The following is a 144179-nucleotide window of genomic DNA, read 5'->3' on the forward strand; positions in this document are numbered from 1 at the left end:
TACAATTTTTTCATCAGGAACTCAATTTTAACATACTCAGTTTCAAATTGTTAATTTCCTGTACATTACCCTTTGTTAATGCTTTATTACAAATCGCTCTCCCAATCCTGTCAGTCGGCCCCTTTAACATTCCTGACACCTGCCCCTATTGCTTCTCCATATTAGTCTTATATCTCCACTTGTCTATCTTCAGTTGTAGCCATAAGCACACATTTCTCACTCCACATTTTTCTCCTTTAGGACTTTTCTTTCATTTTAATTATTTTTTCAGTGGAGAATCTTCTTTTTGGCACAATTGTTGAAAAATTGTTTCTGGCAATTGGTCATACCAGACTGAACGGATGATGGATGGATGATTGTTTCTCAAATTTTAAGTCATCTACAATTAGATGCCCTATAAGTAGTGCTGGGCGGTATACCGGTTCATACTGAAAACTGTTTTTTATTTTTTTTATGATATGGATTTTTCTTATACCGCAACACCGGTTTAAATTGCCTAAACGACGTTCGGAACGTGGCGCAGCGGGAAACTGTTCAAGTGGGGACCTTTTTCACTGCTACACCACTAAACACAGATTTGTTGCACTAGGGCTCTTTTTCACTGCTACACCACCAAATAGTGGGTGGTAGCATAGGTATGCCGCGCGGTGAAAATGGACAGATAGCATTCCGAAACTGAAGCTGACGATAAAGTTAAACATAATGACACAGAAGAAGTTTTGCCGAAAAAAAAAAAGAAATCACGTCCATTTCCTGGAGATACTTTGGTTTTAAAAGGTCAGATGTGTAAATACTGTTTCTATACTACTGGATAACACTGCAAGCCAAGTTGTACTTGTTTTTGTACTTGCTAGAGTATGTTTTGCTTGTATTGATCCTGCGATGTGCTGGCGACTTGTTCAGAGATGGGCGCAACTCTGAATGGATGGCATAATTAAACATGTATAACGAAGATATTTTTAAAGTTCTGAACACTCCGTCGGCTAAGTTAATAACTAGTTTTAATTTCACAAAGACGCTTATCTGTGCGGTGATTGCTGCAGGCGCCTGCTGTTAGTGCGGAGGAAGTCCGTTTAAGAAGCGTAGTGATTAACGACTGGGTCGGGGAACACTTAACACAAAGTATTTGATGTGCTGCATTAACTTGTGATGGGGTTTGAGAAAATCTAGTAAATTAAACATTGATTTTAGGATGAAGTTTAGTTTACAACATTCTACTTTAATTATAAAATAAACTATGAGAATAAAGTGGAAATGTCGACTTTAATCTTGACATAGTCAACATGTCGAATTTATTCTCGACATATAGTTTGTTTTTTTCTTCCGTGTCCATATTTTTTCTTCTTCACAGTGGCCCTAATGCGCTTCCATAGGGCCATACCACAAACAGCATTATACATGCAAGTTGCAGTTTTTATTATTTATGTATATAGCTTAATGCAGTTTGCCTAAATGATGGTACAGTTGGTAAGATGTCATCACCCAGTTGCACTTGTTTTATTTTATTTTAATTTGGTGAATACTGTGTAATGCACCTGGGCTTGAAGCCTTGAAGTAATGGTGCAGCTATCTGTAATACTATTATGTATTTTATTGTTGTTATTTATTAGTTTAAATATTATGCAGTTTAATGATGGTAAAATTGTTTAAAAAGTCACTTAAACGTGTCAGTGGACAGAGATTGTTAACATTAACAGAAAGTGTAGTTGGTTTACAAAAAATATTTACAATTTATTCCTTTTCTAAGACGTGTTCAGTGCAATCCAACTTTTGACAAACACCTCTGGATATTTTACTAAGTCTAAATGCCTCTTTGGATGGTTGAAAATATGTTGTCAAAATCATAGTTTAAGCTTTTGCAAAATTTGTTCAATTAAAGGTTCTATATTTTGACTGCATCTGTCATGCAATGTGATTCCTTCTCTTTAGTGCCACCCCCTTGAAAACTATCACTTTATGGGGCCATGCAAACCTGGAATAATACTTGTGTGCACACTAAAATGTCTTTTTGTATGATGTACAATTCTCATAACAGTCTAATAGGTTATTCTTAGCCAGTTTACTGCAGTAATTGCAGTGGAAAATGTGGTTAACATCCACTCATGCATGGGGAAAAAAATACCATCTAATACCGTGAAACCGGCAGAATTTAGAAAAATACCGTGATATAGAATTTTGGTCATACAGCCCACCTCTACCTATAAGTGCTAATTAAAACTGAAATTTTAGTTTCTTCTCCACTTCTTCTCTATATAAGTCTTATCTCAGGACTCTTGTAAACTGATGACCACTTTTTGAAGTAAGTATTTCTTACCTCTCTTTATCTGGATTGTTAGTTTTAATGTGTACTAATTTCCCTTATAAAACTTTAGAGTTGTCTTGACATTTATTTTTAACATTCTATTACAATTGTGTTTTTTGTGTGTGATTAGCAGTTTTTCTTAAAATGTTTTATCCCCGAGAATTATCCCATTGCTCCAGCACTGTGGAAGAAAGGAATGCTGGCTCACTGATAGTAATTATGCTCAGCAGGAGCTAGTTGTTTTAGGCAGGTGATCAATTTTTGTCATTTGTCTAGAACTATTATTTATTCTTTTTTTTTCCTGTTTTAAGAAATTCTATCAGTGAAATCGCCCTAGTGTGTGCTTGGTGTGTGGGTGTGTTTGTGTGTGTCCTGCGGTGGGTTGGCACCCTGTCCAGGAATGTTTCCTGCCTTGTGCCCTGTGTTGGCTGGGATTGGCTCCAGCAGACCCCCATGACCCTGTGTTCGGATTCAGCGGGTTAGAAAATGGATGGATGGATGAAATCGCTTGCATAATTTTATGTTTTTGATATTACTATGATGATCCTCTTTCTATAAAGTACAGGGCAGGAAACTAATAAGGTTTGCAGATAATTGCCTAGTGCATTTTTTTTTATTATTTTTTGTACTGTTTTCTCAATGATATTTATTTTTTTATTTATATTTTTCAACTGACACTATTGTTCTTGATTGTGTTACTGTGATGCTTTATTGCAAAAGACAGATGTAAATTTAAAATGAGTATTAATTGTCAACATGCATGAGTCCAAATCTAAAAAGGCAGCAATTGATCATTTGGCCCAAGGTACCTTTACTTGTTTTAATTTTTTCAGAGTACTTAACCTATTGAGGAAAGCCTGGTCTATGGCTCCATTAAATATATTGCTGCATTTCTTTGAGATGATAGTTTTATGCAACTGTAACAAAACCCATTCAACATGTCCTAACAGTTTTATCATGTTTTGTCTCTTTCATTTCTAGTATGTTACTCACTTTAGTGACATTAAACATGCAAATTTCTTCCAGCAGCCCTTGTGACAGACAGCAAGGAAAAGACTATATTGTGTAACATTGAAACTTTTTTGTTCACATGCCTGGACCAAAATGAATAACTTCAAAGTGCACAGAGATTTAATCAATTTACAAGAACAGGACAACACTTCTTGTTGTCTCTCCATGCCTAAAATAATACAAAGAACGTACAGATTTTTCAAACCAAAAACATTGGGCAACAATATTTTTCAAAAGGTTTGCTGCTTGAAAAAATGTTGGAGATTATGAGAGACAGCTTTAAGATGAACACAAATATAATTTCAGATTGACTGTATCACATAGGAATTTTGAGAAACAGGAAATTCAATTTAGTGTGTTTAATCATTTAATGATGTTGACACATTGCATTTCTTCAATTGAGCTAAAAATGTTTCAAGACTGATTTTTGTTTCGTACTCAGCATCTGATGCTTCATGTTTTAGTGTCCAACGATAGTCGGAGAGCACTTATGGATTCCACTTAGCCTGGTACCTCCTTTCCACTATTACAATGTCCTGGTGAAACATTTCACCATGTTTGTCACTGACTGCACCAACATTAGGAGGGAAGAAATCCAAGTGAGAATGCAGAAAAGTAACTTTTGTAACATGTGGCATGGTGTTTGTACACTTGAAGCATGTTGTTAACCAGCTGGACATAGTTTGGTGCTCTCTACTGGCCAAGAAAATTCTCAGCAATAATCTTGAATGCCTTCCATGCAGTTTCCCCTCCCCCAAAAGTCTTTTAAATCAATGATGATATGTTTGATTTGTGGACCAAAAAATGTCACCCTTAATCTTGGCATCAGTTATTTGTGTCTGAAGTATCAAAATTCTTCCTTTTCCTTGTTTATCACTTTCACAGAAAATTTTTATCAGTTCAAGTTTTATATGAAGAAGAGGCAAAGACATCATTAAATACTACAATGATTTCCTCTGCATTTCTTAAATGTGCTCTTTTATGCCATGTTAAGAACTACTAAAAAATGAATTAATATAGTGGAAAAGCTGACCAAAATTTGACAACTTGGTTTTATTTGTTGTGAATAATTTTTGAAAATTTACAAGCTTCACTTCGTCAATTGTTAGTCATTGTTAAGCAGAGTCACCCAATCTGATTTAGGAGACTTTCTAAGGCTGACCTATTCAGTCTTGTCTGGTCAGTTGTAAAATGAGAGTATAAAATAAGTTCACATATTGTAACATGTAAAATTCAATAAGACTGTATATGAATATTGCACAATACTTAATTTATCAGGGCTTCCAAAATTTACTACATTTATTTCTGAACACTTCTGAGACGATACTAGATATCAGATCTTGGCTACATTTATAAGGTTTTAGCTGGACAAGCAGGCACTAAACATTGGTGAATAATGTACTGATAATAATTTATGAAAATTCCTAAAATTTACTTGGTCAATTTTCAGTATAATACTAGTTATTTTGTTTACTTGTTACTTGTTTGTTTACTATATGTATAGAGTATAAAATAGAGCTTAAAGTCAGTAACATACATGAAAATTATAATGTATTTAAAAATGCAATATGTTTCTGTCATAATGGTTATTTTCTGAATAACATCAGGATGCAATATTTAATAAAATGAGAATATTTCTGAACACTTCTGAGACGATACTAGATATCAGATCTTGGCTACATTTATAAGGTTTTAACTGGACAAGCAGGCACTAAATATAGGTGAATAATGTACTGATAATAATTTATGAGAATTCCTAAAATTTACTTGGTCAATTTTCAGTATAATACTAGTTATTTTGCTTACTTATTACTTTTTTGTTTACTTGTTTACTATATGTATAGACTATAAAATAGAGCTTAAAGTCAGTAATATACATGAAAATGATAATGTATTTAAAAATGCAATATGTTTCTGTCATAATGGTCATTTTCTGAATAACATCAGGATGCAATATTTAATAAAATGAGAATAAGGTCAAGATCTTTATGATGATTACTACAATTCTATTTTCATCAACTTGAGATGATGTCAAGTCTTAGAAAGGAAGCAACAGCTTTTAATTCCACTTAGTATTATACTTGATTAATGTGTAAATACAACCTGTTTTGTCAAGTTTATGATTGAATAGCATGAAAAAGCTCCAACTGTTACAAAAACAGTACATTAACACTTTGTTTAATTTATGACAGTTTTCAAGATTGTGTTTTTGAGTTGATAGAAGAGCTCCATCCATCCATCCATTATCCAACCCGCTATATCCTAACTACAGGGTCACGGGGGTCTGCTGCAGCCAATCTCAGCCAACACAGGGCACAAGGCAGGAAACAAACCCCGGGCAGGGTGCCAGCCCACTGCAGGGCACACACACATACACCCACACATCAAGCACACACACATTAGGGACAATTTAGAATCACCAATGCACCTAACCTGCATGTCTCTGGACTGTGGGAGGAAACCAGAGTACCTGGGAAGTGATCCCGGGTCTCCTAACTGCGAGGCAGCAGCTCTACCCACTGCTCCACAGTGCCACCTACAAGAGATCTGTTTTTGAAATACTTCTACAGTATATAGTGAAGAGCAGGGCTCAAACCCAGTACCTCTCTATATGAATACTGGTAATAATTTCAGAATAACTCAGAATATGTTTATGCACTAAAAAGCAGAAATGAATTATTAAACTGAATTGACACTGTATCTGATTTTAAAACATTTCCAAACACTAAAAAATCACATTTAAACACAGCTAAATGCAATGAGCTAGTTTTGCTATTTTTCATTCAGGCTAACTGCAAATCTGTAAAATGCAGTTTGTAAATATACCACAACAAGCAGATAACAGATGTTTTTTTGCATAATCTTACATTCATACATTGCACTTTAATTCAGAAATGGTTGCCAAGCAAAAAAAGGCTGTTTTTGCAAGGTGTGGCCACAACATTTAATGTTGTCCTCATTTTGTAAAGTTCAGCCATATTTTCAATTAATTAATCTGATAGATACAGTTCATTTAAAATATCTATCTATCTATCTATCTATCTATCTATCTATCTATCTATCTATCTATCTATCTATCTATCTATCTATGTATGTCATTTACAAGCGACGTGCCATCACAAGTTCTCTGTGCCCAAAAGGCAGCTCCCACTCACAGTCCTTGGTATTTCTGCACTCTTGAGGCTTGATTTGACATTACAGACCAGATCTTTCATCCATTTTCTGCACTGCCTATTTTATCTAAAATAGCAAGCTCTCAATTATCTCAAGAGGAATCTCTCTCCAGGGCGGCACGGTGGCGCAGTGGTAGCACTGCTGCCTCGCAGTTAGGAGACCTGGGTTCGCTTCCCAGGTCCTCCCTGCGTGGAGTTTGCATGTTCTCCACGTGTCTGCGTGGGTTTCCTCCGGGTGCTCCAGTTTCCTCCCACAGTCCAAAGACATGCAGGTTAGGTGGATTGGCGATTCTAAATTGTCCCTAGTGTGTGCTTGGTGTGTGGGTGTGTTTGTGTGTGTCCTGGGGTGGGTTGGCACCCTGCCCAGGATTGGTTCGTGCCCTGTGTTGGCTGGGATTGGCTCCAGCAGACCCCCGTGACCCTGTGTTTGGATTCAGCGGGTTGGAAAATGGATGGATGGATGGAATCTCTCTCCTGCCACCTACTGGCAATCAGGCCCTTCATTGGTTACCTGCTTTTTCCTCCTTTCTCTTGTGTTGGCCTCCTTATGGATTTTCTTTATGGACACTTGATAAAATGAAAGAGTAATTCCCATTCTGGTGTGCAGCAGGACCTTCCATTTGCCGGTGAGGGTTTTGTTACAGTTGTTACTGTGTGTTACTCTTATCCTTTAGTGCTCAGATTCCTGACCATCCCCTTCAAGTTCCAAGAAAATACAGTCTACCTTCAACATGCATCGATGATAAATTACTTAGAATTGTTGACTTCAGGTGCTAAAAGTCCATGTGCCAGAATGCCAAAGCAGTACCATATTAAAAGTGCCTCTGAGTTTGGCTTTATTTTATGCATATTATTTTTTTAGCGTCATGTGTCTGTGTGGGTTTTCCACCAGGTTATCTGGTTTTTCCTCCCACATCTGAATGACTTTGCAGGTTGGGTTAAGCAGCCCTGTAGGAGTGAGTGTGAGCATGGCTCACTGTGTGAGTGGTGCTCATCCAAGGTTGCTTTGTACCTTTTGCTGATCATTTTGGAGTAAGATTCATTCCCCAACCCACCCAAAATGGAATTATACAGTTTTGATTATACAGTTTTAAAAGTTTAACTATTTGTCAGCTCTGTTCAAGAGCTTTCAAAAATAAAAGTCCTCACAGGTGGTGCAGTGGTAGTGCTGTTGCTTTGCAGTAAGGAGACTGTGGAAGATTGTGGGTTCGCTTCCCGGTTCCTCCCTGTGTGGAGAGCGCTTTGAGTACTGAGAAAAGCGCTATATAAATGTAATGAATTATTATTATTATTAAAAGTAATGTGCAGGTGCATACAGACCAACATCTCTCATAATTATAAGCTGACCTGTTCACATGAATTTCAACTCAAGTTTGGAGTTTTATTTTTTTAAACAGACATCATCTGATCATGGAATCACTCAACCAGAATGTTAATTACTTTGTACAAACACAAAGGCCAACAAATATTTTTAAACATGTACCGTCCTTAGCCCCAAGGTTCAACAGATTTATAGCTAGCTATAGGTCCCTTTGGAGAGAACACATTTGGCCATTTAGGTGGTCCTAAGGGGCTCATTTATATATGCCTGCCCTTTTGTCTAAAGAAGACTGGCCTGTTTTTCTGCATATTGTGACATAAGTTAAACATATCTGAGTGGAATAATCTTAACTCAGATGTCCAATTATGCCTTAAGTTTAGATAAATTAAACATGTTGGTAATATTTATGCATTGGAAATGTTCATTGTTTTACTCCAAAACCTTTGTACTTATTTTTGCAAGCATAAATGTATTCTAGGACCACCTCTGTGGGGTACTTTGGCCTGTGCAATGAAAGCTTACGTCAAAGCCATTCCACAGTTTAAGATGAAATAAATAATTTATGTAAAAAGATTCTACAGTTCCAAGCTTTTTTGCTTCCAAGAGCCTCTAAAGGAACTTCAAAGTACTCTTCAGCACAAGACCAAATCTTTAATAAAATCTTAAGACAATGTCATATTGCACAGCTTTTCCAGCGATTTTCAGTTGTAATCTTTGTGTACATAATCTTAGCGAGTCGGAAGCAGACCCTGTGCCCCTGTAAAGCTGGTTACGTAATATGAAATGCTCACTGACTCACTCCAACTAGTGCCTGACTCACACCAATAAAACCAAACAGGGTTAATTTTGTTTTAAGTCATAGTGACTCAAAGCAGGCCCTTACGTCAGCACCAATTTTGAAAGCTCCTAATTTTTCTCTTCCTTTCATTCTCCACACTGATGCTTCGGACACAGGCCTGGGTGCCATGCTGGGCCAAAACGTCGATGGTGTTGAACACCCTGTTATGTACCTGAGCCGGAAACTGTTGTATCAGGAGACCAGGTATGTGACGGTGGAACAAGAGGCACTTGAGATTAAATGGGCAATTACACAGTTGAGATACTACCTTTTGGGTAGGGAATTCACTCTTGTGACAGATCATGCGCCCTTACAATGGATGGCCCTAGACAAGGAGTCGAATCCTCGGGTCACCAGGTGGTTTCTTGATCTTCAACAGTATAAGTATTCGCTTATTCATCGTAAGGGCCCTCTCCATTCCAACGTAGATGCTCTTTCTCATTCTCACAACCGACGGGTCTGGGCTGAGGGGGGGCCTTGTCACACACGTGTGATAAGGAGGCAGCTACAGGGCTTTGAGTAACTGTAATACTACATAAGACCAGGGAGGTGGCGGAGTGTGTTGACTGTCTCTCTTAGTCTCTTGCAGACCATTCCCAGGAAATCCCTCCAATTTCGTGGGCCTCTGATGAAGTCACTTCCAGTTCTGGTGCCTCTGATGATGTCACTTCGCCTTTGAAGATGTCAGTTCAGGTCCCGGCATGGATGACATCATTTCCTCTTCTAGCCCTTAAAACCACCATCTTACCTCCACTCAATCAGTTCTGCTTTGTTATTATACAGGTGGCTGCCCCAAACCTTTGTGACTGTCTGGAGTCAATTTGTTACTATATATATATATATATATACAGTAATTCATAATATTGTTTTTGATGAGGTGTAAATGTAATTTAATTTTGTATTTACGTTTTATTAATTTTTACTTATTTATCTCTACTTTTTACTATATTTTATTATTCATTGGTATTTAAAACTGTAATGAAATACTCAAGTAACTGATTTTCTGTCTATAATAACTAAGGACCAAACCGTCTTCACCCCATGCCCTATATACTCTTCTATATATCGTCTCTTAAATATAATTGCTTTCTGTAAGCAGGGGTGAAACCCATGGTATATAAAAAAAAAACTTTGTAAAGTATGTGAGTCTCAACAAACACAAAGGAATGCTGAATGTTTAATTAAATTTAATTATGGGATAGTCTGCCACACCAAAATTGCTTCTGCAAAATATGAGGCAGCCTTATATAACACTACATTTTATTATTTTTTTACACTTGCAGGAAAAAAACACATATTGAGGAAACATGTGTTATTTAGCATATTCTTTATGCAACATAAAAGATTCTGGACAAAAAAATAGAAAACACCTTGGTTTCCAGATACTTAAAAATGCATTAAATGTTGAGCTTACAGCGAGATCACTGCACTTAACAACTGAATGAAGTCATGCATGTCCCTGAACATTTTTGAACTTCTTCTTACAAACTCATTTCCCTCAATAACTATATCTTAATGAGCCTCTTTTTTCATAAATTAAGCCAAGTGCATTGTCTGAACTTTCAAAGTAGCAACTTCCTTTTTAATATACTGTATGACATGCCTTATGGAAACTAGTATTTCAGCAGTGACATTAAGTTTATTGGATTAACAGAAAATATGCAATATGCATCATAACAAAATTAGACAGGTACATACATTTGGGCACTGCAACAGAGATGTAACATCAATACTTAGTTGAGCCTCCTTTTGCACATATAACAGCCTCTAAACGCCTCCTATAGCCTTTGATGAGTGTCTGGATTCTGGATGGAGGTATTTCTGACCATTCTTCCATACAAAATCTCTCCAGTTCAGTTCAATTTGATGGCTGCCGAGCATGGACAGCCTGATTCAAATCATTCCATAGATTTTCAATGATATTCAAGTCAGGAGACTGTGACAGCCATTCCAGAACATTGTACTTCTCCCTCTGCATGAATACCTTATAGATTTTGAACTCTGTTTTTGGTCACTGTCTTGTTGGAATATCCAACCCCTGCATTACTTCAACTTTGTAACTGATGCTGGAACATTATCCTGAAGAATTTGTTGATATTGGGTTGAATTCATCCGACCCTCGACTTTAACAAGGGCCCCAGTCCCTGAACTAGCCACACAGCATGATGGAACCTCCACCAAATTTGACAGTAGGTAGCAGGTGTTTTTCTTGGAATGCGGTGTGCTTCTTCCGCCATGCAAATCGCTTTTTGTTATGACCAAATAACTCAATTTTTGTCTCGTTAGTCCAAAGCACTTTGTTCTAAAATGAATCTGGCTTGTCTAAATGAGCATTTGCATACAACATGCGACTCTGTTTGTGGTGTGAGTGCAGAAAGGGCTTCTTTCTCATCACCCTGCCATACAGATGTTCTTTGTGCAAATTGCACTGAATTGTAGAACGATGTACAGATACACCATCTGCAGTAAGATATTCTTGCAGGTCTTTGGAGGTGATCTGTGGGTTGTCTGTAACCATTCTCACAATTCTGTGCATATGCCACTCCTGGATTTTTCTTGGCCTGCCAGACCTGCTGGGTTTAACAGCAACTGTGTCTGTGGCCTTCCATTTCCTGATTACATTCCTTACAGTTGAAACTGACAGTTTAAACATCTGAGATAGATAGCTTTTTGTAGCTTTGAGGATCCCATGCTGTGACTCTTCAGAGGAGAGTCAAAGGGAAGCACAACTTGCAACTGACCACCTTAAATACCTTTTCTCACGATTGGACACACCTGTCTATGAAGTTCAAGGCTTAACGAGCTAATCCAACCAATTTGGTGTTGCAAGTAATCAGTATTGAGCAGTGACATGCATTCAAATCAGCAAAATTACAAGGGGACCCAAATTTTTGCACAGCCAGTTTTTCATATTTGATTTAATTTCATACAACTAAATACTGCTTCACTAAAAATCTTTGTTCAGAAAACACTCCAGTATTCAGATGTTCCTAGGAAATGAAAGACATACCACTGTTATCTTTTTGTTGAAAGTAGAGTAAATTATTATGCAGGCTGAGAGGGGTTCCCAAACTATTTCATATGACTGTACTTGTAACTTTGCACCACTTTCACATCCTCCCTGGCTGAGCTGGCAGTGTGAATGTGAAGGCAGAAAATGAAGCAGATGACAGCATGTGTAGCTTCAGGGAAGGAGCTGTGGGAGTGTGTGGGAGTGGCAGTGACGTGAAAGGCGGATGAAAAAATAGACGCCAGTTTCAGCCATGGAATAATCAGCTGACCTTTAAAGGATCACTACCACCATGGGAGCTGACTCCATTCTGCTTTGTGTCCACCACCTGGGTAATTAAATTTCATTATGATTATTATTAAGAGTTGTAACCACCACTGGGCACCACTAAGACCCAAACAACAGCCGCCTGTAATGCTCAGCACACTTTTAGGTTTAAATAAAAAATATTCATTAAACATCAGCACCTTCACAAATAATTACCCTTTCAAAGATCAGCCACAGTACTAATAAATCAACTAGTTTCTTCCTCCTTCCTTCCTCACATCGAGGAGTCAGAGTCAGGAGACAACAGGCTCCTTTTCAAGCCTGACCCGGGATGAGTAAGAAGGAGCACCTGGACTTGATTGTTTCTTAGAAAAAAATAAAAAATACAACACTAATCCTTGGTATAGCCAGTGTTACTGAATATTTAATCCTTTCCAATAGTCGCTAATAAAAGAATTATTGCTTTTTAACCAGTATTGTTTATGCAAGTAGCAAGACATGCAATTACAGTTAAGTTATAAGTTATAAAACCTTATGGTAATTATATTTATGCATTTGTTATAGCATTATAATTTTAAGTTATAAGCATGCCACACAGAGATGTGTGAGCAATCTGAATAAACAATAAATGTACAATGTGTGTGTTGTGAAATTTTGTATACAAGTTGATAAATATTTTGTATGTCTTTATTTGTAACCCCCCCCCCCACCCCCCCCCCCCCCCCCCACCCACCCAGGACTAAGTTAGGAAAGTGAATGGGTGAAGTGCCTCAAACAAGTTTGGTAAGTGTTTCTCTGCAAGACTCTCTCTCAACCACCACAGGAAAGCCAAGCTGCCTAACTGCCAAGCTTTACCTTAACATATGGATTGGAGGGCAGGTGTGAAGGTGTTCTGTTCCCCCATTGGTCTGAAGTATGGCTGTTTGGAACTGTCTTGTATCAACAGCCTTTAAGTACCACGACACCTTATTGGCTCTAGGGGTTGGACAGAAAACCTATAAATTTGATTGCTTTACATCACTCTCTCTCTCTCTTACCAAACTAATGAAAGACCATCTCACACCATGAACTGACAAGGACAACACAATGAAGAGCACAGCTCAGCAGTCATATTGAGACAGGTATGCGGCATGTTCTGAAGAAAGCTGACCAAAAATGAGGACTTAACTAGGGACATTTTAAGTAATTAACAAGTTTGCCTGCCACCTGAAAACTACACATCACCATTTATCAGGTTGTATGGTTGACAATATTCAAATATACTTTGCATATGGTTATTATTTATGAATATTATCAATAATACATTATTTAAAGTGTAACTTAACTCCTGCTTCTCTTTTACTAAACCTAATTGCCTGAGGTTATACATGTAGAAGGGAAGGTGGGGAGAAGCCATATGGTACAATGCCTTATAAACAGTGGTAAGTCTGGGAGATTTGAGGCATTCTGACAAAGGCTACATACAGTATTAATAATACAAAAGTGGAAAATAGAGTAAAATATTACTCTACCAAGACAAATAGTGTGAAACATAAATCAAAGAGCTCTTAAGTACCAGGCATTTTAATGAAATTTGTAGTTGTATCATGTCATTTTGCCTTAATATACCTGCTTTATAGTGCCCTACTAGTACAGCTTTATGTGCCCATGGACGACTGCTTTAAGCAAAGAGCCTTACTAGCACAGCATAAGCAGACCAAACAGTTAAGCTGTTCCTGTGCCAATCATCAAAGCAGGTGCCCACCCATTTTCCTGCTTTTCACTAGAGGTGTCCCTCGTCAGCTGTTAACCTCTTTGGTAATATGGCAGTCACCCACATCAGGTGCTCTTATCACTATACCGTGACTATATTATAATGAAGATTCCAGTGTTTTTTATTTTGGTTCACCTATGCTATGGTTATTGTTAATTATGTTGTTTGTATGAGTGTAAGGTATAGCGGCTTTATAGCACCTCCCATGTACCGTTTTACCTGCACATGGATAGTTGCTTCAATCAAAGAGACCTACTAGCTCTATACAAGCAAACCAAACAGTTATCTTTAGACATAAGCTGCATCTGTGCCAATCACCAAAGCAGATGTCCACTCTAAGCACTGCTTTCTTTTGAAGATATCTCTTCTCATCCTAAGCCAAATTAGAGCAACTAGCCTCACATGCACAAACTGGAAATATGGAAGAAATCCTGGGACAACAATTGGACCCAGGGCCCAGAAGCCATCATGCCACTGAAAAGCAGAACAGAAATGACAAAATGGACAAGCACTTCCTCCATTTCCATTTAGATTTAGAACATGGTTGAGGTACTAAAGGTAGCCCCATTTAAGGGTCATTGCAGTTAGGCTTGAATTAATGAAGAAATAATAGTATAGGGCCAATGGTGCTCCTTCTATTCTGAGTCTGAGTTTTTGAATGTTACTTAGAGAAGATGTGGCATCACTGGACTTCAATCCAGTTCTTTTTCCTCAGGTGTAAGAGGAAAACAGGTAAATGAAGCGTTACGTTTAAGTCCTTTCCATGTGCACCCTTTAGGTCAATCCCAGAAAGAGGCATGCCATACTCTCATGTGCGACACATTGACAAAAGATGCAGTACTGAAAGAGTATACAAATGAGTTATTGAAACATGACAAGAAGTGTCTTCACAAAGCAGAAATGTTCATTTGGTTTTGGGAAAATCAGTGCTAACAATGAAAGAAAAAAGGGAAAGGGTCCAAGTGAAAATTAAAATATCAAATGATGCAATAAACCTAGTGTCTGGGAATCATCTACAAGATTCTGGAATATAAAGAATCAATGAATGTGAAGGTAAGCTCTGGGAATGTCCCCATTACATCACCTCTCACATGGTAACATTCAAAGATAATGGATTGATTGATAGGAGAGATAATAATGAAAGGGAATGATTTACCATACACTGTATACTGTATATTTATGGAGCACAGTTTTCTATATTCCTTGTTAAAACACTTGCAGATCTCTTAGACAAATATTTAAAAATTTTGTGGGCAGTTAAATTTATACTTCAGTCACCACAAAGTAAATACTCACAAAGAAGATATCAAAGAAGCACAGACTTAACAAAAGACTTGCATGTTATAACTTCATTTTTGTATACGAGAGGTGATCAAAAAGTTGTGAGCCTTAACCTGAAAAAAAGTTATCTAAAATATCAATTTTGTACATGGCTAAAGATCAGGGGCCTCATGTATAACGCCATGCGTAGAACTCACACTATAACATGGCGTAAGCACAAAAGCAGGATTGTGCATACGCACAGAAAAATCCAGATGCAGGAATCTGTGCGCACGCATACTTTCACGTTCTTCCACTACATAAATCCCGATCAGCGTGAAAAGTAACGCACGTGCACGCGCCTTCTGTCCCACCCCAACTCCTCCCAGAATTACGCCTCTTTGAATATGCAAATCAATATAAATAGCCTTCTGTGAAAAGACAATGGGAAAAGCACAGGAGAAAATATAAGAATTTCAGAGAATACCAAGTGGAGGCAAAGGAAAAACGTACTATTTGTTGGTTTAAACAGTGGTATAATCAACAAAAGAAAGTTGATCGAGTGACAGAGTGTCGGAAAAACTCGAAAGATCAAATTCACAAAGTCGCACAGTGCCCGAAATAAAAAAGAAATCACATATCAAAGTCGCTGTGAAAAGGCAAGTCATAGCCCACCGTCTGAGTGTCATATGAAAGATTATTAGGGTACAAACAAAAAACATAGGCACAAAGTGGGAAAAAAGCACGAAATGTCAACTTTAATCTCGAAATTTCCACTTTAATCACGTAGTTTATTTTGCCATTAAAGTAGAACATCATAAACTTCATCTTAAAATCGTTTATTTTACTGGTTTCTCAAGTAGCACGTTAAATGCTTTGTTCTGTGTTTGATCTTCTATGTGCTCTATGTGTGTGAATCACTACGTGCTTCCGTTCTTTCTCTTTCTCCGACAGGACACATAATCCATTACATTCGAGATATTACAGCTCTCTGAATAATTAAAATACTGAGATGTATACGTGATATCTTTTTCATGATGATAGGAATGAAAGCATGTTATTAAACATGGGAACATGGTGGCGCAGTGATTGTTCATATCTCACGCAAGAGGCTTGCTGCGCCATGTGCGACCTTCAATGAAATAATTTATTACAGAAGTACTGTCTCTTTCAAACGTACTAACCTCCAATTCCTGTCCATACTTTTCTTTCTCCAATCGCCACACAATCAGCTCTGTAATAGACGTTAAGCCATCTGTAAGCTTAGAACGCCGATTCTTCAAAACTTTTAAGGAACATTGAAATATCTTCGTAGTACATGTTTAATTATTCTATTCGTCTATCCTTCCAGTGTCGCGTCAGCACCAGCAAGAATACAGCGCAAGGCAGGAACTATCCTTGAACTAGCTATATGCTGCGGCACCGTGTCCTCACATGTTTAATTATTAACAATACAGATTATTTAAATGAAGTTAAAGTTTTATCTGTATACTATAAGCAACATATTTTGCTGCATTTCATCTTAAAAATGATATTGTCATCATACGCGCTTTATAAAGTAGCGCAGGTTGTGCAATATTATAACTGTAGTGTAAGTTTACAATGAGGTGATTGTACTTATAAGTACAAACAGTTCTACAAGGAGCACTTGATGGACTGATTGAGTGCGTTTATAGTTCTTGGGATGAAACTGTTTCTGAAACGCGAGGTCCGTACAGGAAAGGCTTTGACGCTTTTTGCCGTGGTTGAGGTAGTGTGTACTTGAAACTATATACCGATAATTCTCTTTCCGATCAGCTGCTGCTGTGATTCACACTCAGATACAGTGATATAAATACTCCGAGTGGTGCAGTGAGAGTAATATGGAAAAAGATGATCCGCAGTGGCAACCCTTAATGGGAGTAGCAAAAAGAAGAACAAGATGCAGTGAGCATAACAACGCTAAAGCAGTTATGGTATTTGGACTACTATAGCTATTCCCTGGCCCATTATATTGCTACAGTTTAATTACAATCAGATGCATTACACTAATTAACAATATGCAGTTAATTTCAGTGTATTTATAAAGCTGCGTCAGGAATGTGGAGCTAAGAAAGAAAGGATGAGCACACAGGAACAGTAGTTTGACCATTCTGTGGACCATTATATTGTTACAGGTTAATTACAATCAGATGCATTAAATTTATGAACAATATGTGGTTAATTTCAGTGTATTTGATAAAGCCGCCGCCGTGGATGTGGATCTAAGAAAGGGTAACCACACAGGAACAGTAGCACTGCTTTGACGCTGGGTGCCGCCAGTCTGCAAAACTGAGCGGAGAAATTGCGTACGCCAAGGTATGAGTTACCGTGGAAATGTGCGTGGCTTTACGCCAAGTTTAGGTTTTATACATCGCGATTTGAGCGTGGAAAGGTTCGTACACAACATTTCTGTGCGTACGCACCGTTTATACATGAGGCCCCAGCTCTGGTGCGCTGAAATAGGTGAATTAAAAGCTTCAACATTTTGCCTCTATAGTGCATGTTTCTTGTTTCAGAGACAAGTCAACACGGGTGCCAAAAATCTAAAAAAAATCTAAAACATTTTAAAAAATATTGTGGTATTTTTGTGCTTCTAACACTACAGAACAATGAACCTTTACTGATTCATTCTTACCAAGTCAGTGTGGATCAGGACCTGTCGGCTTCATAATCCACACTGAAGAGATGGCATGCAGAGCTTTATTGTGGCGGGGTGTCTAATGAAGACAATTCAAGGTCTGTCTGATCTTTTATGACAGAAGAAAACACTGCCACTGTGAAGCAAATTGTAATGGAGACTCAAAGAGTGATGGTATGTGAGACAGAAGTTGCTATGAGGATTAATTTTCTTTGTGGTGTCTGCTGAATGGATCAACTAAATCCATTCTTCATTAACTGTGAGTCAGGTCAGTGCACTTTGAGTGTCCGGATTGTTGACTCCAGGAATGAAGTATCACTGCATCTAATATTCCAGGTAGAATCCCAAGCTAATGAATTTGGACTGAGGAAAAATTTTAAAAGTGTATAATAACTGGGGTTGAAACTTGTAACCATCACTATGACCCAGAACCAGAAAAGGAACAGCAGAAAAAGTAGGGGTTAGTGCGGATTTTGTAGCCACAAAAAAAAAAAAAGATAATTAAATGCATATACAGAATATCAGGGTTAAACTAAAATGAAAATATGAGAAGCCGTGTTAAAATAATGAGTTTTTAGCAGTTTTTTAAAGTGCTCCACTGTATTAGCCTGGCAAATTTTTATTGGTAAGCCATTCCAGATTTTAGGTGCATAACAGCAGAAGGTCACCTCACCACTTCTTTTCAGTTTAGCTCTTGAAATTATAAGCAGACTTTCATTGGAAGATCTAAGGTTATGGTTTGGAGTGTAAGGTGAAAGGCATTCTAAAATATAGGATGGAGTCAGATTATTTAAGGCTTTGTAAACCATAAGCAGTATTTTAAAGTCAATTCTAAATGACACAGGTAACCAATGTAGTGACATCAAAACTGGAGAGATGTGTTCAGATTTTCTTTTCCTAGTTAAGATTTTAGCAGCTGCATTCTGCACTAGTTGACATCGATTGATGTCTTTTTTGTGTGGTCCTGATAGAAGTGCGTTACTGTAATCTAGCCGACAGAAAACAAAAGTGTGAACTAATTTTTCTTGAAAGGTTATAAGGGATCTAAATTTTGCTATATTTCTTAAGTGAAAAAATGCTGCCCTGGTAATCTGCTTAATATGTGATTTTAGGTCAAAGTCAATAGTTACCCCTAAATTCTCTACCTCTGTCATGACTTTTAAGCCTAATGGATCAAGTTTATTTCTAATACCCTCAATATGTCCATTTTTGCCAATCACTAAGATTTCTGTTTTCTCCTTATTTAGTGAGAAAATAACTACTCATCTTTCAGAAACACAAGTTAGACATTGTATCAGTGAATCAAGAGAGTCAGGGTCATCAGGCGCTATTGATAAATACAGCTGTGTGTCATCAGCATAGCTGTGGTAGTTTATGTTATGCCTTGAGATAATCTGACCTAATGGAAGCATGGAGATCGAAATGAGCAGCGGACCCAGGAGAGATCCTTGTGGAACACCACATAGAATATCATGTGTCTTTGAAGCATAATTACCACAACTAACAAAGAATTTTCTATCTGTTAAGTAAGACTCAAACCAATCTAAGACACTGCCAGAGAAGCCCACCCATTGACTAAGGTGATTTCTAAGAATATTGTGATCAATGGTATCAAATGTGGCACTCAAATCTAAGAGGAAGAGAACAGATAAACGGCCTCTGTCTGCATTAACCCGCAAGTCATTTACTACTTTAACGAGCGCAGTTTCTGCACTGTGATTTGTTCTGAAACTCAAATGAAACTTGTGAAGAACAGAATGTGGGGGTGGATTTTTTTTCAATCCTATTTTATTTTTATAAAAATTGATCTATTTGTATGGAATGATTACAATAAAATCAATAAAATTAAAAAAAGAAAGGAAAAAAAAGAATGCGTATTCAGGTGATCATTTAGCTGTACATTAATTGCTTTTCTAGGATTTTACTTAAGAAAGGCAGGCTAGAAATAAGTCTAAAATTTTCAAAAGCAGAGGAGTCAAGATTATTTTTCTTGAGCAGGGTTTAACTACAGCAGTCTTGAGACAGTCTGGGAAGACCCCCGTATCTAATGACGAGTTTACTATGTCAAGAATACTATTAATTAGCACGCTGGATACTTCTTTGAAAAAACTTGTTGGTATTGGGTCAAGGATGCAGGTGAAGGGTCTTAGTTGAGAAGTCATTTTACATAAATCCGGTAAATCTATCCTGGTGAAAGAATGTAATTTGTTTAAAATGGTGTACTGGGGCTTAAGAGGATCAGTGTTGGGGAGATGTACTATATTATTTCTAATATCATTAATTTTGTGAAAATTATAGACAAAGTGACAAAGCGCAGGTAAACAGCATTATTAAACAGTATTGACTGAAGCAGAGGTGTCACTGCAGGACAGGAAAGGCAGGCAGTTGCCTGGGCCCACGAATGTGTCTATTTTACATAGGTACTCAATGCAATAGCAAATCTATTGGAACTCTACTTGAAGCACAGAATTGACAAATGAAACAATTGGAAATCCTCAAAAGAGGAAGCCCAACCTCAGTAGCGAAAGTGTGATTGTGATGAATAATATTTTTTTAGTAACGTTAAATGTAATGAGTGTCATTTTTTAAATCATAAAGAGGGTGTACATTTTTATAAGCAAAATGCGAATAAAAACAAGAACAAGAGGAAAAGAAGAAGTAGGACAGTGGAAAGTAGTAGAGAATGTGTAATTTTGAACCAAATAACTTAATGGGGGGTAGAATTAAACTGCAGAATCAAGAGTACTAGGGCATCACACACACTCTATACAAAACTATGGAATGATTTATATCAGTAGAGGAATAACTGATAACTTATCTGGAGGAGTAAGCAAATCCATCAGTAACACAAACATTAAAATTGGAAAAAAAGCCAAAATCTGACTAGAAGAAGAACCTAATGGCCCAAAATCAATGGTTCAACCAGTGATGAAAACTTCAATGCAAGTGGCTCACATTGAAGCAGCCGAATTACAAACACACAGAAGCAACTTAAATCACTGATGAGCTCAGCACTAAGCGTAAATTCAAATGTTTGATTGTTGTGTGTCCAGACTGATGTACAGCTTAGGTTTTAAACTTGCAAACTTCGATTCTGAAAGGTACAGTCATAACTTTAAGAGACATCCATCCATCCATTATCCAACCCGCTATATCCTAACTACAGGGTCACGGGGGTCTGCTGGAGCCAATCCCAGCCAACACAGGGTGCAAGGTAGGAAACAAACCCCAGGCAGGGCGCCAGCCCACCTCAGGGCACACACACACACACACACACACACACACACACACACACCAGGGACAATTTAGGATCACCAATGCACCTAACCTGCATGTCTTTGGACTGTGGGAGGAAACCGGAGTACCCGGAGGAATCCCACGCAGACACGGGGAGAACATGCAAACTCCACGCAGGGAGGACACGAGAAGCGAGCCCGGGTCTCCTAACTGTGAGGCAGCAGTGCTACCCACTGCGCCACAGTGCCGCCCACTTTAAGAGACAGTTTGTTTTTTTTTGGTTTTTTTTATAAATGTGTAATTTGTATTTATTTGTATGTGAAGCTTACATTTTTTAATTTTTATTTAAATTTTTTTTTTACTTTAGATTTTTTGTTTACTCTATTATTATTTCAATTTTCTATATAAATTTTGTATTGATTGTGTGCTTTTATTTCTACATATAATTTTTTACAAAATTAAAATAAAGTATTTGGGTTTATTAAATTCTCCCTGTTGATCTTATTTATTTTGAGGTTGCATTATAATAATGGTAATACATTTTACCATATCGGGACTCAGGGAAGGGTGACTTGGAGAGCGTTATGGAGCCCCCTAGAATTGCCTCTGATTGAAAGACAACTTCTTATTATGATTTCTTTTGGTGACTAATGTTATTACTCAACTACGGTAAGCAATTTTAATATTTAGAGATATCTGTAAAGGAATACAGTTAAAATACAGTTTATTTTTAAGATATCTGAAACTCATTTTGAGATATCCCAAAATATGCTCTTTTATATTTCAAGATATCTGCAATACATTTTGAGATATCTCAAATGCATTTCAGGATATCTCAAGACACATTTTTGGATATCTCAAAATAATTGCATGAATGTTAAGATATCTGAAATGTATTTCAAGATATCTTGAATCATGTTAAATTTAAATGGTTACTTCCAGAATAATTAGCGCACATCATAAACATGAAACTAAAGCCTAATAAGATTGAATTACCTTGTCCTTTATTTATTCATTGGAAATGTATTCAATTTTCTTTTTTTATTTTTACTGTAGACAAATGTTTTGATGCCATTGAACTCAGAGTAAACTCTACTATCATCTATATGTAGGTGTAGTGATACAGATTTGAGGGGTGCTGGTAAAACTTTCTCACCATCAGACCTGATATTATGCGTCACAAATTATGTGACCTTTCCCAGGCAGTGATATTTTTTTTTCTTCATTTCCTCAACATGACAATTCAAGGAAAATAGAGAACTTCAGCCAACTTCAGCCAGATGTAAAGTGTGGCAGGCTTTTAGGATTCCTACTGCCATCTAGTGCACAAACAGAAAATAACATTTAAAGGGAGCATTTCATACTATTTTTGAACATGCTTCATCTAATTCAAGATTACAGTGGTGCCACCACCTATCCCAACAGCACTAGGTACAAGGCAGGAAAAGGCCGGTATAACACATAGCCTATGCACACAGGGTTAATCTGGATTCATAGATCAAATTACTACATGAGTCTTGGGGGATGTGGGAGGGAAAATCACAGAATCTTTTGGAAAAAGAAACTAGTACAGGAAGAACTCTACATGGACAGTGACCAGGTTTGGGAGCTGATACCCGGATATGGATCCATGAGGACCTAACATAATAATATAACATTCTCCTGTCCTCTTAATCCAACCATTACCATAAAATTCTCACTCTCATTTTATCCAAGTACTTAACAAGGCCAAAAATAACCCTTGATATAGTATCAATTCTCAGCAGTGCCACTATAGCACATCCATCCCCCATGGGATTTGGAGGGTTAGAATAGCCAGTTAGAATAACCAGTTAGCCCAATACATACATCTTTAGAGTGTAAGAGGAAAACTCACACTAGCAGAAAACCCCAAAAACCCCACCCAACCACAGAGAGAACATGCAAACTACAATAAGACTGAAAAAAGTTAATAACATTAAAAGTGCTGATGTTTCAAGCCTTTAAGCACTGACTGCAATGGCTATATCCTTCAAACATTTATCCCTGTTTTATCTATCTATCTATCTATCTATCTATTTTTTAAAAGACCACAGTAAAATGATGACTCTGCACTGCAAGGCTCCATCACAGAGCCTTACAATGAAGCTCATTCTTGCAACATCAGTCATGGGATAATTTTGAGTTGACTTGTATGGACAAGAATGACAATGTGTTTCAGTGGTTAGGGTATTGCACTGAAAACCTTATGGATGCAATTTGAGCCCTAATCTACTGTATGGATTGTACTTACTGTGAAAGGAGCTACATATTCTTTCTTTTTTGATAACAAATTTGTTCCTTCATTCCTTTTATATAATGTCACAGTGGCCGAAAGCAATTGTCAGTGTTATTTAAACAGACTCTTATTGTTGACAGTGTCACTGTGGTTAGTTCTTTTGTCTTATCAGACTAGGGTTTAATTTCTGGTGCAGTTACTCATTACATAGGGTTTGTCCATCCCTGTCCAACTATTCATGGATTTTCTCTGTAGACTACTATTGTGAATGAAAAAAAATATATTTCTTGATAATTGTTATCTGACTATTTTCCTAGCATGGATGGTCTTTTGCATGTATTTGTGCATCTATGATAAACTGACATCAAATCCAGGGTTGCGTCCAACTAAAGAAGACTCCAGTTTCCAAAAGTCCTCTATTAGTAAAGCAGAATCAGCAGATAGCTTAATCATTTTGTTTGAACACTTAAATATCTAAACTTAAAACTCTTGTTCTGTTAGGGGAAAGACAGCTATTTGGGACATTATATTTTAAAGTGTGAGAATGTTATTAGTAAGTAACCCATAGTGTATACTGCAGATAAAAATACCTTTAATATTGCAAGAATTTCACTAAACTTTGTAAACTTGATCTGCATTATATAGCAACCCATGAATTAAAAGAAAATAACCAGCACAATGCAAAAATCTCTAGTGCCATCTAGTGTCAGAAAATGGCAGTGCTATAAACCAAGGAAATCCCTTCAAAAACACTCATCTATTGTCCTCAGTCTACAAACAAGTGAAGCTCAGACCTGGCAGAACTCAAACATGCTAAGGTTATGAGTCAGTAGGGAAGAAAAAAACAGAAATAAAAAAAAATAATAATATGAAAACTATTTGTCTTAATTGTTTATTCAAAATCAAATAAATAATATAAATATTAAGGTAATAACAAATAACCTGCTAAATCCTATAAATGGAAATGCATATAATAGAGCTGGTTGCATATTAGTTAAGAAAGGCAAACAAGATCAAAAACGTATGAGTGGCCATCAACATAAAATAGAATTTATAAGTCTACTTCAAGTAGAGATCAGCAACATCCTAGTGCAGAGATTCGGATCTAGACTGAAAACTGCTGAATTAGATACATAGCAAATACAGCTTTAATGTCGCCAATTCAAGTTTAGATTAAGAGGAACAATAAATTATTGATTTCACCAGTGGTGTTAAACAAGGCATACCAGAATGCACAGTTTGTTGTGTTGATAGATAGATAGATAGATAGATAGATAGATAGATAGATAGATAGATAGATAGATAGATAGATAGATAGATAGATAGATAGATAGATAGATAGATAGATAGATAGATAGACAGGGATAAATGTTTGAAGGATATAGCCATTAAGGTCAGTGCTTAAAGGTTCCAAACATCAGCACTTTTAATGTTACAGTATTAACTTTTTTCAGTCTTATTGTAGTTTGCATGTTCTGTCTGTGGTTGGGTGGGGATTTCTTGTGGGGTTTTTGGGGTTTTCTGCTAGTGCGACTTTTCCTCTTACGCTCTAAAGATGTATGTATTGGGCTAACTGGTCATTCTAACTGGCTATACTAACCCTCCCAATCCCATGGGGAATGGATGTGCTATAGTGGCACTGTTGAGGATTGATACTATATCAAGGGTTATTTTTGGCCTTGTTAAGTACTTGGATAAAATGAGAGTGAGAATTTTATGGTAATGGTTGGATTAAGAGGACAGGAGAATGTTATATTATTATGTTAGGTCGTCATGGATCCGTATTCGGGTTTCAGCTCCCAAACCTGGTCACTGTCCATGTGGAGTTCTTCCTGTACTAGTGTATGTTTTCCAAAAGATGTTGTATTTTTCCCTCCCACATCCCCCAAGACGCATGTTGTAATTTGATCTATGAATCCAGTTTAACCCTGTGTACACAGGTTATGTGACTTTTAATCTACAGTCAAATAACAGCGTTTGTTAGAAATGGTGAAGTAATGGCTAGCACTGCTGTATCACAGCACCAGGGTCCTGTGTTCAGATGCCAGCATGTTCTCCTTTTGTTTGGTTTTCTTTTGGTGGTGTATTTTTTTTCCAAAGCCCCTTTGGATTAACTCGGTGTAGGTGTGCATTCAAAGTGCCTTGTGAAGGGCTAGTATTTTCTCCAAGGTGAGTTCTTGCCTTATGCCTGATGGTGTCAGGATAGGTTCTGCTCACCCTGTTTCACAAAATACAGATTTAGAGAATGAATGCACTGACTCTGGAGGAGAGTCTCAAAAGAAGTTTTCTGAGAGCAAGAATGAGTCCATCTACAGTAATACAGCAAAGATTTAGTCTCCCTTTTAAACACTAACAGCCCTTTTTGCCTCTTCTAACACAATCAGACCTTAAACTAATCATCAAGCATTTAACCCTAACTAGATTAATTTAGATTAGATAAACTTTATTAATCCCATGGGGAAATTTAGATGCATGCAGCACCAGAAACATAAAAAACATAGATACTGACTAATAGGACAAATAATATAATCAATCAATAGCATTGATAAAAAAAAATAAATGTGTATTGTGCAGAAATTGCAAAAAGAATTTAAACAATTTATGCATTTGGTTTGGGACTTCAGGACTTTAATATGACTTTAATGCTTCCGCATTAAATTGCCTGATATCATCCATCCATTCATTATCAAACCCGCTATATCTGAACACAAGGTCACGGGGGTCTGCTGGAGCCAATCCCAGCCAACACAGGGCGCAAGGCAGGAAACAAAACCTGGGCAGGGCGCCAGCCCACCGTAGGGCACACACACACACCAAGGACAATTTAGGATCGCCAATGCACCTAAGCAGCATGTCTTTGGAGTGTGGGAGAAAACCCATGCAGACACGGGGAGAACATGCAAACGCCATGCTGGGAGGACCCAGGAAGCGAACCCGGGTCTCCTAACTGCGAGGCAGCAGTGCTACCACTGCACCACCATGCAGCCCTGCCTGATATCAGCAAGGAGAAAAGTTCCCCAGAGGCACTTCTTGAACAATTATGGTGGAATGTCCCTGTTGCTAAAAGTGGTCCAAGAGAGAGTCTCCTAGAGGGGATGGACAGGATTTTTTATGTTGGCATCCAGTTTTGCTACCATCCCATTGATAAAATGTGCTTCATGAATGCAAGAGATGCAAATGAATTGTACACCTGCAGTGAAAACACATAAGCAAATGTGTGCTCCCATGTAAAGCAGAACAAACATGAACTTGGGCAGGTGTTTATAATGCCATCTCCCCGAGAAAAAAAGGTGTGCGTTTTGTTTAACAGTGGAAACATCTGATGATATTTTGCCAATGATATGTTAAATTATTAGTTAACAGATACTGTAGAGAATTGGATAGATTTGGCAATTGAAATATTAGATAGTTAGATCATATTTGCTTCTCTTTAAAGGCCCTAAGTACATTGTAAACAAGCTTCCTGAATCTCCTAAAAAAAACAATGTCTCTACTGTGGGTTTTGCTACAGAGTTCATGCTCTCTTTCATTTTAGTATCACAGTGTCTGATTCTCATCCCTTATTTTACTCAATAACATTCCTCCATAAGCAACATGGTGTTGCATTGGGAGCCCTGCTGCCTCACAACAAGGAAGTCAGGGATCACATCCTGGGTTCTCCCTATGTGGAGTTCGTACGTTCTCCCCATATCTGTGTAGGTTTCCTCCTGTTGCTCTGGTTTCCTGCCAAAGACATTCAGGTTAGGTGGTAAATTGCTGCTAAATTAGCCCTGTGTGTGTGTGTTTGTGTTTACCCTGCGATGGATGAGCGTCCTGTCCAGAAATTGTTCCTGCCTTGCACTCTATTTTTGCTGCGTGCTTTGGTAGGCTCCCACAACCCTACTCAGGAGGGTTTGTAAGATGGGTGGATGGTTGGATATTCGTCTACATACAGTAGATGATAAACAACTAAGAAAAATGTTTTGGTTTACATCTCTTGCTAGAGTATTGAGGAGCTTTAATTATATAACTGAAAGGCACTTTGACATAGACATCCGTATTTCATTTCATTTTGAAAGGCTATAGTTGTGGTGGGTGGCATGCTGGCACAGTGGTAGAGCTACTGCCTCGCAGTAAGGAGACCCGGGAAGCATGCATGGAGTTTGCATGTTCTCCCCGTGTCTGCGTGGGTTTCCTCTCACAGTCCAAAGACATGCAGGTTAGGTGCATTGGCGATCCTAAATTGTCCCTGGTGTGTGCTTGGTGTGTGTGTGTGTCCTGCGGTGGGCTGGCGCCCTGCCTGGGGTTTTTTCCTGCCTTGCGCCCTGTGCTGGCTGGGATTGGCTCCAGCAGACCCCCATGACCTTTTGTTCGGATATAGCGGGTTGGATAATGGATGGATGGATAGTTGTGGTTGTTAATATTTATGTTTGCTTGTTTTTAGGCCACTTGATATTTAGGTGCTAGAAGAAGATACAAGATAAAGCAGTCATTGGAGAATGGAGGGTTTAGCACAAAGACACTGGTGTCAACATCAAGATCGTTTTGTTAAGGTCAGCACAGAGGTTCCAGTGGCTGCATTTCAACTCAAGAGTCCTCAGTTTGAATCCTGGCTCAGTCACTGCTTGTGCAGATTCTGAACCCAGAAGTGTGCAGATTTTCCTTTTACATTGTCCTCACAGGTGGCGCAGTGGTAGTGCTGCTGCTTTGCAGTAAGGAGACTGTGGAAGATTGTGGGTTCGCTTCCCGGTTCCTCCCTGTGTGGATAGCGCTTTGAGTACTGAGAAAAGCGCTATATAAATGTAATGAATTATTATTTTATTATTATTATTGCAAAGTTAATTTTATTGCTAAATGCAAAGCCAATAATGCAAAAATGTGACTGTATGTGTTTGTGTGTGTGAGAGTGTGCCCTGCTATGGACTGGAACCACTTCCAGGGTTAATCTTTTCTTGCTTCTGACACAGTGAAGGTAAACTCCAGGAACTGGGTAAAGAGAATTTGAAAACAGATGGAGAGATGGGGGCATTATCAGGCAGCAAGCAGGCTTTCCAGTCAGTAAGGACTGTTTCACTGATACGCTCAGTTCTGTCTGCGCCCACTGGCGTTTACTCATGTTTAATAAAAAAAAGTAGTGTTTGCGATGGTAATGTATTACAAGGATATGCAACTAATTTGTTATCCTGTGTGTTTAAACAGATCTCTATCTTTATGTGTACTAATCCCTTACTTAGTAATTTACAAAATGTATACATGCATTTTATCTGAGAAATTGTCACAGCACTCTGTGCCCACACTCAGTGTAGAAAGTTAAACAAAAATAAAATGAATTGAATATGCACACAAATTCTATACATTTTAAAATTCTACCCTTAAAAATAATTCTGTTTTCTTCCATGTGCTGTGAAATCCAGCTTTTTTGATGTCGATGGGAAAAAGGGAAAAGTCCATAAAATGACAAAAGGCATTACGTGAATATGCCCTGTGATGTGTCAAGCTATAGCCCTCCCATGTGAGCAAAACTGCTGCCAGTCACGCATCCTGTTATTTAGAACCTTCTGAAAATCTTTCTTTCATTAAGTGACTCCAAGGCACAGTGTGAGGAAGCCAGGCTTTTGATGTGGTACAGTGTCGTATAGCAGCAGCTTTTACATCCTGCTAAAAATGTGAACTGCATTGCTAAAGTTGCATTATGCTGCCTATTCTCTACATCTCAAGTGTGACAAAGGGTTTCTGTTAAAACAACAAAATAACAGAGCTTAGTACAACACAGATGAGCTTCCCCTGCCATGGGGGAGTAGGTCCACTCCGGAATTTACAGGTTGCATCTTTGTCATGATTATTAATGGAAAAAACTAAAGAAAGTATGGCGGGAAATTGTAGGCCAAAAATAAAAACAGATGTTTATCTCAAGCTCTACACTGAACAGTTAATGCATTGTGTGTCACACACAATCCTGATAAATGAATAGAAGCCAATCTAATCAGATCTCATTTATAGTTAGAGGACCAGCATTCAGTCAGCACTCAAACTAAACCCTTTATAAAGAAAAAGAAGGGACGACTAACTAGAAAGATTTAATTTAGAATGTGGACAGTCATCCAAATCAGGTTTAAGTACAAGGAAGGCTTTGGTTAGCCAAACACCTCTAAGGTATAAAGTGGATTTTGAAAATGAATAGTTGGCATCACATTTGATATTGACATAGTCATTATTCTGAGACTTCGCAAAGGTTGGAGGCACCACTGGGGAGGAAGCAGCAATCAGGCTAGAAAGCCAGCAGGGGTGCTTGAAATGAGAAAGAAAATGGAAAGACAAAAGAAAAAATAATTCTGATAGGAAGACAACTGACACAAAGTCACAACCCAATCAGAAGACAAGTTTCTGAGGGTTATCAGCTTGTGTGATATGCACCTCATAGCATAACAGCTTCAGCCACAGCTCAACGGTGGTCAAAAAAGGCAAGTCTCAGTTTCACTGTGAAGAGGAAACTTTGTGCTGCAGGTTTGACAGGGCAAGTGGACGTAATAAAGCCATTCTTTAAAGGACAAAAAATAGGGCCTTGAAATACCAGCTGTGGGCTAATGCAGACTGGTAGAAAATCTTATGGAGCGATGAATCAAAATTTGAAATCTTCGGTTCACCACACAGGGTGCTTGTATGCAATCAAGTCGGTGAAAAGATGATTCCTCTGTGTGTTTGTGAGATTCAAAGCCCCCAAGCTCCTTACTCCCAGTTGCTGGATTATATGAACTGTTCCAGATGAGCATTCATTGGCTGTCAGCTCTCATGTGCACAGTGCTCACCCCTATGCCTTAAAACAAAATTAACTCTGTTTGGTTTTATTGGTGTTAGTCAGGCACTAGTTGGAGTGAGTCAGTGAGCATGTCATATTACGTAACCACCTTTACAGGGGCACAGGGTCTGCTTCCGACTCGCTAAGATTATGTACACAAAGGTTACAACTGAAAATCGCTGGAAAAGCTGTGTAGTATGACAAGGTCTTAAGATTTTATTAAAGATTTGGTCTTGTGCTGAAGAATACTTTGAAGTTCTTTTAGAGGCTCTTGAAAGCAAAAAACCTTGGAACTGTGGAATCTTTTTACATAAATTATCTATTCCATCTTAAACTGTGGAATGGCTTTGACATAAGCAGGCCAGAGTACACCACAGAGGTGGTCCTAGAATACACTTATATTTGCAAAAATAAGTACAAAGGTTTTGGAATAAAAAAATGAATATTTCCAATGCATAAATAATACCAACATGTTTAATTTATCTAAACTTAAGGTATAATTGAGCATCTGAGTTAAGTTAAACATATCTGAGTGAAACAATCTTATGTCACAATATGCAGAAAAACAGGCCAGTCTTCTTTAGAAACAAGGGCAGGCTTATATAAATGAGCCCCTTAGGACCACCTAAATGGCCAAATGTGTTCTCTCCAAAGAGACCTATAGTTATAAGTCTGTTGAACCTTGGGGCTAAGGACGGTACATGTTTAAAAATATTTGTTGGCTTTTGTGTTTGTACACAGTAATTAACATTCTAGTTGAGTGATTCCATGATAATATGTCTGTTTAAAAAAATAAAACTCCAAACTTCAGTCGAAATTCATGTGAACAGGACAGCTTATAATTATGATAGATGCTGGTCTTTATGAACCTGCACATTACTTTTATTTTTAAAAGCTCTTGAACAGACCTGAAAAATAGTCAAACTTTTAAAACTGTATAATCAAAACTGTATAGTTCCATTTTGGGTGGGTTGGGGAATGAATTGTACCCCAAAATTATCAGCAAAAGGTACAAACCAACCTTGAATGAGCACCACTCACACAGTGAGCCATGCTCACACTCACTCCTACAGGGCTGCTTAACCCAACCAAAGTCATTCAGATGTGGGAGGAAAAACCAGATAACCTGGTGGAAAACCCACACAGACACATGAAGCTAAAAAAATAATACACACAAAATAAAGCCAAACTCTGAGGCACTTTTAATATGGTACTGCTTTGGCATTCTGGCACATGGACTTTTAGTACCTGAAGTCAACAATTCTAAGTAATTCATCATTGATGCATGTTGAAGGTAGTCTGTGTTTTCTTGGAACTTGAAGGGGATGATCAGGAATCTGAGCATTAAAGGATAAGAGTAAAACACAGTAAAAAATGTAACAAAACCCTCACCGGCAAATGGAAGGTCCTGCTGCACACCAGAATGGGAATTGCTCTTTCATTTTATCAAGTGTCTGTACAGAAAATCCATAAGGAGGCCAACACAAGAGAAAGGAGGGAAAAGCAGGTAACCAATGAAAGGTCTGATTGCCAGTAGGTGGCAGGAGAGAGATTCCTCTTGAGATAATTGAGAGCTTGCTATTTTAGATAAAACAGGCAGTGCAGTAAATGGATGGAAGATCTGGTCTCTAATGTTAAATCAAGCCTTGAGAGTGCAGAAATACCAGGGACTGTGAGTGGGAGCTGCCTTTTGGGCACGGAGAGCATGTGGTGGTATATAAAGGTGTGTTGCTGTAGATATACAGCAAAGGAGCCCCAGTAGTGTTTTTTTACACACTTCTGTTGAATGACTGCTTAGTTGGCTGAAAGACCTCAATGTTAATGTGTCAGAGGAGGTATGTACAGCATTGATCATAATGGCACTTGGGTTTGTTTGCACTCTTTCCTTCGCTACTACCTCTGGGATGTTTAATAAGCTTGCTGATTCGGTGGGCCTCACTTCAATTAATGTTAATGGTCCTGTGCACCACAGCCTAGAAAATCGCACTGGCCATCAACAAGTTGTAGAATATGTGAAGGATGTCACTGCCCACATTATCGAAGTGCAATCTCTTAAGAAAAAAAAAGTCTGCTCTCATCTTTCTTGTATATTGAGGTGAAAGTCAATAAGCATTTCCTTGGTTTTGCTGATACTGAGTTGCAGACAACTCTCAAAGTTCCTCACTTGACTCCTATACTCTATCTTATCCTCTTCTCAATAAACCCCATTAGTGCCGACTCATCTGAAAATATTCGCCAGTGAAATGATCTAGTGTTATATTTAAAGTTCAATGTGTTCAAAGTGAAAAGAAATGAAGACAGTAGTGATCTCAATGGTGCTCCAGTGTTGCCCACACAGTCCTTGAACCTTATAAACAGCGGTCTTCCAGACAGACAGCACATTATCCAGAACATCACAGGCTCACCCACCTAAATACAGTATGTCTGAGCTTACTCCTTAAAAGGTATGGATGGATCATATAAAAGGCAGTGGAGAATCAGAAAACATAATCCTCACAGTGATGCCAGCTTTGTGTAGATGCAAATAAACCTTGTGGAGCAGAAAGATAATTATCTCTTCCACTACGAGTTTTGTCTGATAGGCAAACTACAATGAGACCAAATGTTTTTTCACGAGAATATTTATATTGACCAGGGATGTAAGGGCCACTGGTATGTGGTCATTAGGTAAAGTGACATCTGCTTTATTAGATCAGGAACAATATAGGATGTTTTCCATAGAAGCAGCACTTTATGGAGTCTTCGTGTGGTTTAATGTCTACTCTCTGCCAGTATTAAAGTTGGAAAGTGATATGGAACAAATAAAGGCTTACTAACCAAATGAGGGAGAAGTCAGTACAGAGACAGACAGACAGAAGGTGAGGATGAGAGCACTTTTGCAGTACCTTGGAGTTGGGAAAGTGAGGAAGCCACCTACTCCTAACAGAGGAGGGGGAATGATGCTTGCAAAGGTATGCTCACCAGGGTTACAAGGCTTCTGTTCTCTATATAGTCTTTGGTATTTTCTATTTTCCCTTATTTACCTCCTCTGCCCCAATAGTTTTATAAAATAAAACAGTATGATAATGTTGTGGTTTTGGATGTATCAAAAAACAATCATAAGATTCTTAAAATGCATCAATGGCTTGTTGGAATTTTTTGAAGTTATGGAGAAGCACTAGAAGCCACCCTCCCCAGATACACATGCAACAAATGATAAATTAGCCCTGAGCATGAGATGATATAAGAATGGTGGAGGCAACAGTATGCTATGAAACCCACATAGACACAGGGAGCACATGAAAAGTCTGAATAGGGAGGACACAAGATGTAAACCCTGCTCTCTTTGTTGCCAGACAGCAGCGCTACCACTGCATAAGATATGCAATTTATGTTAATTGGAGACCCTAAACTGTCCTAGTATTAGATAATGTGAGCAGGGCTGTGTGTGTGTAAATGTACCTTGCAGTCAACCAGAATTGGTTTTCATCTTCCACTCAATGTTGTCGAATTATGCAGCAGCTTCCTTTGCCCTTGAAATTGATTAATGGGTTATTAAATGTTTGTATGAATGAGTTTACAAATCCACTCTTTTCATGTAAGGTTTATGGTTGGCTACCAGAGCTTATCCAGGCAGAGTGATGGAGCTCCAGTTACATACACATATTCACACTCACAACAGCCCTTCAAGTATTTGGACTTAAAAGTGCTATATGGAATAAAGTTACTTTTTTCACACCTCACAACTGACTCACCATGTTACCTGGAGTACATTTCTTAACCTGCACATCATGAAAGAGTAAAAAGAGCTCATCAAGAACAAAATGCACTTTGAACTGCACCTCATAACAAACAGTTAACAGTGTTTTCATCTTCCATTTTAGGAGGGTTCTGAAGGGCACTTTAGTAGGTCAGCAGTGTGACTCGGGCCTCGCCTTGGTCTGTGTGGCATCTGTGCATTCTCCTATGTCTGTGTGAAGGCATCCCAATGATATGTGTGCTAGCTTACTGATTTAGTCTAAACTGGCCAGGTTTGGGTGACTGTGCTCTGCTATAGAGAGGCATCCCATCTATTGCTGGTTCAAGCCTTGCACCTAATGCTGCATCAGGCTTACCATGATCCTTTACTGGAAAAAGTAGGTTCAGTAAATTGATGGATGGAAATACTTTTTAAATATGCTCTTCTTTAAAACATTTTATTTAAATGTAGTATTGGTGCCTGTGCTCCCCAATGCAAACATTCTCAGTATGCCCTTGGATCTATTAATAGCCCCAAACTGGCTTGCCACAAACTATATGGGCAGACAGAACAGAATGTCAGCTTGATGTCAATCTTGACCAAAGCTGACCCTCTGCGGCTTGTCACTCAAGATTTTCATGGTGGACGCCCATTTGAAGGTCACCTTGACTTCCACACAACTATTAGGAACTTTTCATTTGTTTTGTGCAAGGAACAGGATTTTAGAATATCAGCCATCCTCTGTGTGACAACCATAAAGGATCCTGTTACCAAACCTGCTTTTACAAAGTGTCCATTTTACTGGATTCCTGTGGTGCCACATTCCACAGACTTTTATGACTTTAAGTGTGAACAGGTTTGCAGAGAGTTTTCAGCACAATAAGTCAACACCTGGCATGCTTTTGAGATTCACTGCTGAAGAAGAAATGGTGAACTGCATCAGAAACATAAGCATTATGAATTATTATTATTGTGAATTTCTCCTTGGGATTAATAAAGTATCTATCTATCTATCTATCTATCTATCTATCTATCTATCTATCTATCTATCTATCTATCTATCTATCTATCTATCTATTAAGACATACCAGCACTGAATTTTTCGATGTAGTTTGTATTCAGCGCTAATTGATTATTCTGGACAACAACTTTTATTTGAAATTTGCTTCAAGATGAACATAAATATAATTTCTGATTGACTGTATCATGTAAGAGTTTGGAAAACCATGAAAATAAGTTTTATTGAATTGAGTACATTTAATTGCCTAACAAAGCTGATGCATTGCATTAATTCGATTGAGCTAAAATTGTTTTGCTACTGATCTTCATTTCTACTCTGCCTCTGATACTTCCAGTTTGAGTGCTCAACAATAGTCGGTCAGCACTGATGGATTTTATATGCCCTGAAAATGAATCTTTAGCAACATGTTGCACTTCACTGTTTTGTGTGCTTGGTGCATGTTGTCAACCAGCTAGATGTAGGCTGGTGCTCTGTAGGTAGGAAGAAAATTCTCAACAATATCCTTGAATACCTTCCATGCAATCTCCTACAGCCTCACTAGTAGAAAGTCAAACCACTTGTCAATGATGACGTGTTTGATTTATAGACCAACAAAAATGCCTTCCTTAATCTGTGGAGACATCTGTCTCAAATATTAAAATCCTTCACCCTCCTTGTTCATTGCGTTCACAATCTTTTTCATTAGTCCAAGTTTTTTATGAAATGGAGGCAAAAATATGTTTGTTGTGTCAACAAATGGTTTATATACCACGCTTTTCTATTTAATGTAACAAGACTCTTTAGCATGGCTGTTCCATTTGCAGCACCTGGTCTATCCAAGCTGCTTTTCTAATGGCAGCAGCTATATCACCACTGATGTTTCAGCTGAAGTTGTTGTACGTACATGTATTGTGAATTAGACGCTATATAGCGCCCAACCCGGCACAGACTACACAGAGGCACGTGTAAAAACACAACAAGGCTTTTATTTTCTTCACCTGTGGGGCACGTCTTCCTCGTGAACCCCACAGGCAATACACAGTCCCAAAAGCACTTAAACCACAACACACAACCTTCTTCTGGTACCACCACTCCTCCCAGGCAACCTTGTCCTCTTCTTCCCGATTCTGGCCCGAGTGGTGGTGGCTGGCCCCTTTTATAGCCCACCCAGAAGTGTTCCAGGTGCTTGACTACCTGGTCCGATTTGCACTTCCGGGTGGGGCTGAAGATTTGTCCAGCTGGGCTGTGGAATCCATGCAGCACCCTCTAGCGGCCACCCCAGCCCCCAACCGGGCTGTGGAGGACTCCATCTCTCATAGAGCCCTGCGGGAAACTGAGGCACCATCGTCAGCCAGGGAGGCTGCCACCAAGCGTTCCGGGGGAGCTCATGGTTGCTCCCCCAGAACATATGTAGAAGGGGCTTCCCGGTCGGGCATGGGACCCAGCCACCCGCCACAGTATACTTATTTATTTATTTGGCTGACACTTTTATCAAAGTGACTTACAGCATTTGAGATATAACTGGTTACATTTGAATCACAGGCAGGTGAAGTGGCTTACTCAGGGTTACACAGTGTTAGTAGTGGGATTTGAACCCAAAGCCTCAGAGTTTGAAGTTCTAGGTCCAAAGCCTTAACCACTATGTCACACTGCCCTGCGTGACTTTCTAACATGGTTTGGCGTATTTTTTTTAAACAGATATCATCTGATCTTAAAATTACTAAACAAATATATTAAACTACTATGTACAAATACAAAAGGCAACAAATATTTTTAAACTTGTAGCATCCTTAGCTATTAAAATGCATTCCATTACTTTGGATGTCTGCTATGAACGATTGCTCTGTTGGAGACTGATTTCCTGCCTTATGCCCAGTGATGACCAGATAGGCCCCATATCGACTTTCAGCTGGATTAAGCAGGTTTGTGAATCTATATTATGATATTTATGTATTGTCCAAATGACTAAAAGGTCTAATTAGTACTGTGTATTATGAAAAAAGACTGCCAAGTATGTATGTTTCATGTAATATTTAATGCCAGCTTTGAGAATGGTCAATAACTCATTTCTTTATGACAGAGCTAACAGTTGTTTCAGGCTGTTGCAGTAAGGGTTGTTGGCGTTAGTAGACATATGTAGTGAGGTGACCTTAATGTAGATCTATTAATGTAGTGGACACCAAAAAGTCACTCATTATCAGCGCTAAAGTCAAAAGTTTGCTTGTATGTTACAGTGACACCACCTGTTATTAATGAAATATTGCTACAGAACTGAGGCAATGAACTTCAGCAAAATAGCAAAACTTTAACTGAAATGTACACTTTAATCCAGTCAGCTTTTAGAACTTCTTAAGAACACATACTGTATTAGTAACAGTTGCCCATTCAATGCAATGTTTCATCTTACAGTACTTATTTTCAGTCACTAAGCCATAAACAACTGTCAGTTTTATGTACAGGCCATAATCAATAATCAATTTCATTTCTGTTTGGAGCAAGGCAGATGCCAGCCAAAGACAAGATGTAAGGGCCTATGAGAAGTATTGACCCCCTTGGAAAAGCTAAAAAGGAGTATGTTGTTTGTTTTATGGCATAAAAAAGTGGATGAGTCATCCCGCAGGTCGGTCAGGAACATTTATTTGTATTAAAAAGTGACGTTATTTTTGATCTTGAACTTTTGTAACTAAGCATTTCACTACAAGTTTGCACTATGTGTATAATTGTATGTGACAAATAAAATTTGATTTGATTTTTTAACTGCCTGAGTGGTGTGGAATTTTGTTATTTTTTATTATTAAGCATTACTCCTTCCACTTTCCTTACCCTTGTGCATTTATTCATTTTTGAATAAATCACCTTATTTCATTTCACATGAGTTTACCTGGTGTTCAGGAAAATCTCACTACCATCATACTGATCGCCAATATATCCCCCAACACCAAGATCAAACAGGATCAAAAAACGTAAAAAGGTGTAATTATTTGCTAAAAACATACATAAAGATAAAAAAAGGGAAAACACAAAGTTTAAAGCAAGAAAAGTTCACTGCAATTAAGGGATAATTTACAGATAACAGTTACCTAAACATACATATCTTTGGCATGACAGAAGAAAAATGAAAAAGCCAGAGAAACGTCCACACAAACAGAGGGAAAAAGTGACTGGATAGAACTTCCTCCGTGTCTAAATTATTTAAAAAAGAGAACCTCTTACCTGCTTGAATGGACTACTTAACTATAATACATCAAATGAAAAAAAGAACTAAAATAGAAGCTCTGCACAAGCAGGCTCAAATTAACTATAATAAAAAATACCTATTTAGTTCTTAAGCAAAAATGTTTTGTATAAAATGAGTAACAAGCAATTTAAAAAAGTGGTGAATTAAGGCAACCGTTAATGCCTTACGATAAAAAATAATTTATATTAATTTACATTCTTTGGACATAAAGAAGTCTCATCCCTCAATCAAGCTTTATTTCTTATTAAATAAGATTTAAACTTCCACTAATTGTGCCTTTCCTTTTCAAATGTGTGGGTTGTTTAAAACTTGTCAAATATGAAAATCAAGAACCTAATTACTTTAACCAGTGATTTGGTTTTATTGTGTGTATACAGACCGAAAAATACAATCAATGTTAGATTGTTACATTTAAAGAGAACAACTGATAAAGTTTAGAGTAAATGGCTTTTTTAAAAATTCTCCATTTGAGTAAAAATTACGTTATGCATTGAAGCTACTCCCTGTACCATATAATAATATATCTTAAAGAACAGAAAGATATGAATAAAATATTAAAAGGGCTGTAATGGAATGCACACATGGACTGGCTTCAATCCTGGAATTAATGGTGTAACTTACCCTTACCATTTCTTCCCCTAATACATTGAGTAGCAGCATCCCATCTGATATGGTTCTCATTTAGACACCCAGAGGAATGAATGGGAGTTGTAGTTCCAGTAGGCAGCCCTGTTGTGTTTTTTGGGTCATGCAGGAAGGGGCTGCTAGGGGCAGGCTCCCCTGTTAGAGGGAAGTTCCATTTGATGCAGAGGTGCTTCCTACTCTCCATGCTGATGTGCTGTAATACTTCTGGGTCCATGTTAAAAAGGAGCCCTTAACCTCACTTAGTCGAGCTAGAGCCAGGAGAGGAGAAGGAGGAAATAGCTCATCTTGCTGGAGTGGGAAAGAAAGAAAGAAAGAAAGAAAGAAAGAAAGAAAGAAAGAAAGAAAGAAAGAAAGAAAGAAAGAAAGAAAGAAAGAAAGAAAGAAAGAAAGAAAGAAAGAAAGAAAGAAAGAATAATCCTGGTGTTTATTAATACTTAAAAGTATTTCTCAAAATCAAAGATCTGTTGAACTCAGGACTTGGCTATCTGCAATTGTGTCAAGGTTTGGGGGCTTTGAAACACTCTCTAGTGGCCATAGGGCATTTTTACATTTCATGTTATAGCCATTCATTAATTTTCTGGTCCCATAGTGGGCTGTGGGAAGTTCAAGCCTATCCCAGCAGCAGCTGGGCACAAGGCCTTAACCACTCCTCAATTAGACGCCTGTTGAAAATCATAACCAAAAAAGGTGCAGCAAAACAGGAGCAGTAACTGGGATCTTGTTAAATATACATTGTTGTTTTTTTTATTATTTTGTACAGTTTGTTTCACCTTTGTAGTTGTTATTAATTTTATTATCATCTTTATGATGTTTCCGTGATGCTATTTTGTGTTATGATTTAGATAGCAGGTGCCACCATTTTGAGTGTTTTTGCATGGCAACAGCCAATGCTGTTTAAGGTCACTATGCCTGTGTAATTTGGGCATTTTTTAATGTTTATTCTGAAAGTTGGTCTCTGGTGTATGTATTGGGCTTTTTGACCTCATTCCATCTCTAACGTTCAGGCCTTTGTCAGACCTTTATCTTCGCTCTCACACTACATTAGGGAAACCTGGACTAATAAAATACTGTATGTATGTCTTTTTAACAAAATATAAAACCAGACATAACCGCACTAGACACTGAATGGAGAAGAGTAAAGTCAAGTGCATCAGTACATGATCCTCTAACATAAAGCTTAATTAGAAATTAAAGGCTGTGTGGGAACCTAGTTCAGGTCCTTATATTTTGGTAAGCAATGAGTTAGCCCAAACACCAGGCAAACAAAATAAAATAAGTATATAAATAATATAATATATAATGATAATGTGCCAATGAATCAATATTGATTTTAAAGAAACATGAAAACAGACTTGATGCTAAAAAAATGAACTATTTACAAAGGTCTTCTTGATGGGCCTTTATGACTATGTCTTTTATCTGTCCCTTGATAGAGAGACATGCCTTTATACAGAGACATGTACTCTTGCCTGAAACAACCAGGCTCCTAAAGTGTATATAAAAATCTACAAGGGTTAAAAAGGCATGAACAAAGCAAAAGCCAAAAGACCAAACCAATAGAGACAGTGAGATGACTAAAATACACAGCCAAAACAAAAAGAAAAAGATTCATGTACTACCACAAAACAGAAAGCTTTTTTTTCATTAAGGGGTCAGGGGAGCAGGTGTAACCAATACGATGAATGTAAACACTAATCAGTCCAATCTGTCATCAGTGCTGAAGCACTAACACAAACCATACTCAAAATTTTAAAACACTAAATTTGTTAATCCTAAAAATGAAATGAATTGTTCAACACACTGCAACGATTTGAGGTAGACCTGCAAACTTTTTGAAAATGGTCGATGTTGAGTTTTACCTGTTGCGCTATGGCATTTTGCACCATGCATTTCCAGTTGTCCAAGCCTGGCAACACAGTAGCAACTGTCAACAGAGGTCACCATTATGGAGGCACCTGTGGGAAAAGATACTGTGGCACGGTTGCGCAGTGGGTAGTGCTGCTGCCTCGCAGTTAGGAGACCCGGGTTCGCTTCCCGGGTTCTCCCTGTGTCTGCGTGGGTTTCCTCCGGATGCTTCGGTTTTCTCCCACAGTCCAAAGACATGCAGGTTAGGTGCATTGGCGATTCTAAATTGTCCCTAGTGTGTGTGCCCTGCGGTGGGCTGGCGCCCTGCCCGGGGTTTGTTTCCTGCCTTGTGCCCTGTGTTGGCTGGGATTGGCTCCCGCAGACCCCCGTGACCCTGTAGTTAGGATATAGTGGGTTGGATAATGGATGGATGCATAATAAAATACTTTATTTAAAAAAAATAAATTTTACTGTTAGACAGTGCGGCATAGTGGTTAAGGTTTTAGACCTCAGACACCATGTTTGTGGGTTCAGATTATACTACTGGTACTGTGCTGTCATGAGCAAGTCACTTTACCTGCCTGTGCTCCAAGTGAAAAGCAAAAACAAACATAACACATTGTATCTTAAATGCTGTAAGTCACCTTGGATAAAGGCATCAGTGAAAAAAGTAAATGTAATGTGAATGTTTAATATAATCAGAAGAGCCAACAATTACTTAACTTCACCACTTTTCTTTTACTATCATGAGGTAACATCCAGGTGGATGTATACCATGATATCTTATACATGTGTGCATATGTTTGACTAAATACCCTAAGGTCCACCCTGTCTGGTGGACTGATCATCAACAATAAAATAACCAGAAAACAAGACAAAAACATAAAAATACTGGAAAAAAAACAAATAGAATTCTGCTATCCTGAAAATTATATGAAAAAAATGAGTAGAAAAAAATGAGAATTCTTTCAGCTACGCAGTGACTCCCATAGTTGAGGATAAGAGTGAGTGTGTTCAAAATGAATGCCAGGAAGCACTTCTTTTCATGAAGTGGTGTAGACATTTGGAATGAATTAACATAGCATGTAGTGGAAGGAAAGACCATGATACCCTTCTAAATCCATGTTTGAATGCACATAAAATTAGCCTGGACAATTTTGTCTGTTTTCATCTTATATTTTTTTAAATGTATCAATATCTTCATGATGTCATCATGCTGGCATTTTGTTGTTGTTTATCTAACAGGCACTGTTATTATGAGTCAGGATTTTGTGGCTGCACCCATATCTAACATATAAAACTGAATTCATCCATCCATCCATCCATTATCCGACCTGCTATATCCTAACTACAGGGTCATGGGGGACAGGGCACCAACCACTGCGCGCACACACACACACACACACGGGACAATTTAGGATCACCAAGGCACCTAACCTGCATGTCTTTGGACTGTGGGAGGAAACCCACGCAGACACGGGGAGAACATGCAAACTCCACGCAGGGAGGACCCAGGAAGCGAACCCAGGTCTCCTAACTGTGAGGCAGCAGTGCTACCGCTGCGCCACCATGCCGCCCAAGCTGAATTCAAATTGCAAAATCCACACTGTTTAACTGATCTCCACAAATTTTGTACAGATTTCCAATTTGTACAGGAGAACACCACAGGCTACATTTCATTCCGAAATTTATTTGGTGCCCCCAGCCTAGTCCCCATCACAAAGCCTTGCTCTTGCCAATCACAAAGAGCTGACGTTGCTCTGTGTGAAATCATGATGTCAACATTGTTTAAGATGTGGGTACAATAGTCACAAAATTCCAAGCTTTGGAGAAAAGCTTTTCATAAAGAAACTTTATGATAGCAATTTAGATACTAGACAGGTTATGGTCTTCTTGGTCTAAATTTTTGGAGTTCAAGTTTGAATTTTGTTTTTTTGGGTTTTTAATCCATTTGGTATTTTGACCTTGGCCTTTCAGTGCTTGTTCTTCTTAATGAGTTCATTACATATGTTATTTAATAAATCTCTGGGAAATAAACATATCCTGAATAAAGGCAAAATTCATATTGGGAAAAGATGAAAGTTTTAATAGAGCCAATCTATCCATCCATCCATCCATTTTCCAACCCGCTGAATCCGAACACAGGGTCACGGGGGCCTGCTGGAGCCAATCCCAGCCAACACAGGGCACAAGGCAGGAACCAATCCTGGGCAGGGTGCCAACCCACCACTGAGAGCCAATCTACCAAGTTTTAAACCCATTCAGCTTGGAGGCTGTTCAGGTAGAAAAATATCTAGAATATGCAGATATCAGAGCAAGTATTCTTCGGTAAACCTCACACTGTGGCACTCCAAGAAAATAGTGCAAACACCAGCTGAAAACACAGTTATGCTTGGACAGTTTTCCAATATCACATCAAATGGACTATTTGTCAGGCAGACTGCAGTTTGTGAGACTCAAGGACTGTGTTTGTGATACTGATGCGAGCAACACTGGAACACCACAAGGAACAGTCCTCTCTCCTTTTCTATTCACCCTGTACACCTTAGACTATACATACAGAGTTACACCAGGCCATATCACAGAAATTCTCAAGATGATTCTGCACTTATGTGGTGCATTAATAAAGAAGATGAGAAAGAGTATTGAAGTTAGGTGGAGAACTGGTTACTGACTTTCACTGCACCGAACAGCCTCTATATCTGGTCACTCTGTTCAGAGAGTGAATAGAGAGGTGGTGCACTCCATCAAGTACTTGGAGATCCACATCAACAACAGGTTGGACTGGTCTTGCAACACACAGAAATTATATTAAAAAGGGCAGAACTGGCTCTTTTTCCTTAGGAAATGGCATTCCTTTAATGCGGGCAGTGACAACCTTCACATCTTCTACAACTCTGTGATGGCCAGTGCAATTTTCTACACTGTGATGAGCTGAGCCAGTAACAACATTTCAGGAGAGGACCAATAAATCAACAGTTTAATCAAGAAGGTAGACTCAATTATGGGACTCACTCTGGACCGCCTGGAGGTAGTAATCTGAGTACCATTATGAATAATGCTACACATCCACTCTCTGACACATTAACAAACAGTATTTTCAGTCAATTAAATGTTCAGCAGATACGTGTCAAGAAATACAACTGGGGCTCCTTTATACCAATAGCAATATGCCTCCACAATGCCTCACTGTCACTATAACTGTCAAGGCAGATCCTTCCCTTCTTTTAAATTTTCTTCCTTTTTATCCATTCTGGTGTATGTTCAGACCACACTGTGTATATACATATATTTAAAAAATTGGCTTGACTAAATATTTTCACGTTAAACTGATTGATATGATATTCCATACATTAACAAATTGTGGAATCTACTTAATCTAATTTTAATTACATTTACTTACAGTTTTGTGCTTAAATGTGACGTGATTGAAACATTTTAATATTTTAATAGTGCCCATGAATGCAAATAAAAAGAACTTCACATGTAAAACATCTTCCTGAGTTTAATGTAGCAGACCTGTGTTATGAATCCTAAAGTTCTTGTCGAGTTCCTCGTTGTGCAGAAGCAGTCGTGAGATGTACAGAAGGCAATGCCACACGCGCGCTCCCCGGGTGACTAGTGCAGACCTGTACGCAGACCACGCCTCGATGTGTGTGTGTGTTAGTACTTTCGTGTATTTTGCAGGGCGTGAAAGAGTTTGACATTGGGCTCATTTGAAGTCTGTTTGTCGCCACGCCTTTTCAGGTTGAACCTAAATTCTCGGGACAACAAGGAACACAACAGCAGGTCCATTATGACAGGGATGGCTTCGCAACTCGCAAAAAACAGGGCACGGGCAGCGGGGATTGGGTCCAACGAGCAGGCGGTGAAGTACCTCAATCAGGACTTCGACTTGCTCCGGAGTCAGTATCTTGGGGCCGGCAGGCTGTTTGTGGATGAAACCTTCCCTGCTGCTCCCGAATCCCTAGGTTTTAAAGAACTTGGACCAAATTCTTCCAAAACCCGCGGAGTGGTATGGAAAAGACCAAAAGTAAGTACTGCGTAGAAAAAAAAGTATTGCATGTTGCGCAACAGCGGTAGACTGCGGGTAATGCAGATGTTTCAACTTAGTTCTAAAAAGAAAAGAAAAGTGGAAGGTGGGATGAAGCCTGTGTGCATGTCAGTTATAATATGATAGGGACTTCAACAAGGCAAGCGTTCCCACTAAATATGCACAATAGATTTTCATAAAGTTGGCTGATATGTCGTGAGAATAATTCCATTTTCGGGACGGGAGGAGCACAGGTTTAGAAGACCCTCGTCGGTCTGCACGGACTCGTAACGATTCCTTTTTATAGACTTTTACTGAAGTTGAAATGGTTTTAAAGTGGCCGCTTTGTGAAGTAATAGGACGTGGAGTGCAACGAGGGTTAAAAACTAATGATTATGTGAATGATTGTTATAGTTTAATTGCTTCCGTTTGCGGACATTTATTTTGGTCCTAAGCTTAGCCTTTTTAAAAATGAAGTGACATACAGCGAATATTCTCTTCGGCATGTCTGGTTACAGAATGTCTATAGGGGGCGCTATTGTTAGCAAACGCGGCAGAGTGCTGTTTTCATTTTCGGCTGTTACTATCGCATATCACTTATGTCTATAAGTTTCGATCGTAAATGCAAAATAATACATGTAATTCATGTCTTCAAGATGCCGTTAATTTTTAGAGTTGCAAAATTCATTTTAACTTGAAGAACGTTTTTTAAACTTTTCTTGTTTTTTTAATTGTTTCTACAAATTATGCCTCCGCCCCAAAGAGGAAAGAAAATGGGTGGGCGGATATTATTTTTTAACTCCTTCACGTCAGACAGTAAAAAAAAAATCACTGATGGATAGATAAATCACCAGGAAAGCAGTGGTGTATATAAAACGGTTATATTTAGGCCATGGTGCATCCAGTTAAGTTACTTTAACTGAAATAAAGTTTGATCTGTTTAGAAAAGAATAAAAGACACTGTTAAAATAAGTTATTTAATGACACTACACTGGGTTGTGAGATTCCATGTAGAACCACTGCTTGACAAAAAATCGTTTAATTCTAAGAAAGGTTCTTTTGATATGGAATTGGTTCATTGGGGTTTGAAAAGGTTCCTAATATTGGGACAAAACAGAACTCTTTTTATGTTATAGTAGGCAATGTTACAGGATGGAAACAAATCAAGGAAGAAGGATCTAAGCCAGTGTTACTGTATACAGCAAGATTCTTTTTAACATCAGTAACCATTTATATTTAACAAATCTGTTATGTTATTTATGGGGCATGCTACAGATTTAAATAATTCTTTCTGGAATATTCATATGGATCATTCTTCTAGAAAACTAAAATGGTTCCCCTATGGCATTGTTCTGATGAACCGTTTTGCCATCTTTATTTTTAAGAGTGCATTTATTGCTTTCATCTACTTAGTCATTATCGGACCTGTATACCACAACATGTCTGGAGCTGGAGCCTGGCCCAGCGTTATTGTGGGCAAAACTGGGAACCATCCTTGGACTGAATGCTTGTACATCACAGGCACACTTATACACAGACTCACATGCACTCAAATTGGACCTACCCGTACATTTTTAATAACTGTTGTTCAATACTGGCTTTTAAGAGCAATAGCAAAGAGGAACCATTTTCAGGAGAAGCTTTTCTGTACTCAGAGACTTGTGGGAGGTTGAAACAAATTACAGAGACATGGAATTGAAGTAGAAACCTTGGCAACTTTCTGGTGGTACCTGGGTGAAATCATTAAGAATCTGATCTATGAACTAAACAAGCTTGATGGACAGAATGGTTTCATCTTGTTTGTCAAATTTCTTATGTTCCTCTGTTCACAGAGTAATGAACTGTGATGGAGATGACTGAAAGCCCAATATCAAACAGGTGCTTTGGCCTTGATAATACAAGAGCTAAATGACAATATGAGTTCCAGGGACTTGATTATGAGTTTGTTTACTTACCATTATGTTTGTTGAGCAGCCATGCTGCTAGTCTACATTCCAAGGACATGTCTTTGGTGTCTGTAATGTGGCTAAGCGTGCAAGTTTTGTGTTTGTGTGTGGTAACTGAATGGCTTTCCATCTAAGTGCTGCCAAAATATGCTATGACAGCCTGTAACTCTGATTTGGAATAAGAATGTTCATGTAATGGATGGATGAATGAATGACATTAATTTAACATCAGTCATTGAGTTCAGGATAACATACTTTAGATTCACATTCATTAACTTACTCAAACTTAGCTTCTTGGATTTGAATCCCAAGCTGTGATGTATGCACATTCTCCCAGTGTCTTTCTGGGTTTTCTTTGAGTTCCACATCCACAAACCTCCCCATAGACGTGCTAGTCAGGTAAATTTGCAGCAGTAAATTGCTCCCATGTAAGTGTGTTTACGTTGAGGTGGGTCTTGAGATGCATTGGTTACCTGTGAAGGGTAGATTCTAGCCTTGTGAATGCTGAATGGATAGGCCTCCACTGCTCACACCCCTAACTTTGATTAATCTAGTTTGAGAATGTTATATGTTATCAGAGCATTCAGTCATACATGATGCAACCTCTGGATTTCATAAACCAATGTGATCTGTTGCAATAATACATGCATTCACATAAAACTGCGTATGTGATGTCAAATCTATCTATCTATCTATCTATCTATCTATCTATCTATCTATCTATCTATCTATCTATCTATCTATCTATCTATCTATCTATCTATCTATCTATCTATCTATCTATTTAAACCTCCTCAATAATTATAACCAATAATTAAAGGGAGCAATAGCATTAGTAGTGTTATCCAAACTGCACACCTTTTGTCCTGAGGAGATAGTATTACAATATAAAAATATAATTCATAATTTTATAATGTATAATTAAAATGACTCATTCTTGCTCTTAGAAAATTTCTTTTGAAAGTCTGAACAGGCATCTCCTATAGAGTCAATCCATTCTCATGCTCGTAATTTTGCAATTTTTTATTATTTATTTAGCAATCCCATTTTTTATTTCACTTGTATTTCTATAGGATTTCTGCAAGTATTTGGTCTTCTCCACATTTAGAGGATATCCTACTACATGTGAATGAGTGTGGGTGCATGCTTGACCATGAAATGGTCTGGTGTCCTGCCTAGGCGTGTTTCCTGCCTAGGGCATTTTGTTGCTAGGAAAGATAATTGAGTGGTACGCTTACAGCAAGCGTTTTGTTGCTCAAGAAAATAGGTTTGACAAACAGAAGGAGAATATTCAGTCGATCAAGATAAACAACTAAGTTGCCCTAATATGTTGTACAAATACTTTTTAAAGGTTTCATGGTTTCTGGATAACCCACATCACTGTGTAGTCTTTTGCAGATTCCCACAACAAATCATTGCATGATGAAATGCTTTCTGCCTCAAGTCTTAGCATGGTAGTAATACATCCAAAATATAATGCCAGTGCAGAAAATGGCATGCTCATGCATCCTTTTATTCCATGCCAATTCCCCCCAACACAAGCACTACATGTGTGAGGAAATCAAAGAAAACATATGCAGGCACAGGGCGAGCACACAGTACATACTGTACTCCACACATACAGTGACTGGACTAGGAATCAAATGTGGGTTTCATGAAGCTATGACACAGTATCTGACCTAGAGCGTGGAATTAGTTCGATATGGTAACTGGGATTGGTGATTACACTTTTTCATTATGTTGGTTAAGGATGCACCTTTTCACTCTTATGTGCTTTTTATGCTTAAAATTTCAAATATCACACAACTGTAGATGTTCTTAAGATGTGTCCCTAAAGTTCCTTTCTGTTTTTTTTGTACCAAATCTTTGACTGCACTTATCCTCTTTTCCGGCTGTGACCCATACGTAGTCTGTTTCACAGCCTGGTGTTCTGTGGCTACACTGTCTGCTCAGTTTTTGGAATGCAGGGACTTTTGAAAATGTTTGTTTAATCTGTTTAAGCTAATATCTCTGTCTTCTAGGGCATGAGAGGCCAGAACGAGAAATTCTACTTTGTCACTGAAATACATTTTGTATAGGTTTTACCATTATTGCATCCATAGGCTTTTTGACATTGAATTCTATTAGATGGTCTAGCATTACTAGGAAATGTAACATCATAGTAGCAATGAAGCAGCAGTGTTACCCACTGCATTACCCTGCTTGCCAAATTAATTTCAGACATTCATCCATCCATTTTCTAACTTGATAACAAAAATCACTTAATCTTTATATAACAGCCTTGCATCAAAGAGGAGCATACTGCAGCATTTATTAGTACTGTTGTCTTAAAACTCCAGTGTCTTGAGTTACATTGCTGGCCTGGGCACTGCCTGTGTGGAGTTTACATGTTCTTTCAATGTATGCTTGGATTTTCCTCCTACATTTAAAAGACAAGCAGGTTAGGTTAATTGATGACTCTAAACTGAACTAGTATGAGTGATTGTTGGTGTGTGTGAGTGTTGCCCTGTGGTGGACTGGCACCAATTTTGGGTTGTTTCCCACTTTGAACTTTTATAGTATTCTTAACATACTGTAAGCCTGTTTCTGATTACAGATCAAGACTTGCAGTTAAACTGCCAGGCCTGACTGTAGTCCTGCTATGGCTGAGGCTTGTAAATCCACTGAACTTGTAGCCTGATACTTCAAACTTGTATGTAGTCCTGTTAGAAATGACACCTCTAACTCTGTTGCTTTGAAGAGCCTGTGAAGGCTAGAATCTTTAAGTGTAGGGTGCATGGAAGTTCTGTAGGGTTTGGTCTGTCTTTACACATTTTGGTAGACCTTGTCTGTAACTTGACTGCACTCCTGTCACTTCTAACCCTATTTTTAGGAAAAGTGATGGTTCTTTCCCTGCCCTACCATTGTTTCTACATAAAACAGGTTGAACATACCTGTCTAACCTTATAGGGTTGGGTTTCTCTTGAGTAACAAAATTTTACATGTGGAATTAAAGGAGAACCAGTTTTCTTCTTTGACACACCCTGATTTCAATGATAAGGCTTTCCACTCTGAAATGTTTTTGAGATTTTTCTGACACCTACTTGAAAAACACTTAAACTAAAATAAAGCAAGGATGTGTTTTTATTGGTTTGCTTTCACCAGGATTTATTCATCCATCATTTTTCAAAATTTGTTTTCTTCTATAGCAAAGTCATAAAAAGCTAGAACCTATCCCAAGCACAATCAGACACAAGCCAAGGCCTTATCATAGCAGCTCATCAAAGAGCACTAACATGCAAACATACCAGATCAATGTAGAGTCATCAGTTAGTCTAACTTCACATTATTGGGATGTGGGAGGAAACGTGTCCCTAGAAAAAACTCATTAACATAACGCGAGGGGAATGTAGCAACACCACATGGAGACGAAAAAGCCTGGGGGAAGGATTAAATAAAAAAGTAGCCCCAAATTCCTTTAAGGTATACTCCACCCAAAAATTATATTGTTTTAACATTGCTAACCCCCATGTAGCTTTTAGTGGTGGCTGGGGAAAATTTTTAATTACTTTTTTGTGAAGAACGTACATAAGAAAGACTCTAATAGAATGGGATCTAATAGTGACCAATTGTAGGCAGCCTCAAACAACGTGCAAAATGTCCATGGAAAAAAAGAAAAAAAAAATTCTCACATCCATTATCCATACCTAAAATGTGCAAAATGCATGCATTTTGGGTAAAATATAATTAATTTACTGCTTACTTAGGCAAATCTTGGCATACAATTTAAACAAGAAAGGCACATTGCCATTATACTGTGCTTTTGAATTGAAGGCATCCGTTTTTAGCAGTGAAGAAAAGATCAGGGGTGCATTTTCAATTCAGAAGCACAGACTGATTTTAAGCATGTGAGTGGATTATGCGCTACGAGTTATGTGAGATTTTTTTTTTATTTTTACAATGGACATTTTTCACATTATTTGATATTGTCCAGTGTTGGTTACTGTTGGGTCCCATTTTATTAGAATCTTTATTATGTACTTTCTCCACGAAAACATGACATTAAATAGTAAATAAAAACATTGAGTTTTGCAAAAAGATCGACAAGGGGGTCACATTTGCAAATGATACTGTTTGTGCATTTGGTAGATGCTATAACCATATGTTGCAAAATAATTCTACCACTTTATGATCAAAGATCATCAATATGGGCAAATCACCACTAAGACAGTGGATTGAAGAGACACCTAGCTTTGTCACATGTTATTCTGTAACTAGAGTAACTCCCCACTTTTGTGTACGGTATGTTATAAGTAGCCATTTGATATTGCTTAGATGTGTTGCAGTGTTATTGATATTGTATGTAGAAATGCCAAGGAGGACCCCAGACTTCCTCCCATGTGATGGGAAAAAAAACACACCATTCTCAATCAAAATCACATGTCCACCCCCATCCGTCCTTGTGTGTATGTGTGTTCATGGAGCTCTAATTTCCTCCCACAAGCCAAACACCTTTTGACAGATTATTGGGGTCTTCTAAATTCCCCATTGTGAGCATGTGTGTGTCTACTGAAGGACTGGATTCTTGGCATCCATGACCTACAATATGGTGCATCAAACTAGATGACTAGAAGAATTTAGAATTTAATTCCTTAATCTGGAAGTAAATGTTATTAATTTATTTAATGAGTTTCTGAAAAAGCTGTATTTCCTCTGGATACAAATAAAGTTCTATGTATGTATCTATCTAACATCCAGTCTTTCATAATGGGCACAGTAGCTATAGCATACAAAATTCAATACTTAGGGTAATAAAGAATATATTTACACACATGTCATTTGATTTTTTCCTGAAGAGAAGTTAAAGCAGACAATGACAATTTGTGTGCATGCCAAGCCCCTTTGGGAGTGTCCATATACTCCTCAGGGTATTACTGACTAACCAAGCAAGAATTTTGTGGCACCCATAATGAAAAACTGTGGAAGATAAGGCAAAAAGTGAGCCAGTAAGGTGACACCTTTAGCCAAAGTGAAAGGTTCTTCATGTTGAAACATTCATTCTTACTATTCTGCCTGGTCATGTCTGTTCTTCATTTACAGATACACATTAGAAGCTTGTGGTTTAAAACAAAACTGCCGATTTTCATTTCTGCAGACATGTGGTTTGTCTTGACACGCACCATTAACCAGTGCAGGCTTGAATTGCTCATCTTCACTTGTTTAGTCTATGCTTCAGATGTATTAATCCATCCATTCATTTTCAGTCATTTTAATTTTATATTAATATTCCAGCGTGAGTTCAATTTAAAAGACCTTGCAGATTTTGTTAATATTAGAGACCTAGAGAGGTACAGGGTTGGCTCAATAGATAACATCATTGCCTTGCAACACTGCAGTCTTAAATCAGAATTACTGTAAGTCTTGAACAAGTTGAAATGTTCTCCCTTTGCTGGAGTGTGTTGCCATAGAATCAGGGCTTTCCCTCCATTCCCTCAGTTAAAAACATTTTGTATAAATTACTGCTGTTTTTTTACATACAGGGTGACTTGCTGAACCTTGGGCTAATTGTGTCTAAGACACTGGACTTTAAAGCATGTGCTCACAGGTTTAGTCCATTTTTCTGAATCACAAATAAATAGTTTAGAACAAGGCAACGATCACTTTGTACATTTTTGGAAAACATCTTAAGAGGATCCTCATTATTGGAAGGTGCTGTATAAAAATTATATTTGCATAGAAATGTGCTTAATTGGGTACCTTTCTTCTTACATCCCAAAGACATACAGATTGAGATGACTGGCAGCTCTAAACTGTCTCGTTGTGAAGCACGTATGTGATAGACGAGAGCTCTGTTCAAAGATTGGTACTGCCTTATGTGCTGCCAGGATCATCTCTAAACATAGAATGGAAACAGAAAAGTATATATGGGTGAAAAATAGCTGTGTCATTATGTAGCTGTCTCAGCTGAAAGCATGGGTTAATTTCACATTAAATAATACAAAGAGAAAAAGTCAACTATTTCAGCTTAGGTACCTTTTGTTCAGGTGGAAGAGAAAGAAAGAAATGGATGGAGATTGTGGAGACAATTGAAAGAATTCAAAAATTCTTCTACACCCCACTGGCGGTGCCTCTTTTTCATTAGCGTTGTCCCTTGCTGCTTGGTGATACTATCTGACACATAAACCAGAACTTTAAGAAGGTTAAGCAGGATATTTCAAACACCATTTCACCCTTGATTTTAGATTTTCCTTCATGTCATTTAGATTTTACATTTTTCTATTTCTAGCTGTCTGTCTGCTTTGACTCAATACTTCTTTCCCATATTTTCGTCTTCCTTTTCCTTTATCCATGTTATTGTGAGAACTGATTGCACTTCTTTACCAATCCTTTTTTATCTAGCTGCTACCTGTCTGATTACATCCTCCCTTCTTGCCTGTGTTGCCTCTCTTCTGTTTATGGATTCACTTTAAACAAGGCTGCCAGCATTTACTGCTGAGCCCAGTGATTACTTAGAAGCACAGCTGCAGGTTGAACTGATGCTTGATAGTGAGGGTTCTATTAAAGTATATGGCCAAAGCTTTGTGGGTGCTTGAACATCACATTTACACAAAATGGACTTGTCCCTCTGTTGAAGCTTTAACAGTCTCCACTCTTCTAGGAAAGCTTTTTACAAGGATTTGGAGTGCATCTGTGAGAACCTGTGCCCATTCAATCAAAACAGCATTTGTGAGGTCAGGTACTCATGTTGGATAAGCAGACCTGGTTCACAAATGGCAGTCAGATTTATCCCAAATTTGTTCCATAGGGCTGAGGACATCCTCTGTGTAGGCCACTCATGTTCCTCACTATCTTTGTGGGCCTGGCTTTCTGTACAGTGGCACAGACATAGAGGAACAGAAAAGGACCTTCCCCAAACTGTTGTCACAAAGTCGGAAGTGAACAATTGTCTATAAATGTAAAGAGTTATTATTATTAAAATGTCTTTGCATTTTGTAGCATTAATAGTGTGATTCACTGAAAACAAGGGGCCAGGCCCAAACCCTGAAAATCAGCCCCAGACCCTTATCCCTCCTCCACTAAACTATACAGTAGGCACTATGCAGTCCAGAAGGTAGCATTCTCTTAGCATCCACCAAACCTGTGCAGAAATTGTAAGTATGGACTTGTGAGAAAGGTGGCATCCTATGACAGTACCACGTTTAAAGTCACTTAGTTTTTCAGTATGATCCACTCTACTGCCAATGTCTAAAATGGACATTTATTTGTTTTTACATGTTAACATGGATATGGCTGAAACACCTGAACTCATTCATTTGGATGGGTGTCCACAAACACTTGGCCATATAGTGTATCTGGGGTAGCCAAAACCCTAAAAAATGTTCAGTGTTGCAAAAATGGCGTCAGTCTAAATGATGAAGAAAATTGATGAAAATACTGCCTAACTGTTGACTGCTCTGATATGATTTTAAGCCTACACTGTTTTCTCTGCCAAGGCATTTTTAAATTTGAGTGATCTCTATTGTTATGGTGACAGTATGATAAATTAAAGGACTGTATGCAGGAGAGATAGCAGATTTTCGCAATGCATTCAGAGCTATTCAGTCACATCTGCCAATTGAGACCTCAATAGAACTCGGGGCTGATTCGGACTTATTCTGTGGTTGTACGATTTAATTTTGACTTACAGCCAGCAAGTGAGATTAAAAGATACTTGTTCAACATTAAAAGCTTTTAATACAGAAGCCTTGCAATGATGTATTCAGTTCACATGCATGCCAAACTTCATCTTTGACCCACGTGTTTTATAAATATACTGGTAATAATAGCACTCCTTGGGTTTTTACACTCTGACACTACCTCACAGGAATATTTTGATAAGATGAAATATTAAACTGTATTAAATAGTACAATTGCTTTTTCAAAATTTCAGTAGAAGAAAAATGGTTATCCTAGCTACTGAAATACATGGAGAAGTAGTTATGGCTGCCATATATATTGAATATTATTAATCCAGGTGAGTAATGAATTGGGGACTTTATGGTGGTTTACGTTTCTAGCCAATACTTGGGACACAAAAGAATGTTTTCCTTACGTAAATAAAATTGTTCCATAGGACTAGCCTGGCAGTAAAAGGTGATAAACAGCATCAGAACAACTGGTACAGAAAAATCAGTTATAGAATAAGAACACAGGTATTGCTGTGAGCAAAGCTGGATTCTCCGGTGTAATTTGACACAGTAGGCCAGTGCCATATTTGACTTAGTAATTCAAATAATCAAACCTCTGCCCTATAACAAACACTACTGGATAGATAGTATCTTGAAAGATTTTTTAATATCTCCTCTATGTCTAAACATAGGGTATGTGAAGAACATTGTGAACATGTTAAGCACATTGCTTTAGACTTAATTTTGAAAAAAGGTTCCATGTTGAAGATGTATGACTTCATTTCACATACACCAGCAGGTCTGTTTGCCTGAACCTTCCAGTTAAAATTTTGCTGACTTCAGCCTTTCATTTTCAGAAACAGGAGCAGCCTCACCTAAAAGTTAGGAGTGTCTCAGGGCAGCACCACATACCATTGCAGAACTCAAATGTGCACACACCTACACTAGGACAATTTGAGTTGCCCGATTTGTACATTTTTGGAATATAGGAGAATGCTAGACTTAGAAACATTATACCTGAGCAAAGCAGTCAATGCAAACTCCACACAGGCATTGATTTGAATCAAGGACTAATTCGCCTTGAGGCAGTAGTTCTACACAGGAACTATGTGCTGACCTGGCCAGCTTTGCAAAAAATAAAAATAAAACAGATGTGAAAATCATACTCACACAGTAAATTTTATCATATTGTGAGCTACTATGTGAGTGTGGCATATGCTGTCATTAATCTATTTACTCCATAGCAACAAAACTCACAGGAAGCATGGCCCTCCTAATCTTTGTTGACCTCCCATTATTTCATCAGTCTATCCACATATTCTCTGAATCTGCCTTTTAAATATTGAGCTCACCCAGGTAGCAGTTGTCACAAGACAGGAATTAGCCACGGTTAAGACACTAGTCCTTCACAGAGCACACTCATTCATTGTAGACCAATTATGAGTCACCATTTAACCTAACATGCTCATCTAGTGGACAGAGTATTTAGGCAGTATTCAGAGAAATGCAATCTGACACAACGAGTAATTATAAACTTCACAGAAGATGATTTTAGTGTTAATCAAACCAAGTTCCTGAAAGTGCTGTGATCAGGTTAACCTTAGAAAATACGACTTCAGACCTGTGATGCACCATTGCTGAGCAGTGAACACCATGTTGCCTTTGCTTTTTATATAGGAATATAAGACATTTTACCAAAAAAAGAAGACTGTTCAATCCATCAAGTTTGCCCGATAAACTAATAGTTTAGTATACCACTGCATGCAGCTAACAGGGCTACTAAAATACTATCATTAAATAACTCGTCCACTCAGTGCCAGATTAACCAATAGGCACATGTAGCATATGCTACGGGCCCCGCAATTTCGGGGGCCGCCAAATGGTGGACCCAATATTTAATGAAAAAGTGTAGCATTGAAAAACTGGTCTTTAAAAATATTATCTTTACGTTTTTAAACTGTAAATTTCTTACACAACAAAACTTTAGGGGCCCAACACATAAAATTCACATAAATATTATAAGATTCTTATTATAATCGAGAGTAAAATAATTATTTAGTCCGGTTTGAACTGTTCAGAATCTAAACTTCAGATGATGCAGACCAAAAGGGCCCCCAAATTTGAAATGTGCTACGGGCCCCCAAAGCTCTTAATCCGGCCCTGCGTCCACTTAATTTTTAGCTATAAAATCATTTCACTGTAAAAAAAAATGAAACTAGAGTAAGGCTGATGTGTGATATTGCACAGGTTAAAACATGCAAACACAAAGGCAGTTGTTAAAACCACTGGACTCCCCATTAGAACAGTTGAATATGGTGGATCTGGAAATCTGTAGAAGTTATGCAATCAAAATTGCAGTGCATTTGTCTTTAGGAAAACTGTTATTTTTAAATTTTGCTAAGTAGCTTTTATTTAGATCATTTTTATTATGTATAAAACATACATTAAAAATGTATATACTATAAATACAGTGTATATATAAACATGTTTTTAAGAATCAGTTTGCACTTCTCCTCATCCTGATATAGTACTTCTTGTCTTGTTTTTGTTTCCATCTAAATTATTTTTTCTGTCCTTCATCAGATCCATATTTTAAAAGTTTCCATCCTGCATATTTTGTCAATTCTCATTGTCTACGACTCACATTCATAGTGCTGCCAAAGTCTGGATGTAACTCATTATTATTCGTTTTTTTTAAGTTTTTATCAAAGTGTTTCATTGTTTTTTTTTTCTTTCTGAATACTTCACTGATCATTCCAGTTCGAACTCTGACTTCTTTAGAACAGCATCCATTTTACATGATAAAGCCAAATAACAAGCAAAATTCTTTTACCTATTATAGTTTTTCAGTTTCAACAGTAATATGTAATCGTCCCCCTTCTCTTTTTGAAACCTTTATTAGTTTAGTCTTTTTCATTTTTGTCTTCATTGCAAATATTTTTGCTGCTTTGTTGAGTTTACACATAGTCCAAACACATGCAGTATTAAGCCAATGCCATACTATGCAATTTCAAGTCATGGGGTATGTCAGATTTGCCATCTGCATTTAATGATCTTGTTGCAAATCATGTCAATTTACACAACTGAAAATCACTCAGTGCGCTCGCCCCTTTTCTGTGACAGTCAATAAAGTGCTGATTAACAGAGTCTATACTGTCTGAGGGGTACACAGGTTATGATGGTGCAGGACAGCTCCATGCTCCCTCTTCCAATTTGGGAGCATCTTGAATCCAACACTATTGATAAAGTAACCGGATGAGCTGAACAGATGAGGACAAAGCACACACAAAGCAAGGGTATGGTGCTTCAATATTAAATAAATAAATAATCCATAAAATGAAGTGTTCAGTGGAGGTTAAAATCCAGTAAATAAAGAATCCATAAAAACAACGTTAAAACACAGGAAGCTGTCTTTAAAATCCCTGAGCCCCAGTGCAGTTCTTTAAAACCTGGCCATCTCCTTGACTTAACCCAGAACGGGTTCTTGCAGCCAAGGAGGCGGCTCTCCAGCAGTTCAGCCTACCTCCAGCACTGCTCCTAAGCTCTGGCCTTTCTAGCCCTATTTGGTTTGTCACATTACACGACTGATTTCATGGGAGTACGTGGCCGAATGCCTCTGACTCACTAAGATTATGTAAGTGAAGCCTATGACTGAAAATTGGCCTTTAGTTGGATGGGTGATGTTACATTTGCCCCTGATGTGTGTGTGTTCACCTCACCTGGTGATGTGATTGTGCCCTAGTAGGGAAATGATCTGGCCTTGCACCTGATGTTTGCTGGGACAGATGCTTCCCTCGACCCTTCTCTAGATAAGCATGTTTGGAAAATAAATGGAAAGATGGATATACAGTGATCCCTCGCTATATTGCGCTTCGCGGCTTCACTCCATCGCGGATTTTATATGTAAGCATATTTAAATATATATCGCGGATTTTTCGCTGCTTCGCGGGTTTCTGCGGACAATGGGTCTTTTAATTTCTAGTACATGCTTCCTCAGTTGGTTTGCCCAGTTGATTTCATACAAGGGACGCTATTGGCAGATGGCTGAGAAGCTACCCAGCTTACTTTTCTCTCTCTCTCTCTCTTGCGCTGACTTTTTCTAATCCTGACGTAGGGGGTGTGAGCAGGGGGGCTGTTCACACACCTAGACGATATGGACGCTCGTCTAAAAATGCTGAAAGATCATCTTCACGTTGGCTACCTTCTGTGCAGCTGCTTCGTGAAGCGACATGCTGCCCGGTGCTTCACATACTTAAAAGCACGAAGGGCACGTATTGATTTTTTTATCTGTCTCTCTCTCTCTCTCTGTCTGCTCCTGACGGAGGGGGTGTGAGCTGCCACCTTCAACAGCTTTGTGCCGCAGTGCTTCGCATACTTAAAAAGCCAAACAGCCCTATTGATTTGTTTGCTCCTTTGAAGAGGAAGATATGTTTGCATTCTTTTAACTGTGAGACAGAACTGTCATCTCTGTCTTGTCATGGAGCACAGTTTAAACTTTTGAAAAAGAGACAAAAGTTTGTTTGCAGTGTTTGAATAACGTTCCTGTCTCTCTACAACCTCCTGTGTTTCTGCGCAAATCTGTGACCCAAGCATGACAATATAAAAATAACCATATAAACATATGGTTTCTACTTCGCGGATTTTCTTATTTCGCGGGTGGCTCTGGAACGCAACCCCTGTGATGGAGGAGGGATTACTGTACTGTACTTAAGAAGAAAGATATAAAGAACTAAGAAACTGTATTTGTGTCTTTTTCTTATTCTTCTGTAGGAACTGTGCTCCAATCCCCAATTTATTGTTGGAGGAGCAACCAGGACTGACATCTGCCAGGGAGCCCTGGGTAAGTGGCATTTTTTTGTACATCGGATTAAGGGTTTCTTTCAGACTGTTAATATTAGCAAGTTGTTTATTTTTTATTGCTAGCCCAGGAAATATATATTGTTAATACATAACCTAACATTCTTAAAAGTAGTTAATCCAATTCAAGGTCTTGGGCTGCCGGAGTCCATACTGGTAGTGCAAGGTGCAAGACAGTAAATGGCCCAAGACCAGAAGAATGTTTACCTCAGGAGTCATTCATACATACACTGTTACACTGAGGACAATTTAGAGTCACTAAATAATTTTAGATGCATGTGGGGAGAAAAACAAAATACCCAGAGGAAAACCCACACAGATATGGGGCATGTCCCTTTAAATGGAACACTATGAATGATCTATTTAGTGTTGGTTTGTTCCTTGTGCATGAAGTAAATAAAGCACACCAGGTGCTCTGCAGCTGGATAAAGTATCCCTATGGCAAAACTTTGTAAAAACTTAATGAAGACCTTTCTCGTGAGATGAATGAGTATTTCATCACTACAGGGCATTGCAGTGTTGTGTTGAAAATGTCAAAAATCTCAAGCTGTATTCATTAGTGTTAAGCTAAGTGAAGCTCGAATGCTGGTATCATTAGATATTATCTGCTGCACACATCATGATTTAACTGGCGAGTAATTATTATCAGTGTTTACACCATGCAAAATACTTTAGACAAAATGAAAAATTAAGAGAACCAGTCCAATCTTCTTTTTTTAATTTATCAAAAACAATCTGTAGCACTAGGGTGTTGTACTGTGTTAGCCATTATGGATGTAATGAAAGGTCAAGCTAAATGACACCTTAAATTGGCTAAGCCCTGAAGAAGGAGCTTTAGTTGCCTTGAAAACTTTTATATTGTAATCTTTTTAGTTAGCCAATAAAATGTGTCATTTTGCTTGACTTCTCATTACATAAAAAAAATCTAATACTATAGTGGCCCCCATTTTGGAAGCTCTGCTTAACTGTTTTCATGGATTATTTCCCCAGTACATTCTAAGGGTGTCAGGTGTACCTTCTACTCTGTAAACCCTGAACAATATTAAAGAAGAAACTGCATAAAACTTAGACTATCCTCAGGCCATCATATAATTCCAGTACAACGATGGACTGTAGTCAGCATTACAGTGCTGTGTACGTGGTGGGTAGGCTCTGTGGTTATCTTAAGGCCAGGTTTACCAAAAGCTTTTTTCTTTCCTCTACTTACCTTACTTTACTTTACTAGCTTTAAATGAATACTCAATCCAAACATGACATTTTTCTTCAATGTTACTTACCTAATGTAGTTTACAGTGATGGCCGAGAAAAAATGTACTCTCTTGCAGAATGGATATAACAAAGTTTCTGATAGAATAGTGTCTATGGTGACTAATGCTGGACAACAGAAAACAATATAAAGAATGCCTCCCCTCATTATTCATTGGTCAGGAGTCCAGCTCAGTAGCAGTTTATTAATTGGCTAATATTGTCCTTCACTTACTATTAACATTGCAAAGTGCAGTGAGAGATGTAACAACCAAAGTTTAAAAGTTATAGAGAAATGAGTGAAAACATTATCAGGAAGAGAATTTGATTCAGACTTGTGCATATCTGAGATGCTTTAACAAGCAGAACGTCAATTCACCCATGCAGTTTTCACAGACTGCCACTAAATAATCCTGAGGTACTTTAGCTATGGTTCATTGCTTTGAATAATATTGCTATGGGAGGCAAGTCTATGCACTTCACTTTGCATATTCAATTTTTGTTCACAATACCATTTTCTGGAAATTGTTTATTTAACAGTATTACATTAAAAATACATATGTTTGGATTATGAGTCATGAATACTGCAAGATTTTCTTAAGGATTTTTTCATAGTGTTTGCTCTTGTAGACCACTGGTCACCATAGACACCTGTTCTATCAGAAAGTTGGTTATCTCCCTGACCAACAGAATGTTGGTGTGCCAACCGAGCCACCCCGTTTACTGAAATAATAAAAATCAAACAAAAACAACAGGTGCACAATGGGGCTGAAAGGAACAAAACGGCAGAGTCAGCAATTGGCTGGAGATATGAGACTGTGAAGAGCAGTCATGCTTCAGGATTGGAGTTATGTCTGGCAGGTTGGTCATACCCAGAATGAGATGCCTCCTTCAGGGACCATGCTGTTATTATTACTGTTATTATATATATATATATATATATATATATATATATATATTGCAAATACATATAGAGAGAGAAGAGAGAGGGGGCCACAGTGGTTAGCATTGCCGAATCTCCATTCTAGGACTCAAATTCCTGCCTATTACCTCTGCATGTTTTCCATGTATCTGCAAATACTTTACAAAGGTATCCTGGTATCCTTCCACATCAATAAGACATTTATTACTGTCTGTTATTTTGTAAGTGATCTGTGGATGACTATAATGCTCTCCATAGTCAATTTGTGCCTTGCACCCTGAGCTAGGACTAGCTCCAGTTCTTCACAGATCCATTATCAAACATCGCTAATCCAGTTGAGGGTCATGGGACACAAGGTGGGAAAAAACCCTGCTCAGGATACCAGCCATGGAAAAAACATTCAATTCATTGTTATATACAGTGGTGTGAAAAACTATTTGCCCCCTTCCTGATTTCTTATTCTTTTGCATGTTTGTCACACAAAATGTTTCTGATCATCAAACACATTTAACCATTAGTCAAATATAACACAAGTAAACACAAAATGCAGTTTTTAAATGATGGTGTTTATTATTTAGGGAGAAAAAAAATCCAAACCTACATGGCCGTGTGTGAAAAAGTAATTGCCCCCTAGTTAAAAAATAACCTAACTGTGGTGTATCACACCTGAGTTCAATTTCCGTAGCCACCCCCAGGCCTGATTACTGCCACACCTGTTTCAATCAAGAAATCACTTAAATAGGAGCTGCCTGACACAGAGAAGTAGACCAAAAGCACCTCAAAAGATAGACATCATGCCAAGATCCAAAGAAATTCAGGAACAAATGAGAACAGAAGTAATTGAGATCTATCAGTCTGGTAAAGGTTATAAAGCCATTTCTAAAGCTTTGGGACTCCAGCGAACCACAGTGAGAGCCATTATCCACAAATGGCAAAAACATGGAACAGTGGTGAACCTTCCCAGGAGTGGCCGGCCGACCAAAATTACCCCAAGAGCGCAGAGACGACTCATCCGAGAGGTCACAAAAGACCCCAGGACAACGTCTAAAGAACTGCAGGCCTCACTTGCCTCAATTAAGGTCAGTGTTCACGACTCCACCATAAGAAAGAGACTGGGCAAAAACGGCCTGCATGGCAGATTTCCAAGACGCAAACCACTGTTAAGCAAAAAGAACATTAGGGCTCGTCTCAATTTTGCTAAGAAACATTTGAATGATTGCCAAGACTTTTGGGAAAATACCTTGTGGACTGATGAGTCAAAAGTTGAATTTTTTGGAAGGCAAATGTCCTGTTACATCTGGCGTAAAAGGAACACAGCATTTCAGAAAAAGAACATCATACCAACAGTAAAATATGGTGGTGGTAGTGTGATGGTCTGGGGTTGTTTTGCTGGTTCAGGACCTGGAAGGCTTGCTGTGATAGATGGAACCATGAATTCTACTGTCTACCAAAAAATCCTGAAGGAGAATGTCCGGCCATCTGTTCTTCAACTCAAGCTGAAGCGATCTTGGGTGCTGCAACAGGACAATGACCCAAAACACACCAGCAAATCCACCTCTGAATGGCTGAAGAAAAACAAAATGAAGACTTTGGAGTGGCCTAGTCAAAGTCCTGACCTGAATCCAATTGAGATGCTATGGCATGACCTTAAAAAGGCGGTTCATGCTAGAAAACCCTCAAATAAAGCTGAATTACAACAATTTTGCAAAGATGAGTGGGCCAAAATTCCTCAAGAGCGCTGTAAAAGACTCATTGCAAGTTATCGCAAACGCTTGATTGCAGTTATTGCTGCTAAGGGTGGCCCAACCAGTTATTAGGTTCAGGGGGCAATTACTTTTTCACACAGGGCCATGTAGGTTTGGATTTTTTTTTCTCCCTAAATAATAAAAACCATCATTTAAAAACTGCATTTTGTGTTTACTTGTGTTATATTTGACTAATGGTTAAATGTGTTTGATGATCAGAAACATTTTGTGTGACAAACATGCAAAAGAATAAGAAATCAGGAAGGGGGCAAATAGTTTTTCACACCACTGTAGCACCAGAGAGGAAGAGAGCACTTCTAGAATTTTAAACGAATAGACAAATGTATGCACATTTACATATGTATAGGTGTACATAGTGTATATTAAGTATGCATTAATGAATAAAAAATAAATTTGTATTGGTTGTCAGTCCAGTTATATTAAAAACTATTCTCAAATTCTGGTAAACAAATTGTTATCATTTATTCTAACCATTCATCCATTTAGTCAGTCAGTCATTAATTTTCAAACCTGCTATATCCTAATCTAATCCCAGCCAACACTGGGCGCAAAGCAGGAACAAATCCCGGCAGGGCGCCAACCCACCGCAGATTCATCCATTTATGCATCATCAAAAACACTTAATCTGTATTATGGTTACTAAATTCATACGGCTCTTGTATTTTGGCTTGAAGTCACCTGGTTGTTTTTCTTGTCATAAGCAAAGAACTAGTGTTGTACTGGCTAAAACAGTGAACTTTAAAACCTAACATGGCCTGTACAGTTCTTGTTGCTGCCTCAGTGTGACCCCCGACCAACTCATTTAACCTGTCTGAGCTTGTACTGTAAAAAAAAAAATATCTATAAACAATTCCAATGTGAACTGGTCTTGGAAAAAGCATCAGCAAAAAAAATAACCTGGTAGATTTCAGCAATCCTTTAAAAAGTTAAGCACAATGGCTAAGATCTCTCATTATCCTGCGAAAGCTTACTCTGTACTAACTAGAAAACTACAAGTCAAGTTGGGGAGCATGAACTGGTACAGTGCGTTGCCACACCCACCACATGACGAAACAGCTCGGGATCCTGATTGGCAACCTCCCAGACAGACACGCGGTCCAGGCCCACCCTCCGGAAATGTTATGTGGATGACCCCTTGGGCTGGTCCAGCCACTCGGGTCCCCAACAATGAAGATTTTGCAAGCTGGATCACCATCGGGGAATCGCGCCACATGGCCTTAGTGTCGTAACTGACACTCCCTCACAATGCAGGTAATGTGCCTAATTCAGGACTCTGTGAGCAACCACTCATTCGACACAAAGTCAAACCAACAGTACCCACGGATTTTCCAGAGAGACACAGTACCACAGAGAGACACAGTACCAAAGGAGCCCAGTCTTCATCTCAGGTCACTAGATAGCATCCATGTTGCAAAAATGCTTACATGTAGGCTTGTTTACAATAGACTGTAAAGCAGATGCTCTTAAATTCTGAGAGTCTCCACACTTGTGCTTAGTGCCTGGAATGTGTACAGATTACTCACTGAAGCAATTAGTACCCCTGAACCGACTTAACCTGCAGGACAAGTCTTCATTCTTAATAGTTATGCTATTTATTTCCAGGCTAAGTCTTCCTTTACAGAATATCCTGGAGACAATGTGTCTTCTTATGGTATTGTTTAATAACCAAATGCAATACTTGATGTCAATAATCTAGCAATACAAACACAGCCATGACTTATGCTGCCCCATTACCCCATTTGGCACACTAAATAACACAAAGCTATATTCATAGCAAATAATTACTTTTTTTCCCTGTCTGACTTACAACAGCTTTGCTTAGTGCTGTCAGGATCTGGCTCTGTGAAACCCTGTAAAATAAAATATGGGCTTAGAAAATGGATGGATGGATGAAGTGGATCATTAAGCCATTTCCATTAAACAATGGTAATAAGTTCTGACAGTCCAGTCTTTTGTGGAATTCAGTGGCTATTAATACATCTACTTTAAAGGCAAATGCAAAACTGACACAATTCTAAGCCTGCACTTTACAATCCACTTATCCATCTAGCCATCCATTTTTTAACTCAGCTTACCCTGGACAGTTATGCAGAAGCAGCTCACAGGTTTTAATGAGAGTTATGATTACCCACTCAAGTCTCTAATTAGCTTATCAAATTTACCACCTCAACTGATTTTTCTTTATTTTCTTATCTTTTTCCTTCTCTATAACCATTTTTATTCTTTCTATCTTGTTTTTCTTTATTTTATCTTATTTCCTTTTCTATAACACTTTTTTATTCTTTCCATCTACTTCTGATTTTTCAAATAGATTTTTGTTTTTATCTATGTTTTTCTTTTTCACTCATTTCTTCTGGCTTCACTTGCAGCAGTTTAATGTTCCATACAGCATATTGATGTCCCACTTACAGTACGGCCATCATTTTTAGAATGTATTGTTATCCCACAGAGATTTTATATGCTTGAATTACATTTTCTGATATGATATGACCATGTTCTTCGTATTGTGGAGGGTCTTACATGTGCTCAAAGAGTACCGAAAGCCATTCAGGATTAACAGCAGTTAATAAATGGACAACACTGAACAGAGACAGTGGCTGTTACAATTTTCTGCAGGGCTGTCTGATGAGACAATGCCTCCAAAAACTAGGTCTCAAGGCTCCAGCGAGGCCTACAGATAGGAAACAAAAATCAAGAATCTAGGATCAGCCCAGACCTAAACTTAGGAAGCAAACTTCATGCCCTATATAGGGCAAAATGTAGCAATGGCTGAAAAACTCATTGTAATTTCACAAAGGGAGAGGGCAACAAACACACTTTCTTAATAAGTCTAGAGTATATAAAATCATTCAAAAACTAAATCTGATAAAAAGCATCAAGAGGCATGAAAATGGTATTCCAAAAAGGCAAACCAGAAGCAAACACATGGACAACTAAGTCCATAATCCAGAAATCCAAAACCCAAAGGAAAAGCAGTAATTCAGAAAAAGAAAAGCAAAAGAGAGCTGTTGCAACAATCAAAATTCAAAGTCCACTTGATAGAAGGAGAGTCAAACAACAGAGGTTTTCATGAATGCTTCAGTGGCTATCTTATGGTGTGCTAGTCCCTTAAAAGGTTAGAAGCTGTACACAAGGAATCTCATGGTGCCCCAAACCTTTGCTCTACAAGGGACAGAGCCATCAGCGCTATTGCACCTAGACTTTGGAACAAACTTACTAAATTAATTAGATCAGCAGACTTAATTTGCTCTTTTGAGAAACAACTTAAAAGTAATTTATTCAGGAAAGCATTTCACTTACCCTATTTTGACCCTCCTTTCAGTTCACCCTCTTTGTCTAGATAATTGGATAATTTATGCTTGTGTCACAGGTTATGTTTTCTTGAAGCATTTGTATTTTTGCATTTTACTCTGGTTTATTGTCTCTTATTCAATTTCAAAGCTTTGTTTTCTCTATTTATGTTTATTTAGTGTTTTATGCTGATATTATTTATATCCAATGTTGTATCTGCCATGGAGTTCATTTTGAGCAAGAGAAAGGTGCTATATAAATAAAATGTGTTATTATTATTATTATTACTATTATTAACAACAGAATTTCCTAAATTATATTCAAAATATAACAAAAGAAATAAAGGGAAAAGAAACTTGGCCATGAAATCCAAGTTGTTCCATAATAGTAGTGAGTTTGCTGTTATAGAAAGCCTTTCCATTTATGAATCTAGTCATTATTATTATTATCATCACTGATGAACAACCATATGGCACTCCTGTAGTACATACTTTTCGTTATACAACTTTCATGTTTCCTTTCAAAGTCTTCTTTAGAGGGAGCTCCTGGAATTTCTTCCAATCACCTCTCACCTTTACTACCACTTAACTAGCAGAACTTCACCACTTTAAATCCAAAACAGTCCAATGTAAATATCTAAATATGCACTGACTATATCAGCATCATACATCCCTCTCACACACTTTTTGTGATCAAAGATTGGACTCACCGCATGCACACTACCATTACATCTTTTATGCCGCTACTTCTGACAATCTACACGTCTGACTGAATTTCCGTCAGCACCTTTACTCACATTGCATGGTCATGCACCTACCGTACCTCTCCAGCATCTCCTGCCTCTTTACTGTCAACCATCACCTGCATTTACTTTGAAAACTTTCAGTTCCGGGCTAGCTTTCCATTTCAGTATCTTCTCCTTTTGCTCTTTGGATTCTTATTTTTCCCTGATATAAACCAAATGCTAGACTGGTGACAGGGCCATTTTCAAGAGAGACGCCTTAGCTGACAAAGTCTAAGCTGCCAGTATAGCTTCCTTATTTTGCTAAAAAAATTGGACTATGTAAATTTAGGAAAAGGAGGAAAGCAAAGAAATGTGTGTATTTTGACATTATGTCTGAATAGACAGTGACCGTCTTTTGCCCTTCTGTCTGAGTCATCTATCATTGATTTCTTTAACTTTGTCTTAAATATCCTCATACACTGTCTGTATTTAGTCAAAACAGGCATAAGAAGGAAATCACACCATTTTCAGAAATTAACTGTTTACAACACTTTTCATGGTTTGCGTCAACATCTCAAATTATTTAATTTCTGGGTTTTTAATATGTTGTAATGCTACTCCAGAATGCTTATTTTCAAGGTGACCTGCCATGTGCTGAAAACCTAATTGCCTTACAATATCAGTATTGTATTTACAAGAAATGTTTTTAAGTGTAAACCATACCTTGTAACAAATTCTAAAAATAGGGCTCCAACCCTGTGCAGTATATGCAGATCAATATTTAAGAGGTGTACCACTATATAAAACAACCCCATTTACACATCAGACAAGACCATGGAAAAACATGGCTGGGACTTCAATATCTTCTTTAATACTTTCAGGCCCTAAACTGGAATATACAGGTGGGATGGGTCATATAATAATGTCAGAGGACATAAGGCATTATTCATTATTACCTAATTTGTTTTTCTTTTCTTATAACCATCTCTTTGAAATCTTGTAAAGCACTTTGACCTATAATCTTTGTATGAAAATATGCTATAAAAATAAATGTTGCTGTGTGGAGGGTAAACATAATAAATAATAATTTTTACATTTATATAGCACTTTTTCTACTATTCAAAGCGCTACCGCGCATTGAGGACCCGGCAAACCCACAATCTCTTTACTGTGAGGTAGCAGTGCTACCTCTGCGCCACCTGCATGAATTCATAACATAGATGTGTTGTAGTTTAGGACAGACTAATACGTGCATTTTTGACTTACTGTAAGTATGAACAACATGTTGAATGCTGAAATATTACTACTTTTAAGATACTGTTTTTCTCTTTCTTTTTCACTAGTTCACATTTCACATACTAATGCAAGTCAAATAAGGTTGGTGTGGTCCATATCAACAGTATCTAATTTTTTCTGCATTTCTTTTTTGTGTATTCTTGCCGTGGTTGGTATTGCTGTCTTACAGCTCCTAAAACTCGCATGCTGTCTCCATGTCATTCCTCAGTTTTTTTAAAAATGCATGTATTAGGTAAATTAAAAACCCAAAACTGGGGCGATATGAGTGAGTGTGTCCTGTGATTAGCTGGTGTATCATCTGAGGATGGCTTCTGCTTTAAACCTCATGCTGCCAGAAAAGGTTCCAGATCCCCAAGATTTGGAAATGAACTAAGTGAATTTGAGAAATATGTGAATGTGGCTCTTGTGTCCTGCTATACACTGGCATCCCAAAAATAATACTGCCCAGCTTTGAACCAATAACAGTGAAAATAGGCATCCATTCCCTGCAACTTTAAACTGAAATCAGAAAATGGGTGGATTGTTGGTTCTTAACTATTGTCTAATTTCAGCACATCGCAAGCCATAGGTCATAATATGACTGTTATATTTAGTAAATAAAAGGCTGTGTTTAGGGAAGAGTGCACACATTTGCACAATTGTAAACGCAATCCCACATCTTCTTGTGAAAGAGCTTATTTGTTCTAACATGCCTTCATGTATAGCTGTAAGGTAATGACCTAGAAATTATAACCATTATGGAGGCTTATGTCTGCCTGAATATTCAGCAGGAATTTCATTTTGTTTTTCTTTACTTACATAAGTATGCTTAGTTTGATGCTGTATTAGGAAATTAGGATAATAGGATTGACAGGTGTTGTTGGACCAAATGGGTAGGTCTCATCAAATTTGTTCTAATGTCCAATATCATATTAATTGTACAGTATAAAGCTGTACAGTGTTGTATTCATTGTCTGCTGTTTGCCTTATATTACAGTAACTAGGCTATTGAAGACCTGCAAGTAAGGCAAATGACAATTTAACACTAGCATTACCAAAGCTTACGAAAAAACTCCTACATCCAGCCCACCTTAAATCCGCTCGCACCTCTCCATCAGCGTCTTTTGTCTTGTAAAAGTGTCATTAAGCCCAAGCAGCCTGCTATACCATTGTTTTGTCTTGGTAGAGAAATATATTACTCTACTTTCCCCTTTTGTATTATTAATATGCAGCCTTTGTCAGAATGCCTCAAATCTCACAGACTTACCACTGTTTATAAGTTATTAAAAGTATATAACTTCTCCCCACCTTCCCTTCTACATCTATAACCTCAGGCAATTAGGTGTAGTAAAAGACAAGCAGGAGTTAAGTTACAATTTAAGCAATGTATTATTGATAATATTCATAAATAATAACAATATGCAAAGTACATTTGAATATTGGCAACCATACAGCCTGATTAAATGGTGATGTGTAGTTTCAGGCGGCACACAGACTTGTTAGTTACTTAAAATGTCTCTAGTTAAAGCATCATTTGTGGTCAGCTTTCTTCAGAACAGGCCGCATGCCTGTCTCAATATGGCTGCCGAGCTGTGCTCCTTATTGTGTTGTCCTTGTCAGTTCATGCATCAGTTTGGTAAGAGCTGCTCCTTCATCAGTTGGTAAGAGAGAGAGAGTGTGAGATAAACCAAGCAAAATTATAGATTCTCTGTCCAACCCCTATAGCCAATAGGACGTCATGGTACTTAAAGGCTTCTGATACAAGCCAGTCCCAAACATCCATACTTCAGACCAATGGGGGAATAGAACATCTTCACACCTGCCAATGTGCTGTTATTAGTCTGCCAGTTTGCAGAAAAAGAAATGGTATGAATTACTTTGAATTGAAGGCTGTGAGTGTAAGATGGGTGTTTGTTCACACCAACCTGCTGATACTGATGACTCAGGCGCTCAAAATTTCAAAGTCTGTGAATGGTGTAACAGAGCTTTCTAGGCATGGAGGACACACCTAGAAATTAGTCAGTTCTGAATAAACAGGTATGCAAGACTTCCTGTATTTTTAGAAAAGAATTAAATGATAAATAAGTAACACATTAAGCAGGTTTTTCCTCTTAACAATGGTAAACATATAATAAGTGTTTAAGAAGCTAGCACTATTTTAGCTGAACAAATCTGCAAGCAGAAATGTTAAAACAGTATACTGGCTGGCTAGAAACCAGTTTAACTAAAGGGAGATTGACTTGTGACTGTGCAGCAGAATTCCTGTGCCTGCCAGCCATTCCCAGACAGACTTTGACAACTGAATCTGCACCAGTTGCTCTTTCAGCACAGATGACAGGTGCTACATGAAGTGTCTTTTATTCCTTCTGTGTCAGTATCAAGCAGTCTGGTTGGCCAAGCACAGATACAGCAGTACCTTTTACTGGATGGAAGGAGGACAAAAAAACTTAAGTGAAGGTTGGGTGAAATCGGCAGCATTTATTAAAGATATGCTGGAGAGAAGGCATAAACACACTAATGATGTGCTCAGCTGTCCTCACATTCCTCTGTGGCATCTTACAATCATTAATGCTGAAGTTCCCAAACCACACAGTAATAGACACACTTTCTATAACACTCCTGTAAAATGTGGTAATGGTGAAGGAAGGGAGGGTCACTTTCCTCAGTCGTCTCATACATACATTTATTTCTAGAGTTGAGATGTACTGAACACATGATTATGGATATGTGACACAATAATTCAGTGGTGGGGATAGAACCAGCATCCTTGCTGTTTGTTTATGACCCAAAGCATTCAGTGGTAGGCTGTTTTGTCTAGCAAATGAAAATCAATTTAAGTAGCACAGTGGACCAAGTTATTTTGACTGTTTCCACTGCAATTTTTCAGAAGGCTTGGAGTTCAAACTGGCATTCATTTATTTATTTTTCTAAGATGCTTATGCCATCACCTTAGCAGTGAGTTGGAGCCAATACTTGCAGGACACTCTCACACAAAACCACATAAAATGTGTTTTATTGGCTAAGGCATTGCTTATAAAACAAGGATTTTATTTCAGTTCTTGTCTCTGCCTTAGATTTAAAAAATACAAGAAAGCAATTCTACTTAAGTTCTGTTTTTGTAAACTACCCAGGGAAAACATTCAGAATAATATATAAAATAAAGGCTGTTTGTGATGCTTTGCATACTAGATCAATTCAGAATTTAGCATTGATGTATTTCGGATGAGGTAGGAAATCCAGGTAAATGGGAAAAATCATGTAAACTCATTGTGCCAGCCTCACATTGAAATGCAGACATTCTTTACATTCAGGAGATGCCCATGAAAAGCAAACCATATCTCTCTATTATAAAAATAATCTTGAGACTTTTTCAGAGATAATTTCAAGTCCTGCAAGACGAGACTTTGTGTCAAGAGATTTAAACATGCCCACAGTCCAATAACCTCTCATTCATGTTGCCATCTGGGAAACGTAGTGTTTATTCCCAATAAAGAGGAGTATCCATGAGAAATAAAACATTTGTTATTTGGTGAAAGTGAAACCCACAAACACTACAGGCACAATATCCGAATCTACAATAATCTTTTCGCGTTTGCATCATTCAATGCTCAAAACGTAGATTTACATGATTCAGGACCATACGCTATGAGAATCCGTGGTCCTGCAAAAATTAAAGCTACTGCAAGTTTAATTTCAAAGAAACCACAATTCGGTCAGGTTTATGTTTATGATCATGGAGAAGTAATGCAACATAGAATCGAAAGAGTTGAACAATTGGACATATTAGAAATTCTAAAGCCAATAATGGATGCAAATCCATACATCCAAAAGTATCGCACTTTACAGGAAATTTATCTGAAAAACACTGACAAAGAAGTTTTCGTGGATTTCTATATGAATCCGAAAGATCACGCTTGCATATATAATAAACCAGCATATGACAAATTGTCAGTGATAATAGTTTCGAAAGACAGAAATCAAAGACAGAGTTGATATTCGTGTTTATCCAAAAGCACAGCACGATTCGTGGCAAGCAGTAGATCCGGGAAATGACTAGCACATAGGGCCTGCATGGGTGTTGGCGAGCAAAGTAAGCAGGGGGTAGAGCCCACTAGTCACTTTTAAAGGAGTTGTTACAGTCTTTTATAACATAACAAATGGTAAGCACTCTTACCGTAAAAGCTTTTTTTCCAGTAAATTTTTTTAGTAAATTTAGGGATTCACTTTTCACTTAACTTCTCAATATCTGAAACATGAGAAGAAAAATTTCATCTCCTTCTCTCTCTCTCTCCTTTGCTGAAAGTGACCACAAAGTCTGTTTCTTTGTGTCCAGATTTTGGTAAACAAGTGGTCATTAAGTCTTTATGTTATAAATGTTTCTCTTCAGGATTTTAAAAATTTTATTTTGATAAGGTGCAATACACTTTCATATTCTGTCTATAGTTTGTGATAATCTTCTATTATACATCTTTTCCTTTTGAGTGATCCAACAAGCTTCTTTGGTGTACATTCAAAGTGAATTTGTTGCTTCTATTTTTATTTCCTTAAATGTTCTGTTACCCTTTTGCAAAATAAATCAGCAGGTTGTAAAAAAAAAAAAATGAGCCACATGAGTACAATAAATCTCATGAAGGCTCTGGTTTTGTTCAGTGAAGCCACACCCTTTTCCTGCTGTTGGCCAATCTGTCTTAAAGAAACATGTCACAATATTTACACCCCTTTATCACACTACAACAAAAGACTTCTGAAAGCACTTCTGTGGAGAAGAGAATGATGTATTAATAGCTTTCAATAATAACAGGGCAGTATGGTGGCAGTGATTAATGCTCAAGAGACTTGGATTTAAATCCCAACCTACTTTTGGCATGGTCATTGCCCATATGTTTCTATACATTGGCTTGCAGGTTGTTCAACATGCCAGACACCTATTTGTTGAGTAATTGAAAATTATAACTGTATGTGTGTTTGCCTGACAGTGAACTGGCATCCTACACAAAACTGGTTCCCGCCTTGCACCCACTTTAGCTTTAATAGTCTACGGCTGCCAGTAAACCTGTATTTGAATAGCCAGGTTCAAAAATAAGCATAATAAGGAGGCATGTTGGCAGACTGATTGGTGCACAAGGGATCCAGGTTCATCTCCATCCTAGTCACTGTGTGGTGTTCCTTTTTTTCCACAAGCTTTCTTCTGGGTGTTCTGTTTTTCTGCAATATGCTAAAAAAGTGTTTGTCAGGTGCCCTGTGATGAACTGGCATCCAATCTGGACTTGGTCCCTGCTTTGAAACTGGAATGTTGGATCACCATAAGCCTATAATAAAAAGTAGGCTCACAAAATGAATGAATGCTAATAATAATGATAATAGTAGTAATAACTAGGGGGCTCCGCTCCCTGCTCGCTTCGTTCGCCAACCCAACCCCTGTGTTTGGTTAATCCATCCATCATCCAACCTGCTATATCCTAACTACAGGGTCACTGGGGTCTATTGGAGCCAATCCCAGCCAACACAGGGCGCAAGGCAGGAAACAAACCCCGGGCAGGGCACTAGACAATCGCAGGGCTCACACACACACACCAAGCACACACTAGGGACAATTTAGAATCGTCAATCCACCCAACCTGCATGTTTTTGGACCGTGGGAAGAAGCACCCGGGGGAAAGCCACGCAGACATGGGGAGAACATGCACACTCCACGCAGGGAGGACCAGGGAAGCGAACCCAGGTCTCCTAACTGCGAGGCAGCAGCGTTACCCACTGCACCACCGTGCCGCTGTTTGGTTAATCGGATATACAATTCTAAAAGCTTTTTTTTCTTTGGAATTGTTTCAGTTTCATTAGTTGCACTTTTTACTTTAAAGGTTTATTAAAAACAATATATGGAATTACCTTTTCTTCAAGATCGCACTGAATTTTGAATCTGTTTTTGGAGATACATTGTGACAACGCAACGTATAATCGCCCATGAGTTAATATTGTTTCTGTTTCTCTAATAAATAATCAGACATTTTCTAATGGTTGTCCCTTTGATTTGTTAATTGTCATAGCAAAAGCTATTCTCAAAGGTAAACTGTAAACATTATAATACGAATGGCATATCATGATCTCCTTTGGTGTCTAATGTTATTCGCGGAATATATACATCACCTTTCTTGTCGCCTGTTAAAATTTGCATCGCTTCTCCGTCATCATAAATATACACCTGACCGAATTGTGTATTCTTTGAAATTAAACTTGTCGTTGCTTTAACTGTTGTGGGACGACCTTGCTTTGTCCTGCTATTTTTTCAATTACACCTGGCTCTAATGATTAATCACCTTTTGTTTGCGCTAATGAGATCTTTACGATCTTTTTTTTTTGATACTGTAGCGACTGATGTAATAAAATGTCACAAAAGTTTTACTTGAACAATTGCCGACTTCGTAACCCCAAACACAACTGTCTAGCACCCTCTCCGACCCCTCCTCCCCCGGGTCTCGCCTCCCCCTTACCGCATCAATTAGTACCCCGCTATCAGTCTTCCGTGCTGTACTCCGCCCCCCTCAATCGGACCCATCAGTCACTTAAAACAAAAAAGGCTTCAACCTGCTGGCGAGCTGCCTGTTCTGCTTGTCGCATGTCGTTGTTTTAAGAGCTGGGAGCACATTATGCGTGTCTGCCAAAAGCAATCCAACAACTGCTTAGTTAGAGGTCTGTGGACTTGTTTTAAATGATGGCTCACTGACTTATCTCGCGTGACGTTGTAAAAACAATAATTGTCCTTTATTTCCGGCCCGGGCATGATTAAATCTCTTTCTTGCAGGACGTATAACACTGCTCCCGTTTATGAAGTTCTAATCTTTTAATTCTGAGCCCTATTGGATGTGCTTTGTTTTCAATTCCACTTGTTCTGGGCTGATTATCACTTTCCTTATTTTTTAAATTTGCACCTAGATTATTGTTTTTCTTTTTAGCATTTTTTTCTCTTCACCGCATTTGGGTCTCTTTTCTCTACGCTTTTCTTTCGTCTTCGTTTAGTCGTCGACGTTTCATTTCTACCCCATTCATTTCATTTCTACCGTATTGACCTTATACACTTTATATGCACTGAGAGCCATTGAGCTGTATGTGCTGTGTGACTGCCTTTACACTACTGATTTTTTTTTCTGCCCGTGGTCTTATCTTGTAAGTAGGGCGTGTCTTGCACCGTGGCAAGTGTCTTTGGTCTCACGGGTCTTTAAAATTGTCTTTCGAGAGATCAAGTATCATAGCCTTGCTTTTGCTTTGCTTTCCAGGATTTCCTTTTATAATAGAGAGATAATAATATAAAATTGGAGCTGCCTGCACAACTCTCTGTGCTACCAAGCTTGCTGTAAATGAAAAAAAGAAGACCAATAATGACAGTGTTTCAAAGGAAAAGCAGAAACAACTCTTTTAATGTTGAGTTGTACAGTTGGAGAACACAGCTTAATTAGGACCTGAAGGCAAGGCAGCGCCACATCTATGACTCACTGCTGGCCTGTTCTGCTGTGGCGTGCCATTGTGCATTCCTGCTCCGCCTTCAAGCCAGTTTCCAAGTTGGTCTAATTTACAAGCCCAATGTTCTGAGTGGAGAAACAAAACTTCTGTAATTTGAGTACAACCTGATATTTAAAAAAATCTTTGTCTTCCCCAAAGACTTTGTCTACCATGATGGCCCAATTCTTACTGTATGTAACTTAATGTAATGCACCATTTTCAAACATACTCGACCCAACTCACAATCACAATGGGCTGGAGGCTATCTGAGCAGCACTGGACAGGTCCCACTCCATCACAGATGGTAAGGGTGCCCTGAACCAGTCTAAAGTGGATGTGTTCTGCCAAAAACAGGGATTAGGAAACACACTGAACACCAGTCTGCCAGGAGTCTAAATGAGGATGTAGCTTTTCGTTAAGAATAATTCATGTCTTCAGTAAAGGGTTAAATCGAGAAAAGACACACACATTTTTTCAGGCATTGTTTAACAGTAAAGATGTATTTTCATGATTTCTTAAGTGTTCCTCAAAACAACCCTGAACTGCGCCAGATGAGAACTTTTAGATTAGTACTTCACTATTTTTAAAAAGCTACCTTTGCTGTTTTCTTCTCAGTGAATATTAGAAGAGTCTTTGAAGAACATGGGTGTACTGCTAATCAAATATAAATCTGGGATATTCTCAACACAAGCTAACCACTATTATCATTTCACCCACCTGTTCATTATTTGTACCTGCATTATCCAGGTCAGGATCAGAGAGTTTAATAATATACTAGCTGTGCCACCTGTCTAAAATGGTTTAAAATCTAAGTAACAAATGTAGCCTCAGAGTTAACGTTTGCAGTGCACCATGAAATGTATATGTCTCTGTTGTATGCCCTTTGGTACGGGATTTGCAAAATGGGATTTGTTAATGTTTATCATGTGCTATCTATTGGAATGAGAAATACAATTCATTTTATTACTAAAAATGTTTGAAACGCACCATCTTTTGAAATAACAGAAATGGCAACTTGATGGACACACAGACAAACAAATACACTTATCCTTTTAGCATGGATTAGCAAAATATTCAATATAAGTTCACATTTGTAACATTCTCAGACTCATTTAATTCAATTTTATGTCAAACTCAATACCAGTCACACTGGGAGAAAGGTAGGAATTAGCCCTGGGCTGGGCACCCAGGCCCTCTCTTACACATATTCATACTGACCTTGTGTTTCAGCATATCTTTTTTACATGTGTACAGAGCAATATTATCAACATAAAAACGATGACACATTAGCAACACTACTGAGTTTATGTTTTTTAAGGCAAAATATTTGTGTGTCTCTGATCAGTATGTTAAACTTAAAATATTAAATGAATTAACATCTATCAGTTTCCTTAAACCACTTAGTTCTCTGCAAGGTACCATCATCATATTAACAAAAAATCTGTTAGTGGTCTCGCCTCCTCCTTATACTGCACCGAAAACTGCTCTGTTGTCTCTGAAACTAAACATCATCATTACATGAGAGTTCCCTGTAAACATGAAACTTTTTCAGAAAAAAAGAGTTGTCTGTTCCTGAACAACATTCATTCATTTGATCGATAATTTCTAAACCTGTGTATTTCAATAGAGGATCACTGAGAATTGAATTGTATCTTGCCTGAAGAAGGGGTCTGAGTTGCCTCAAAAGCTTTCATATTGTAATCTTTTTAGTTAGCCAATAAAAGGTGTCATTTTGCTAGGCTTTTCTCTGATATTTCTAATAAGCATCAGTTATATTTATATATAAATAAAGGTCTAATTATTTATTTTTGTCAGCAAATTTACTTTTTAAATGTTCATCCCATGTCTTCATGGGTTTTTATAGCTACTGTAGTCACCTCTCACATCCAAAAGATGTTATGCTTAAGTAAACTGCACACTCTAAATTAGCCTACCATCAGTGTGTCCCCTACAATGGAGGCACATCCCATCCTAGGTTTAGTACTATGTTATCACTATAAGCACCTGTGCTTAAATGACTGTGGGTCCCTGTGATACAGAAGTTCAGAAATGAATGGATTAATGGTTTTCATCATTGAGGGCTCCCACTGGCTAATGCTGCTAATACCTGAATCTGTTTGTGAGAAGTCCCCATTTGTATTGTCCAGGTATTCCTGTTTACTCTTTCGTCCTGAAGGTGTGCTTGTTAGTCCAAATGGTGAGCCTAAACTATTTCCAGTTAAAGCCAACATTTACTGAGATGAACTGGCATCCTGTGCAATGTTTGATTCTGCCTTGTTCCCAGTATAGCTAAAATGGGCCTGAGCCACTGAACAACTGCAAAATGCAGGTTTTGAAATGTATGAATTCAAATGGATAGTTGTTTTATACTATTATTCAACAGAAAAGCCAAATTAGGGTCATAGGGGGTCACAAACTATCCTTGCATCACTGAACACAAGGCAGAAAACAAAGCCCTGGACAAGGCACAATCCGTCATAACACTCACTAACATAGGCCTCCACAATATGGAATTACCATTTAACCTAATGCAACATGCATGATTTTGTGGAGAAACCCCACATAGGCATGCAAACTCCACACACGAGGCAGCAGTTATTAATCTATTAGACTGTATATTTTTTTAATTGAGTGTATCATGTCATCCATCCATCCATCCGTCCATTATCCAACCCGCTACATCCTAACTACAGGGTCACTGGGGTCTGCTGGAGCCAATCCCAGCCAACACAGGGAGCAAGGCAGGAAACAAACCCTGGGCAGGATGCCTGTATCATTTCATTTACTATGAATTTGTCCTTCGCTTCTTGTGATTTAAGTCCTTGTGCTTTTTTTTTTTTACATGACCATGTATCCACTAACGTGAGATATGAATTGTTTATTAGAAGATATGGAACAGCTGATTTGCCAGGCAAATCAATAAATTCTGTTTTGCATGAAACCCTCTGTGCTCAGAAGAAAGGCCTGGACATTACAGGGTTCTCAAACTATCTCTATTTTAGGCTATAGTTTATGTAAAATGAGATATGAAATTTTGGCAGAATGAAAAGAACTTATAGTACAAGATCCTTTGTAATGACACTTAGCACAGTTTAATAAACATGCTGTGCATTGTTTAGTGTCATTTGTCAAGTGACAAAGAGTTAAACTGTACTTATGAAACCTTGACAAGCTTGTAATTTTCAGTAATTAAATATTGCATCACCGTGATAGATGGGTCACCAGTTTGGGACATGCTCCAGTCCCCCATAACCATGTAATGAAATAAATGAGTTTAAAAATAGAATTGTCATGTTCTAGCTATGGGCCACAAGGAGGTGCAGTATTCAGTACTGACATCACACAGGTCTCAGTCACTGTCTGTATGGAGATTGAATGTTCTCCCTGTGTGTATGTGGGTTTTTCTCCAGGTAGTACAGTTTTCTTTCCACTTCCCAAGGATGTGTGAGGAAGTTAATAGCTAAAAGTCAATTGGCCCAGTGCTTGTGAGTATTTTCTGCAATTGAATGATGTCTAATACAGTATAAGGACAGTTCCTGCACTGCATTGCTCATAATGCTGCCCTATATAGGCTTCTTCCCTTTGTGTCTCTAAACTAGATTAACCTGATACAGGAACTTCTTAAATGGACAATGTACCTATTATGTTCATTGCAAGCAACTTCCAAGTTTAATTTAAATACAAATAAATTTAGATCTAAGGTGAGTGCCATCTTTGTGCCCTACTGTAGTTCTGGAGGTCCCTGGCTACCCTGTCACTCTGACTTGGCTTAAGCAATTTTTAGAATGAATGGATGGATTAATGATGACCCCAGGATGTCACTGTGGCCTAGCTGTTATAGTATTAGGGTTTAATCCACAAGTATGCTGAATCGATTCACACCACAACTAACATGGCACATTTCTACTGTGGTTGGTTCTAGTAGTGTGGCTTTGGTTTCATATTTTGGAGGATTGCATTATTTTTAAAGATTTCAGAAGCTTTGTTCCTTCCATACTTATCTGATTTTCAATTTGGCATGTGATTTTTATTTAAAGATTTGGTCTCTCTGATGACCACCACCATAAAGGACAAAGCAGAAATGTGTCATGTGCCTCTTTTAAAAGAAAATGGGGAGCGTCTTTTAAGTTAAATTCACCATTTAATCATATCTATTTCCAGGAACTTTGGTAGTGCAGAGAGGCAGGAATCTCCCATAGTGTTTTAGATGACAGAAGAAGAATACAGTACTTTTGTGTCATACTTTTATGCAGGTCTATGCTGTGCTTTTCCACTCTTTCTCAAAACTCAATGAGAGAAAGATACAAAATATTTATAATTCCTACAGACTAGGGGCATCATAAAAAAAATTTGCCTGACAGATTTTACTAGAGTTGCAACTAACAGATAGTCGACAAATATATTGAAGCGACATATCACCTCATCCATTCTCTTTCTGTGTAAACCTTTTGTTTTGAATCCTAGTACAGGCCTTCTTAAATAAGTGTTTATTGTTTGTTTTGAAATTAAATTTGGATTAGATAGATCTACATTTGGGCAGCACGGTGGCGCAGTGGGTAGCGCTGCTGCCTCGCAGTTGGGAGACCTGGGTTCGCTTCCCGGGTCCTCTCTGTGTGGAGTTTGCATGTTCTCCCCGTGTCTGCATGAGTTTCCTCCGGGCGCTCCGGTTTCCTCTCACAGTCCAAAGACATGCAGGTTAGGTGGATTGGCAATTCTAAATTGGCCCTAGTGAGTGCTTGGTGTGTGGGTGTGTTTGTGTGTGTCCTGCGGTGGGTTGGCACCCTGCCGGGGATTGGTTCCTGCCTTGTGCCCTGTGTTGGCTGGGATTGGCTCCGCCAGACCCCCATGACCCTGTGTTCGGATTCAGCGGGTTGGATAATGGATGGATGGATAGATCTACATTTGGGCGGCACGGTGGCGCAGTGGGTAGTGCTGCTGCCTCGCAGTTGGGAGACCTGGGGACCTGGGTTTGCTTCCCGGGTCCTCCCTGTGTGGAATTTGCATGTTCTCCCCGTGTCTGCGTGGGTTTCCTCCGGGTGCTCCGGTTTCCTCCCACAGTCCAAAGACATGCAGGTTAGGTGGATTGGTGATTCTAAATTGGCCCTAGTGTTTGCTTGGTGTGTGTGTGTGTCCTGCAGTGGGTTGGCACCCTGCCTGGGATTGGTTCCTGCCTTGTGCCCTGTGTTGGCTGGGATTGGCTCCAGCAGACCCCCGTGACCCTGTGTTTGGATTCAGTGGGTTGGAAAATGTATGGATAGATCTACATTTTTCAGATTTTTCTCTCTTAGCAGCAAAAACAATGCCTCTTTAGCAGCATGGCACACTCACTGGTTAAATCCAGATCAAGTGCTACCATTTAACTATACACTAATTTGTATCCAACCTAAACGTGCAAGCTCCATAGGTATTGACTTCACCCCCTTTGGGTTTTCTTTGACTGATTGCCACTGAGTGAAATTATTTAAACAGTACACAGGAATGATCTATGCATTATCTGTTTTCAGCCCTCCTTAATGCAGCTTGGGTCTGTGGTGTGGTGGAGAGCTGGAGTTAATCCTATACCAGCATCATTAGGTGTGAGACAGGAATCAACCCTGGATGGGGTACTAGTCCATCCCATTGCACAAATGCCAATGTACTATATTTACGCTTTCATTTGTTGCATAAGTTTTGGTCAGTGGGTTTCTACTAGGCTATGGTTTGACAGCGTGTCTATACTTACTTCAAAGAGAATGCAAATGACACCTCATCATACTGGTCTGAATCTTTAAGTAAAATATTTGATCCAGTTCAGGACTTGAATAGTGTACATACTAGTACCTTGTGACCTGGAGAAACTGAACTTGCTGCTTCTCCATCTTCATTAAATACAGTATATGTAAACATTGTATTGAAATGGCTGTTCACTCTAAAAAGGCTCTTTTTAGTACTGTGGGGCCACATGACAGCACAGTGGCTGGCGCTCCTGCCTCACAGCTTCAGAGTTTAGGGTATGAATCCTAGTACAGGCCTTCTTAAATAAGTGTTTATTAGGTTAAGTGGTGACTCAGTGTGTGTTCAATGGACTGACGCTCTATCCAAGCTTGGTTCCTGCATTTATAGCTATCTTATAGAACTGAACTGAAATCAGCAAGGCAGTTTATAAATGGATAAAAAATGTACTGACAAAAAATTGTCACTGTTGGCTTTTCTCTACATTCATAATGGCTAACACGGTACAACACCCTAGTATCACTGTCACACAGACATTCTTCTCAAAAATTTAACAGAGATATGTTTAAACCCCAATTTATTGATATAGCATGTTTAGGAGTATTATGACTGGGCAAACAAGAGTAAAATATAGTGACAAATAGAAACAGTGACCAGTATAGTAAAAAACACATTAAGAAATACAAAACATGACCGCAGCAATGACAGAGCAGCCAGGAGAAGTGTGATAGTAACATAGCATACTGAAACAAGTCTCAAAACATTCCTTAACCTGCTTAATCTAACTGCTAATTATCCTTGAAGGACAAGTCCAGAATGGGACATCACCCCATCTCAGGTCGCAAACTGTGGAAGTATGCAAGTATAATTTTAAACATCAAGCTAAAAAGCAGATTACTAACTGGTGATCTTTGCTGTAAAGATTTTTTTTGGCTTTCAACTAGAAGTAGGAGAAAAAAGACCTCAAAAAATAAAAGGATAAAACTTATTATCTATTAGTAAAATAAAGTCGCTGCATTTACTGTTCATGAATTAAAAAAGACATTACTTTTGCCATCCTAATATTTAATAGCTTATTTAACAACCCTCTCCACTTTATTCTCCAGGTGACTGTTGGCTCTTGGCTGCTATTGCCTCTTTGACACTTGATGAGGATGTCATGGCCCGGGTTGTGCCAAGTGACCAGAGCTTTCAAGATAAATATTCTGGAATCTTTCACTTCCAGGTAAAATTATCCATCATGTCAAGCTCTTCCTATGTATTTTATTGATGATAAACTGCAGGATATGTGCAGCTCTGTTCAGAGCATTGAGTGCTACTGCTGCTGCTTCATTGCTCCAAGAGACTGGGTACAAACCTCAGCTTGGTCATTATCAGTAGGTAGTTTGGATGCTCTCTTGTGATTCTAAATGTAATATAGTTTTCCTTTCACATCCCAGAGATGAGCAGGATAAGATGAATGGTGGTTCTAAATTGGCAAATATGACTGTGTGTTTGTGTGAATAGAATCTGTCCAAGGTTGGCTCCTACCTTGAACTCAATACTGCCAATTGAATTCTGACATCTTCTGATTCTGAATTGAATAAGCAAATTCAGAACATGGATGAATGAACAAACATCTGAGTGTCCAGTGAGCAGAGGACTATTAAATATACTGAACTGAAGTGACATATAGTAAAGACATTGCTCTCGTTTTCCTGAGTCCTTTTGGTATTTACATGGATGTTGCATTTTCTGTCCTAAGGACATGCAAGTTAAGATGAATAGCAACTTTAAACTGACACAGAATGAAGGAGTGTGGATTTATTTATAGAGACAGCACACTCTCCATGGTTGTTTTCTGCCTTAAGTCCAAAGCAGTTGGGACAGTTTCTAGCTGCTACAACTCCCAAAAGAGACAAAGCAAGTTCAAGAAATGTAGGAATGTGATGTGATTAATTTATGTTACACAAATTAATTCTGTTACAAGATTAAATACCAAGTATTTTTGTTCTGTAGTTGTTGAGATATATCCATGTATTCATCATTATTCTCTCCTTCTTTTATCAATTTGGTAGGTGTGGGATTTTACCCCAGAAGCATCAGGTACAAGGCAATAACTGCAATGCCAGCTCACTGCAGGGCAGTCACTCTCATTCATATTAGGACAATGTAGTCACCAGTTAACTTAACATGTTAGATCTTTGAGATCCAAGATAAAATAATGGTGTACAGCAAAGGAAGAACAATACTGCAAACACAAGGACAGTGTCCACAACTGGATTGGAAGCTAGGCTTCTGGAGTTATAACATAGCAACACTAAGTACTGCACCCCTGTGTCACCTATTTACAGTTTAATAATATTTTGAAATCTCAATGATTTTGTGTTATGTGTCATGCAGTGCTCCATAATGCTTCAATATCTTGTATTGATAATTTGAAATAGTACTTTATCTCAATGTTTTTGATGTCCTAAATGTAGTCCTCCTTTCATGACTCTTGATGTTCTGACTCCTTTATTTTCTTCTTTCTTGTTTTAGTTCTGGCAGTTCGGCGAGTGGGTGGATGTCGTAATTGATGACAGGCTACCCACTAAGGATGGAGAACTGCTCTTTGTGCACTCAGCAGAGAAAAACGAGTTCTGGAGTGCCCTTCTAGAGAAGGCATATGCCAAGTATGTCGGCCACAACAAAATTTTTAGAAACTGATAGTAGAAGTCCAACAGTTTGAATGGAAAACAACAGCACAAGTAGACTTTCATCACTATAGACTAATATCAAAGAAATTGTCTCATATGACTCATTAAGGCATCCTCTCCACTTATAAGTGATTTTGATGTTGAGAGAAAATCATAGCATTTCAGCACATATACACATCATCTTGTGTAATAGCACTATGTATTCAGATCAAGCAGAAGCCAGGATTCATAGTCAAGTTATAAAACACCAAGTCAAAAACAGCTGTTTACCTATAGTAACTAAGAATAAATGGCTCTGTTGAGAATTTATCCCTGGAGCCTCTCTAACCACTGTCCCATAAACATTCATTATCACCTTTCAGAGATCACACAAATTACTTTATAAATGTTATCGTAATAAAAAAAGCCTTTATAAATCTTAACAAAATATCATTTAAAACAACATAAAAGCTTTTATTTACTATCTGAACCAGCCTTTTCTATTACAGGGTAACATTAACTAGAGCCCTTTGCTTGGCCAGGTTTGAACAACATGGCCTTGCCCACACTCATAGTGGGTCACTTCAGAATGACTATTTAAATTAAAGTTAACATTACTGGGATGAAGGTGGAAGCCAGAACACAAGGAGGAAATCATTGCTTAGGGAAAAGTTTCAAATTATATATACTGTATACAAACATTAATCCGTGTTTTGTGTTTTCGTGTATCATCCCCTGCCTCAATGACAAGTGTATTAAGCTCACTTGTATCTGTAATTTTGTTTTGTCTCATAATTAACCATTGCAGTGTACCATCCAACAGTGTTCCCTGACTTTTATCTGATGCTACTAGAAAAGACTCTGATTTGCAGTGACCTGTAATGAAATATGCAGGTTCAGAAAGTAAATGAATGTATTGTGCATTACTTTGATATTCCATTCAATTTTATTTTGAGATTTTTAAATGGACCTTGTGGTGGTGTACTTGTTGAAAGGCATAATATAAAATTAAGATTATTTAATCAGGTCAGATACCATGATTGCTATTGTTCCCATATATGGATATATTTGATGTATATAATGAAATGTATAATTAAAGTCTTTGGTACCCAGCAGATAATCTTTTTACATAAAGCCCTCATTTTTTGCAATAAAACATTACAGGACAGAATTTTATTAAGTAGAATGAAATGGAAAAATAATGTGTTAGTGAAAAAATTAGATTCTCTTTCCCCAATTATACTGTAGCCACGGCACAACCATGCTTAAAATCATTATTTCTGTATAGTAAATCTACTGGAGTCATTTATTTTTCCGAAATTCAACATTCTTACAACATTTTGCAATACTAATAATTGTCAGGTTTAATTGGGAGTATATGATTTATTTGAGTTACCCGATCCACAGACTGACTGTCTGACAAACAGACAGACATCACTACAAAAGTGGTCAGATCATGTTCAGGAATGCCTAAAACATATAAACATATAAATCAAAACTTTGATCACATCATAATACTTTCCCTACATACATAATTATGGCATAAGCAGTAAGAATTCAATATAACCCCAAATAACATCCATCCATCCATCCATCTTCCAACCCACTGAATCCGAACACAGGGTCACGGGGGTCTGCTGGAGCCAAGCCCAGCCAACACAGGGCACAAGGCAGGAAACAATCCTGGGCAGGGTGCCAACCCACCGCAGCCCAAATAACAAAACCTGCAAATATTTTCTTATGAATCAACATGTTTGCAGAACTCACTATTGAAAATGAGGAATCAAACCTTATTAAAAAATCAATTTTATTCTTTTCCAGTTTGGCTACAACTAGGGTACAAATGTGTGCAAAAATACAAAATATTTATCTTTGCGGAACAGAATCTATTGGAGCATTGTTGTCAAAAATCGAAACGCTTGTGGCATTTTACAATGATAGTAGCTGGACCAAGTTCCAGTCAGACTGATGGATTCATTTTTGAAAAACATGTCCCCAACATTCATATCCTCCCAGACAGACATACACATACACACACTAGCCAAATATCAGTCTTAAAGGGGTCAAATCATGTTTAGAGATGCTTTAAACATGTTAATCTATTGAAAACACAAAGTCAACATTTTGACTCTTCACAGTATTATTCCTGTATTATTTATATATCCATGGTATATACAGGTAAGGAGTAAATGAGTATGAAAAGCAAAATGGTGGCTTCATAGCTTAATTTTACCCATTCCCATTAATTGACAATCTGTCTTTCAGGGTAAACGGTTGCTATGAGGCTCTGTCTGGTGGTTCAACCACTGAAGGCTTTGAAGATTTTACTGGTGGTATTTCAGAGTTGTACGAGCTGCACAAACCCCCCAAAAACCTCTTTATGATCATCAAGAAAGCCCTAGACCGGGGATCTCTTCTGGGATGCTCTATTGATGTAATTCTTCCACCTCTTTCCTATGTTTTTCGATTCTTTAAAATTATGAGTTTAACTGAAAACATTTGGACTTTAGAGTTTGGAGTGACCAATAAAAACCAAGGCTGCCTTTTGAACTTGCTCATTCAATTGCACAAATGTATACTTTTCCATAATTTTAATTTTGTATATATTTCACTTTTAACAAATTATCACTGCTAAGACACGCTGCAGAGTAGCTGTTAAAATTGTTTTCTCCCTGCAGATCACCAGTGCTTCTGAAACAGAGGCAGTCACCTTTCAGAAGCTGGTGAAGGGCCATGCCTACTCACTGACTGGAGCAACAGAGGTACAGTCCAAATTCACTATACTAATTTTTCTTCTTTGTAAATATGAAAGGGCAGTTTTAGCTCAGATGATCTTCCGGTAGGCAAGCAGACCTCCAGTTAAAATGGAGTTGAGTCAAACAAAACACTGTGGACTAAATGTGATTGTTACACATCCCTGTAAATGTAAGTCAATATGACACGGGCATGGTGTAGCACATTGGCAGAGCAGTACCATAGATCCATGAACATGGATTTAGTTCCCAGCCTTGAGACAGTCTGTCATGTGATTTCTCACTCTTCACCTTGTAGCAGATGTAGCGTTTGTCCACCTCTCGAACCCTCAGGTACCACTCTTGAGACCAGGTGAAAGTACAATAACTATTATTTTTATTATTATACAGTGCACAAAGCACTCCACACACCCCACTCATATACTACAATAATTCTCTCTCTATAAACACAATCCTCCACTCCCAGACACTTCGCCCTCCTACCTCCCAGCTCAGCTCAGTGTTCTGGGCTTTCCTTAGTCCTTTTATAGCTCCTGACCCGGAAGTGGTTCCAAGCACAACCCACAAGTCCATTTCCTTCCGGGTCAGGGCAAACAGTCCTCTTCTTCATCCCGGGAGCACGTCGCTTCCTCCAGTCACGTGACTGTGACGCACTCCCGGGTTATAGGGCATGCAAGAGTCCACTAGCCCCTTCACAGCGACTCCTGGCGGCCCCCAAGGTATCCAGCAGGGCTGTGTATAGAAACTACAAAGTCCATGAGGCCCTGCTGGAACTCGGGGCACCAATATGCTGTCCGGAGGGCTCCTCCTAGCGGCCTGGGGGTGAGGGCCGGACTGGAAAGCCGGCAATCCTCCACAACCTATAGGCATTTTCCAGGGAAACCTGATTCCTCCCATAGTCTGGTGTGATAGGATAACAGTTCATTTTAAATTGATCCAATGTAAGTGTTTCTACCTTTGTAATGTCCTGGTGTCTTATCAAAGACTGGTTGCTGCTTCATACCATGATACTGTTTTGAAAAGGCAGTTTGAAAAAACAGATCATGAGATTAAAGGCCAATCAATACTTTTCACACAAGTTAGGCATCTCTTGTCCCATTCAAGGGTTGGATGCTGCACTGCTGCTGCTGTCTGTGACCTGGAAAAAGCAGGTACAGAAATCAGGTGTCCATCACAGTACTGGGGTTGCTTTGTGGTACAGTGGGTTGTGCTGGCTGGTTACAATGTCTATTCAGTATGTATATTTTCCACATGTCAGCAAGGATCTAGTTAAATGGCAGATCCAAAATGCTCTAGAGCAGGCTCTGTGATGAACTGGCATCTCATACAGACCTGATTTCTGCTTTATGCCCAGTGCTGCTAAGATAAGATGTGGTGCCTATGTAACATAGACTCAAAATATGTCTAGTTTTTAAAATAAAATGAAATATATCTTAATTCATTCCAAAGCTGATTTTAACATTTTTATATTTTTTTAGGTAAATTATCGAGGTCGCACTGAACAGTTGGTCCGAATAAGAAACCCATGGGGACAGGTGGAATGGACTGGAGCATGGAGTGACAAGTAGGCATGGAAAAAGGGAAACTAATGCTGACAGCTGACAAAGGTTTGCCAGGGTACAGATGGTATCATATTGGTGACAAATAGTTTGCCATATATTGAAGCAAATACACACAGTTTTTCCATTTAATTTGAACCTCACTGTGACCAAATGGGGGAACCATGCACGAAAGATGTATTTAGTGCTACTGAAGTAATTTCTCTGAGGGCACCCTAATGAGATGGAGATTTACAAATATACTGTAGGTGTTCCAATGCAAAAGGGCATCATTTGGACCCAGATGTCTATTGCAGGGGCAGGCAACCCAACAGATGCAAAATGTGCCTGACCAACAAAGTGGGTGAGGCCATGACTGACTGATGGGAAGTCTGTGAAATTCTCTGAGATTGGCAGAGAGTAGCAAGGCGATCCTGAGATATGTGAAACTACACTGGGAACTAAACAGAAAGTTCTTATTACTTTCATATGACACATTGACTACTTTCAATTTTCTTGATTTCCTCCCTGACGTTTCAGTGTAACATGATTCAAGAAAACACTGGCATTTAGAAAAGGCACTGCAACATGAGCTTCCACAAGGAGTTACTGCATCTAAGAATAAATATGGAAGAAAAGCTTATAATAATATAAAAAAATACAATGGTTTAATAATTATATTTACAAGTTAGAATTAAAGTAACATCAAGAAACACAAATAAAACTCCCACTGGACTTGTCCGACACACATTTTATCAGTCTCTGCTAGGTGGATGTGTTCTACCACTTTGTCCACCATTAAACACACTACCACCAATACAACTTTTTCTTTCACTTCTGGCTTCCAGGTGAACCTTCCGTTCGGTTGAGATCCCAACTCCAGACTCAAAACTATGCAGCAGATACCCGTACTAAATCCTAGGTATATCAAGGCAGAGTGCCCACTATTGGACCTTGATAACATAGACCTAAGTCCAGTCTCCCTCTCTTAACTAGGAAGAAGCTGGTGGTAGTTTATGGACAGCCTGCCTCCTTTTACATAAAGCAGAGACACATCAGCCAGTTGAGGGGCTGACCAGCTGCCACCTACTTTACTGAAGAAATACTGTGAGCTTACGGTCAGTCCACAAGAAATTCTCTCTCTCTTGCTTTTAAATTAGGTAATCCAAGACAATTCATGTTCAGGACATTATCAGTCAATCTCATTACTGCAAAAAGTGTCACCCATAATGTTCAAAATATAGAGGCACTGTATAGTGCAAATAAACTTATGGCATCAAATCAAATCACTCATACATACAATACAAAAATGAAGCAAAAATGCAGTTTTGGGCCTTAAAAGTACCTACTACCAAAATACAGAACAGTGTACTGATGAAAGAGAGCAATCATTTGATTGTGGAAGAAGTATGAAAGTAAAACAATTTCAGCTCACTTTCAGAGGGGTAATGTTATAGGGAATTATCTACAAAATAAAGGTGCTTTACCATTTATTAAAATGTTACAGCTAAGGGATATTCATGAATATCCTGGTAGAGAGCTGTAGGATGAAAAAGCTTCAAACCTTAATGAATGTTTACCTGGAGATCTTATTTGTTTTGCAGATCTATACAAGCTAAACAAAAGGGTGAAAATGTTAACAGCATAAGAAATTCTGAGTGATTTTTTTGTATCTGACAGGAAGCAAATATAGATTGGCAATCTAAGGTAAAATGTGATGACAGCATTTGATCTGTGTCATGACACAACTAGGTTAACACTGACTTTGTGGTTCCTTTCAGTCTACACTGGCATGTTATAGGAGTTCTGAAGCTCCAAGAATATATCTCTTTCTAATTAACTTCATTGGACCCATGCTGGGCCATCCTCATGCCATCCTTTCTCCTGGCAAACCTTTGCAGTTATCAGGCATGTTTACTTTTTCAACCCATAATTTTATAGTAGTTGGATATGACATATCAACTAACAAATATTCTGCCATTAAAATATTGTAGCTCAGTTGTAGTGTCATTTTCATTTTCTGCAAATTTTTTTATAGTTTTCCTCTGCAAGGAACTGGTAGCTCTCCTTGTTCACTCTCTGTCCTTTTCTACCACAGCTCATCTGAATGGAACGCTGTAGAGCCATCCCAACGGCAAAACATTAAAGCTGATGATGGAGAGTTTTGGTGGGTTTGACTTCATCCTTAAAATGAACTGTCTGCTGTGCTGTGTGGATGGATATTTTGTAGTAGCATGCCTGCAGTTCTGTAAGAAATTACCTGATACACACTCACAATGGGGTCATAAAAAGTGCATAATAATTCTCACACTGTAAGTAAATGGATTAGCAGCCCAACCACGTCTGGTTCCTGGCTTGTTTCAGATGCTGTGGAATTAACTTTATGCCCCAGTGGCCAACTATTTTAGAAGATGGGAAACGTTTTCTTCCAAGACCCTAAAGCACGGGGAAATGTGGCACCCTCTTATTATATCAAAAATTGTAAAAGTTGTGAACAGTGAAGTGGCAGATTTAGGTGTACCCCCTGATTTCCTAATCCTTGCAATATTACCAATTCATTGAGTGCTTGAGAACAAGAGCATTTAAGCCCTTTTTGTTCAACTTTTGGATTAGGTTATTAAAGCTTAATGCCTCGAGTCATCAACTCTTTATACTGTAGAGAACTTGTAGCATCAAAGTTAAGGACCAGGTGCTCATGATATACTACAATCGTTGGCACAAGTGAGGTTTGGCAGTGTAGTATGTTTGGTAGGGTTAAAGGGCATCCATTTGGTCACGGCCACCCAAACTCTGGCAATGATTATTCCAAAAGAGCATGGACTCAAAATTTTATTTTATCCATGAGAGGAGTTAAGCGGTTACTTTTCTGTTTGTATGATTTCTATTACACTGAAGCTGAAGTTTAAGGATCTCTCAGTTACTGTTATTTAATCAGATATATGTGCTCATATATTCAAATATACTTAACATTTTGCAACTTTTTTGCATTTGTAAGACTGTGCAGGTACTAAGAAGAGTGCTATATAATGATAAAGTGAACTGAACTGAAATAAAGGTATGAAAATCGCTTCATTACAATGAATAAACATCTTTTTTTCTTTGTGGTCAGGATGTCCTTTACTGATTTCATGAGGCATTATTCACGCGTGGAGATTTGCAATTTAACTCCAGACACACTAACCAGTGATGAAATCAAGAATTGGAGTGTGTGCCATTATGATGGCAGCTGGAGGAGAGGTTCAACAGCTGGCGGCTGCAGGAACAACCCATGTGAGATTCTTTTGAGACTTGTTTTGTTACGTTTGTAACTGTTACAGGTTTATACTGTATGTAATGTGTTTTGCTATTATGGTGATACATACAATCACATTTCAAAGTTCTGTCATTATGGATGATACTGAATTCACTACATATAACATAGGAAAGGTATTGTGAGTTAATAAAAAATTTCTCTTTGAATGTTCAATGGATGTACATATTTTTGGCATCCATGGGATTTTTACCATTTTTGGAATGATGTCTGTTTTACTGTGCAATAAGATACAATTTTGTGGATGAGGTGCACAAGATCTTTGGAAAAAAAATGTTTCACTCGGCCCCAATTAAATTTGGCAGTTGTTATCATTGCTAAATGCTATTAGCCTATATTTTGAGCAAAATCACTGCAGTAGTTTTTTTTCTGCAGACTTAATGATTTTATTTTTATGAACATGTTTGTGCCCCAAGTGCAACAACAACACACAATTCTTCCATTTCATTCCCCATAAAAGGTATTGCCTTGAAATATTTTGCTGCCAAATTCTGAGCTTTATATAGAAAACGTTATGTGCAGCACACTTTATCTTTTTGATAAATCCACTATTTAATCACTATTTCACTATTTAATCAGTGAAAATAACACCTATTTTAAGTATCTTCAGAAATACTTTTTCTTTCATTTAAGTCACCAACAGGCAGTGAGTGTCTTCTGAAAGGTGCGTGAACCACTCACAACATTCCTTTCCTCTAAAAAAATATTGAAAGAGAAACCTGCAAATTGCTGATTAACTGTGATCTAGTAGACAGTGTGGCATAGTGGTTAAGGCTTTGGACTTCAAACCCTTCAAAGTTCTGGTACTGGCACTGTTTGACCATAAGAAAGTCACTGCACCTGCCTTTGCTCCAACTGGAAAAACAAAAGAAATCTCAAATGTTTTAAGTCACCATGGATAAAGGTGTTGGCCAGATAATAATAATCTAATACCAAATGCACACTGTGCCTTTTGAAATATATCATTTAAGGATAGAACAGCTGTCGCAGTATAGTACATCAGAAGCATTCTGCAAACATACTGAATCTAAGTGTATTCATCCTTTCTTCATAAAGCAGAACAAAAGCTACATTGATGCAAGAAAATTTGTGAACCCTTCAGAATTTTCTCTATTTCTGCACTAATATGACCTAAAATGTAATCGGATTTTTACACCCAAAACAAAATAAGGGGAACCCAATTAATCAAATAACACAAAACATTATACTTATTATTTTATTAAGCGAAATGATCCAGTGTTGCATATTTGTGTGTTTAAAAGGATCTGAATCTTTGCTTTCAGCAACTGGTGCGACCCCCTTGTGTACAAATAAATGTTTCTGGTACACACTGATCAGCCCTGCACATCAACTTGGAGGAATTTTAGCTCATTCCTCCTTGTAGAACTGCTTGAAATCAGGGATATTGGTGGGCTTTTTAACATGAGCGGTTTGATTTATGTCCTTTCACAACGTTTCTGTAAGGTTAAGTTCAGGACTTTGTCCATTCCAAAATATAAAATTTCTTCTACTTAACTTGTGTGTTATGGGTCATTGTTTGACTGAGTTGCCCACCTTTCTCTTGAGTTGAAGTTAACAATTCATAGTTCCGTCAATGACAGCAAGCTGTCCTGGTCCAGAGGAAGCAAAATAGGCCCAATTCATGATACTGCCACCATCATGTTTCCCAGATGGTTCTTATGCTGGAATGCAGTGTTTTCTTTTTTGTCAAACGGGACACTTCTCATTCAAGCCAAAACATTCTATTTTAGACTCATTTGCCCACAGAACATACTTCCAATAGCCTTCTTGTTTTTCCACATGGTCTTCAGCAAACTTTAAATGGGCAGCAATGTTCTTCTTGGAGAGTAGTGGCTTACTTCTTGCAACCCTGTAATGCACACTATTGACATTCGGTGTTCTTCTGATGGTAGACTGAAGAACAATGACATTAGCCAAGGCAAGAGAGGACTTTAGATCCATACAGGTTATACTGTTTTTTTGTGACCTCCTGGAGTGATCTTTGTTTGTCATCCAGTCCTGGTGAGGGTAACAATGGTGTTGAATTTCCTCCAGTTGTACACATCTGCCTGACAGGGGACTGGTGGAGTCCAAACTCTTAAGAAATGGTTTTGTAATCTTTTCTAGCCTGGTGAGCATCAACAGTTTTTTTTCCTAAGGTCCTCAGAATTTCCTTTGATCGAGGCATAACACACTTCCACAAACCTCAGACTTTGATAGCTTAAGATCCAGACGTACGCCCTTTATATAAGTCAAGGCCTACCAAACTCAAACCTTATTGTCATCCCATTCATTGACACACCCAACTCTAATTTCCCCTTCAAATGAACTGATAATTCTAAAGGTTCACATACTTTTTCACACACACATATATGGCACTGGATCATTTTATTAATAAATAAATGAACACGTATAATGTTTTTGTGATATTTATTGAGTTGAGTTCTCTTTAACTAGTTTTAGGACTTTGTAAAACTCTGATCATGTTTTGGGTAATATTTATGTAGAAACAGAGAAAAGTCTAAAGGAGTTCATAAACTTCTTCATCATCTTTTCCCACTTCTATGTGGGGTCAATATTTTAAAGGTTTCGGCATGATTTTTATGGCGAGATGGCTTTCTAGCACTACTGTATATAAAGCTAAACGTAAAATACACTTAGGATAAAGGCATGCCTATTGTTTGTTGAAGAATGATGAAGAGGACCACAGTGCTCTTTACTCCCTCCACTTCACCTACAGCATGCAAGCTAAGCCTAGCCGAAGGTCAGCAGAGATCTAAAACTAAGCAATACAGGCTGAGGTGGACAGACAGTGTGGCACAACTTGGTTTTATAACTCATAATAAATATAGGACACTTTTTGTAACTATTTTCTTTCACTTACCATCTTTGGTAAAACACTCTCACCAGTTCTATCAAGAAAATCAAATCTCAGTTTTATTGATTACAGTGTATTTACACTTTTTTAACCATAATCTACTTAACATTTTCTGTTTATCCATATTTTGTTGTGAATAATTGTGTTGCTAAGGTTTAGTTTTATAAAACCTGAGCACATTGCTGACAGAAAAGTCAGTTCCATTCCTTTCCCATAATAAAGGAACAGTTAAGGGTGTAACTTACATGTGCGCCTGCCTCACTAAAACCAGCCAAAAGAAAACCCTTGGAAGACATGCCATGGGCAGTTTGGTCTGATTAGAGACACATAATCTTGAAAAACTAGCAGAGCAACCTTTACTCCAAAAACTATGTTAAATAAATACTGCTCACTGTAGTAAAACATTACATCTTTTTGTGGGCCTGGACGGAATTAGAAAAAATATGAGGAAAATTTTAAATCAAAAGCAAAAGTGTAAAAATTATTTTCTCAAATTAAGTAATGTCTTCTAATCATCTTCCCAAAGCAGATTTTTGTTTAGAAGCACTTTTGATTGTGTCCTGTCAGATACATTCTGGATGAACCCCCAGTATGTGATTAAGCTAGAAGAGGAGGATGATGAACACCATGGCCATGAGACAGGATGCAGCTTCATTGTGGGCCTCATTCAGAAGAACCGCAGAAGAATGAGGAAGATGGGGGAGGACATGCACACGATTGGCTTTGCCATCTATGAGGTAGGAATATAAATATCTGTACGACTTTGAGGCTGCTTATTTAATGTTTGTGGCACAACAGGTTTTGCATTTGTGATACATCTTTACACTACTTAGTTTCATCTGGGGCATTCATCTACCCATTTTGTAAACTTTTTCTAACGCAAGATTGCTGGGAGGCAAAGCTTTTCAATAGACACAGAACAGAATGCAGTCCTTCATATAATGCAAGTTTATTACTGACATACTCACATGCAGTTGTTTAATTTAATTCAGCCAATCAACTGCACAAACTATCTGTGGACTGTTGTACGCACAATGAAGTTCTGTGAGAACATCCATGTAAACCATGGTCAAAGTTCCAGGCAGTAGAAACTACAGTGTTAAAAGTTCCAATGCCAAAATTTCAGCTACCCTCAGACTCCTTAACTTGACACACAGATAGTAGAATTTTCTATTTTTGCAATGATACATTGAACTCTGCATATTTCTTTTTATAAATCCATCATTACAGGAACAAAGCAAAATCTACCTCATCAACACAAGCTACAAGTCTGCTAAATATTTAATTTGAGGTTATATGGTAAGCAGTGGAAATAATTCTTTTAAACCTAAAGACTCTAAAGATGGGCAGCATTTTTGAATTGGCAGGTGACATTGCCCCCTTACAATGTCTTGACCCTGATATACTGTATTTCCCTGCTGGGGTGTCTTCCATGAGAAGTTACCCTTGTGTTACACTAAACTGGTGCACACTGATTTAATGTCATCTCAATGATTACTACCACATATGCAATACTTGTAGAATAAGCTTTGCCTCTCTGCACCCCTTTACTGTAAAATAAGGTTTAGAAAATGTAACACTTGGCTGGTTCATATACAAATATCTGCAGACTGCCTAAATTATGAGACAGATTTAGTGTTTAAGGCTTTTCTTCCACCTGTAGACTGATGGCTCTAATGTAAATCTCACAGGAAGGCTGGAAAATTTGCTAAATTAAATTTAAAAAACAAGCATCTGGGGTAATAACAGCAGGTGAATGTTTTAGGGAAAACAATCAACTTTAAAAACGCTGAACGTGTCCTTTTTGATTAGAAAACACACCTTGACCTTCACTTAAAATCAATAGAAACAGAAGAAAACTGCCACCTAGGTAACATATTTAGAAACAGTACAGGGCATGCTGATGATACTGTTTACAGATTCACAAGTAAATTACAAGGTCAGAGGCATGTGTGAAGAAAGCCAGAGACTAACATCCCAGGAAATTTGATCCAGTAATTTTTCCTTTCTTGGTCTGCTTTTATTTGAACAAAGCAGTAAATTTGCTGGCTCAAGTATGTTATCAATAGGATATACTGGTTTTGCTACAGGTTATCTAATCAAAAATATGGGCAGCAGTATATAAAAGTATAAAATTACCTTAATTGCTTTATGGAAATGAGAAATATTCTGAAATAAGGTTTTCAGATCTTCTGCTGTTTAAGTTTATTCTTGAGCACTTTGGACATTTTTCCAAAATTTTCTTAGCTTAGTTTTTTTTAATGTTCTTTTCTTTGCAACCCTGATAACCTTTAATAGTGTGATGGTTTCTATAATGGTGCTGCCACAGTACATGCATCAGTTATTTACACAAGAGACCCCTTCTGATTTAATGGCATGTGGTTACAAATTCCACCATAAGAAGATATGAATGTATGTATTCAGCAGCAGAAGAACTGGAACCAGAGTTTGAGGGCTGTTAATAATATATGAGGATCGACCTCTAGAAACTGCACAGTAGTTCTAATATACAGGCAGGTAAATACTGAAAAAACAAAACACTGCAACAGAGGTAAAATGACAATTAGATGAGCAAGGTTAAGAGTGAAAAGGCATATAAGGGACAGACAGCATGTAAGAAGAGGGGCTAGCACAGAGTTCAGTATAGCACTGACAAAAAGCTGATTTTTTTAATACTGTTATTAAATTTTATACTTATTCTGAAAGATTTTTTTTTTCTTTTTTCTATTTCAGGTCCCCAAACAGGTATGCATCAACGATGGGAAGTAAACAGTTGCAGTGTCTCCTGAGCCTGAATCCAACAGGAAAGATTATTATCCAGGATAACATAAGAAACTGCAGTGAAATAATATTCCCTGAAAATCCATCAATGCTGCTTCCATGAATATGGATAGGCAATGTCTGTAGCACACGTAGTATGTCATCTAGGACATTTTAGTGTAGTTGGACCAAATTAATACTTTTCCAAGGGATACAGAGTATTCATCTCTGTTTGAGGAACTTTCAAATATAATTTACCTGGTGGAATAAAACAGGTCTTAGGTTATAAAACAGACAGCATGACTTTTCTAGACATTCTGGAACAGCAAGATAACAGGGCCCCAAGATATTTATGAGTAGACTTGCTCACAGATAGCCACTTTGCCAGGCCTCTAAGGTAGCTTTTAGGGTGGCTGCTCTTTCAAGACATCAGGTCCACAACAACCCCATGATGTCACAGACCGCTGCAACTTTGTAGTTTTGGCTGGATGGTCAGGTACAATATGCTACAGAATCCTCAGAAAGTATTAGGATCCTCCAAGTGTGTCATAGTTTCACTTTCTTTCTCTCTTACTCTAATGTCCTCAGTGAATTTAACTTATGAGCAATGGTTATAATAACAGGCCATAATGTTCCCCGCCTATCTATATTAGTATGGAGAAATAATGTCCAACTACCACCGTAGGTTTCTCTTTCTTACTGAGATCTCATTCCTAACCCCTTTCTTGTACCCCTCCCTTTTGCCAGCCAGGCAACCTCATATAATGCAAAAACTAATAATTTTCATAACAACACTTCACTGACAAAATAATACAGAAATCCATCCATCCATTGTCTCCCGCTTATCCGAGGTCGGGTCGCGGGGGCAGCAGCTTGAGCAGAGATGCCCAGACTTCCCTCTCCCCGGCCACTTCTTCTAGCTCTTCTGGGAGAATCCCAAGGCGTTCCCAGGCCAGCCGGGAGACATAGTCCCTCCAGCGTGTCCTGGGTCTTCCCCGGGGCCTCCTCCCGGTTAGACGTGCCCGGAACACCTCACCAGGGAGGCGTCCAGGAGGCATCCTGATCAGATGCCCGAGCCACCTCATCTGACTCCTCTCGATGCGGAGGAGCAGCGGCTCTACTCTGAGCCCCTCCCGGATGACTGAGCTTCTCACCCTATCTTTAAGGGAAAGCCCAGACACCCTGCAGAGGAAACTCATTTCAGCCGCTTGTATTCGCGATCTCGTTCTTTCGGTCACTACCCATAGTTCATGACCATAGGTGAGGGTAGGAACATAGATCGACTGGTAAATTGAGAGCTTCGCCTTGCGGCTCAGCACCTTTTTCACCACGACAGACCGATGCAGCACCCGCATTACTGCGGATGCCGCACCGATCCGCCTGTCGATCTCACGCTCCATTCTTCCCTCACTCATGAACAAGACCCCGAGATACTTGAACTCCTCCACTTGGGGCAGGATCTCGCTACCAACCCTGAGAGGGCACTCCACCCTTTTCCGGCTGAGGACCATGGTCTCGGATTTGGAGGTGCTGATTCTCATCCCAGCCGCTTCACACTTGGCTGCAAACCGATCCAGAGAGAGCTGAAGATCACGGCCTGATGAAGCAAACAGGACAACATCTAAAAGAGAAAGCCATTCTTGTTAGCATGGGTTCTATGGCAAAAAAACATGCCTTAGGAAGACAAAAGGAAACCTGTCCATTGCCTGGGACACAGATTTACTCACACTAGGCCAATAATCCGACACACCCTTATTTAGTATGTGAGAGAAAACTAGAAAACCCAGATGTGTATGTGAAGAATGTATAAACTACACATTAACAGTCCCCAGTGTGGAATTCAAACCTAGTCTCTGAAGATCTGAGGCAGTAGCAACACTAACCCATGAGCCAATATTGACTACATTACTGTGTGATTGGTCAAAACCAGAGATATGACATACATACATACATAATAAAGCAACACTAAAAATAATCAGTGCTCTGTAAATTTGGTACTTCACTGAGTAGTCCTTTTCAGTTAATCATAATATTATTATAATACTCCAGGCATCTAGGTTGAAATTAAAAACAATTAACTGTTTATGTAGTGTTTGCATGTTCTCCCTATTTTTATTTGCATTCTCTCCAGGTACTCTGACTCTCCTCTGACGTCCACGTTAAGTTAATGGACAACTCTAAATTATTCCAGTTGGAGTGACTCTGAGTGTGACTCTGAGATTTAGGATACAAATGATCATATTCTTTTCCACTGTTCTCCAGGTTATAAAATATTCTTTCTTGTTTTTAAAAAAATTATACTTTTTCAGTTTCTTTTGGGTGTCTTTTGTTTTTATCCTAACAGTTACATGGTCAACTGAACGTCCATTTAGACAAGAACTTCTTCCTCAGTCATGCCCAGACTGCCCGATCTGAGACCTTCATTAACATGCGAGAAATAAGCAACCGTTTCAAGCTGCCTGCTGGAGAGTACTTAGTCGTTCCTTCCACCTTTGAAGCTAACAAAGATGGAGACTTCTGTTTACGTGTCTTCTCAGAAAAGCAGTCCACTGCAGTGTAAGTTGCATCTTTAAATGTTTTCAAAAGAAATTATACACATTATAGCACATGCATCCATGAGTAAATTTGATTCCGGAGTAATGCTATAGCTACATATATTCAGTGTAATTATTATTATATTTAGCAGGTGTCTTTATACCCAGAGTGACTTTAAAAACTAGAATAATTTCAAGTACAAGAGACTTACTTTACAACATGGCAAAGACATATGCACTATATAAATTTACATTGAATTTAATTAAATAATCACACTGATAGATACTTAAAAAAGTAAAACAAAAAAATAACCAAGAAGACTAATTTAACAAACAGCCCTATTATAACTATAAATCTGCCCTTGAGGACTGAATATTACTAGTGAATAGTTTTTAGAAAATGTGGCAACTGGGCAATGTAATAAATTATTTTCTCTTGGTTTTAAATAATGTGCAGTAACATGATGGATAGTATGTGTTATGTTTGAATGGTAAATAGTACTTTCTTTTAAAGCTTATAAAGGACATTTGCTAGGGCCGGTTCACAAGTAGTTTTAACATTCATTAATGTACAAAGGGCTAAACCAAAGTCAACCAAAGAAACTAAGATCAAAACAATATATTTTCATTAAAGTGTTTGTTTTCTCCAGCACATCTGTCACAAAGTCATTATTAAAATATAATAAAATATGTAGAAATCACACTAAAACATGGCGTACGCACAAAAAAATTCAGATGCATAAAGACTGGGCATAAACAGTTCCACAAACTCCCCCTTTATAACCCCCAATCAATGTGATTTTTAACATACACACACACATCTACAGCCCCAACCCTACTCCTCCCAGAATTTCGACATTATGTATTTGAATATACTATTCAATATAAATAGCCCCTTCCATTCAGTGTTTTATTAAAAGACAATGGTAAAAGCACATGTAAAAAAGAAGAATTTCACCAACTGCGAAGTGGAGGCAAAGAAAAAATGTAATATTTGGTGACTTAAGCAGTGGTATGAGAAACAAAAGGAAGCTGAAGTTCAATTTCAGAAAATTGCGCAGTGCCAGAAATAAAAAAGAAGTGGTCAGATGTCAAAGTCAACATGAAAGACTAGTGTCTGAGTGTTATACAGAAGCATATTAGGGCCACAAAGGGAAAGAAAAATAAAGAAACAGTGAAGAAAAAAACAGTCTATGTTGAGATTAAAGTCAAAATGTTCCACTTCAATCTTGTAGTTTATTTTTTCATTCAAGTAGAATGCCATACACTTCATCTTGAAATCTATGTTTAATTTACTAGAGTTTCTCAAATCCTATCGTAACTAAAGTAGCATGTTAAATGCTTCATATTCTATGTGTTCCCTGACCCAGTCATTAATCACTATGTGCTTCTTAAACAGGCTTTCTTTTACGCCGACAGGAGCATGCAGGCAGTGCTTGCCACACAGAATACATTGCATTCATGATATTAGAGATCTCTAAACATTTTAGAATACTAAGATGTATACTTTATATCATCTTCATGAACAAATGCATTAAAGCATGTATTAAACAAGTGGGAGCACAGTGGCACAGCAGTAGCAATGAGCTGGTGTCCCATCCAAGGATTGTTCCTGCCTCCTGCAAGATGCTTGCTGGGATGAGTGCGACCCTGGATGGAAAAGTAGTAGTACTATCTCTGTCAAACATACCAATCCCCACTTCCTGTCCATTCCGTTTTCTTTCTCCACATAAACAATCCCCACACAATAAGTTTCTCTACAAAATGTAAAACCAGCTATAAGCTCATAATGCAGAATCGTCAAAACTTTTAAGGAACATTGAAAAATCTTTGTTATACATGTTTAATTATTCCATCCATCCAGGGTCACGCCAGTCCCAGCAAGCATAGTGCGTGAGGCAGGAACAATCCTTGGACAGAGTGCCACCTCATTGCTACCGCTGCGGGACTGTTCCCCCACATGTTTAATTATTAATAGTATACATTATTTAAATGAAGTTAAATTATGTATATTACATTTTACAGATAGATTGTTAATGCATTTCATCATAAAAATGATATCAAGTATACACCCTAGTATTCTAAAAGCACACAGCTCCAAAAGGATAGCTCTTGAAAATCTAAATCAACCTAGAAGCCAATCATAATCATCTGCAAATACACGCTCTCTTCTGTTTAGTTGAATTGAATTCTTTTTTTGTCATCGTATGGTACAATGAGATTCAATATGGAATTCCTCCATTAACTTATCCTTATTTTCCTATAAAATAATAAATAATAATAATACGATAAAAAAAATGAAAAATAAACTATATGAAAGCATAAGTACAATATACTGTACATGTATATACAGGGCAGGTGATTGTAATTATAAGCACCTGATAGACTAATTGAGTGCATTTATAGCTCTTGTGATGAAACTGTTTCTGACCCTCGAGGTCCGTGCAGGAAAGGCTCTGAAGCATTTGCCAGATGGGAAAAGTTCAAATAGACTCTGCGCGTGGGTGAGTGGAATCCATGCAGATGCTGGTGGCCTTCCTTGAGAAAGCGTGTGCCATAAATGTCCTCCAGGGCTGGAAGCAGTATCCCGATAATCCTCTGCGCTCTCGACACAACCCGCTGTAGAGCTTTCTGTTCACTGATCAGTGTTGACGCCATCTCGCCTATACTCTTTCTCTACATTCCAGCCTTTCTTCCTTCCCCTGATGGAAACATTGCCACTGCCTTAACTCCTCACTTTTAAGCTTTTGTCAGGAAATACTGTACCTGGTGGGCAACTGGTTCTACATGCCATGCAAAAGTCCTCAGGCTGAATGTCTACAGCATCTTCTGACAATCATGGACTATAAAAAGTTGAACTCCAGATAGGCTAACGTCCTACAATAACTTAAAGAAGGCCATCTGTATTCAATAAGGATTCCATAACAATTGCCAGTGATTTGTGAAGCTCCACATAAACTAGTAGAAAGTTTCCTGCTGCCTTCAAAATACTTCAGATTCTTAAAGCTCCCTAAGTTCATCAAGCAGCACCTCTCAGGTTGAAACCTTGGTCACTACCTGTGCTAATATCACAGCTTGCTGTTTCATTCACTTACATGGTTTGCCTCAACTTATGCATGACAGGATGAAAAAGTAATTTCTATAGGCTTTTCAGATCAATGATGGCTGCGGTTGTGGATGTGGTAGTAATGTGTCATTTTAACATTGTTAGTTTCAGCTGTATGCCGTTGCTTATTCTTAGAAAGGTTCTGAGACATTCCAGTATGAATTTCAATTTCCATTTTATTTTTATATAAAAAACAGGGATTCAATTACTATGTTGCTTTTACTCTGCAATTAATTATCACCAAAAGTTAACAGTTGCTTAAACCTTGTTTTTGATTTGGCTATAGCAACTGCAATTTAAGATTAAGCAGACAAAAAGCTGCCTCTCATTTTCACTTAAATTTCATTCCAGGTTCTCAGTTCATGAGTTGCAGTGGATTTCAAATTTTGGATGAGGAGCAGCACATGGCTGTTTTTCTTGAGTGATCTTGTAAGGTTGTAGATCATGACAAGGGCGTTATGTTGTGCCTTTGTTGTGCACAGGGACCAGAGCTGTATAAATGTATGCTGTGTACATGATTGCAGAGGTTGGATAATAACATAAGAGGTTGCCTTAACTGATTATCCATCCATTATATCCTAACTACAGGGTCATGGGGGTCTGCTGGAGCCAATCCCAGCCAACACAGGGTGCAAGGCAGGAAACAAACCCTGGGCTGGGCGCCAGCCCACCGCAGGGCACGCACATACACCCACACACCAAGCACACACTAGGGACAATTTAGGATTGCCAATGCAGCTAACCTGCATGTCTTTGGACTGTGGGAGGAAACCAGAGTACCCGGAGGAAACCCACGCAGACACGGGGAGAACATGCAAACTCCACGCAGGGATGACCCAGGAAGCGAACCCAGGTCTCCTAACTGCGAGGCAGCAGCGCTACCCACTGCACCACCGTGCCGCCCTCAGCTGATTATGATAATGTTAAATAGCTCATTTGTAATGTTTAGCGATTTACAGAACTCCATGGTACCTGTTGATAGTTTCAAGGATCTACTGTAATGTCAAATTGAGATTTAAAGTTTCTAAAAATGCTGTTTTTAGGCAAACTAGGTAACTTTTTCCATGTATGTAACAGATATTGGGCTGCATAAGTAACTGAAAATTATTTTTCAGGGCCTGTGATGATCCTGTTGATGCCAAGCTTGATGATCAGGTAAATGGAAAGAAAAAATTGCTTAATTTATTACCAGATATTCACTGAAATTATTTGAGATTCTCTGCACACTTTTTTATTTTGTAATCATATAGAAAATGTTGCCAATCTGCCGGCTGCATTTCTTCTTTGATAGCAGAAGATGCCATCTTTTTCAGTCTTTAACTGATGTAACTAAATGTTTAACTTTTGTAGAAGCATAAGGGACATGCCAGCCCTTTTAAACATAGACAAAAATATTTACTACAACAATGGGTTTTATAAAACATAACAAAGGAGGAATACATTTAAAATATAAAGTAGTAGAGAAGGAAAACAAAGTCCTTCAGTTCTACCGAGACTAAAACTTGCATGCTTTGCTGATGACTTCCCACTTTCCCAACTCCCAACACTAGCTAAAGGTTGCCTCTCGTTTTCTTTCTCCCTTTCCTCACATCTCTGGGCCCTCTAGTGAGTCTTTCCTACAATCATTTTCAGGGTTTGGGATACATTTTGAGGAGCTGTTTGGTTTTTTGCCAGGGAGAGGAACAACTGATACAGCCTCTCCATTGAGACAGCTAATAAAGTACAATTGAGAAAAACAGAAAAGGTTTGCATATTGGGTTTATTGATTTGGAGAAGTCTTATGATAGAGTGCCACCTAAAGAGGTCTGGAAGTGCATGACAGAGAAAGGTGTATCAGAGAAGTATGTGAGGATTTTCCAGGATATGTATGAGAGAGTGAGGTGTTGGGGATAACAGACAAGATTCCAATTAGAGTAGATCAGCACCAGTGGTCTTCTTTAAATCCTTGGCTATTTGATCTGGTTATAGATGAGTTGAGTCAGGGGATAAAAGACCAACCCCCCTGGTGCAGGCATTTTGCTGATGGCATTGTGTTATGAGGCATGAGAAAAGAGGAAGATGTAGAGAGGAAGTTGGAAGAATGAGGAATGGGCTTTGGACGGTAGAGGGTTGAAGATAAATAGGAAGAAGAGAAAATATATGAGGTTTAATGATGATCAGGATTCAGACGTTAGACTGCAGGAAGAGCTATTGATAGGAGTGGATAAATTTAAATATCTAGGATCAGTGGTAGCCCAGGATGGAAAACTAAATGCAGAGATAACCCATAGAGTGGAGTGTTGATGGAACAATTGTAGTAAGGTATCAGGAGCATTCTGTGATCAAAGAATTAAGCTGAAGGTTAAACATGAGGTTTTTAAGACAGTGGTAAGACCAGCAATGATGTATGGAGCTGAGATACTGGCAGTAAAAGGAGCGCAGGAGTAGAAGTTAGAAGTGGCAAAAATGAGAATGTTGAGATACATGCGTGGAGTTACAAAAAAGGGCAGAATAAGAAATGACATAATCAGAGATACAACAAAAGTGGGAGAAATATATATGATGGTAAAGGAAAATAGTTTGAAGTGGTATGGATATGTGATGAGGAGAGACAGTGAATATGTGGGCAAATGAGTAATGGGATTGGAAGTACGGGGGAAGAGAAAATGAGGGAGGCCAAAGCAGAGGTGGATGGATAAAGTAACAGAAGGAAAAGGGCTTGACTAGTGAGGAGGTGCAGGACTGAGCTGGTTAGAGAAGGATGAGACCCCACTTAGAAGTGGGAAAATATGAAGAGCAAGAAGAAGAAGAAAGCATACAAGAAGAAACCATTCAGTTAACTCAAGTTCTTTTAGGTATTGAATGATGACACTGTCCTGGTATCTAATCAGGAAATTTTAAATTTGTTGAAGTTTCCACTCCAGCAGAAAAGCATGCTAGCCTTTTTTGGTATCCCAAAATCTGTCTGAGAATTTTCTTATTGATTTCTATCTTCAATGCTCTTCTTCTACTTTCTAGTGTCCTCAAATACATGATTCACTATTTAACTGAAAAATTCTGCTAGATCAATATTAATTTTCTCTTGTAAAATGCAAAAGATCTGGATTACCTTACTAAAAATGAAAGAGGTTTAGATCCCTCAGCCTATCAGAAGAGGACAAGCTCTTTAGTTGTGGAAAGACAATGGTAGCTGCCCTTTTCTGTACAGCTTCTAGTGTTGCTCCTTTTTGTGGTGGTTGTAACTGACCAAATTCAATCTTACTATAAGGTTATACAATATTAGCCTTACATTCCTTGATTTGTATCAAACTCTATGAACAGTTTCAACAATGGTTTACTTGCTGCAATCTAGTGCTTTGAGGGAACAGTGCTGATTTTACTCACAGTTCCCATCACCTCTCACTACTTGTGATTTTGTAGGAGATTTGTAGGAGATATTTTTAAGTCACGGACAGGGCACATTTCCTTTTAGGCCAGTTACTGGGGGCCAAACATGTTTTTGCCATTTCCATCACCAAGGCCTTTTTAACTCTAACAACCACTCATAAATTCTAATCAGGTCTATTTTAAAAGTTTCAGCCACAGTAATTAAAGGAAGGCAGTACATTCCACTTGACTGATTTTAATTTCTAATTCTTTTTCCAATTAGGAACTTGTCCCATTGAGTGAAATTGATGCACAGTTCAAGAATCTGTTTACCAGGCTGGCAGGGGAGGTAATGTGTTCAAATACTGACGGTCATAATACCTCCATAAAGTGAGATTTAAATCTCTCAGATAAATATATAACTATTGTATATAATGGAACAATGTAAGTTAACTTAGTGCTTTTTAGAAGACATTGATTCAGTGTGATCATTCACTTTAGTTTTTTGTTTTCTTTTTCAATATTTCGTTTCTTTCTTTTTACTGCATTTTATTTTTTGTGACCCAAATTATAATATCTAACACTATATTCAACCAGCCTTTGTATTTAATTACCAATTACACTTAGTGTTGTCAACTTTTATTGGAACTTTTTTCATTAATGTATAGCTTAGTCAAGTGTTTTTTGTTTTCAATTTTCACAGGACATGGAAATCTCTCCACATGAACTCAGAACTATACTAAACAATATTGTATCAAAGCGTAAGTTTTTACTTGTTTTAAACAAAGCTGACTTTTAAATTAGTATCAATATATATTTTTCTGCCAAGTCCAACTTTCAAAATATTCAATTCAGCTTTATTCTTTGTTTATTCATTCATAATGCCTTCTACGGTGAACAAACAGCTATAAAGATGTATTAATATTATAACCAACAAAAAAAACAAAGCCAAAAAAACACCAACAAAAACCTTACTACATAAACATGTCTAACATATATTTACTTATAAAGACATTCAATACAATTTTTAAAAAATCATTATGACTATTAAGGTTTTTAAAGCTCAGAAGACAACAGAGGAAAAAAAAGTGCAGAATATACATGAGAAAGGAGAGGTGACATTATTAACAGTGAATAGCACAGGCCAGCTCATCAAATTCTGATGCAATATTACTGAAACAAGATGTTTCTGTAGCCTAATGTTAAGTACCACCTTTTATACCTACTTAATCCATTAGACCGCACCTTATATTAAAATAAAAACAAAAAATTTAAAAAGTGTAGTAACTGCCATAGAAAAGGACTGCATGTTTTCAGTCAATCATTGGGCATATTTATTCACACCATGTGTCCACCCATCCATTTTCTAAACCTACTTTATCCAATTTAATGGATTTGCAAAACAAATCTGTTAGTACACTAATCCTGCTTTATTGATGTGATGAAATATTGCAAACTATTTTTATTAAAACATTCAGGTGGTACACAATGTTGATTTCTTTGGAGATAAGTATTGTTTTGGGTATTAACTACATGATATGGATTAGATTAGATTACATTAGATTAGATTAGATTAGATAAACTTGATTAATCCTAAAGGAAAATTCAGATGCATACAGCATCAGAAACTTAAACAAGGATACAGACTCACAGGACAAATCATACAGCCAATCAATCAATAAATAAATATTGTTCAGATATTTCAAAATGAGTTTAAAGAGTACATCCAGAGGAAACACTGAATTGCCTCATAGCATTTGGGCAAAGAAAAAAAAACAAAAACAGTGGCACACTGTGGTGGAATGAATCTGTGGCTAAGAGTGATCAAAGATAGCACCTCCTGGAGGGGATGGAGGGAATTTTTCATGATGACATTCAATTTTGCCATCATCCTCTTTTCCACTACACCTTCCAGTGTGTCCAAAGATTGTCATGTGATAGAGCAGGCTTTCTAGATAAGTTTGTTCATGCATTTTGCTTCTTTTGAGTTCAAGTTGTTTTCCCAGGAGACTGCAGTGTAGAACAACATTCTGTCTTCTGTGGACTGCTGCATGCATCAAATATTCTACCTCACAGCTCCAGAAGTCTAGGGTAGTTTCTGAATCCTTTCAGTCTAGTTGAGGAGTTTCCTTGTTCTCCCTATTCCATCTGTGGATGTTACTATGGTCAAAATGCTCTGTTATCCAGTCCTGGTTCTTGCCTTGCATAATATGATAGCAGAACAGATTCCCATACCTGACAGGTTAAGTAGATGGATGGACAGATGGATGAACCCTCTGACACAGGCAGGTCAGCCAGCTATCAGATTATGTACATTTTGACTTTTCCCAATTTTGTATCAGACTATAAAATCAAAGCAAGTTATTTTTTCCTTTCTTAGTTATACATCATTATTTTACAACACTATTATGTTTTACAGGCACTGATATCAAAACTGATGGGTTCTGTTTGGACACCTGCAGAACTATGGTCAATCTTATGGATGTATCCTAAATTTTGGTCTGGTATTTTAAATTATATTGCTTACTTTTTGGATATGTATATATTTCTAGTGGTAACAAAAAAACTTGATAAAGAATATGAATTCATAATGTAACTAAACTGAATCAATTCAATTAATATGATTTAAGAAATGACAATTTAACCTATTACTCTTATCATAAGAAAATTAAATTAATTCAGCAGTTCACATTCTGAAGTTAGAAATGACTTTCCTAAAAATGTTTTTGATTAGAGGCACAAAAAAAGAATAAAGACACAATAGCATGCCAGTCCAGTGTATAACCCACAAATTATTCTCTGGTTGTGAAAGTACCTACTAAGTTTGGAAGAATCATTACGCTGGTCTGCACAAACATTCTCTGCTGTATTGCTTGACCAGGGCAGGTGATGTGAAAAGTGATAGTTACAGTTTATCAATCAATCACTAAAAACACATGGGGGTTAACACCTTTAAAAACGGCATGGACTACAATCTGTGAGAGTTCAAAGTAAAATTCAAAAACCATTTATATATGAAGAGAATCATCACATTTTCTCTGCTTTTTGTGGAGTGTGCTCGATGTGTTGTTATTGCTATATGAAAGATCCAACTCACTTTACAAATGTACCGATAAATTTAACAACTGTCCAGGTTATCACTGAAACGAAAAAGGTTGGATAAAAGTGTTAGTATGGTAGAGGCTTTAGAGGAAACACAACTTAAGGCTAAAGAACTGGGAGCTGAGAAGAAATAGAAAATAAGATAAGAAAATAATTGTCATCGAAATGAGTAGCAAAAAAAAATTAGATTTCTGAAACCTCTGGTCAGTTGCAGATGACAAAAAAATGTGTTTATAAGTGTGATGGACAATAAGGATGCAACAAATGAACTGCTGGTTCAGGATCACTATGTTGATTGCAAAAGATGGACAGGATGTGGTGAGTACAGTATGTACAGTTGAAAAATATTTTAGGGAATATTGTTATTGAAAGTGCCAGAAAGGCTTATTTAAATGTCAGCTAGGTGGACAACTACAGGAACGGCTTTTATGCAATCACACATCACATCTTTGCTACCACTGTCATATTTCTTTAAGCTCACCTATGGGGACTGAAGACATAAGGATAAGTCGGGATCTGGGATGACTGAGCATATTTTCAATGGTTTTAATGGTGTTTTTGTTTATTTTAGTCTTTATGCATTGTTTTGTTTCAGCATCATTTGTTGGTGAAACTGGTGTGCCATACGTATCTTTGCTGTGCAGTTCTTTCTTTAGTGTAAAGGCAGGCTGTGATAGTTTTTGAGTAAAAGTAAACAAATCCAAATTAGAAAAGAAAGAACAAATAAAAAAAAATCAAAAAGATACAAAAACTGGAATTTTTGTATTTCTTTTCTGATATCCTAAAAGAGTTTAAATGTGATCCCTCACTAACTAAAGGAACAAAATGAGGTTGACATTGCTCTGAACACTGGTTGTTACTTTCCATTAGTGTCAAAAACCACATACAGAGCAGTTAAGTAAGTTGGTAGAAAAGAAAAACATGTTGACATAAAACTTTGCAGTTACAGCAATGCCACAATGTATCAACCTTAACACATAAAAAGACATCTGGAAACGGTAAACTTGGACTGCAGGATTTTGCAACATTGTGGAAGAAAATCCAGAAATACCTGGTGAGGAATTTATTGTTTCTGTTATTTTAATTCTGACTTAATTCATTCACTAAAAAAATGCCCCTTTTCCAAAAACTAAACATGTTTACTAAATAAAGTGTTCTCTGAAAGCAGGTGGCTACATTATTGTAAAAGCTCTGTCAACCTATCCATCAATCCAGTTTTGTATAGGTTTGGTCTCACTACAGAGTTATGGGAAATTGATGCCTGTTCCTGCACCATGGGGCATAAGGCAAGAATGAATTTAGGATGAGTCCAAAATTGCAAAGCATGCCATACTCATATATTCATCAACACTTGCTTATCCATCCATCCAGTAGCTGTACTCACTTTGTATTATATAAGGGAGCTGAGCACCAGTGTCTGTCCCAGCAGTATCTGTTGTAGGATGGTAACTAATACTGGGCAAGGCATACTCTCCAGCATCAAAGGCATTTTGCTAAGAAATTCTTGTTACCTTTGATGAATTCCTTTCCAGTCCCCACCAAATTGTAATCCCACAGCTTCTCACCCCTCCACAACCTCCTTCTACTTACAATGACATTAGGAGAGACTCTTCATCTAGCCGATTTTCTCTTCTATGTGCTGCCTGTTCTGTGTCACTTTACCACTGCTTTTGTCACCATAATCTATCATACTATGAGCATGATTTCTCTGTCTTATTGCTTATCATTGTTAGTCTTAGATAATTTGTTTCAAACACTAAGTAAACAATTTAGATGCATAATGGTCTAATAACATATAAAGTTATGACCATTAACCAAAAATGATTGAAATTCATTTTGCAGGAAATCTATAAGAAGAATGATCTGGACCATTCTGGTACAATGAGCACACCAGAAATGCGGGCAGCTTTAAGAGATGCAGGTACTGTATGTAATGTAAAACTGTTACCAAAGAAAGGTAATACTGTCTTATAGGCTGTTGATATAGCACAAGACACATCTCACATATTGTAGGTTATGTTTCATGTCTGACATTAGGCCTACTGTATTACCAATGAGGATTGTATACATCTAGGTTTTTAATATACAAAAGCTAAATTAAATAAGCTATATTAAATGTTCACTTCAGACCAACCAACTTTTAGTTTTTTTTTAAAACTGTATCATTTTGTGGAGTTGTGGATATTTATTGATATGTTTTTGTAGATTTAAATAAAACTGAGGAAAAAGATTCTGCCACAATGGAACAGCGTAAATTCTCTGCAGTGTGGGTTTAAGATTGTTGGTTTAAATCCCATTACTGATGCAGTGGGACCATGAGTATCTCACTGCACCCTACCCATGCTTCAAGTGGAAAAACAAACAAAATGTAACCAACTCTGTCACAATGTTGTTAGTCGCCTTGATTAAACAAGTCAGCCAAATAATAAAATAAATAATAATTAGTCACACTTACTTATTGAGTATTTCTTTTTTTCCCCACTCTTTAGGTTTTACCTTGAACAAACGTATGCATGAAGTTATTATTGCACGATATGCAGAACCAGACCTGACCATGGATTTTGACAGCTTTGTTCTTTGTTTAATTCGTCTTGAGCATATGTTTAGTAAGTAACACTTCACCAATATCAAATTTTAAAAGATTCAGTCATGTATACTCAACATTATTGACATCATGTCACAGTGATGGTGCTTTACTGTTTACCAAAAGGAACCAAATAAAGGGGTTTTGACCATGGCAGTTTGAAACAAAAATCTGTCATATTTATATTCTTAAAGTCCACCTTGAAGAATCTAAAATATATCTTAAATTTGATGATCTTGATAAGTAAATTTGACATGCACAAGTCTGAATATTACCATTGTACCCATCTTTTACTTAGTCTAAGTAAGTTTTTAATTGTGTATTCACTCTTCTAAACATTTAAATAAAAAAAGTCTGGATACTTTTAGATTTTAATCAAAAAAAATTAAATGACGTGATTATATTTCTCTCATTGTATTTTCTACTATTGTCTCATGTTACCTTTTACTGTTGTCCCATTTCCACTATAACTGTTTCTTAAAATGTGAAAGAGTACGCAACAATGAGATCTCCCAAGAAAAACTGTACAGTACTGCACTATAAAGTTGCTATAGTTGTCCCTTTGAGTTAAAAATAGACTTTCCAGAGGCGTCCAAGGAGACTTTGAAAAGAAAGAGAGCATAACCGTTATGCAGAATCATAGTGAGTACTACATTTGACACACAGCAAATGTCCTGTTCACTTTAATGCTAATGTGCAGTTTTTTTGGGAATACTTGGTTCACTAAAGTTACATCCATTTTAAAGTGACTTAAAACTCTAATAAAAGCAGTCATCATCATATCTTATCACACCACTGCCGTATCCAGGTAAGAGCGGCGTCATTAGCATCCTTAAGATCTTCATCGGCACATGTAGGGCCTCGGGAACATTCATGGAGAATGTGGTCCATTGGGTGGGCTCACCACAGGGACATCCAGTGCTTGTTGTGAGGCCCCACCTAAATAGGTTGTCCCTTGTTTTGCCCACCTTTGACCTAGTTTGGTTAAGCGTGACCCAGTCTTTCCTAGAGAGGGATGTTCCATTGGGTAGATGTTCTTGAGGTGTAGGAAGAGATTCATTGGGAGGGCTACAGTCAGTCTCTCGCCACCTCTCGAGCCTATGTTTTGTGGACTGCTTTGGATTAAGGGGTTCCACTGTGGCGAAACTCCGACGAGAAGGTAGTCGGTGATTTACCTCCTGGTGATGGTGAAGTGGGTGTCTGGAGTCCATCAGTTGCTTGAACCTTTCTACTCTTGAACTACTTTCTTGTCGTATATGGGGAGGTGCAATTCCGGCCAGCCTGTATAAAGCAGGAAGGCACGTTGTTCGCAATGTGCCGGTGATGATTCGGCATGCACTATTTAGCTCGGGGTCAACCTGGTTGGCATGGGTTGACCTAGCCCACACTGGTGCACAATACACTGCTGTTGAATAACAGAGTGCCATGGCCATTGACCGCAGGGTCTTAGGGTCTGCTTCCCAGGATCTGTTTGCTAGCTTGCTAAGGAGATTATTCCTGCTGGATATCTTCTTTTTGAGTTTAAAAAAATGTTCTTTAAAAGACAGTGTCCTGTCCAGAGTGATGCCTAAGTAAACAGGATGTTTGGTGTTCTTCAGTACTTCGTTATTCCACCTAATCTCTAGAGTTGTGTTTGATTGTCTATTGTTAAGATGTACAGATCTGTGTCTTCCCTGGGTTGGCATTAAGGAACAATTTAGTGTAATACTCTGAGAGGTTGTTGAGGGCATTGGTAAGTCTCTTTTGGATATCTTGGAAGGAAACAGACTGGGAGGCTAAGCAGAGATCATCCGCATAAATGAGCCTCCTAATGTTGGTGAACACAGGCTGGTCGTTGGTATAGATATTGAACAGAACAGGAGCCAGCACTGAACCTTGAAGAAGTCCATTTTTCTGATTCCTCCAGCGACTCTTTTTACCGTCCATTTCTACGTAGAACCTTCTGTTGACCAGTAGTGACTCGATTATATGAACTAATGGACTGTTTTGTATGGTTCTAGCAAATTTCAAAAGAAGTGCTCTGTGGTTCACTGTATCATAGGCAGTGGAAAGGTCTACAAATACTGCCCCTGTAATTAGTTTCTATTCAGTGTTACAATATCTGGTTTTAAAGTTTTAAAAAATGTGGCACCCATGTGCACTTCCAGGTAGACAGCAGCAGTGGGCTTGGAAGGGATAAAGATATTAAGAGACCGTAGAAATAGAGGGAAAAACAAGAGCTGAAAAAAAGACAGCTTTAAAAAAACAGGAGAAATTTGATAAAAGAAAAGGTGTGTTTGGGGGCTTACTCAACTGCTTTGAAAGCTTGAATATTTTCTTTTTTTTTTATTTACTTATGTAAGAGACATGTCCCACATTTTTGTCTGTTTATTATTTTTGTAACAAAAAGTCAGGTCAAAATAACTCTAATAATAAAATGTAATTCCATATATTAGCATAGTACACATGATACATTTTTGTTTGGTAATAGCCTTTTACAACATCATGTTGTTAAAAACTTAAGCCCAAGTAGGTTTGTGGTGGCTGAAATGGAATTTCACAGACACCGGGTTTCACCTTAGGTAATGTAAAAATTGCACTTTTTGCACATATCCTCACTCTGACACACTAACACTGAGGGCTTTCAGTCAACAAATTATTCAGCATAAGTGTGTCAAGAAACGCTACTGGTATTCCTTTATACCAACAGCAATATGCCCACATAATGCCTCACTGTGACTGTGACATCCATTCTGGTGTGTGTTCAGACCAAAGTGTGTGTGCATTTATTTATTTATTTATTTAAAGATCTTCAGTAAAAGGCCAAATTTTCCCATGAGGACAAATAAAGCTACATCTATCTATCTATTGTTATTTATTGGTTGTAAATGTTTTATGGCTATATGTAGTTTATACTTTATTTCCTAAGCATAAGCATTTTTAAATAAGTATCCACTGGAGAATTAAAATCTGTTGATTCAAGCTAAACTTGTTGGCTGCAATGGAATATATATAATAGCAATACAGTATATATAATAGCAGGTCACTGTGTTGCTTTGCCTATAAATTACATAGTGTTAGTTATATATTGAAGTACTATAATCTGCAACTAATGCAGCCATGAGGATGTTTTTGGTGTAATGTAAAAAACAGGTATATGTACAGTATATTCACTCAGTGTTTACAGAACCATGCTTGCATAGCTCCTCTCCTATTTTATTAAATTTCTAGATAAGTTAAAGTGACTTTTTGCTTTCCTTGCTTGTATTTTTTACTTTTATGGTAACAAATATGTTGCTTACTTGGCATGATTCAAGCAGCATGATAAGTGAGTCGGTACAATTAAGTTACTGCTATTGCTTATATAGGCTGCATCAGGTATAAAGCCTCCGTTATCTGGGGTACTCGGCAGGCATTTCACTAACCTTTATTGGGAATCTGTTTTGCTATAAGGAGCGGCAACTGGATAAATTAAAAAGGAAACTACACAAAATAGACAAACTGAAATAACCTCTCTCAAGGTAAATTTGAAACAGTAAACTAATTTGTAAAATTCACACAGAATGTTTCTCTCTTTTAATATAGATGACTTTGAAAATTCAGTAATGCATTCCATTGTGAGTTTCTGAAATTTTAAAAATGTGTACAGTATGATCTATTCAAGATATTTCAAATAAAATGTACCTTCTTTGTGTTTCTTTAAAGAATAACTGCAATGCAATCAGTGCACTGGCAAGCAAAGTTGTTTCATGAGGACATGCATAATTTTTTATGACGCTAAAATGTTAAAAATGTCACTGATACCAAAATTGTGTTTTATCATAGGAATCTTTCAACATCTGGACAGTGCAAAGAATGGAACTGTGGAGCTAAACTTTTTCCAGGTAAAGTAATGGCCTCTTAAATTAGAATTTTCTCTTATACTACCACTATAGTGATAATCAGACTCTCAACTTTCAGCTGAAATTAGGGATTCAGACTTAGTTCACTGAACTTGTGACGCAGCAGTTCTTATCACTTCACATAAAATCCACTATACCTGTAAAAGGGAAGATTAAGAAAAAACAACAGTTCCTTCACTAAATTACCACTTTGATATCTTCCATTCAGTCAGGCTTGCATAATTTTATCCATCTACTCCTTCAGCCCTCAGAGATTTTCAGCTGCTCTTTGTTCACAAAAGAGAGACAGACAGCTTTGTACTATGACAAGGGATTTGCTATTTAAGTTAAAATGTATTCCACTGAACATGACTTAAATCAGATTTTAAGATTCTTCTAAACCTCCAGACTGTTATCAGTTATCCAGACCGATGCAACAAGAGATATTTTCTCAGGAAATAAAAGCTACTTTAAATGTTTATACTGTTTTTTTTTCAATGCTTTCTACTTGCATTTTTGCAATTTGAGTGGGCATTGAGTAGACTGCTTCATAGTGCCATAGACTTAGCTTCAATTGCTAACCAGGGACTCCCATTGATGATTTTTCATATTCAGGAGTAGATTAACCATACACTTTGGTTTCCATCCCAATGTTATGCAGATTTAAACACTAAACTGACCCAGTGTGCGTCAGTGTGTGAAATGTACTGTTGTGAACTTGTGTGTTATCCAGGTTTTCTCCTGCCTCGTCTGTTCTGCTGCTTCTTTCTCTGTAGTGGAAGAAGTGGATTCAGTTAATGAATGGTTGTTGCAAATTAAATTTGTTGCTTGCCTCAGTCAATACTTATGCAGTATATCTACTAAATTTTGGCTGCAGATTTTAAGGTCTCTTACACTTATGAAAGGCTTCTGTTATTGTGCTGTATAAAGGGTGCATATCAAATAAAGACTGTTTAATTGATTATGATAAGCAGAAACAGGGTTTTACAAAAATATTTTCTGAAACCTGTTCATGACATTCTCAGAGCTTCTTAATCTAATTCATGGTCAGGCAACGGTGGGCATCACCCAGAAACTAACTCTGGGTGAGGTGCCAGTCCTTTGCAGGTTCATTTCATGTACATCTGCCTGTTTTAGAACTGCTCAATAACCTAACTCATACAATACTGAAATGTAAGAGGACCGTTCTAAAAACTAAAGTATGTTAATTTTTTCCCATCTTTCTTTTGTTACAGTGGATCAGCCTTACATTGATCTAGAGGACTAACCAGGGGAATTGCTGATACAAATTTAATTTGAGGATAAAGCAACATTTTATTAGATCCCTACATAACCACTACTTTTAAACATGCATATGCGTGGGAATGTCATTTGGTTTGCATTATATTACTGTTTGTTTTGTTGTTTTTTTAAATGGGCTGAAGTAATAAACATTTTTTGGGTGATAATCATTTCGATTTTTGTTCCTAAACATTTTTGCATTTATTGATTATGCCAATATCCACATTTTGATACTTTGGGCAGTCCTTATGTTTACTTAAGGAATATTCTGTTTTCTTCTCACTTCTTCGCTGTTGTGAAAGGTGCATAGCAATAGTGTTGCCACATCTGCTATTATAAGAAACCAGACAGATCAGCAGCAGTGCAGCATCCCAGCTCTTTAATGCCAGGTTTGATTCTTGGTTCAAGTGCCTTGCAATTGAAGTTTGCATGCTTCACCCTTCCACATACCTGAGCTTTTTGTTTATATTTCATTTTACTCTAATAGACCAAAGTCAGTTTGACTAGAGGTGCTAAATTGTTCTTTGGTTTATGGGTGTCTTTTTATATCACCCAATACTGTACTGTATCAACATATTTTATTATAAAAAGAGAAATGTACAATAAAAGAAGAATTAAACCTTCTGGTCAATTGAAATGGTGCTCAACACCTTTAGTCTGTTCTATTTGTTCCTAAAATAATGTAATACTAAATGTTTAATTAAATAAAAGTACACTGAACAAAATGATTTGTTTTTACACAGACCACCCTTGGTATGTCATTGTTTTCTTCCTTCCATTAACTGTCATGTGCAATTTTTGTGTGTTAGAAGGCAAGTATCAACAATAATATCAAAGATGTGCTTATAATGGTGTTAATGCCCAACTAAAAAGATGCAGTTGTCATATTGCACTTGAAACTAAGTGTTGTCTCCTCATTTTACACAATTCAGTAATATCATTTAGCTTAAACCCTTAATGTGTTATTCAGAACTAGGACATTTTAAAGGGCTTACATTATAAGAATTAACAGCTGTCTAGAACTGTAATTTTGTGAAACATTGTCAAATCAGTTTGTTCATTATTTGTGACAATGTGAGAAAGACAAATTTAAGTAGGCTAGTAGAAATAAAAAAAATGGCTAGCTTGATTTTTTCATCCTGTCAATTCACAGTTTCTTAAGAATTTAGTTTAATATTCAGCTACTTGCAGACTGGACCACATTTTCTGTTTCAGTTTTCCCAAATGTATGTCACTGACCACTTCACTCAATTAATATATAATTGTTGGTGTAAAGTAACAATACATTGATGTATTTATTTATTTTGTAATTAATTAATTTGAAAATGTTTTCAATCGTGTTCAGAGTACAAAATACAGTGACATGCAACAATACAACTCCAAGGAATTCTGCAATATGCTCATAGATTTTTTTGATATTAAAAAACATAGTAGACAATGTACAACCTTCAGGCAAAAAGATTTCAAGATCTCATAGTAATTAAACTACAGTATTGCCAAAAGTGCAGAAATAATGCGCAATTGTTCACAAATAATGTTATTTTGGGAGGTCAACTTTTTCATTTTGGTAAGAACAAAAAGGTACAGTGTTATTTTTTCAGTTCTCCTATTCTTTGTATATTAAATGTGTTCACCTTTCCTGGAAGTGCTCAGTGTATTATTTCCTTCCACAATGGCATGTTTTTTTCACATTTAAAAAATGAATATATAAGCTAATGCACTTTTTCAAATATACAACAAATGCTGTAACGTGTTATGGGGAACTCTTGTGTTTTAAATTAATTAAGCAAAAAAGTGAAAAAACATCAACATACTTATCAAAAAACATTAGGTTTGACCATATACAGACCACAAAAGTATCGAAGTACTAGAAAACAAATGAAACCTGTCTTTAATATTCACTATAGTTGCGTGCCAACTATTTTGTGTTGGGACAAGTTTCTGCCACATAATACTTGAGTGAACGTCCCTGATTTTATGCCTGCTCCAAGTTCGGTGTCAACAGAACATGTATCCTAAGTGCTCAAAACAAATGTGGCATACTACCTTGTGTTGGCAGTTTACACCCTGTCATTTACAGGGACACTTCAGTTACAAATACAAACTTAATGTGCATAATACAGACTGTACTAGGCATGTTCCTTACCTACTGATTACCCCTGTTTGGCTGGCTAGGCCAACTGCTACATGAGCTGCCCTTCAGCTGTATTGGATAGTTTAGTGCCAAAACCCTGTTAAAAGTCTTAGGGGATATGAATCACCAACACAAGACTAGGAAATTGTCATTCTAGAGTGATAGACTTTTTTTCATTTTGGAGCTTCTCTTAGGCATTGTCCTTAGAATAGGAAGGTCATGGGTTATGTGGACAGAAATTAAGATAGACAGACAGACAGACACTTTATTAATCCCAAGGGGAAATTCACATACTCCAGCAGCAGCATACTGATAAAGAAAATATTACATTGAAGAGTGATAACAATGCAGGTATACAGACAAACAATAACTTTGTATAATGTTAACGTTTACCCCCCCGAGTGGAATTGAAGAGTCGCATAGTGTGGGGGAGGAACGATCTCCTCAGTCTGTCAGTGGAGCAGGATGGTGACAGCAGTCTGTCGCTGAAGCTGCTCCTCTGTCTGGAGATGATATTGTTTAGTGAATGCAGTGGATTCTCCATGATTGACAGGAGCCTGCTCAGTGCCTGTCACTCTGCCACGGATGTCAAGCTGTCCAGCTCCGTGCCTACAATAGAGCCTGCCTTCCTCACCAGTTTGTCCAGGCGTGAGGCGTCCCTCTTCTTTATGCTGCCTCCCCAGCACACCACCGCATAGAAGAGGGCGCTCGCCACAACCATCTGATAAAACATCTGCAGTATGTTATTGCAGATGTTGAAGGACGCCAGCCTTCTAAGGAAGTATAGTCGGCTCTGTCCTTTCTTACACAGAGCATCAGTATTGGCAGTCCAGTCCAGTTTATCATTCAGCTGCACTCCCAGGTATTTATAGGTCTGCACCCTCTGTTAATATTTGTGTTGTATCTGTTCATCTATGCCAGACCTACCCATAACTTCCTATACAATCCTTGCTACACACACTTGCCACCCATACCCCCATCCTAAATATATAAAACATTATTTTGTTCCCTGTTCCTAAACCGGGAAGGAAATTTAATGAAAGCCCTGCTATATCTGTCTCTCTCTCCTTCTCTTTTACCTGTACCCCTAACATAGTCTCACTGACTTTCATTCTTTGGGGAAGGCAGTCACGTCTTCTCAGCAGAACGTGAGGTTGCATCTTGCTTTGGCACTTTAGAAGCTGTATAATCTTTGCAGGAACTTGGAAAATATCTGCATAACTTAATGCAACACTTTCTGTTTGTGTCTGTAATAACTCCCATTGGATGCATCCAAAGTAACATTTTTTTACTCAGAGTCCTTTTAGTATCCCAAATTTCTTGGTTCCTTCAATTTGTAATGAATTATAACTCTCATACAAAACAAGCTTACATGTTGGTTTTCTTGCTCCTGTTACCAATTTCTTTGTGAGATGGGCATTCTGTTACATTTGCCAAAACAAGGTAATATAATCAGATATATCTATGATTCATAACAAGTTAATGCTAGTTCATGCCACTGAAAGGAAATAATGTATTAAAACAACCAAGACATGGTATGATTTATAATTCTGTTTGAAACACTATATACAGGCTGATGTCAAAGTGTAGAAGGCAAAAACCTAATCTCTTAAAAAAAGTATTCAGGACTATTACACGCTGTACATTTGTTACAATAAAATGTTTAAAGGTAATGGTCAATCATGAAACATAATGTCATGCTTTGAGTTTTCTTACCTTCATCAACACCCTGAAATGGAAAAGAGGTTTTTCTTACCCCTAAGAAATCAAGGCTACTGTGTACATGCATTAATATGTTACAGTTGTCTTACCAGTAGCAATAATATATATTTCTACTCATTATGATTAATTATTTTAGCAAACATACATGGCCATTCTAGGAAACACTTTAGAGGAGTATCAGTTTAACAGTATATGACTAAATACTGTATATTTTCTCCCTTAAGTATTGGTCTAAGTTGCATAAAAACTGGCATACAAAACGGGTGACAAGAAAGACTGAAACGATTCAGTAAATCAGAGCAAAGGAGGAATTTATTGGTTCAGAATGTGTGATACATGGGGGTCATTAGTATCCAATAAGAACCCTATAGTAGACAATCTAATCAGCTATGCACCGTTCAGCATTGAGTCATACAGGTGCCATTATGTGGCTTCTGAAAGTTCTCCAGTATGGAAGGTGATAGTGCCAATGTCACATAGGCATTCCTGAGAAGATGACCTGGGTTCATTTCTCGAAAGGCACTATACTGGGAATTTTGTCCTCAAGTCCCAGTGTACAGCAGCCGACAGCTTTCAACTGCTTCATATTTATGTCCTGCTGACCATCGGTGATGCACTTGGCCTAAGCAAGGCTTCTGTGTCCAAATCGGTGCATTTAGGGACCAGATTACTATTGCCCCATGCAAGCAATAAGAACTGATGTTGTTGGCCCAAGTCCTGCTATTAACACTGTGTGACCATGAGTAATTCACTTCCCCTGCCTGTGCTCCATTTGGAAAAGCAAAAGAAATGTAACCAGTTGTGTGTTATCTTGTAAGCTGCCTTGGATAAATGTGTCAGCCAAATAAGGAAATAATAATAAAAATAATGCAATGACTTGCATGACACTAAAATACCTGTTGATAAGGGTTAAATGTCCATGGGGTATGCAACCGACCATCACAGACTTTTACAGACCTTATGGCCTAGGAGTAAACATGATGATTATATCAATGTACGATGACAAGGAAGATAACGGGTATCTTTTTTGGGAATATCTGCCAACATCAAGTGTTGAATCTCCAAAACTGTGGCTGGGGAGAGCTTCTTCTGTGAAGGGTTGTTTTTTTTCCCAGACAATGTTTGGCATTGTTCTTTGTCAAGGAAACCACGTCAGATTTAGAGCCCTTTTATAGATTTTCAACTAACAGGTTAAATTTATTTTACCTATTAGGCAAAATTTTAATTTAAGCTGTGCTATTTGAATGTTAATTGATTTTTCTACTTTTTTTTCTTTTAACATTTACACATGTCTGGTGTGACAATATATATTTAAAAGCTATATTTGGGATCAATGTTCCTGTTATCAACAGTCTGCTTTTACTGACGTGGACACTTTGGAGGAGTCCAACACAGAAGTACTTTAAACTCATTAAATGTTGAATAATGAAGGCCCTCAGGAAACAATTGTAAAACTCACTCATTCTTTACCTATGATATTCATTATTCACTAAAATTGGTCGTTTTCGAGAAACGCACCACTGCTTGACAATGTCAGTAAACAGGGTACTGATCTCCTTGATGTATTACTGTGCTATTAAACCAGTACCAGCAAGAAGCTGGTAGTGATTGGGTAACAGTAGGCCACCCATTGCTTTGGCAGTGTGCGCTCCGGTTTGCACCGTATTAATGTGCAAATTCAATGATCATCAGTCCCAAAGAAAAAGAAATACCACTCATGATGACCTAAAGGTAGTCCAGTTTGCTAAGTCTGACACCACTCCAAAGATGGGTACAATTCTTAACAAATTGCTACAACTGGATAGATAGCACATGACATAAAAATAAATTGTTTTATGGCTTACAGTCGTAACATGGTTGTAATTAACTAAACAGAATAAATTAAGGTTTGCTGTTTGCTAATTTAGCTTTTAAAATGTGACCAGCTATATTGTTATCAATATTGCCCAGTTCTTTTTAAATGACACTTTTTAATATGACGCACTGGTAACATTTTGTGCTTCTATTTATGTTTTAAGACTATAAAAACTTTGGAGTTATTTCAAATTAAACACCCAGTTCCAAACATGTATAATGTAAACTTAAATTTGTAAAAAAAATGCAAGAACATTTAATTATAGACACAATAAAATAAAATTCATGTTGATAAAAAGTTTACATCTGTAACAATCTTTTGTCTCTAATAAATACTTTCTGATAAGATGAAATCTGTTTCACTATTAAATAATAATTGACACCTATCAGTTACATGATTAATTCTAATTTTTAAAAATAGCTGGATGGCCATTATTAGAATAGAGGTGAACAAAACAAAAAAATGTAAAATATGAACTTTAAAGTCAGGGTTGAATAAGTACCTATTTAAAATTTCCATCTCTTGGGTATGCTAAATAAAATTCCCTACAACGAATTCAAGAAGTTTGAATCATATCTGCCATCACGCAATTTTTTTATGATGCTGAGATACACATAACTAGTCGATAGTTGCAGTGATTTGCTTTGGTGTTTGTGGAAGTTAGTCAGGCAAAAGTGGCAGGAAAACCTGGCAACCACCTCTTTTCTGCTTCTGGACAATGTTTCTTGCCTTCACGACTCTGTGGTTTGGGCACAAAATTAGCCTTTTTCTTTGACTAGGCAAAAGGGTAAGAGCTGACCCTGCCACCATCACTGATAGTCAAAAAACAGACATGAGGCAAGCAAGATGCCTCAAAATGACAAAAGCCTAAGAAGCATGCTTTATGGGATCAAGTTTAAGAGGGAAAGCACCATGCATGAGGTTGAGGCACACCAGGATACCAAGGAAACGAATACGAACAACACTGAAGGTACACAGAATACATGTAAAAACAACTCTTGCCCTATTAACTCTAGCTGACAGGTAAGCAAAGCTACAGTAATAAATGTACACATTATTTGGAGTTAACAAAACAAATAAAAAGAAACATGCCTCCTTTTGTACAATTGTGTTGCATGTTAAAGACTCAATTAGTTTCACATCCAGTACAATTGATATTTTTATAACACACATCAAACCTAACTAATCCAGATTCTGGGTCTGTTTTTGCTGGATACAGTTTGGAGCAGCACCTGTATCAAGGCAGCATTGGGAACAAGGCAGAAAACTACCTAGAAGAATACACCTGTTCATCACTGGGTCTACTTACACAATAGAATGACCAATTAACCTAACTTACACGTCTTTGGTGATGTGGGAGAACAATCATAATAGACAAAAGAAAAATTCATCTGCATGGGGAGAATATGTAAAGCGCACACATCGTTCAAACCCACGACGGTGGATCCATGAAGCTACAGGGCAAACGACAGCGCTACATCCACAAATTGTCATATTACCTTTAATGCCTAAACAGTGTCAAATACTGTCATGTGATGGATGGGTCAACTAATCTATATGTGCGCAAAGGTAAACGTGTGTAAATGATATCTGAACACAAACCAGTGGCCATTCCACCTGTCAAGCTCGTCAGGTTAACTAATAATTAGCATGTCCTAGTATCTCACCCAGACCTAATGTCACAGTTTTTACGTTATTAAGTCCACTTCGGGTCTTGTTCAGAAAGCGGACGCCACTTGAGACGGCCTTCCCCTTGCCCAAACACTAACCTTAATGTCAATAAAATAGGTCCCTGATGTTAGGTCACTATTTTTGGGCTAAAATGATAACAGAAATGTGAAACCTATTATATACTGTATACCTAATATTAATTATTGTGAAACAACCAAGTGGAGTCCGCTTCCTGTACAAGAGCCTCCACTGCAATGCGGACAGACCACAATCCCTAGATAGACCTCGGACGTCGCGTCGTTCATTCGAGTCAGGGTCGGCTTGCAGGTAACGGCGGTTTGATGCACTTCCTTTGGTTAAGCGGGGTTAGAAGAGGACCCGGGTCCCAAGTTTTCAAAATGAAAATACAAATTTCCATTGTAATGTCTGCTTACTAAACCGAGAAGTAATTGTAATAAAACGTTACTTACAATACAACACGTGTATCTTCCTAACACACCCCGGGAAGCTCACACGGTTATATCTAGTCGTATCTCGCGCGACCTTGCATCACGTGCCCTCCTCTGTCATGACTCCCGCCTAATAAGAATCTAAAGAGCCAACAGAGTGACGCGCTTACTGAAAAGCGCGCGTGTGGTCACAGTGATTTATGGTACGCGGAAGTGGACGGGAGAAACCTGAATTGGGCGACTGTTGCCTTTCTTTAATCAGTCGAAATATTTTTCGTTGTTGTTATGCGACGGTGTAACACTTTTTCCAAGCGGCTTTCTCCAATTTCGGGTTGGGGGTGGTCATCCAGGAACCGATTTCTGTCTGCGCTACAGAAACACACCTTAGGCTTTTGCGTGTTCTCACAGCCGTTAGATGGTTTCTTTTTTAATAGTGCACAGATACAGTCTGGCTAATAAAATACTAAGCAGATTCTTTCATATAAGCAATGCTTGGATGTTCAATAAATTAGCTTCAGAATTTATTGAATGCTACTTTTCTCAGTTTGTATTTGCCAGCTCTTTTTGGACAGATGTTTCTTACGGCGTTCACACACCTAGTTCGTTTGGACCCGTTTTTTTGAGCTGTGGTACGATTTCTACCGAAAGTCCGGTTCGTTTATAGATGTGAACACCCCAGTCGCACTCGGGTGCGAACCAAACGAACCTGGCCGAGACCCTTTAGAACGGTTCCCATTAGGTATTAATGCGATGGATGGTTTAACTATTAAGCAAAATAAGTACCTGATCAGGGCATCAAGGGAAGGGGGGTATACCACAGAAATTTTCCGTGATTTACCATGGACCATGTGGTGCAAAACTGCAAAATAAATATTGTTGCCTATCTTGCACGCTTGTTTTGTTTATTTTCGAAATATATATACAGTATATATATATATATATATATAGTATATATATTTACGGTTTATTATTGTTTATATTTTCAAGTAAATATACAGTACTGTGCAAAAGTTTTAGGCAGGTGTGAAAAAATGCTGTAAACAAAGAATGCTTTCAAAAATGGAAGTGTTAATCATTTATTTTCATCAATCAACAAAATGCAGTGAATGAACAAAAGAGAAATCTAAATCAAATCAATATTTGGTGTGACCACCCTTTGCCTTCAAAACAGCATCAATTCTTCTAGGTACACTTGCACACGGTTTTTGAAGGAACTCGGCTGGTAGGTTGTTCCAAACATCTTGGAGAACTAACCACAGATCTTCTGTGGATGTAGGCTTCCTCACATCCTTCTGTCTCTTCATGTAATCCCAGACACACTCGATGATGTTGAGATCAGGGCTCTGTGGGGGCCATACCATCACTTCCAGGACTTCTTGTTCTTCTTTACGCTGAAGATAGTTCTTAATGACTTTGGCTGTATGTTTGGGGTCATTGTCCTGCTGCAGAATAAATTTGGGGCCAATCATACGCCTCCCTGATGGTATTGCATGATGGATAAGTATCTGCCTGTATTTCTCAGCATTGAGAACACCATTAATCCTGACCAAAACTCCAACTCCATTTGCAGAACTGCAGCCCCAAACGTTCAAGGAATCTCCACCATGCTTCACTGTTGCCTGCAGACACTCATTATTGTACCACTCTCCAGCCCTTCGACGAACAAACTGCCTTCTGCTACAGCCAAATATTTCAAATTTTGACTCATCAGTCCAGAGCACCTGCTGCCATTTCTCTGCACCCCAGTTCCTGTTTTCATGCATACTTGAGTCGCTTGGCCTTGTTTCCACATTGGAGGTATGGCTTTTTGGCTGTAACTCTTCCATGAAGACCACTTCTGGCCAGACTTCTCTGGACAGTAGATAGGTGTACCTGGGTCCCACTGGTTTCTGCCAGTTCTGAGCTGATGGCACTGCTGGACATCTTCCAATTTTGAAGGGTAATAAGCTTGATGTGTCTTTCATCTGCTGCACTAAGTTTCCTTGGCCGACCACTGCGTCTACGATCCTCAAACGTTGCCCGTTTCTTTGTGCTTTTTCAAAAGAGCTTGAACAGCACATCTTGAAACCCAAGTCTGCTTTGAAATCTTTGTCTGGGAGAGACCTTGCTGATGCAGTATAACTACATTGTTTCTTGTTGCTGTGCTCAATCTTGCCATGACATGAAACTGTCTTCCACAACCTCACCTTGGTAGAAGAGTTTGGCTGTTCCTCACCCAGTTTTAAGCCTCCTACACAGCTGTTTCTGTTTCAGTTAATGGCTGTGTTTCAACCTACGTGTGACATTGATGATCATTAGCACCTGTTTGGTAGAATTGGTTGATCAGACACCTGACTATAATCCTACAAAATCCCTGACTTTGTGCAAGTGTACCTATAAGAATTGATGCTGGTTTGAAGGCAAAAGGTAGTACTGTAACACCAAATATTGATTTGATTTAGATTTTTCTTTTGTTCGCTCACTTTGCATTTTGTAAATTGATAACAATAAACAATCATTATTTATATTTCTGAAAGCATTCTTTGTTTACAGCATTTTTTTACACCTGCCTAAAACTTTTGCACAGTACTGTATATGGGGGCACCACAGTCTTTTAGGGCAGCACGGTGGCACAGTGGTAGTGTTGCTGCCTCGCAGTTAGGAGACCTAGGTTTCCTAGGCGTGGAGTTTTCATGTTCTCCCCATGTCTGCGTGGGTTTCCTCCCACAGTCCAAAGACATTCAGGTTAGGTGCATTGGCGACCCTAAATTGTCCAGTGGCTGTGGGGCCCTATGTTGGAGAAGAAAGATTCACTGATCTTGACTTTACTGGCGATGTTGTGATCTTCACTGAGTCAATGGAGGCTCTGATCGGGGCACTCGAAAGACTGAGCAAGGAGTCTGAGTGTCTGGGCTGGTGAGTGTCCTGAATAAAAACCAAGATCCAGGTCTTTAATGACCTCTTGGGCACAGCCATCAGCAGTGTGTCTGTTTGCGGAAGAGAGTGTCGACCTTGTTGAGAGGTTTACTTACCTCCACAGCGACATTCATGTCTCTGGTGACTCTTCCTATGAAGTCAGTAGACGGATTGGGAGAACATGGAGGGTCATGAGGTCGCTGGAAAGGGATGTGTGGCGCTCCTGATATCTCAGCAAAAGGACGAAGGTCCAAGTCTTCAGTCCTGGTGCTTCCTGCCTTGCTATATGGTTGCAAGACTTGGACGCTATCCAGTGACCTGAGACAAAGACTGGACTCCTTTGGTACTGTGTCTCTTTGGAGAATCCTTGGGTACCGTTGGTTTGACTTTGCGTTGTTCATGGAGTCCCAAAAGACGCACATTACCTGCATTGTGAGGGAGCGTCAGTTATGGCACTATGGCCATGTGGCGCGATTCCCCTGAGGGTGATCCAGTTATCCTCATTGTTGAGTATCCTTGCTGTTGGACCAGGCCAAGGGGATGCCCATGTAACACCTGGCTGCAGTAGGTAGCGGGTCATTTCCAGAGTATGATTCTGGACTGGGGCGACACGATGGCGAAGTGGGGAGCGCTGCTGCCATGCAGCTAGGAGACCTGGGTTTGCTTCCCGGGTCCTCCCTGCGTGGAGTTTGCATGTTCTCCCCATGTCTGCATGGGTTTCCTCCCACAATCCAAAGACATGCAGGTTAGGTGTACTGGCAATCATAAATTGTGCTTGGTGTGTGTGCCCTGTGTTGGGCTGGCGCCCTACCTGGGGTTTCTTCCTGCTTTACGCCCTGTGCTGGCTGGGATTGGCTCCAGCAGACCCCCGTGAACCTGTGTTAGGATATAGCAGGATGGAAAATGACTGACTGACTAACAATCTTTTAAGTACTTAGGTCCTCTAAAGGTCTTAATCCGACCATAGATACGTAGGGGACAAATCTAAGGACAGAAAATAAGGTGCATTACGGATGAAAGTGTGCATGCTTTGGTCGTCATACTAAGCGTTCTCTGTTGGTAATTTGCAGAATATTGAGTGGAGGATTAACGTGGGACATTAAAAAAAAACAAAAAAGGTAAAAACAAATGCACACATATGTACAAATGTGGCACAACTGGCACAATTACCATTTAATCAGAGAAAGTCTAGCATCAGATCAGGCACCTGATACGAGCCCCTCGCACACACAATCGTATAACAATTGAAAAAAAGGAAAAAAGGTGTACTGTAAATTCACTTGTGATCAGGTCGATCAAAACACATACATGGGTAACGGGACAGAAGATCAAACCCCCTATAGGGCGTCTTCACAATGTGATTTCTTTTCTGGCGTGATGTGATTACACTAAACTTTAACATAGTGGCTGTATGCAGTAAATGTTACTCAAATATTTCAAAAAGATAATTATTAACGAATATTTATGGGAGTTAAGACAGTAGACATGTGATATCAGGTAATCTTAATTTATATAGCTACATTGGACTAAATACGTAACATCATACAGTCTTAAAATTAAAGGTGCCAGAGTTTGTGTTTAGAGCAATACCATAGGGGAACCTTTTTGGTTCCCAAAAGACCCATCCACATGAAGGTTCCATAGAGAACCTTTATTTGTTTAGATCTGTAAAAGGCTCCATACAGTAAATAACCAATAGATGGTAACAGATTTGTGAAATACCAGTCAGTGTATGATTTTAAAAGGACTTTTGCTGCATTCAGTAACACAGGCTAAATCCATGTGTTTATAATATGTTAGTGTTCAGCTGTTTAGTGTACCATTCATTAAAGATTTTTGGGTTTTTTTCTACATATTAGGAAGTTTTTCAAAGCGCAAAGAACCAACTTCATACTGTATGTAAAGAACCTTTCCCATAATGAAATGATGCTTTGTCAATTATTGGTTCTATAAGGAACCATACACCCTAGTAAAGAAAAATAAAATGCCATTAAAGAACCGTGATTTTTAAGAGTGTATAGTTAAATGAAACTTACTGCCACAAAACGGAAGCACATCAGTGTATGCCCTCGGCAGAGTTGCTTCCTTACCTATCTGAAATGTGTCATATGCGTAGTGCATACTTTTCAAGTTCAGACATCACACACACACGCAAACTGTAGTGTTTTATTATATTGTATATATTGTGATATATGGCCGGCCATTCATCCCGGCCAATACCCCCAGGCCGCCAGATGAAGCCCTTCCTACAGCATGGAGGTGCCCCGAATTCCAGCAGGGCATCATGGACATTGGAGTTTTCCTGTACAGCCCTGCTGGATAATGTCGGGGCCGCAGCAGGGAGGCCCAGAGACTTATGTTTTCACTACAGCCCGTCCCAGTCACATGGACAGAGGAAATGACGTGCTTCTGGGTTGAAGAAGAGGAGTTTTTACCTGACCCGGAAGTGCTGGATAATCACATGGACTGAGGGCTCAGAAGCACTTCCGGGTCATGGACTATAAAGGACTCTGGGAAATCCCAGACGGACGAGCTGAGTCGGGGGGTAGGGTGGCAACGCGTCCGGGAATGGAGGATTATTGATTATTGAGAACTGAATTGTTTACCTATGAGTATTGTGGAGTGGAGGGTGCTTGGTGCACATTATTATTATAAAATAAATAATAATTGGACTTTTATCTGGTGTCTGGCGTCTGGTCCGAGGGCTCAAGGGCCTCCATTGACTCCGTGAAGATCACAGCATCGTCAGCAAAGTCAAGATCCGTGAACCTTTCTTCACCAACAGATGCCCCACAGCCGCTGGACCCCACAACCTTGCCCAACACCCAGTCCATACAAGCATTGAACAGAGTAGGAGCAAGAACACACCCCTGACGAACCCCAGAATCAACTGGGAAAAGCGCAGAGGTCCTGCCTCCACTCTGCACAGCACTCACAGTACCAGTGTACAGGCCGGCCATGATATACAGCAACCTCGAGGGGATCCCGCGAATCCTCAGGATGTCCCACAGGACAGCTCGATCAACTGAGTGGAACGCTTTGTGAAAATCGCCAAAGGCTGCAAAGAAACAGCCGAACAATAACAAATAACAGTTGTTTTTTTTTACCTCCTCTTTACTCGAGCAGCTGCTGGCTTGCTGCTCCTGCTGTGCTGTGTAATCTGCATTACGATCATTTAAAAGCCTGTACAGCACCTTCTTGTCCCACAGACATCCTCAAACACTATTCGATCTGTTCTCGCTGTTCCGTTATTTCACCGAGTAATATTTTCCGTTTGTCTGCGCTTATGCAATCTTTACTCTCATTTTTTTTGAGACTTTACAATTTTCCTACTTCCATTATCTCTAACCTGCTCTGCATGTGTATCACGGGACTTGCTTCCAAAGAATGTAAGTAAGACCTGACTTGTCTGTCTCATGGGACATGAAAGTGTCTCTGTCTCTCTTCAAAAGATCTCTCTTCCAAAGATCACACCTCATCGCAAGATTTTTTTTTTATAATAGATAGATAGATATGATCTCTATCATTTCTGGCTACTGCATTAGTTACTTACACTAAGTTTATGCTTGATAGATGTGTTCTTTATTGCTGTGTATTTAATGTTACATCATGGTCTCCCTGAAAAATCTGCTGACAATCAAAATTTTATTCCTGGGACAATAAAATTAAATTGAATTGAAAAAATGAACTTCATTCTATTGAATTTGAATTTTTTTATTCTGTATATTAAAAAAAATAAGAAATGTACACCTGCTATCGTTTATATTTGTGTTCTATCATATATTCTTTGAATTAGCAAAGACTTTAATACTTTTTTTTGAAAGGTATATATTACAAAAGTGTGCAGTCACATTTATTTACTGTTGGTTTAGCACAATTGAACTGAAGAAACCTGAATCAGGAGGCATTTTACCCTTCTCTACTCCTGTATTCCATGAAAACTTAAGATGTAAAGTACTGCAAAGAAGACTCTCAAGTGGTTCCAGAGAATGAAAACAGTTGGAATGGCCCAGTCAATCATCAGACTTGAACTCAATAGAGCGTTGCTTCCCAAACTTGGCCCTGGGGACCCACTGTATTTGCAAGTTATGTTCCAACCAGCTTCTGTTTTTAATTGGACTGCTGGCCTAATAAGTGAACTGTTATTTCCCAAGTTCTGTGTTTTGGGAACAATATAGAAACTAGAAAACATAAGTTTGGTAAAAAAAAAAAAAAAAAACATTAAAATGTACCAAGCAGTTATATGGTAATAATGTATTTTGCTCTTTTTAACAATATTTACATCTTGATTGTCATTCTACTTTTCCAGGTATTCTAATCGTTTAATTAATCCATAATTTACTAATTAGTGGGTCTGATGCTAAAGTAGTTGTAGCCCTTCATGATTCAATGTTGTTTGCCTGGGTGTCTGCTCTGCTCGTTTTTAATTGTCATTAATAAGATACAACAAAGGGGGGAAACTGCACAGAGAAAGGGCAAAATAAAATGTAATCAACAAAAGAGAGTTAAGCATTTAAATCTAGAGCAAAAGCAGAAATATTTCTAAATGTCTTATAAATTTAAGAATCACGCCACTGTACTTTTCTGAATGTAGAATAACAAAAAAAAAACTAGCTAATTAAATGAGATCAGTGTTATTAAGTGTTGTCATTGATTATGAATCTGGTTGGAACAAAAACCTGCAGCCACAGTGGGTCCCCATGACTGAGTTTGGGAAAAACTGCAATATAGCATTTGTGGAAGGAACTGAAGATCAAGATTCACCAGCAGGCCCCATGGAATCAGGAAGATTTAAAGACTGTGTAGATGAATAAGCCAAAATTCCAACTGAACACAGTGAGAGACGTGTTTAATGTCCTAAAAGCTGTCATTGCAAATAAAGCATTCTCCAACCAATATTAAAATTTCAGTTAACGTATTGAATACACTCCACATTATCGCACGTAACTTTTTTTGTCAGTTTCTTTGGCTGTGTTGTTTTATTGGATTATTACCAATGTCTGGTCTACATATAATGGTCAGCTGCATCGGAAATATGTTTAATGAGAAAATTGTTGACATGTTGAAAACTTATTTCTCCTACTGTAAAATTGGGTTAGAAAATGGATGGTTGCTTCCACTAACAACAACTTTCAGGCACATTTCTGTGTTGTCTGCTTAACCACATACAGCCGCATATGTTAAGTGACTGAAATTGACTGGGTTAGTGTTTTGCACCTAGGCCATGCGCCGTCTATCTGGTATTTTTATGTTCCTTACATGTTTCTGAGTTTTCATCAGGTACTCCAAAGTTCAGTTGTTGTTAAAACAGTACAATGAACCAGGGTGGATTCTTTCACACATTTGATCTGGCTGCTAGCGATCCTCTAATAAATAAGAGATCTGCAGAAATAAAGGAGGAATAATACCACTTCAACATTATGCAGTGTATAAACCATTTTCTTTAGTACCTTGTTTTTCACGACATTACTTTGCCTGTACAATCCTTACCTATGCAGTGCAAAACTCATTCGAATGACAGTAAATATGAATTTAATCTTATATTAAGCTGGAACCACGATTTTTGGCTGCCCCTTCAATTAACGGTAAACAAATGTGGCCGTAGGCAGGAAAAGTAATCCCTGAGGATGATTGGTTGCCGAAGTTGCAACCGCTTCTCCGCCTACATTACAGTGTTTGTCAGATACCACGCCCATATTCTAATATTTCGGGGTTGCTGGCAGGCTGGTATGAGCCCGCGCCGAGTACTGCAGCGAGGCAAGACTTGGTGCGCGTGCGCAAGTGAGCACCTACTAGACGTTCTTCAAATCTGTCAAGTGGCGGAAAAAAATCACGATTTGAGCTTATTGAAGGGACATCGCCACTCGAAGGTACGGCTTCATTATTAGAGAACAGATAAGAAACAAAGAAAATACTTTTTTTTACTGTTGATGCAGTTGCTGTGATTTATACGACAGTTAAGCTCTTTCAAATGTGTGATTTTCATTAAAATTGAATACATATACACATTCACTGGAAAAGTAATTATTTTAGCCATCGTGTGGTTTATGGGGTTTGCTTTGTCGCTTACGGTTGTGTCATTGTTGAAATGGAAGCTCGTAATTATGATGGAAGCCACGCCTTAGTTGCATTTTCAGAAATAGAAAAGAAAGGTAACGGGACTTTGGAGTGACAATAAGACTCTATAAAGTGACGACTCCAGGCCAAAAATCGGTAGCTGTCGCAGGACAGCATAGCAGCATTTTTTTTAAGTCGCCGCATAGATTCGCCGACATGCACAGCGTAAGACGAAAACTGGGCTGAGGAATGCGATGTGTACTGCTGGATGGGCTGGGGGCGCTGTGATCCGCTGTGTGTAACAAAAATTCATTTTCAACGTTACGTGGAAAAGAACCACAGAAGTCAGAAACGTATTTGTAATTTTGTAACTCTACTTAAAGACAAAATCTTAAAAAAGTGATGAACCCCCGAAACGTCAGAACTCCACTTCCACAATTTCTTTGGGGCTGCTGTAACCAAGCTTTGTGCTTTTTTGTTTCTGTGATTATGTTATTGGTTGAAAATGGCTTGAGGTGAACTTCCTGACAGCCCACCAGAAAGGAGTGGTTCCAGAGGTTACCGGATCATTTGTTTAGCTTTTTAAAAATATTTAACCACATTTAAAAAACAGAGCCGTGCTGCTTCACTCTGCACCCTCAAGAATAAATTAAATTGGGGGAAAATGAAGAAGAAAATGCCAAGCATTTGTCAGCTGTCACACGTTCGTTGGTTATGATCAGCGATAAAGGATAAAGAGGATACTTAAAGGGGGGGATATAAGGATTTCTTGAAGTAAAGAGCCCTACTGTAGAGTTGCATCTGAATGCGCATTTGGCGGAAAATCTATAATGCCACGTGAGTTCCTTTTTCCCTGACTCATCCAGTAAAAGGCCCTTTTTAAGTTCTGATCCCATGCAGCTCTGCCTTGTCATACCTTTGAGCTGCTAGCCAGCCTGTCTCCATGCCTTTCTTTCTGTTAATAAGCACTATGTCTGGAATGCATGCGGTGTTGTTTGCCAGCAATTCCACATTTGCTGTGCTTCTTTATCCAAGTATCTACTACGATCCCAAATTACAACACTTATTCTTGTTACTACTGCCACAAAATAACTGACTTTGGTGTCCATTATAGGTCAAATGGAGCTATTGTCTGGTTGCCAACAAATCAAACATCTTAACAACAGTGGTCTATTAAGATAAAGGGTCCTTTCACATTCATAAGTGCAGAAACAATGAGAAGCTCTGCTAACAAGCTGAGCCAAAACACACAAGCTCCAAATTGAGCACTGTCAGCTGCTTCTCCCTCTCACTGTCCACATAGAGTAGTCCACACAAATTAAATGTATGTCCTGTTGTTTGCAAATCAAAAACGTTTTGTTTTCATACTGTCTCATTATGATCATAAGCACAAACACGTTTTGCAGAAAAAATAGGAATTTCTTTAGATCTTTAAAATAATGCATGACATGTCATGCATACAGTAAGCAGTGGCAAAAAAATTGTGAATCCTTTGGAAGAAATGGAATTTATGTATAAATTTGTCTTACAATAATGAATAAACACAATCTGTTTTAGTAATAACATGCAAATTATTTTATTGTTCTTGTATGTATTGAATACATCATTTAAACATTCACAGATGAGTGAACTCCTAGGCTGATGACCTCAACAAAAGCTAATTGGAGTCAGGATTTACCAAACCAATGAAACAATATTGGAGGTGTAGCTTAGAGATACTTTGACCTTTAACAAAAGACTCAGTTTGCGTTTAAAAAGTGTTTAAAAAGACATTTTCAGTTTGCCTTCCAAAAAAGAGATTTCAGAAGATCTGTGAGCAAGAATTGTTGATTACAAAGTCATTTCAAAGACAGACAGACAGACATTCATCAGTCCACAGTTAGACAAACTGTGTATAAATGAAGACAATTTAGTACTGTGGTTACTCTCCCAGTAGAAATGACTTGAAAGGCACCACACAGAATGGTCAGTGAAGTAAAAAAAGCCACCTATGAGTAACAGCTCAAGGGTTAAAGTAATTATTGGAACAGGTTAACATCTCTGTTCATGAATGTACCAGACATACGAAATTGGCACTTACAATTGTGGAGATGAAAAGGATAGATCGGAACTAGCTTGCTCTCTTTCTTTCCTCCCCCAGACCCCCCACCCCCCAATTTTGCCTCCCCTAGTGAGGCTAGACCACACTTCATGAAGTCCCAGTTCTCTGACCTGCTTAAGGACAGAGCATGTCCAGAATACTTGCGTAACATTAATCATATTCGCCCCTCCCTCACTCCCCATAACACTGCTATCCTCATTCATAGCCTGGTCACCTCTCGTCTGGATTATTGCAATTCCTTTTTCTTTGGTCTTTCTCGCAAATCTCTTTATAAGCTTCAAGTGGTCCAGAATTCAGCTGCCCGCATCATTACTAGAACCCCCTCCATTCACCATATCACTCCCGTCTTGTAGCAGCTTCATTGGCTTCCAGTTAAGTTCCGCATTCAATTCAAAATTCTTCTGTTAACTTTTAAGGCTGTCCACAACCTTGCCCCTCCATATGTGTCTGACCTCCTCCATGTTGCCATTCCCTCCCGTACCCTTAGATCCTCTTCCTCCATCCACTTGACTGTCCCCTTCGTCCGCCTTACCGCTATGGGGAGCAGAGCATTCAGTTGCATTCAGCTCTGGAACTCATTACCGTCTCAGCTTGGAAATATTGAATCATTTTCACTTTTCAAATCTAAACTTAAGACTCATTTGTTTAAGACTGTTTCTTCTCTTTGATTACAATTGCTCTGTCTGATTTTAATTTTTATATTTTAGTTTTGTTTATAATGTGTGTTTTATCTATTGTTCAGTGTCCTTGAGTGTTTAGAAAGGTGTCTATAAATAAATAAAATGTATTATTATTATTATTATTAAACTAATCCCCCAAGAAGCAGTGTATAAGGAACAGAGTAGAGATATCTATCGGCAGTACAGTCCAAATACTATAAACCTAGAATATAATCTTGAACAGGCTCGAAAAAATAATCCTAGGGTATGATGTTAAACAGTACCCATGGAGATGCAGATAACGTATGATAGTGCAATCTTAATACAATAAACCAATTGTGTGATGTTAAACAATCCCATTTAGGGAAAAAAGAAGTATACATATGTATATATAATGTATGCATGCAGTATACATATACATATTGTCACAATAATGAGACATCACACTGATAAAGGGTTGGGGCAGCCACCCATATAATTTGGTATCCTGGCTGCTAAGTTGTTTCTTCAAATAAAGAACACAGTTGTGCATAATACAGAGTCCAAAACAAGACTGACACATAGGGGAAACGGTTAGACTTTTAAAGGGGAAGACAGGAAGTGAGGTCGTATGGGTCTGGCTCAGGATCATCGGTCATTGGTTCAAGGCCGGAGGTGACATCACAGGGGCCGGAGCCGGTAAGGTCTTCTTCCATTGGCTCGGTCCCGGAAGTGACGTCATGAGAGCCAGGTGAGATCTCCCGGGAATGGTCTACAGGCAAGGGAAAAAAAGAATCAGTGCACTCTGCCACATCCCGGCATGCCTCAGAACTTCCTTCCCTCGAGCCCTTTAGCTGCCTCCCATGCACACGTGTGTGACAATATATGCACATATATATAAATATATTTATATACATATACAGTATATAGTTAAATACACACATACATATACAAATATAATTGTAATTGTAATTAAAACGTTAAAGTAGCAGGGAAGGAAATATAATGTATAATTACAGCAAAAGTCTCACTGCAAATAGGCCAAATTGCAGGTAAAGTTTTCGTTGCGTTGCCAGGACTCAATGTGACTCACAATCGTATTTCAAAAAGTGTCAGAATCAATTTTTTTAGCACTATTTCTTCTTCATCTGGAGAACTAGAAATGTGGAACTTGCCTTAAATGTCCATTCTCAATTTAGCAGGATACAAGAGGCTGTATCTAAATTCGGCTTTGCATAAACACTGTTTAATCCTGTAAAATGCAGCACATTTAGCAGCTGGTGAAGGTGAAAAATCAGCGAAAATGCGAATGTGGTTATTTTCAAATATAATGTCTTGTTTCAATCTGAGATATGACACCAGATTCAGGTTAGTTTGTAATTCTTTGAAACTCACAATGAGGCCTCTAGGTTTTGAGGCTTTCAATCCACATATGCAGCAAGCTGCTGATCTGAAGTCCTCTCCAATTATTCGAGAGAATAGTTCAGTGATGAATTTCACTGAGTTTGGGCTTACTCACGGTTTTCAGGGAGACCTTCAATTCTGATATTATTTCTTCTATATCTATCTTCCAGCACAGCTAGTTTGTCTCCAAGTACTTTGCATTCAGATTTAGTAGCCGTTGCTTTTACGTCAGCAGCAGAAGCCAATTGTTCAGCTATTTCAATACGAGTCATAAGCATTGAACGGAAATGGTGTTCATGACAGGACTTCAAGGTGGGAGCCACTGCTCCCAGTAAAGAACATCTGCATGTCTAATATATGCCAAAGACCATCTTGACACTGCATTGTGCCATTGGAAAAATATTTTGTGGACTGATGAAACTAACAGTTGTTCGAGAAGAATGCACAGCAGTATGTATGGGGCGAAAAGGGCACCGCATGCCAACATGAAAACATCATCCCAAATGTTAAGTATGGTAGAACAAGCATTATGATTTGGGGCTCTTTTGCTGAATCAGGGCCTAGACAGCTTGTCATCATCAAGGGGAAAATTATTTTCCAAGTACATCAAGGTCTCCTATATGGTAATGTCAAAATGGCTATCGAGCAGCTGAAGCTCAGTAAAAGCTGGGTGAAGCAGTTTGACAATGACCCTAAACATCAAAGTAAATATACAGAAAGGCTCCAGAAAAAGAAAATCCTACTTTTGGAGCCATCCAATCAGAGCAAGACCTTAACAAAAAAGAGATGCTGTGGAATGACAGCTATAGAGTATTTCACAACAGACATTCTAAGAATAACTGCAATGAAGAATGGTCCAAAATTACCCTACAACAATGTGCAGGTCTGATCTGCAGCTAACTAAAATGCTTCTTTGAGGTTACTGCTGTCAACTGAGGTTTGGCCAGTTATTAAATCCATGGGTTCACATGCTTTTTCCACAGAACACAGTGAATGTTTGATGGGTGTGTTCAATAAAGACATGAAAGATTAATGTTGAATGTGTTATTAGACTAAGCATATTGTGTTTGTCTATACTTGTGATTTTAATGAAGGTCAGATCACATTTTATGACGAATTAATGCAGAAGATCAGGTCATTCCAAAGATTCACAAACTTTTTCTTGTCACTGTATGTACACTAAAAGGATATGAATGGAGTTCATCTCATTCATCTCAGAGCTCAGCCTTGGTCATTGAGGGCTGCAGCGGCTTTATGTTTTAATTTCTGCTTCACTTAAAGAGGCTGTTATTTTACTGTTTAAACATTCATTATGTGGGCAGCCCAATTGCATAGTGGTAGCACTGCTGTCTTGTCGTATGGAGACCAGGGTTAGCGTCTGTGGTCATCCCTGTGTGGAGTTTGTATGTTCTCCCCGTGTCTGCATGGCTTTCCTCCAGATTCTCTGGTTTGCTCCAACAGTCCAGAGATGTGCAAATGATTTGGTAATGCTAAATTGGCCGTAATGGGTGTTGGGTGTGTGTATATGAGTATGCCCTGCTAGGGACTGGCACCCTGTCCAATGTTTGTTTCTGCTTTGCACCATATGCTGGCTGGGATAGGTTCCAGTCCCCCCATCCTGTGACCATGGTCTGGATTAAGCAAGTTAGAAAAATGACATGACCTTCATTGTGTCAACTGTAGTGTCATTTCTGCTTGTTTCATCAATAATAAGAAACAGCTTAAGTAATTAAAGCCTTTTGAATTAAGAGACCAAGTCTAGTCATACTAGGGATGAATGGATGGATGTTCGATAGTTAATTAAAACTGATCATGAAGTTTACAGTCCATGATCGCAGCACTTCTCTATCTTTTCCTTGCTGACATATTCAGATCTGTGAAAATCTGCATCAGTCTCTCTTCCATGCTGAGCCTGAATAAAGAAACTGCACTCTCTTTGCAGTGTATGTAGAACCCCTGCTTTGCTCTCTTTTTATCCCCTGACTGTGCGGCTAGGTGTAAGGACATAAAAGTCTGATGAACAAGAGGAGGCAATTCTGTTCATCGGGCTCATTTGGTTAGCTAATAGCTCTGCCATCCCAATATCTCATCCAAAAACTTGTTAACATTTGTGAAAGTTCCCACTTAACTATATGACTACAAGGTAGTTTGTTCCAGATTCCCTCAAATCTTTGTATGAATCAGCGCATCATGGCTTCAGTCTTAAATACACTTGTCCTTACTTTCCACCCATGTCTCCAAACACATGGTTCCACTCTAATTCAGCTACAATTTGGTCTTCTTGGTGCTACTGAAACTACTATACTAAGGCAACATGGTCACTAGCAACCTATGAGTTTGCTCCCAGGGGCAGAGGTAAATGACCCGGTAGTCTGCTGCCATGTTAGTAAGTTCTCTTTTAACATCAGAAAATATAAAGAATTGGTTGTCGATCTCAGGAAGAGGACCTCATTCTTTGCAAAAAAACACCTACTAGTCTTGAAGTGATGGAGCATGCATTTACATGGCTCTCAAATTTTATAGCTGTCAGCGCTTCATTCAAGAATTTACAAGCAGGGCTTTCCTGCATATCACGCAATGTGTAAAATCAATATGGAGTCCTACCTCACGATCCCTTGTCCTCACTCCTTTTTGTTTCCCATTATTGCACCTAAACTTTCAGTACAGACAGCAATACAGTTTGCCTGATTCACCCTGTACACATGCATGGATTCATCAGTATTTCCTGGTGAGTACATGTTTCTTCATGCTTACTACAGTTCCCATTATCTCACAAATATAAGTAGCTGATCTGACTCACTTATATGAGTAGATTAAACATTTTCACTCTGCAAGACACATTCAGTCTACTAACCCTTAATGTCTTAGGCCGCCATGACAATGATGTGTCACACAATTCTAGCTTCAGAAAGGATTCAAGATGGAAAGCAAATTTATCACCATATACAACCTTAGTCACTGCAACAGCAATGGGAGAAACAAGGCTCTTAAAAGTTATGTGAGGCTGTTTGCACCTATAATACCCTTTCTGCTTTATCCAGAGTTTTATTTTCCTTAATTTTGATATCCTGTTGATCATTTAACTCGTCTTCTCTACTAAGGAAAAACTTGAATGTTTTCTTAACGTGTGTGGGTTGCTTGGTTTCTAAATGTCTCTTCTGTTTAACAAATTTCAGGCTGTCATGGGTGAGGACTTCTGAGCAGAAAACTCACTGCTGATAGATCTCACCTTCAATAGCCAATCACATAAATCTGTACTGCAGAAAATTAACTGGATATTTTCATTTTTTCACTTTCTCTTCTAATGAGTTCTTATTCTTATCACAATATCTCTGACATCACAATTTGCCATTCCCAGTTGATCTGCTATGACACTTAAAGGTGAAATTTTATCTTCCTGTTGATTTAGTCATCATCTTTAAAATGTCTGTGTATTGACATAAAAAAAACTCCAAAAAGTGACAAGGTGCTATGAAGATTATGTGCTGTTACATTCCACTACTATTAGTAGTTGGCATGAAATTCTTACTTAAATGTCCTACCAACATGATAGTCTCTCAGGACCAGAAGTGATTCTCAAACAAAATTACACATCTGGTGAAAACCTGTAAAAATGTGTGAAGTGAATCACAATGAAATCCTGCACTGCAAAGGCTATACCCATAGGGCTTTTTCTTAAACCACCTGCCCACAATTTCTCAGGTCCGTGCATTTTAAACCACCATCAGGGTTTCAGGAAGAGAGCAAAAGATACTGAACAAAAGACTTGACACTGAGAGAAAATAAAAAGTTACAATTGCTGTTATCCATCCTGTAGTTCAGTAGCACAAGGCAACTGAAGTTTAAAAATTAATTTGCACATCGTAATGAGCGCTGAGATAGTAGAGACAGACTGACACATGCAAACACACACATAGACCACCTCAGCTACGGGGCTCCATATGTTTGAGAAATGCCTCTGTCTGTTACGGTATCTTTCTGTCATTTTAGCGATGACATCACTATACGACATAACAACAGCAAATAGAGTTTAGATACGCATTGTGGTCTAAGGATATACAATGTGTTAAAATGATTAGTCAGTAATGTTAAATTTCTTTAGTTATTCATTTAGATATGCAATCAGAAGATGGATGCTGTGCAACCTTCTTACTGATTTTATTGGTGTTGTTAGGTAGATTTGTTGATTCGGTTGTTTTGAGTACTGAAATCAGCATCTCCTGGTGCTCTTTGTTATCAGCTGTCTTAACGGCAGTCATTTTGATGGAGTGTGACACACCGTTTACTTCAAATGCATATTTTGCAGTTTATTTTTTCACATGCATAGCTGGCAATTCTTTCAAGCTTACCTCAACTCCTACACTATCGTTGTAACACTGAACAACAGAGAGCACACACAGCACTTTCAACAACATATCATTCACGTTTACTGAGGCTGTCGAATTTCAGTGTGTTATCTGGCATTACAGAAAGATTTGTTGCTCGAATCAGGTTATGTTTATTTTTAAACAGGTTATTTTTATTTATAGGTCTAATAGGTTATTATTAGGAGACATTTCGACTACAGATGATTCATTATAAAGAGAAGCACCTCTGATCTTTACAGTTCAAAATCACAGCCCCTATTTTGAACGCTGCCTTCATGAGGCATTGGATATTTTTGAAATGTAACGTAAGTGAGATGTCTAATTGTTCTCAACCAGTTTTAAGTAAAATTCACACATGGTTGTTACCAGACATTTATATTATACCAACATGCAACACATGGCCACTCTCAGATACCTATACTACACTTTTATATAGGTGCCGTGCCCCCTTTGGAGCCTGACAAATTTCCCTTGTGCTCCCCACATTAGGAGAACTGTTGTAATAGGATGTATTGTAAAGGTTGTTAAACAAGCAGTGGTTAAAGCCTGAAGCTATTCTTTAAATTAGTTTGCTCAAGAATTGTTTGTCTTTCACAAGTTTTTTCATTTATGTAAGCAAAGTTTGGATGCCTTCTCATATATGGGTTACCCTTAGGCCGGGGATATACTTAACGCTACACGACGCATGAGCTTGAGAATGCTGCTGCTACACAAGCAGTGTACTAACTATACTTGTACACAGGCGTTAAGTAAATCTGGAGGATTCCACCAGGTGTCAGTGTGAGAAATCATCACAGCCAGAAAATAACATCCAGTTTTGCAGTGCTGTGAGTTGAGGGAAGAAAGATGCTAAAGATAAAAATGCTTTGCATTCTGATGCTGTTGTGAAGGTGCAAAAAAAAAAAAAACTAGACACAAACCCTTAAATGTATCGTGTCATTACAATGGGAAATATGCTATGCTTGTATTGCCTATGCGAGAAATGGATGAAAAAAGCACCATGAACGCATTTGCATGTCAGCATTTAAGTTTGATGATTTGCTTCACCACATCGAACTATTCATCAACCATCGAAGCACGTAGATTTATCCTGTTGGAGCAGCCGTCACATATTGATAGTAAACAAAGATGCTGACGTCACGTACCAAAACTTGTACATACACGCCACCCATATTTTTGCTGGTAATGCAAATCCCACACGCATCACATTAGTTTCTGATGACGTGCTCAGAAGATGTGTCAAAAGAGCACTGAGAATGTGTGGCAGCCATCATGCCTGTGCATTCGCATTCTCAATGTATAAACCGGTATTTTGGTATTTGGTATTTTTCAAGTCAAAGTTATTCCTTCACAAACATGACCTATATATGTTTGCCATGTGAAATTGTGTTTTACAGTTAAGCATTTTCTATAAGTTTTAAAAAACATCTTGCCCACACTGGTGTTTTATAATGGAGGCAAACGGGCACAGAGCACCTCTGGAAAATAAAAGCTTAAAGTTACTGAATATGTCCACTTTGATGGGCAAAAGTTTTGCTATAAGAAAACATGCATTCTGTGTTTGCATGTTTGGGACAAATAAAAGGAAATGGGAATAATGATTTTATCACATATTCCTAGTACTATTTTTCTTGAGATAAGGATACATTTCCTATTGGTTTATGTGATAGTAGTGTCCTTCGTGGGAAGAGTTGTCATATAAATAAGGTATTAAATCAAGATGGCATTAAGCACATGGCACGAATAGTTGAGTGTGATTTGGTCTTTTTAGGGGAACCATGCCCCTCAGGGTGAAAGGTTATTGTGGAAGAGGACAAGCGCTGAAGGAGCATGCACAGGTGGTATTCTTTGAAAAATGGCTGAATCTCATGATATTGGTGTTTCTTTGTTCAAACATGACATGTATAAGTAATTTTACAATGTGTGTAATCTCAAGACATGGATCAATGCTTGAAAAC

At 38.2% G+C, this 144179-nt stretch overlaps 1 protein-coding gene across 1 annotated transcript; it reads left to right on the forward strand.

Moving 5' to 3' along the window:
• Positions 1 to 43968: 43968 nt before the first annotated feature.
• On the forward strand, positions 43969 to 117656 carry LOC114665710 (calpain-2 catalytic subunit-like). Its single transcript, XM_028820333.2, has 21 exons — positions 43969 to 44342; positions 58705 to 58774; positions 82327 to 82445; positions 83741 to 83874; positions 86143 to 86311; positions 86556 to 86639; positions 88109 to 88194; positions 90267 to 90335; positions 91278 to 91438; positions 94924 to 95093; positions 97090 to 97101; positions 99461 to 99672; positions 103872 to 103911; positions 106385 to 106450; positions 106805 to 106862; positions 108521 to 108585; positions 110189 to 110257; positions 111046 to 111124; positions 111693 to 111809; positions 115592 to 115650; positions 116883 to 117656. Exons 1-21 carry the CDS (start codon positions 44106 to 44108, stop codon positions 116904 to 116906), a joined length of 2100 nt encoding a protein of 699 aa, XP_028676166.1. The 5' UTR covers positions 43969 to 44105; the 3' UTR covers positions 116907 to 117656.
• The last annotated feature ends 26523 nt before the right edge of the window (positions 117657 to 144179 follow it).

This window comes from Erpetoichthys calabaricus, chromosome 15 (assembly GCF_900747795.2).
Source record: "Erpetoichthys calabaricus chromosome 15, fErpCal1.3, whole genome shotgun sequence".
Lineage (NCBI taxonomy): Eukaryota > Metazoa > Chordata > Cladistia > Polypteriformes > Polypteridae > Erpetoichthys > Erpetoichthys calabaricus.

Bases quoted from the DNA above. Each gene is read 5' to 3' on its own strand.
- LOC114665710 (XM_028820333.2), top strand. From the start codon at position 44,106: ATGACAGGGATGGCTTCGCAACTCGCAAAAAACAGGGCACGGGCAGCG. The intron at 58,775-82,326 runs GTAAGTGGCATT...TTTATTCTCCAG, and splicing joins CATCTGCCAGGGAGCCCTGG to GTGACTGTTGGCTCTTGGCT. The intron at 86,312-86,555 runs GTAATTCTTCCA...TTCTCCCTGCAG, and splicing joins TTCTGGGATGCTCTATTGAT to ATCACCAGTGCTTCTGAAAC.